The sequence below is a fragment of the Mixophyes fleayi genome, chromosome 1 (assembly GCF_038048845.1).
Source record: "Mixophyes fleayi isolate aMixFle1 chromosome 1, aMixFle1.hap1, whole genome shotgun sequence".
Lineage (NCBI taxonomy): Eukaryota > Metazoa > Chordata > Amphibia > Anura > Limnodynastidae > Mixophyes > Mixophyes fleayi.
The window spans coordinates 27,593,198-27,737,376 of record NC_134402.1 but is presented as its reverse complement, the minus strand read 5'-3'; the positions used below and the strand labels follow the sequence as shown (position 1 = coordinate 27,737,376).

The 144,179-nt window shown below is 43.6% G+C and overlaps 1 protein-coding gene across 1 annotated transcript; it reads left to right on the top strand.

Moving 5' to 3' along the window:
- Positions 1-99,865: 99,865 nt before the first annotated feature.
- Positions 99,866-133,682, top strand: ATOH8 (atonal bHLH transcription factor 8). The gene is made up of 3 exons (XM_075188591.1): positions 99,866-100,791; positions 116,938-117,129; positions 132,447-133,682. The coding sequence occupies exons 1-3, from the start codon at positions 100,228-100,230 to the stop codon at positions 132,450-132,452; spliced, it is 762 nt and encodes a 253-aa protein (XP_075044692.1). The 5' UTR covers positions 99,866-100,227; the 3' UTR covers positions 132,453-133,682.
- Positions 133,683-144,179: the final 10,497 nt, after the last annotated feature.

Sequence of the window (144,179 nt, the reverse complement as noted above, 5' to 3'; positions counted from 1 at the left end):
TCAGTGGTTCTTATACCCCCACTCACCTGAGGGTACTCTGTGCTACTGGAGCTCAGCCAAATCTCTACTTGTAAACACACGAGCTGAATTTTTTCTTGCAAGCATGCGGCCATGTGCCGAAGTCACCACCCCATCTAGAGTCCTGCCAAGCTTCCTCTAGACTCGGGTCCTGCACTCTAAAGAGACCTGTTATCTAATAGTTCCTGACCACCAAACCTATCCCTGGCCAGGCATCCTCACAATTTTCTACCACGGAAAGTGAGGGTGTTGCCCATAGCAACCAAACATATTCTAGCTGTCATTTATATACAACATTCTACAAAATGATAGGTAGAATGTGATTGGCTGCTTTGGGCAACACCTCCACTTTTCCGTTTTAGAAAGTTTGATAAATGTACCACTCTGTGAGGGGGAAAAGGCAACAGAAAAACATAAGTTACAGCAATAATAACTACAAAAATAAAATAATATTATTCACACAAAATAGTTAGCAATGGTACATTTCTAAAAGTTATGTCTAAACCTGAATTTCAGTTATGCACAGTTGTGACAACAGCTGGAGAGCATATTGTTTATCTCTGTCCTAAAAATATCAAGGAGCATGTACCTGATTATAGTTTTATGAAGTGTTGGAGAAATCCATATATGTGAAGTAAAAAACATACAGACCATTCCCTCTGAAGCTGGGGGAAGCCACAGAGGCCTCCAGCAGGCAGAGAGCTGGATGTAGCCCAGTGCATGTTGCTTTTCTAGACTTGTGAGCCTGACGTCTGCTGTGGGAAAATTATCTGAAGGAATTGAGGGATGTGATCCTGAAATATATTGTAGAAATAATTTGATATTTATTATTAACAGCTATTTATATAGCGCTTAACATTCCGCAGTTATTTACAGAGATTATATAATCATTCACATCAGGAGTGTGTGCCAAGGACCATACGGAGGACAAGGAGTTATCAACTGCGAATGGGAGAAAGGTGGTTTCTCCATGAACATAGGAAAGGGTTCTTTACTGTAAGGGTGGTTAGCTGTCAAATGTCTTATCATATGCGTTAAAAATAGAGATGAGCGGGCTCGGATTCCGCTAATCTGAGCCCACCCGAACAGTGCGGATCCGAACGGGATCCGAGCACTGTTCGGATATTTCCGGCGGGCAAAAAATTGAAAATGAGGCTCTGTCGTCCAAGTCTAGCGTCGAATCTCGCGAGGGGTGGGAGGGAGGGCCCAGAACAATTCCATCTTGTACCTCTTTTTTTGGCATTATGTGCTCAAGCTACCTCGGTGCAACCTTTTGGCCTAAAAACAATATTGTGAGGTGTTCAGAATAGACTGGAAATTAGTGGAAATGATTGTTATTGAATGTTATTGAGGTTAATAATAGCGTAGGAGTGAAAAAAAAACACAGAACTGGTTTTTAGCACTTTCGATGTTTTTTTCAAAATAAATCCGAATCCAAAACCTTAAATCCGAACCAAAACCTTTCGTCAGGTTTTTTGCAAAACAAATCCGAACCCAAAACCTCAAGCAAATCCGAATCCAAAACACAAAACACGAGACACCAAAAGTGGCCGGTGCACATCCCTAGTTAAAAATGGTAAATAGCTAACATGATTTATATGCAATATTGATTGGTTGTCTTTCTTACAAGAAAGAATATACAGTATGTAGCTATAATTACTGAAGTGCATTATGTCGGTGATTGATCCAGGGACTTTATCCAATTGCTGTTTTTTTGGGGTCGGGGAGGATTCTTTTTTCTCCCTGTGAGAGCAAATTAGCAACTGTCAGACTGGATGTTTGTTTTGCATTCCTCTAGGTTAGGGGTCAGGGAACTTTTTACCTTTTACCCCCAAATATATTTAGATACGCCGACGTTACCCCCTTGATTTGAAAGGAAGGAAATCATATATTATTAATTATTGGAATTCAAAATTTTATTGAATCTATTCAAAATTTCTTTGAAAGCTTCAACTTCAAAACTTCAGGTTTTGGAGAAAAGATGTTGCTTCATTTTTGATATGAGAGCATCAATATTGGGGCATTTTCATGTCAGAGCAATTTGGATACAGTCTTCAGCGTCCAATCGATTTCTCTGCTTTGTTTTTATGTTCGTTAGAGTGGAAAATCCTTGTTCGCAAAGGTAGGTTATTGCAAAAGGCAGCAACTTTTTGACTGCCTCCTCATGTGCAATTTTGAATGCCTTTGCAGCTGTTGACATCCAAAAATATGACAGATCTGCTTTGTTTTCAAATGCAATACGTGCTTCATTATTGCATCAAAGCTCAAGAAGTGCCTCTGCCAACCCTTGAGGCTCTTCTGGTACAACAGCAGTTTCACATTTAAAGGGGTCTACAATCCAACTGACAGCATGTGAATCGACAGCATTACCCCCAGGAATTTCATTTTTACCCCATTTGGGGTAATTTACCCCTGTTCCCTGACCACTGCTCTAGCTCAACACAACAACAATTTATGAAAAGTTGAACTAGATGGACCTGTGTATTTTTCAGTCTTAATATGTAAGTAACTAATGTAATAAACAACCAACTGCTCTCGTATTGTTGTAAGAGTCGCCGCTTCTGCTAGGTAAGCTCTCTGTTCTGCCTGCTGCCATTCATTTTAGTCCCTAGTTATTCGCCACATTCCAGTTTTTTACAATGTAATAGCTATGAAAGCTACTGGTCAGACTGGAATACACATGGGGCAAACGTAGGATTTTTAAGGGAGTGGTTTCCTCCTCCCCCCGCAAAAAAAAATATATATAGTGAGAGCTGCCACATGCGCAGCAGCTCCATTTCGGCAATGCTCTACTGTACAGCAGCTGTCAAAGAAGCATCCGCGGCAGTGCTGTATTGTACTACAATACAGCGCCACGGCTGCTGTACACTACAGTGCTGCTGGTAGGGGCAGGGTTTAGCGCCCATTCGTTCGCAGAGGGGAGGGGTTTCTGGAGAACCAGAAACCCCCCTGCATGCTCCCCTGATACGTTGATAATTTCTCTCTTATACTGATGCAAGTTAGAGATGGTTATACATAGGAGACCTGATTCATCAAGAAACGCAAACAAACGTATTGTGCGTTTATTTTTTAAATGCACATGTATCGGGTATACACACATTTGTATTCAACAAATTCAAACGTATTCCAGAAGCCAATGTAAAGATACGTCTGTAGATGAATACAGGTCTGGGCGCACTCTGCTCTAACAGACAATACACTGCTGGATACGTCCGATACATCTTTTGAATATCAGGTCCAAAAAGAACACACAGGAAAAAACTGTTCAATGATTGTCAACTATTAAAAATATAGGGCCTGATCCATTAAGGAACTTAGGCAAGAAATTTCTTACTTAAGTCCCCTGGACAAAACCATGTTAAAATGCAAGGGTCCTGGGCATGAGCATACGCAGAGCGATTTTATGCAGAATACAGCACGTATCTCCATTTACGCTCCTTAATGAATTAGGCCCAGAGTGGTTGCAAGTAGTGCAAGCAATATTTTCTATAAAAAAAGAAGAAAAAACAGAGGAAAATTTGCACAAGGGTAAAATAAATCAGAATTGACCAATCACCCTCCATGTGCGTGTTACTGTCCATATTTGTGACTGGTAATACGGTAGGTATGAACGATTAAAAGCAGTAATGCCTCGGAGTACTATGGAAAAAAGTATGATAATGTTTTCACAAAATATCTTTATCTTTTATTCTACGATGCATTTTTTTCTTCACCCATGTTTTTTTTACACTATCCCAAAAGAGACAGCATTTCCAAAATCAGTCACAAGTTTTAGCAATTTCTTAAAGTATGATAACACAACACCGCCATCTAGTGTAACATTTTCTGAAGTGCATGCAGTCAGTTCACAAGGATTGAGCTGCACAGCACAAGGTGATTTTTATGATGATTTACTTTTTTTAAATCGATGACAGGAAGGCATGATGTATTTACTGCGATTTTAGTTATTTAATTGCCTTTTGCCAAGGAAAAACCAAAAGTCTTGGGCACATATCTGACACAAGACACCACAAAAACATTAATTCATGCACTCATCATCTCCCGCATTGACTATTGCAATTCCCTCCTTACTGGTCTTCCCAAAGTCAGACTTGAACCCCTACAATCTATTTTGCACACAGCGGCTAGACTGATTTTCCTTACAAACCGTTATTCCTCTGCTGAGCCACTCTGTCAGTCTTTACATTGGCTGCCTGTATTTCAACGAATCCAATATAAAATTCTTCTACTAACATACAAGGCCATCAACAAAATTGCACCGACATACATTTCCTCACTTGTCTCGAAATATCTCCCTACTCGACACCTCCGTTCTGCACAAGATCTACGTCTCTCCTCCACTCTCATCACATCCTCCCATTCTCGGTTACAGGATTTTTTCCGGGCTGCACCTACTTTGTGGAATTCCCTCCCTCGCGCAGTAAGACTTTCCTCTAGTCTTCAAACCTTCAAGCGTTCACTGAAAACCCACCTCTTCAGACAAGGTTATGATATTCCTCAACCATCATCTTAATTTCCCTAGATTACCCTATTGCCATCCTCTACACTGCTAACGCAAGACAACAACCTTCTGACCAACATTGCAACACACACAGCCCACTCAGTACTTTTACCTTTGCAGTCTGGCTGGTCCATTGTGCAATATGATGTAGCACATGCCCTTGTGTTTCTAACTCCCATTGTCCTATAGATTGTAAGCTTTCGAGCAGGGTTCTCTTACCTCTCTGTCTGTATGTATTACCCAGTATTGTGTTATTAATGTTTGTTCCCAATTGTAAAGCGCTACGGAATTTGCTGCCGCTATATAAATAAATGTTGATGATGATGATGAGTTCTTGAGCACAAGGCTCAAGAGGATTTGTGAACTGACCTGTTGATTCTGTTTGTGACCAGTGTTGGCAGAATACACTTTATAGTTAGGATTTGTTTTCTGTTACTTAGAGCTCAGACAAGCAGGGTTTATTTTTTGTTATTGCTGGACTGTTACAGACCAGAAAGCATGGTGAACTTTGTTTTGATGCTAATAAAAGCCAGTCAGACTGGTTTTAAACCTTTACAAGTGGACTATCTGACTTTTAATGCCGTTAAAATCTGCTGAGCCTACCAGAAAAATACTAGAACCCCACTGTAGGTAGAAAACTTTGTGAGGTAGATGAAACCTCATTTGAAGATCTGATGATGATGAAGATCTGGCTTCCAAGCAGGCTTCCAGGAGTGTTATTACATTTAGAAACCTGATATTACACTTGTACTTTGCTTTCAATATTTCTTTACCCATCCTCTGCGTTCCATGTGAACAATTTGTTTTGGCAGATTTTCTGTCCTTTAGTTCCTGTAACCTTGATATAATTGATGTAATGAAATACAGATGATTACAAAGTAATATCTGCTAAGTCTTGGGAGACAAGTCCATGGCTGCTCATAGGTGAATGCAGGTAACCTCAAGGAACAACAGTCAATGTATATTGTTGCCTGTCCCAGGAAAAGGTAAATTGATCATGTGACTCGGGAGCACTGGGAATGAAGAAGAAGGGATTAGTTAAGTCCACAACAACATGCAATTCTCCAGCTTCCTTAGTAAGCCTTGCAACCAAAGTCACGATTGCTGGCACAGTAGTGTGGAGAAGTGCCCCGTCCGTCGGCCCTTAAAGAGGGTGAAACTAGAAGACAGAAGAGACTCACCGGGCCGGCGTTCCAGCAGTGAGTATCCCCGATCTTCTTTTGCAGGTCCCGGCGGCAGCGAGCAAGTGAGCCAATTACGGCTGGCCAATCAGAGGCCGGATCGGCGAGCCAGTCCTGGCTCGCCTCCGGCCGTTCAAACTACTAGCGCCGCCGCCGTGAGCCAATCAGGGCTCGCAGCGATGGCTGATGACGTCAGCGCGTCGCCGGCTTTTTCAGCCGCCGGGCGCTGACACGAGGGCAGTCTGGCGGCGGAGTGAAAGAAGAAGGACGTCGCCGGGACAAGTCCGGCAGCGGAAGAAGCGGCAGGGAGCCCTTGTAAGGGCTGTGAGCTACCCTGCCGCCCGAAGACTTCAATCAAGATGACGGAGCAGAGATCGTCGGTGGGGAGCCCTTGTAAGGGCTAAGAGCACCCCCGCCAAGCAGCCTTCAACAGCGCCAAACAGGAGAAGAGCCGCCGGCGGTTGGAGAGCCTGGAAGACCCGAAGACGGCGGGTCAAGCTGAGTTTCCTGCGCGGAGCAGGTGAGTACCAACTACTCTTTTAGGTCGGGGACAAGGCCCGGGGGCACCTTAAGGCACTAGGCCTGTGGTGCAGGTAGAGGTGGCCATTGTAGGTGTTAAGAGGGCACAAGGCCCTAGTTGTTAGAGGACACAAGGCCCTTAGTTAGGAGCGCGGCTCCCCCGCAGAGCACAAGGCCCTTAGGTAGGTACAGGGCATAAGGCCCTCAGGTAGGAGCTTGTCTCCCCCGCAGGGCACAAGGCCCGGAGCTGTAGGAGGGTGCAAGGCCCTTTAGTGCAGAGAGGCATAGGCCTCTGGTTAGGGAAGCGATAGGCTTCCGTGAGTGTAGCAGAGCGGCTGTTCTGTAGTGTAGCAAGGACTCCGGGTCCTTGCTGGTAGAGGGACATAAGCTCCCTGATGGTGAGCGGGCAGTAAGCCCTTATAGTTGGAAGTGGGCATTCGGCCCAGATCTAGCAGGACGCTAGGTCCTGACGTAGAGTAGGGAACACTCGGTTCCTAAGTAGGTACTAAGTAGAGTCCTGGAGCAGTTTATAGAACCCCCTCCATCCGTCCGGAAGGGCACCTAAGTCCTGAGCCCCAGGACAAGGCGGGCTTAACGGCTGGGGCTCGGGCCACGGGCAAAGGCCTGTGGGGCACAGCGTCTCAGGACGTGAGAGTGGTCGGTCTGAGGTAAAGTACGGTGTGGTGAGTTCCATAGTGGTCCCTCGGGATTGGGTAAGTAGCAGAGGTGTTGGGAAGGGCTGTCGTGGTGCTGTCTCTCTTGTCTTACAGGTGCTGATCGGAAGACAAGGTACGCGGAAGGAGCCAAGGGGGCACCATCGGAAAGTCGCGTACGTGAGTATAGCCGCAGCGAGGGCTGTTCCCTTGGTGCACTCACCTTGTGGAGCTGTCCCTCCCGTCTTCTCCCTTTTTCCCTTACAGCAAAACGAGTGCCCTGCACACGAATTCAGGGGCCTTTTCCCCCTGCGGCGTTTGGGTGCTCGGACATCCCCCACCCCTCCCCCTGTGGGCACCTCACAGTAGCTGCATTGTTTCATACCCAGTAGTGATCGGTTCCTTCTCCAGGTACCATCCAGTTTCTTTACAGGAGCAACACAAACATTGAATGGGCTGATTTCTGACCTGAAGACACTAGCTCAAACCAGTTCATCAATAGTCACTTTTATCTCTTTATCTTTATCCCCTTCTGGGATAGAGCTTCAGTTTGACTGGCTGAGGTGAGGTGGTGGGCTTCACTTCGCATGACCACGCACAATACACTTTACTAAAGAAAGTTCTTATTCATATACATATATATAAATTGTGAATATCACTCTCAACTGTCAATTCCTCCACCACACACACAGACAGACACACACACACACAGACAAACACACACACACACACACACACACACACATCTTCCCCAATTGAACACCATGGGACACTGTCCATAAGTTCAGTATGATTGCTGTACAGTTCAGCAAAGTTGCATATCCAAAGTTGCATTCATATAATTTTCCTCCAGCATAATCATATTATAGGATATGTGATAATCCTTCCAAATCCAACAGCTACTTGAGGTGACAAAACAACTCCTTCAACACCTAAATCCCAGATATGCAACACACATAATAATAATAATAATAATAATAATAAACACTCTCCTGATTTATGTCTATGTTTTGATGCTAAACCCCTTATTACAATTGTCATACTTACCAACTTGATGGAGCTGTCTTTCAGGAGCCTGCAGGGGGATGTGGGCAGGAGGGCGGCGGGGCGCCAAAAATCACGTAATTTTGGACCCGCCCCCTGTGACGTCATGACGTAATGACGCAAACGTGGTTTTGTTTTGCCATTTTGTTTAAAAATAATTTTTTTTGGGCCTAAATTAACCCAATTTAGTGCTCCACCTGTTTCTTGGATAAGTGAGGTAATTCTAAAGATAATAAATTATGAAAAAAAAAACAGTTTAATCCCCGGTAGGCCGTCCTTAATTCTGTACACAAACCTGATTGTCTTCCTCTCCATCTTAGCCTATTGGCAATGCAGCCATCGTCTTTGGGTGTATATTACACCCTACACTTATAGTTAAATATATAAAGAAATGGACAAAGGCAGTTTGGTTTCTGTCTGCATCAGCCCCCCCCCCCACTTGAAGTTAAATAGAAAAGAAGCAGCCTGCATAGACTGTACAATAAAAATAGAAATGGACAAAGGCAGTTTGGTGTCTGTCTGTATAGCCCCCCCTCCACGTGTAGTTAAATAGAAAAGAAGCAGCCTGCATAGAGACTGTACAATATAAAACAAAATGGACAAAGGTAGTTTGGTGGCTGTTTATGAGCCCCCCCGCCCCCTTCACTTGTAGTTAATTAGTAAAAAAAAAAAGCAGCCTGCATATACTGAACAATATAAAAAGAAATGGACAAAAGCAGTTTGGTTTCTGTCTGCATCTGACCCCCTTTCCACTAGTAGTAAAATAGAAAACAATTCAGCCGGTGTAGACTGTAGAATATAAATAGAAATGGACTTTGTATGGTGGCCAATCTAGAGACAAGACATTTGTGACTTTGTACTCTCCTGTGAAGTATTCTCAACAAGCTTCCATGTGATATTCCCTGTAGCCTGCTGATATGGTACCTATACATCCATGGACACACTTTTCCATGAATTTTCTTGGTGAACTTCCAGTTTACAAGGGCTTTACTGTCATTTGTGTAGTAGTTGACAGATTTAGCAAGATGGCCCACTTTGTTTCTCATTTTCCCACTGCTGAGATGTTAGCCCCATAATTTGTTCAGCATATCCTGAAGCTCCACAATATCCCAGAAAAGTCATGAGTTGATTTCATGTGGCTATCTGTTTAAAACGTACACTGGCTCCTTCACAACCACTTCAAGGACTCTCCATTTTAGCACCAAACCCTATCTCACTTCTGTGCTAAAGGCTGGAAATGACAGCTATGGAGCACAGAGTATGGTGAAAGCATAACAATTTATTCAGCAGACATGGTCCAGAATAGACACAAAAGTGGAAGCTGCTCAAATCAATTTATAGGCCATAACAGGTGCTTGAAAGGGTGGGGTTATCCTGCAAGGAACATACACACAACATTTTTCCCCCCAGCGGAATCCAGAATAGTGCAGGAAAAGGTACAAACCATATATAGCTGAGACTGACAATGGATCTCTGGGTGAGGCTGAAAGCAGGCAAATAACAGGGAACCCAGCTGGTGCAGGTGAACTGGATCAGTACAATGAAACCAGAAACAGGGATGTCGGCTAGCAGTAGTCAAGGGAACAGGAGAATTAACAGCAATAATAAGAACAACTAATGCAGGCTGAACTGTCAGCAATATCTCTAGAGTAGATTGGAGGGACGGAGGCCTCTCAGGAGCAGGCAGTAGGGGCAGCACCTCCTCTGGAGAAGGCTGTTGGGGCAACACCTCCTCTGGAGCAGGCTGTAGGGGCAGCACCCACTCTGAAGCAGGCTGTAGAGGCAGAACCCTCTCTGAAGCAGGCTGTAGGGGCAGTCCCCTCTCTGGAGCTGGCTGTAGATGCAAGGCCCACACTGGAGCTGGCTGTTGATGCAGGGCCCACACTGGAGCTGGCTGTAGAGGCAACTCCCCCTCTAGAGCAGGCTGTAGAGGCAACGACCCACCTGGAGCAAGCTGTAGGGGCAGCACCCCCTCTGGAGAAGGCTGTAGAGGCAGCGCCCCTTCTGGAACTGGCAATGTCTCTGAAGCAGAGCCAGGGGCTGACAGCTTGGTACAGGAAGCAGTGGCTTGCACATCGGAGCTGGAGACAGAAGCTGGCACCACAGAGCTGGAGACAGAGGCTGGCACCTCGGAGCTGGAGACAGTGGCTGGCACCTTGGAACAGGAGGCAGAGGCTGGCACCTCAGATAGGAGGCAGAGGCTGGCATCTCAGAACAGGAGACAGAGTCTGGCACCTCAGAATACGAGACAGAGGCTGGCACCTCAGAACAGGCTGGTGCCTCAGGACAGTTGCCTGGAACTGGCGTCTCATGACAGGTGGCTGGAACTGGCAGAAGAAACTGGCGCCTTGAGACAGGCGGCAGGAGCTGGCACCTTGAGACAGGAAAATGAAGCTGAAACCTTAGGACAGGCGACTGGAGCTGACACCTGGAGACAGGTGACTGGAACTGGCATCTCGAGACAGGCGACTGGAGCTGGAAAACTCAGGACAGCTGACTGGAAGTAACAGATTAGGCCTCATCCAAGGGGGCAGAATAGGTTGAAAGGTAGAAACAGGAAGCGATGTGCAAACAAATCCGGAATGAGGATGGGAGCAAACTGAAGACAGTTCTGTATGCTGTCGTGGTCTGCGGAGTGGACAGTCCTGTAAGTAATGTACATTACTGGCACAGTAGAGACATAATTTATTGGTCCTTGTGTGCCATCGCTCCACTTTGGTCAGGTTGGGACGTGGACCACCTGCGAACCTAGAGTTTGTTACACAGTAGTTCTTGGTTAACTGCAATTTTGTAGTAGCATTATTAAGAGGTGCTGCTTGCACTGATTCAGAAGCTGAAAAAAGTTGATTGAGGAGAATCACCAGCGTTTGAACAAGGAAAACTGGGAGAAACAAAATCTGACAGTTTCTTGAGTGGTTCCATAAGTAATGCAGTAAACTGAGCCAGCTGTGAGCGTAACAAAATTATATCTACTTGTAAAGTCTGTAGAAAAGGCAGTTCAGCAATTTGTAAGGCAGTCATATTGCAGGGAAAAAAACAAATGGAAACAATTTGCAGTTTGATTCCCAGGAAATAATATCTAAAGCAGAAATCTTCACACGGCTCCAATGCTGTTTTTTGAGCTGATCATACTGTCACACTTCTGTGCTAAAGGTTATAAATGACAGCTATGGAGCCTGGAGTATTGTAAAAGCATAACAATTTATTGAGCAGACATGGTCAAGAACAGTGCAGGAAAAGGTACAAACCGAATATAGCGGAGACTGACAATGGATCTCTGGGTGAGGATGAAAGCAGGTAAATAACAGAGATTCTGGCTGGTGCAGGTGAACTAGCTGAGTAGAATGAAACCAGGAACAGGGATGTCGACTAGCAGCTTGCAGTAGTCCAAGGGAATAGGAGACGTAACAACATCAACAATGAGAACAACAACATCAATGACCAGCAAAGGTGAATTGTAGAGACCAGGCCTAAATAGGCAGAGGACAGGTACAGCAATTAACAGGAGCAGCGGGTTAACCCTTGCTAGTGGGAGAAGTGGCAAGGGTACAGTAGCAGCACCCCTGCTGAGTGAGAGGTACTGCAAGGCAAATAAAAAAATAATACCAACTCCAATATAGTCCAGGAGACAGGAGCTGCCGAGATAAAGCAGATCCTGACAAACTCAAAATAAGATTGTGCTGCAACATGTAAAAGAAATGCAAAAAGAATTGATTGTGACAGTAAATTTGTACATTTCCATCTTGGTTCTAATTATGTTATAGTTATGCATTATAGGTTTCCCAGAAAAATATCTTTAATTGTGGAATCACCTCTTTCTTTCTTGCTTTTGAAATTTTTCCAGTTCAGTTACGATCTTGCAATGGGTGGAGTGAACTCAAGTGTCTCTTTCTGCGACTTTCAAAGATGTAGTAGTGGTCATCAACACTTGATAAGTTCCTTCCGAATGATCTGTGAGACAACCAGAATGTAGAACATTTCTAACCATTACATATTCTACAGGTTGAATGTCGTGACAATTTGTGATCGGCATATCCAATTTCAAACTCTTCTGATGCTGTCTCAGCGGTTTACACATGTCAGTGATGTATTTGACAGTCACTTCGTTGTCACAGTTCAAATCATCCTGTGGACTAAGCATCAAGTATGGTTCTATCCCAAAAAGTATTTCATATGGCGACAGATGGAGGTGGACTAGGGGTGGTTCTGATGCGGTGTAATACCAATGTCAATGCCTCTGGCCACACCAAACTTGTTTCAGTCATCACTTTGTCATCACTTTTTAATAGTACTATTGAACCATTTTCTTTTCCCACTGGCTTGGGGCCGATAAGGAGTAGTTAATGCCCATATGCTTGCACATAGTTTGAAAGACATGTGTACCTCTATCACTTTCAATGATCCTAGGAATCCCATATCTACAAAGACATTCTTGTACAATTATCTTGCACTAAGTACAGCTGTGTTACTTGCTGCAGGATAAGCCTCTACCCAAAAAAGAGAATAAGTCAACACACACCAAAATATACTTTAACTTTGTACATGGTGGTAATTGTATAAAATCAATTTGTATTCCCTGAAAAGAACCATCTGTAGGAGGGATAGCACTGTGAATATTTATTTGCCTGTATTCTTTCTCTAACATTTAAGACAGGCCATAGCTTTTCTACCAGCTTGAGCCTTTGGAAATATGGACATGTCAGACCAGTAGCTCCCAGAGCATACTTTCCGAGTTGAGCTGCAAAGTCCAGAGAACTCTTGACCACCTTCCAGATGACATTCTTCTGTAGGGAACACACATCTTGTATATCAATTAATTTCTGTACACTGAGAGTCTCGAAAAATATTACATTTCTCATTGGTATTTCTATAGATAAAGCTGACACTCTCCTAGCAGCTTCATTTGTTCTTTTGTTACTCAGTGAAGTTGGATCTCTATTATAGGTGTGTTCTAGGCATTTAATAACTGCTACCACCATAGATAGCAGTATAGCTGTCAATAGGCCTTGTATGTGTTGTGAATGTACTAACAGTGTTCCTGCCACTGTCATAAAATTTCTAAGGCAACATAGAGCACCAAAATCATGTACCACTCCAAAGGCATATCTAGGGTCAGTGTAGATATTAGTTGACTTTCCCTCTGCAAATTCACATGCTCTTCTCAATGCCACGAGTTCCGTTACTTGCACCAAATGTGGTGGGCCAAGGGGTTCAGTTTCTACTGTACCTACGTCATCTACGACAGCATATACAGTACACAACTCTCCTGAGTCAGTCTAACAGTAAAATGACTAGCAGAAGAAGGAATTTGCACAAGAATGACAGATGGACTTGGCACTACGGGGGAACCGGCTCTCGATTACTTTGTTAATCCCCTTAAATCTTGTACTAGTCTGTAACCCATCCCACCACTTTTTTTTACAGGAAAGGTGGGACTATTGGCAGTGCTGGACATTCAAATTAAGATCTCTTGTAGAAACAACCTCTCAATAACCGGGCAAACTCCCAATTCTACCTCTGGGTTTAGTCAGTAATGTGAAATTTTTGCCGCTTGTCTATCATTTCTTAAATGTACTTTCACTGGTGCCACATTTGCCATCAATTCAATGTCCTTTACATCTTTAGTCCTTAGGGAATTCAGTATTTGTGACAACATATTTTCTACCTGTGATGGCCTCACATCTATCATGGATTTATACATCATTAACCTTTGTTGGATTTCTAATATGTCCTGTACCTCTTGAGTTCGATTCCCTGGTTTGTCTAAAAACACACTATCAGGTGTACAATAAAAAATACATCCCGTTTTGCACAACAAATCTCAGCCCAGAAAGTTAGTAGGGGCCGTTGCAGCTAGAAGAAAAATGTTTAGTTTGTAGGGACCCAATAGTAACCTCTGCCAGAGCAGTACTAGGAAGCATGGTGGCTTAGTGGCTAGCACCTCTGCCTCACACTGGGGTCCAGTTTGATTCCTGACCATGGCGTTATCTGTGTGAGTTTGTATGTTCCCCCCATGTTTGCGTTCCCCCCATGCTTGTGTACATACTTTCAGATTTATTGGCTGCTGTTAAATTCACCTTAGTCTCTCTCGGTCTGTGTGTGTATATATTAGGGAATTTAAACTGTAAGCTCCAATGGGGCAGCGACTGATGTGAGTGTGTTCTCGGTACAGCACTGCGGAAGTGTTTTCAATATATAAATAGTTGATGATGATGATGATGATGATGATGATGATGATGAAGTGTATTGATGCATTTTTTTACCCACCCAACTGGAATGTTTTTTCCAGAAATTACCAAATTTAGAGAAGTCAAACATTTTTCATTTGGCACATACCACCCTTCATCAGTCCTACAATCCCTTCCCTGCCACTTTTGATAACTGATATAACCCTGACTACATCTCTGAAACGCCTTCCTGTGTGGATGAAACCTTCCTGTATTACCTCCGCTATCTGTATAACCTCTTTATGAACATTTACGAACTATATATCCCGGTTTTCTGCATATATAGCATGTCATTATGGGTTATTGAGATCACCGACCATACTATGTATTGTATGGTCACTGTTGTAGCCTGTGGGTTTGTAACATTTGGATGCTAACAGTCATTAATTTAGTGTTTTGACTTTGCTTCTTTTTGGCTATATTTCTATCATTATTTACTGCTGATTCTCTAAGAGCATAGATATAGAACAGATATACCCCCAGGGGCGGATCTAGAAATTTTTTCTACCCCGGGCGATATAGGGAGGGCGATTTAGGCCCCGCCCCCTTTCTTACTTCTAAGGCTGCCGGCGGCTGCACAATATGTGCAGGTCCGTTCGGCAGTGGTAATGTGCTGTCCCGCTGCTCTGATTGTGTTTAAAACACAATCAGAGCAGCTGGGCAGCACATTATCACTGCTGAACGGACCCTGCACAGTGTGCAGCTGCCGGCAGCAAGCCCCTGCTAGGGGGGGGGCGATCGCCCCGATCGCCCCCCCTGGATCCGCCACTGTATACCCCTCCAATTAGGTTTTGATGTTTGGACTAATTTAATGGCCATCCATCAATACTGCTACCAGGGCCGGATTAAGGGAAGGGAGGCCCTGGGCTAAGGGGGCCTCCATTCCTCCGTGAGGGCCCCCCCCGTGATCCAAGCTGCCCGCCCCCCGGCACTTACCTCCTTCTCTGGCGTGCTGTACGCTCTTTACTGAGGAGATCTCGTGAGAGTGAGACTCACGAGATCTCCTCAGTAAGGAGAATACAGCGCGCCGGGGAAGGACCACAGTGAAAGTGCTCAGCAGCACTGATCGCGCCGGGGGCGCCCCCGCCCCCGACCGATCAATACTGCTGCTGAGCACTTTCAAGGGCCCCTGGATGCCATAGGCCCCTGGGCTGTAGCCCAGTTAGCCCTATGGTTAATCCGGCCCTGACTGCTACTGCTGCCTCTCTGCGATGTGTATATTCTCTATAGACTTGGACATCTCCAGTAACACTATAGAAAAATATTGTCCCGCTACCTCACAATTTCCCATTGTCTGATAGAAAATATTTTATGCTAATCTACAACTACAGGAAAATAGACATTTTATTGAACATTAATATTAGCTATGTTGGCTGGATTGTCTTCCTCCATTAGAGTTTTCTCTACCTCGCGCCGAGCACTCTTAATAAAAGCTGAAATTTCGGTTCTCAAGGGGAGGCACCTAAGTACTACTTGTCAATCACAGTTAGTGGGTTCATTTCCATAATCCTTAATCAATTTTTGGCAATTAGCTAAATCCTTCTTGGGATCAGGGAATTCGGAAATTATGGAGCATAGCTCTGATCTGTTTACAGGCAATACATTGCTACATTCCTAACCTGTACTACCCTCTCCTTATCTGCGTAACAATAGGGAATGCGATAGTATGCACATGATGTAGCTCTACGTGACTTATGTTTTCAGATTTAAAGGCCAGAGCCACTTTCTCTGAGCTGCGAATACTCCTGAGTGTATTTGCATTTAAAGCATTTATTTCCTGATGTTCAACAAAAATGTTTGGAGAGGGCAGAAATCCCACCCCATCTTTATTAACCCGCAGATAATTGTAACACAGAAGTAAGTACTGTCATTAGGAAGGGCTCATCCTCTAAACCTTCTTTAAATTTTGCAGTTAAAATAGGCTACAGTTTTGCAATATTGGCGGTACTTTTGCTACTTTCCACATATAGTGGTGGTGATGCTGCTATGTAGGCAATGAATGCTCTCTCTTTCTCACAGTTTTGCAAATTTTCACTCCATTCTTCACGTCCACATTGCCATAATTCAAAACATTTACTATGTTTAAGCTGCAACTAGCTTGATTTTATTCTACTTTTCATTAACACTCTTTAATGTCTTTATCAAAACTACCAACAATAGGAAATGGATGCACATAGGGAGCAGTCATCTAAACCACTTCTCACAGTACACAGTTGCATATGCACCATACTTCCATGTCTGCCTGGCTCCTATGGTCTTCAGTCAACTATCCAGGCTACCCAACAGTACTCGTTATGTAGATCTGATGATGCTGAATGTACTTTAATGATAGAAACAATAAGGAACATTACAAGCAAGGTTCATGGTGCGCATATGCAGGGACTGATCATAGCCTTACAACGCTTTACCACAATCACTCAACCTTATTGTCAGGAACCCCAACAGCCCGCAACACTAAACCCAGGGTCTGCTCAGAAGTCTGGTTTTCGCTGGAGCCCTTAGTGGTAGGGACAGACTTGGCCGCAGACAGCTGAGGGTCGTGAATTGTGCGCTGACTGAGGGGAACCCAGCGATAGAGGGTAGGAGCAATGGCAGAGTGAGGTCCAGGCAAGGGTTGAGGCCGGCAGCAGACAGAATATCCAGTACACAAAACCGGGGTCAGAGGTCACAGGCAAATCAGCAGTGTAGGAGTCCAGGCAAAGGTCAATGGGCACAGGCAAACAAACAAAGTCAGTAAACAAGCAAGGGTCGGCAACAGTAATCAGAATCCAAAAGATACACAGGGAGCAAAGGTACACAGCAGGCTAGTATGCAAGCAGGAACTATAACCGACAGGGGAGGATTGCCTCTCCCTGCCTTAAAAATGTGCCCCAGCCAATAGAAAGGAACTGGGGGCAGGACCTTCATTTAGCCACCTGGCTAAACTATTGATTAGCGCGCGCGCCCGTCTTCCCTGAATGCCGGGACGCGGCGCTGCCTCTCAAAGTGTCCCGGCAACGGTCGGGGTAAGGCGGAAGTGACATCCCGGTCGTCATGACGACGGCCGGGACGCCGGATGACAGCGGGGTGCGAGTCGCGGCGGTACCCAGAGCCGCCTCGGCTCATAACACTTATGCTCGTAGAGCATCGTTTGTGATGGATGTATGAGGCTCTTCTTCCCCAATAAAATGCTTCACATTGCGGTTATTCAACTATACTCTATCACTAAAATACACAATATTATTCAAGCTTGCAGTCTATCTATATGGTACAGCATATCTACTTCACACTACACACAATGTTGTACATTGTCGGCAATTAATCTTAACATACTTGTTTTCATTTCAAATAACAACCTATACATTAGTAACTAAATTATCAAAACTATATAAAAGTGCAGAATTATGGCAATAAACTGAAAGCAAATGTTTCTACAATAAATCGCAAATGCAATAATACACTCTGACAATGTATAAATCCCTTAGTCCCTCTTCAGCATCTATTCAACTCACAAGAATTTAGTTTATCAACATAAGATGGAAAAGTGTTCTTACCTTGTCAGTTGGGTCATCCACCCCTTGATGATGCACCAAATATCCGTAGGTCTGTAAGCGGGAAGCCGAAAAGACTGATCCAAGTCCCAAATTGTAAAAGCTAAAATAACTAGCAGTCTGATCCAATATTGTGGTTCCAAAGCACAAAAATGTTATTTCCCAAACAAAAGTATGTTCAAAAGTACCAACAATACAGTGTGTGGCTATTACTAGCCAGATGGCTTCAATGGCAGTGTGGTGGTTTTATACTATGCAAAACAATGGCTTACAGCGGCGGTTCCCAAACTGTGCGCCGCGGCTCCCAGGGGTGCCGTGGCGCTGTCTCAGGGGTGCCGTGGGCCAGCCATAAAAAAAACAAACAGAAACACTTACCAATCCGCGCGGCGCCGGGACCCAGCATCCTCCTCTCTCACGCAGCTGTCATATCAGTGACAGCTGCTGCGTGAGAGAGGAGGATGTTGGGTCCCGGCGCCGCGCGGATTGGTAAGTGTTACTGTTTGGTTTTGTTATGGCTGGCGCGCGGCAGAGGGGGCGAAGTGAGAGAGGGACAGAGGAGAGTAACAGCGTGACAGGAGAGGGACAGAGGAGAGTGACAGCGTGACAGGAGAGGGACAGAGGAGAGTGATAGCGTGACAGGAGAGGGACAGAGGAGAGTGACAGGAGGGGGACAGAGGAGAGTGACAGCGTGACAGGAGGGGGACAGAGGAGAGTGACAGGAGAGGGACAGAGGAGAGTGACAGCGTGACAGGAGGGGGACAGAGGAGAGTTACAGCGTGACAGGAGGGGGACAGAGGAGAGTGACAGCGTAACAGGAGAGGGACAGAGGAGAGTGACAGCGTGACAGGAGGGGGACAGAGGAGAGTGACAGCATGACAGGAGGGGGACAGAGGAGAGTGACAGGAGGGGGACAGAGGAGAGTGACAGCGTGACAGGAGGGGGACAGAGGAGAGGGACAGCATGACAGGAGGGGGACAGAGGAGAGTGACAGCGAGACAGCAGGGGGACAGCGTGGCAGAGGAGCTGTGACAGAGGGCAGAGGAGGGGGACAGAGGGCAGAGGAGCTGGGACAGCGTGACAGAGGGCAGAGGAGGGGGACAGCGTGACAGAGGGTAGAGGAGGGGGACCGAGGGCAGAGGACCTGGGACAGCGTGACAGAGGGCAGAGGAGGGGAACAACATGAGAGGGCAGAGGAGGGAGACAGAGGGCAGAGGAGCTGGGACAGCGTGACAGAGGGCAGAGGAGGGGGACAGCATGAGAGGGACAGAGGGCAGAGGAAGGGGACAGAGGGCAGAGGAGCTGGAACAGCTTGACAGAGGGCAGATGAGCTGGGACAGCGTGACAGAGGGCAGATAAGGAGGACAGCGTGAGAGGGGCAGTGGAGGGGGACAGCGTGACAGGAGGGAGACAGCGTGGCAGAGGAGCTAGGACAGAGGGCAGAGGAGCTGGGACAGAGGGCAGAGGAGGGGGACAGCATGAGAGGGACAGAGGGCAGAGGAGGGGGACAAGGGGCAGAGGAGCTGGAACAGCTTGACAGAGGGCAGATGAGCTGGGACAGCGTGGCAGAGGGCAGATAAGGAGGACAGCGTGAGAGGGGCAGTGGAGGGGGACAGCGTGACAGGAGGGAGACAGCGTGACAGAGGAGCTGGGACAGAGGGCAGAGGAGCTGGGACAGAGGGCAGAGGAGGGGGACAGAGGGCAGAGGAGCTGGGACAGCTTGACAGAGGGCAGAGGAGCTGGGACAGCGTGACAGAGGGCAGAGGAGGGGGACAGAGGGCAGATGAGCTGGGACAGCGTGACAGAGGGCAGAGGAGGGGGACAGTGGGCAGAGGAGCTGGGAAAGCGTGACAGAGGGCAGAGGAGGGGGACAGCGTGAGAGGGACAGAGAGCAGAGGAGGGGGACAGAGGGCAGAGGAGCTTGAACAGCTTGACAGAGGGCAGATGAGCTGGGACAGCGTGACAGAGGGCAGATAAGGAGGACAGCGTGAGAGGGGCAGTGGAGGGGGACAGCCTGACAGGAGGGAGACAGCGTGACAGAGGAGCTGGGACAGAGGGCAGAGGAGCTGGGACAGAGGGCAGAGGAGGGGGACAGAGGGCAGAGGAGCTGGGACAGCTTGACAGAGGGCAGAGGAGCTGGGACAGCTTGACAGAGGGCAGAGGAGCTGGGACAGCGTGACAGAGGGCAGAGGAGGGGGACAGAGGGCAGATGAGCTGGGACAGCGTGACAGAGGGCAGAGGAGGGGGACAGTGGGCAGAGGAGGAGGACAGCGTGAGAGGGGCAGTGGAGGGGGACAGCGTGACATGAGGGAGACAGCGTGACAGAGGGCAGATAAGGAGGACTGCGTGAGAGGGGCAGTGGAGGTGGACAGCGTGACAGGAGGGGGACAGAGGGCATAGGAGGGGGACAGAGGGCAGAGGAGGGGGGCAGAGGGCAGAGGAGCTGGGACAGAGGAGCTGGGACCAAGGGCAGAGGAGGGGGACAGAGGGCAGAGGAGCTGGGACAGCTTGACAGAGGGCAGAGGAGCTGGGATAGCTTGACAGAGGGCAGAGGAGCTGGAACAGCGTGACAGAGGGCAGAGGAGGGGGACAGCGTGACAGAGGGCAGAGGAGGGGGACCGAGGGCAGAGGAGCTGGGACAGCATGACAGAGGGCAGAGGAGGGGAACAACATGAGAGGGCAGAGGAGGGGGACAGAGGGCAGAGGAGCTGGGACAGTGTGACAGAGGGCAGAGGAGGGGGACAGCATGAGAGGGACAGAGGGCAGAGGAAGGGGACAGAGGGCAGAGGGGCTGGAACAGCTTGACAGAGGGCAGATGAGCTGGGACAGCGTGACAGAGGGCAGATAAGGAGGACAGCGTGAGAGGGGCAGTGGAGGGGGACAGCGTGACAGGAGGGAGACAACGTGACAGAGGAGCTAGGACAGAGGGCAGAGGAGCTGGGACAAAGGGCAGAGGAGGGGGACAGAGGGCAGAGGAGCTGGAACAGCTTGACAGAGGGCAGATGAGCTGGGACAGCGTGACAGAGGGCAGATAAGGAGGATAGCGTGAGAGGGGCAGTGGAGGGGGACAGCGTGACAGGAGGGAGACAGCGTGACAGAGGAGCTGGGACAGAGGGCAGAGGAGCTGGGACAGAGGGCAGAGGAGGGGAATAACATGAGAGGGCAGAGGAGGGGGACAGAGGGCAGAGGAGCTGGGACAGTGTGACAGCGTGAGAGGAGAGGGACAGAGGGCAGAGGAGCTGGGACAGCGTGACAGAGGGCAGATAAGGAGGACAGCATGAGAGGGGCAGTGGAGGTGGACAGCGTGACAGGAGGGGGACAGAGGGCAGAGGAGGGGGACAGAGGGCAGAGGAGGGGGGCAGAGGAGCTGGGACAGCGTGACAGAGGGCAGATGAGCTGGGACAGCGTGACAGAGGGCAGATAAGGAGGATAGCGTGAGAGGGGCAGTGGAGGGGGACAGCGTGACAGGAGGGAGACAGCGTGACAGAGGAGCTGGGACAGAGGGCAGAGGAGCTGGGACAGAGGGCAGAGGAGGAGAATAACATGAGAGGGCAGAGGAGGGGGACAGAGGGCAGAGGAGCTGGGACAGTGTGACAGCGTGAGAGGAGAGGGACAGAGGGCAGAGGAGCTGGGACAGCGTGACAGAGGGCAGATAAGGAGGACAGCGTGAGAGGGGCAGTGGAGGTGGACAGCATGACAGGAGGGGGACAGAGGGCAGAGGAGGGGGACAGAGGGCAGAGGAGGGGGGCAGAGGAGCTGGGACAGCGTGACAGAGGGCAGAGGAGGGGGACAGAGGGCAGAGGAGCTGGAACAGCTTGACAGAGGGCAGATGAGCTGGGACAGCGTGACAGAGGGCAGAGGAGGGGGACAGTGGGCAGAGGAGGAGGACAGCGTGAGAGGGGCAGTGGAGGGGGACAGCGTGACAGGTGGGAGACAGCGTGACAGAGGGCAGAGGAGGGGGACAGTGGGCAGAGGAGGGGGGACAGCGTGAGAGAGGGCAGAGGGGGCAGCGTGAGAGAGGGCAGAGTGTCTGGATGCAGAGGGGGCATTTTTGCATACAACTAAATAAGCATTTCTGTCCTGACCTAAATACTTATTACAATTTTTTGACCCAACTACTTCTAAAACAGGACTGCTTGGTAATTATTTTGGAGGGGTGCCTTAAAAAAATTATGGAGACTCTAAGGGTGCCGTGAACTGCAAAAGTTTGGGAACCACTGACTTGCAGTAATGTTACAGGTTATTTGTGAAAAGGTCAAGATATCTTACTAAGTCGATGCTCAATAGGTCAAACAGTCTTTTATTGTAATACATGTTACAGTTGGTCTTCTCTGTCTTTAAATGTAAATACCTTCAGATTCCCACCAATGGATCTTATTCCAACTTACTCATAACTACACATTTAACTTTTCCCATGCAAACCATTGCAATGACTAGATATACAGTACATGCAGTTTTATTGCTAGAACAAGATGCATATGCTTGCGTAAGAAATAACATTGTGTGCAGAAATGTATCTTTATTAATTAATAAATTTTTATCCCTAAATTATTTTACTTTGACATGCCCTAGATTATTATTTTCTTTATCTTTAATATACTTCTTCATGGTCATTATCAGACCTATGGCCTCTGGTATATGATCTATCGGCATATATTGGTTTGTCATTTATTATTGGGCCTTTTATGTTCATTTATCACTACTTTAGGTCCTTGGCGTAGGCATAATTATAGAGAACAATTTGACCCATTATTTATGTCCCACTTGTTAATTATCCTCATCATGCTCAATTTAATGTATTCCCTCAATAGATGCGTTCTCGTAATCTTTGAGATTCTTCCATGTCGCTGTTTAATTAGACAGGGGGTATATTTACTAAACTGCGGGTTTGAAAAAGTAGAGATGTTGCCTATAGCAACCAATAAGATTCTAGCTGTCATTTTGTAGAATGTACTAAATAAATGACAGCTAGAATCTGATTGGTTGCTATAGGCAACATCTCTACTTTTTCAAACCCGCAGTTTAGTAATTATACCCCAGAGTCTTTCCACTTTTCCCCACTTGCATTGACGTTTCCCTCGGAAAGCGTTTCAACACGCACACATCACAGTGAAGTGCCAGAGAGCTGTCCAGTCAGAATCACTGCCTGTCAGCCTGCGGTGCCATCGGACATCTGCTTCTCCGTCTTTCAGGTAAGTCTATTTAGTTCCTCTTTTTCTCCCACCGGGTTTTTATTTGTAGGTATGACACTTGTCGGAATGCTTGTAATCGCTAAGCCGTACCCAACCCGTCTGCTAGCCAGGTTGCCGCTTTAGCAGCTTCCAACCAGAGTTAGGACAACAGATAAGACTATATATATTTTTATAGTAAGCAGTTTTTATTTTGTGTGTCATTCATCATCATCACCATTTATTTATATAGCGCCACTAATTCCGCAGCGCTGTACAGAGAACTCACTCACATCAGTCCCTACCACATTGGGGCTTACAGTCTAAATTCCCTAACACACACACACAGACACAGACTAGGGTCAATTTGTTAGCAGCCAATGAACCTGCCAGTATGTTTTTGGAGTGTGGGAGGAAACCGGAGCACCCGGAGGAAACCCGCGCAACATGGGGAGAACATACAAACTCCTCACAGATAAAGCCATGGTTGGGAATTGAATTCATGACCCCAGCGCTGTGAGGCAGAAGTGCTAACCACTGGATGGTCCATTTTGGCCTCTCTTTTATTCTAGAATATTGAATGCTGGATTATGCTGCATAGTACATTGGGTCACCTCCAGGAGAATCCACAGCGAAGTCATATTTTGGCATTTCAGATAAGATTTTATTTGTTCTTTATCCAAGTATGTAAACATTGTCTGCAACGGTTTACGTGGTATCCCTCTTCGTGGCTCAGTTGCTGTGAGTTGCTGTTGTACCTAAACGCTTCCACCTTCTGATAATATCACTTGCAGTTGACAGTGGAATATCCAGCAGGGATGAAATTTCACAAACCGTCTAATTGCAAAGGTGGCATCCTATCACAGTACCACGCTTGGTCACTGAGCTCTTCAAAACGACCAATTTTGTATCACAAATGTTTGCAAACAGAGATTGCATAGCTAGGTGCTTGATGTTATACACCTCTGGCAACGGGTCTGATAGAAACCCCTCAATTCAATAATTAACAGGTGTGGCCAAATACTTTTGTCCATATAGTGTATATGATGTTTAATATATGTACTATATGTAGTATAGTATTTGTAGCCTATCTATATCTGTATCTACAGCAGTTAACATGGGCTGGTATGCCATACTGCTACTTCTCTTACTGCCTTCATTAAATTCCATTCACTTACATTTTTCATACTGCCACTTCTAAATTACCACTTTGACCACTGTATATATAATGTATACATGAATGACAGGCCAATCTACAATCCCCCCCTGATGGAATCCTACACCTGCCCTTGGGATTGTCAGCTGCAGAAGAAGTTGCTGCTGTCATTGGTTGACCTGCCTGTGTTTTCTGAATGAAGTCCTGCCGCAAATGTCAAATGTTCTGGCTAAAGTAATTCATTGCAGAACTGAAACACAAAACACACAATTTGTGCATTTGTGTCATGAGGGCTGGGGCCCTGGGCATTTACCGTCTCCTAAAACCAGCCTAAGCTTCTCTCTTAGGCAGCAACAGTGTGTTTCTCGGTTTCCAACAGGCAAATTCAGCCGGAAGTCCTATTTTAAGTTTCATGAATTATCCATGTAAGTTATAGTACCCATAATGATTTAACGCATACACAGCTTATTTAATGTAAATCACAGCTCAGGAAACTACATGCAATGTATTTATGGCTGGTTCTGGGCTGCTGAGTGCAACACAGGTCACGTAGGGCTATTGGAAGTAGAGAGATATGTCTAGAGATACACAATGTGATAGGATTTTAGAGCAGATACAGTACACTTGGATTTAGGAGTGAGAACTAGCAAAGCTACAAAGACCTGAAAAAATAATTGGCAACATTCACAGATATTTGTAAAATGTTCAGTAACACAATGACCTCAAGATTATTTATTTTTTACAATTACAATGTCCCCATGATTTGGGAAACAGTGTAATACCAATTTAGTTTAGTTATTTATTCATTGCATTGCATTCTACAAATTGGACACAAAATGTCACTGGAGTACAATTTTTGTAGACTTGTAACTTTTACTGCTACTTACTATAAACTATCTTCTTTTTTCACACAGTTTATTACAAAGGCTATTATTTAAAGGTTTTAATCTTGACATATTCCCATGGCAAAGGCTGAAGACAATGAGTCATCCTTGGGTGGGCGCTTAAGGACAAGCGAGTGGGAGAGACAAGGATGGCGACAGGCTGACAGACCCCCTCCTCCTTCCCATCTTCACCCTCAGTAACGTCCATTAATGCCTCCGTTCCGCTGTACAGTTCTGATTCTAATGAAAACAAAATGAGTGACAAATGTTGCTGTGACCCTTTTAAAAAGCCAAGTAGAGTTTTTAAAACATGGGAACATAAATATTGGTTGGAGGTGTGGAGAAAGACGGATTTTTAAATTAAGGACAAGCAAGAGGGCGCTACAAGCGTATTAGCCTTAAGTAGGCCCTGGTTTTCTTCATTATATTTCCCCCCTATATTTCTTATATATATTCTTTATTTAGATTTTAGTACAGACAGCAATAAATATGTCCACATAGCAGGTTCCAAGTTTAATATTAAGCCGAGCAGAAAGAATTAAAGACGACATCTCGTCATGTAAAACAAAAGGTTGGGGTGGAGAGAGCGGGTAGAGTGAAAGGGGATAAAAGAGAGGCTTGTAGCGGACATTAAGATCTGTGTGGAGTTTGTATATTCTCCCCGTGTTTGCGTGGGTTTGCTCAGGGTGCTCCGGTTTCCTCCCACACTCCAAAAAAACATACTAGTAGGTTAATTGGCTGCTATCAAAATTGACCCTAGTCTCTGTGTGTCTGTGTGTGTATGTGTGTGTGTATGTTAGGGAATTTAGACTGTAAGCCCCAATGGGGCAGAGACTGATGTGAGTGAGTTCTCTGTACAGCGCTGCGGAATCAGTGGCGCTATATAAATAAATGGTGATGATGATGATGATTGGAGGGGATGACTAGGCTCCAATTGTGGCTGATGACCTAAGGAAGGCGATGGGGGGGGGTGCAAGAGTAGTGACCAATGGGTCTATGCATCAAGCTGATCAAGCACTTAAATCAAGTGGTATAAGTTTAGTTGCTATGCATTAATAGCCTAATGGAGGAGGTTTCCCAGAAATCTCTGTTTACACAAATATCGTGCAGCATCGCGGTTCCGATAAATTACCACGGGGACTGCGATGTTCTGCAATGCATGAAGCTTTGATAAGCTTTGCATTGCGCAGACAGGTAACGCCTTATCAGTATGGCGTTACCTGTCATTTCCTATAGGATTCTGCTGATGTCTCTTCGGCTTCACAGAATCCGGTACAGAAGGAGCACTTCCTCATGTGCCGGTAAATAGGGAAATTAGATCGCAGGAGAGCTGTCACTTCACCGGGGCTCCCAGAGTAGCACCAGCCTGATGCATTCAAGCAGTGCTTAAATATGCCTCACTGCCATTTGCAGCAACGCATATTTAGTGCCACCGCATCTTATTGATGCATAGACCCCCCAGATAGGTTGTTTCAGTGCTTCAGTAAAGAAACATCATTTGTATTCAGAGCTGGGAATGTTAGAGAGGGAAAACAGCCAGGGGCCATGGTCAGCCGGAAGCGGGTTCCCCAATATTGCACTGGAGAGCCTGATAACCTCAGTCCAAAATGGGATAATATACCTGCAATTTCACCATATATGAAACAGAGACGCCCTGGAGCTACTGCTGCTGGCACTGATTGAGCAAATTTGTGGATGGTCTCACGGCACCGATATTATTGGATAAGGAGTTTATAGAGGATCTCCACCACCGAAGTCATTTATATAATGTTACCTCTCCCCAACCAAGAGAACTTCTGCAAGGACCCAGGTCCCTATAGATCTCAGCCAGCAGTCGAGCCCTCTATTTTTATTGACACACAAAGGGATAATGGTAATAATACTACAGAAGGCAGCGGTGTGGAAGGCACAAAGAAAGTTTTGAAATCTATCGCTGAGCTATTTAATAACAATTATGAAGTCTAATTGAGTTGCAGCTGTAATAAGCAGGATCTTGCTTATATCCCAGCCAACGTAAGAAACACAGAAATTATATCTGAAACAGCGCTGACATAAGACTTCATCATAATCTGTATAAATAATGTATCAATATAATCAATTAACAAATATAATAATTTGACCATCTAATATCAATGAGAATTTGCCGCAAGTATAGTAAATAAATAATATAATAAATAATACAATAAATAAAACAGGTAGACGGGCTCTCTAGAAACACATATACTTTTATTAAGTACAGTTGGCTAATAACACAGTAATAATAAATACAAATTAATGTTAAAAAAACACAAACATTATTAAATACTACAACAGTATGCAATACCAATTGGGATGAAAATAATCGTGTGGAGGTTATATATGTGTACACCAACTCAAAAGGGGCCTGATTCATGGGAAGCACAGTGGCTATGGGCAGCATGGTGGCTTAGTGGTTAGCACTTCTGCCTCACAGCACTGGGGTCATAAGTTCAATTCCCGACCATGGCCTTATCTGTGTGGAGTTTGTATGTTCTCCCCATGTTTGCGTGGGTTTCCTCTGGGGGCTCCGGTTTCCTTCCACACTCCAAAAACATACTAGTAGGTTAATTGTCTGCTATTAAATTGTCCTTAGTCTCTCTCGGTCTGTGTGTGTATGTTAGAGGTTTTAGATTGTAAGCTCCAATGGGGCAGACATTGATGTGATTGAGTTCTCTCTACAGCGCTGCGAAATGTTAGTGGCGCTATATAAATAAATAGATTGTGATGATGATTCATTAAGGAAAGTTAAGCAAAAGTAAGTAAGGCAAAATCATGCTGCATCGGAGGGGAAGGTAAATTTTAAATGTGATGGCATCATCATCATCATTTATTTATATAGCACCACTAATTCCGCAGCGCTGTACAGAGAACTCACTCACATCAGTCCCTGCCCCAATGGAGCCTACAGTTTAAATTCCCTAACACACACACACACACACACACAAAGTCTAGGGTCAATTTTGATAGCAGCCAATTAACCTACCAGTATGTTTTTGGATTGTGGAAGGAAACCGGAGCACCCAGAGGAAACCTACGCATTTATAGTTGAGGTAGGGCATGTCCTAGATCAACTTTAAATTTCAGTGTACAAATAAGCTATGAAGTATTTGTGTGCAACATGAAAAAAACAGACAGTATTACCCTCATGTGCAAAATAATAAACTAATTTGCACCCCTTTCAATGCAACATGGTTTTGTCCAGAAATCTTGAGTAAGAAAACTTACTCAATATTTTTGCTTAACTTTCCTTAATGAATCAGGCCCAACGTGTTTATAGGAAACTCCATTATTTTTTTTTAAAAATTCTTTATTTGCATTGCGAGTGAGCAAGAATTATTACAAACTTGACCAAAAGAATGATCCATTAGGAAAAAATACTGTCAGTACAAAACACTTGTAACAAATGGACCATCAATAGCCCGGAGCATTGACATAACTCACTACGCAAAAGTTTTAAATTGGTAATAAGGCACAGACTCAGAAAGAAAAAACAAAGATGGACAACAAGAAAGGAAAGGGGAAATAGGGGGGGGGGATAGAGGACACATAAGGAAGGTGAAGAGAGGGGAGGGGAGCTAACAAGCGCAGACAGGTAAAGAACAAACTATCTTGAAATCCTCTGAATTTTTAAACTCAATCCAGGAAAACCATGTGGCCAAGAATTCTGTGGATTTGTCATTAGCTGAGAGGATGATGTCTTCCATGGACATATAATAGTCAATTCTATTGAACCAGTCCATAATCAGAGGGGGTGTTCGGGATTTCCAGCGCGTCGGTACAACTGCCCTAGCCGCATTGTTGAGATGTTTTAGTAGAGATTTTTTATATTTTGAGGATTGAGTAGAGGAGTATGAAAGTAGCCAGAAGCCAGGATCCTTGGGAACCTCATGTCCCACAATAATACTGGATAATCTAATGATCTCGTTCCAGAATGGGGTAATAAGTGGACATTCCCACCAAATGTGGATTAAAGAACCCAGGGAACGGGAGCATCTCCAGCAGAAAGAAGATAACTGGGGATTAAATTTATGTAACAGAGTAGGGCATCTGTACCACCTCTAAATTCTTGATATCTGATAAGAGTGCTTTGCGAACCTCATCCTTCTGCTTCTTGAGAAATGAGCCTAATTGAATACACTTCCCCCTCAAAACACATTTGTGAGCTTCCCAAACTGACAACTTGGCCGTCTCTCCATTATCGTTAATATCCAGATACTCCCCAATAGCATCATTCAATTGTGATTTACAGTATGGGTCCTGCATCAGCAATTCGTTGAGTCTCCAAGACCACTGTCTGGGGGGAGGGGAAACCAATTTGATAGACAAATATATCGGGGCATGGTCAGAGTCCGTTATTTGTCCTATCCAGGAGTCGTCTACCAGGTCCAGACTTCTGTGGTCTATGCGAGAGTAAGAGGAGTGAGGGTATGAGAAAAAAGTGTAATCTCTCTCTGCAGGATGAAATATTCTCCACGCGTCGGCCAGCTGGTGATCGTGAAACTCCCTCCTAACCTTACGGGCATCTCGAAGAGAGGTCCTGGGAGCACCAGTCGAGGAGTCAATTTGGGGGAGAAAGGACCAATTCAGGTCACCGCCTAGGACAACCACACCTTCTAATTGGTCTTCAATCTTTGTCAGAATTTTGGTAAAGAACGCAACCTGAGAAGTATTGGGAGCGTATATATTTACTAGAGAAAATTGTTGGTCAAAAATCTTAACTTTAATAAGCAGGACTCTACCTTCTACTATCACCGTAGTGGATATATCGGAAAGGCGAAGGTGTTTTGCGAAAAGAATTGCGACACCCCTAGATTTGGATAATGAGTAATTGCTAAAAAAAAACCTGTGGGGTAGTAGTGGTTGGTGAGTGTGGGGGCATGGCTTTTTTTAAAGTGGGTTTCCTGGACAAATGCGACATCTACTTTATCTACATGTAATGTATGCAAAAGGCGTGAACGTTTCTGGGGGATATTTAGACCTCTAACATTAGTAGAAATAAATTTCAACTTATCCGTTGAAGAGGAGATCGGCGGCCAAGATCCCGACTATGACATCTGGAAAATCCGGGCATAAACCATGAGGAAGGATTCACACCAACCAACTTGTAGACACTAGAGAAGCTCCCGGAGGGGGGAAGGAAGGGAAAGCACAGAAGGAACTCTTAGGGCGTAACGCTCTGTGAGCCCTGTCAAAGATAATTTGATTATCTGGGTCTGCTTCCAAAAGCTCATTGAATATTTTGGTGAGAGCATCCGTAATCCCAAGAGGGGGGATATCTTCTGGAACACCTCTTATTCTCAGATTGTTGCGACGGCCTCTATTGTCGAGGTCGTCTAATCTTCTACGAAATTCACCGAATTGTTGAGTGACCATACTCTGGAGATTGTCAATTCGTGTATCAACCGTTTCTGAGTGGTCCTCTATGGAAACAATCTTTTCAGACATCTGAGAAAGATCCGACTTGATTGAAGCAATTTGTGATTGCAAGGCCTCTTGTATCCGAGACTCTAGGGCTTGAAAGTCCGTTTTAGTTGGAAAAGATTTCAGATGGGCTAAAATCTCCCCTAAGTCTCCTTTCTCTGACATGATGATAGAAGATGCTGACGAAGTAGATTGAGGTGAATCTGCAGGATCCCGTGTAGGTGTTTGAGATGCTGTTTGTGGGGGTGTTGTAGAGGCGTTGGAAGCGAAGAATTGTTGAAAAGCACCACGAGGTGTAGAATCTCTTCGATGCTTCGGTGCTTTTTGAGCAGGAGTTTTTTTGTCTCTCCCCATTTAAACAATGATTACATACACATCGACATCCCCGAGTACAAGTGGAAACCCATATGGGTGGTACTGATCAGGAGACCCCCGAGTCCCCTCCCCAGGGGGGGGCGATCGTTAGCCGGCCATAATCAGGGCTACATTGGCATGTGGAAGCTTGTAGAGATAGATACGTTCCTGTCTGAACTCTACGTGATGGGATGTCAGGAGGTACAGTTGTAGGAAAGGTCTAAGGGATTCCAGCAGGGTATTCTGCTTGAGATAATGGGTGACCGGGTTGCATTCAGTAATGCTGGTTTATCTACAAGTAGATTCTCAAGGATTTGTTGTATAATAATAACACTTGTAGTTTGAAATTTTCACCACAAGATGGCGCCAAAGATTCACTATAAGGGGTACAATGATGTCAGCGATACAGAGGCTGTAGGAACCCTGGTCTGATAACTTTTGTAAACGGAGCAGACAGAGTGTGTTCAGGGAATCAGAACTGGCTAGGGTGAGAGGAAACCCCTTAATAAAATGGATTGTGGTATTCTGACCTGAACATGGGCGCCATACACGTGCTCCTCCTTCCCTTCACCTCCCAGAAGGCTCTGCTCCCAACTAGTCGGAAGTGAAGGTGATTATGGTGGCCCCAACATCCGGTCTGCTTCTGCTGATGGAGGACTCGAGGGGGGGGGCCGCCTACGAGAGAGCACCCACCAGGGATCTTTCAGGAGTGGTTCAGCTGGGCTCCCACCCTTGCACACCGCCAATTGATGTCAGGCTTGCAGGGGTACACAGCGCGGCTCCCGGCAGAGCTCCCTCGCTCTCAAAGATCAGCGGGAAAATCGGCGGCAAGGCAGGCGGGCACCAGAGGAGGCTATCAGGGTGAGTGTTATTCCGGAGGGATGCAGTGACCCCGGGAACTGCGGCACGCCGATGCTGGCCAGTAATTCAACCGCTAGCTGCTCACGGACATCTGGGGCCCGGAAATGGTTCAGAAGTGTCCTGGGGGTATAAGGACCAGGTAGAAGCCACCAAGGGGGTGATTAGGGCAGGGGGAAGCCCGGAAAATATAGATTTGGCCACCGGTTTGCAGGAGCTCACACACCATACGACTTCCCGAGATGGCTTCCCAGGAAACTCCATTATTAATAGAAATTTACTCAATATTGACATATATATGTCTATGAACTTTAAAGTTGCTATAAAAAGCACAGTAGAATTGTCACACTCAAAGTCCAATGGAGTATATCCAATGGTGTGTCAAATTACACCAATTAGCTACTGGAATGCTTTCAAGTTCCGATTTTAAATTAATACTGAGTCATAGATGCATTTTAATACCAGCATGTCGATAATGTTAGATACGTTTTCAGAACTGTAATGAATTACGGAGAATAGTCAATAATACTCCTTGGTGGCGGTAAACAGACAGCTCCGTCTGGGTGCTTGAAACAATCATCGGGCGGTTAAGATATTAGATGAGCTGCTTCCTATGTCTGACTTCTATCTCATGCAATGGTTAGCACTGATTAGAAAACACACTGCATTGATCTGCTTTCATCAACCCCAGAACACGCTTACTTCTAATGAATCTTAATCGGCACTGAAACACCAAAAGTACCAAATAGTATTTTTTCTTCTGGTTAATGGGAAAGAGGTAGAAATCTCCAACAACGATAGAGTGTGGTACAATATAATTCCCCCGCCTGACGCTTTTTGTCTAAGTCACTCAGGGCTAGATTTACTAAGCTGCGGGTTTGAAAAAGTGGGGATGTTGCCTATAGCAACCAATCAGATTCTAGCTTTCATTTATTTAATACTTTCTACAAGATGACAGCTAGAATGTGATTGGTTGCTATAGGCAACATCCCCACTTTTTCAAACCCGCAGCTTAGTAAATCTAGCCCCCAGACTTTTTCAAAGGCTGTAACAAACTCCCAGTGTTGCTGTTTAATATAGGTGATGCAGTCATCCACTAATTAGTTGAACTAAGTTCAGCAGAGTCATCACATATCGGGTAACTGAGTCTCAGCCCAAAAGACTATAAAGTCAGCATAAAATATATATAGGCAGACATAATGGGCCTGATTCTTTAAGGAAAGTTAAGCAAAAAATTGAGTAAGTTTTCTTACTCAGGTTTTCTGGACAAAACCATGGTGCAATTCAGGGGTTCAAATTAGTTTATTATTTTGCACATGAGATAAATACTGGCTGTTTTGTCATGTAGCACACACATACTTGATAGCTTATTTGTACACTGAAATTTAAAGTTGATCTAGGACATGCCCTACCCCAAATATAAATCTGCCATCACATTTTAATTTTACCTCCCCCCTCCAATGCAACATGGTTTTGCCTTACTTACTTACTTTTGCTTAACTTTGCTTAATGAATCAGGCCCAGTAATACTAAGGAAGCAGCAGTGTGGAAGGTAAGAAAGGGGAGGTCAGAAATAAGTAATGGAGACTAACTAGGGTATGCCACTTGTAAGGAAGCATCTAAACATATAGGGCCTCATTCATTAAGGAACATAAGTCCATTTACCAGCCTCACCTTGTGTAAAATCGCTGCCCACATGCAAAAACGAGACGCCAGTAAAAGTAACTGCATGGAATTCATGCAGAGAGCAAATGGCACTTCCGGCTGCCCAGTGTTTCAAAGGAACACCGCTTACAGAGATAGAAAGAGAAAAGTGACCTGGTCATCCATTCTGTGGATCAGTAAACTGAACCCAGGGCTCCTAGGCACAGGGCAACAGACTTCCCTAGTATCTGTATTGGTAGAGATCATCCTGATTATGCATAGTGAAGGGATCCTTGCCTTTGACCTAAGTACTAATGGGTACCCACCAGGGGCGCACGGAGGATTGTCGGGCGGGTCCCCCCCCCCTGACCCCCAAAAAAATAACAAAAAAAACCCCCCAGTTTCGTCAGCTCTGTCCTATACAGCAGCAGCGGCGCTGTCTAAGAAGCGTCTGCGGCGGTGCTGTATACACTACATCACCGCCGCGGACGCTTCTTTGACAGCGCCGCTGTATAGGACAGTGGCCACTTAGTTAGCACAGGGGGGGGTTTCTAGAGACTCAGAAACCCCCCCTGCGTGCGCCACTGCCCACGCAAGTGTTGCTGTATCAGTATATGGGCTGCATACACACTCCTGGGAGGTTATCTACTAAAGGCGTAACTTGGTGGGATGTCTCAGAGGAGGATCTCAGACATCTTTTATGGGTCTGGCCAATCTGGTCCAGAATGCTGAAGCAACTGGGGAAATCCATCACATGTGCCGCATCTAAAGTGCATTAAAACAGCCTTCAAGCCAGAACATGTAGAAAGGCAGCGGTGAAGCCTCAGGGAGGCTCATAACGACAGTGTAAGAGGCTCAGGGAGACCACATAAAGCCAGTGGAAGACTTTTACTAAGCTTCGCATCAAGGCATCCCAACCAGAGGGAGGACACCCAGGCAAACACAGATATAAACTCTACACAGATAGGGTCCTGGTCGAGAATGGAACTCATGACCCCAGTGCTGAGGCAGCAATGCTAACCACGGTGTCACAATGCTGCCCCACAGATACAAGCACAGCTGATACAAACTTCAAGTTCCGCTTTTGCTTTGGCATAATGCACTATATTTATACATTTGCAGTCTATAAATAAAGCTGGGACAACAATGGTTAGTTCATTCTAACTTGTGGGGATTAGGAACACTTATCATCATCATCAGTTATTTATATAGCGCCACTAATTCCGCAGCACTGTACAGAGAGCTCACTCACATCAGTCCCTGCCCCATTGGAGCCAAATTCCCTAACATACACACACAGACAGAAAGACAGACAGACAGAGACTAGGGTCAATTTTAATAGCATCCAATTAACCTACCAGTATGTTTTTGGATTGTGGGAGGAAACCGGAGCACCTGGAGGAAACCCACACAAACACGGGGAGAACATACAAACTCCACCAATGCTGTGAGGCAGAAGTGCTAACCACTGAGCCACCGTGCTGCCCATGAATCAGGCCCGTTGTGAGTAGGTGTACACCTATATAACCTCCACACGATTGTTTTCATCCCAACTGGTATTGCATACTGTTGTAGTATTTAATAGTTCATGTGTTTTTTTAACATTAATTTGTATTTATTATTACTGTGTTCTTACCCCAGGGCTGTGAGGCAGAAGTGCTAACCACTGAGCCACCGTGCTGCCCAACTTATAGCCAAATTCGGCTGAAGAAATATGGACAATTCCTCAGCCAAACGGAAAATTAAGCAAATATTCTGCAGAATTATTTTGGAATTTTTGCTCATCTGTACGTTTCTTTCTGCACATCAATTATGACAATGACCTCTGCATCCTGTATGCCACAACAGCTTAAACTCCTCTTGCAGAAGCAAGATTAGTCTCTAATAATAATACTACCACTAGATGTCAGCATATAACCATGAATACACTTTGTACTGAGCAGTATACTGTATGTGATCTGATGCACAGGTAATATTAGATTTATTCTGATTTATTCTGATCAATACAGATTGGTTTAACGCACTATTATTTCTGTAAATTTATCAAAATGAATGTGTCTTTTAGTTCTTTATATTTGAGTACCATAAAAGAATTAGAACCATATAGATCATAACATATAATTAAACATTTATTGCATAAAACAAACAATATAGATTTTTTAAGTGGAGATCATACAAACGTAATTGTATTAATTCTGTGGATATTAAATCCTTTTGTATGTTGTGTATAGCTTGTCCATCTGGGTGGCCAATTCGTCTTAAAGTGATTCCCCAATGTCAGATGACTGATACTTACTGTACTGTGCACAGCTAAAATCTGTGTATTCAGTAGACATTTCAGGAGGGCCAGTGCCACCATTAATTTAACGCTATGTGAACGTGGAATGCTCCTTTAAATAAACAAATATTTTATTTTAGTAAAGTTAAATTTGGGAATATTTAAAATATTTGGGGGTAAATGTATTAACATGCGGGTTCTTCAACACCCGCGAGTTCAGCGTCTTCGGCGATTAAATTTAAAGCGGCGCTGCCTTGTAAAGGGAAACTTTACAAGGCAGCGCCGCTTTAAATTTAATCGCCGAAGACGTGTAGCGCCTGCGGGGAACAGGACAGACGCAACACAAAAGAACTTACCTTGTAAACGATGGTCACCTCCAGTCCGCCTCCGATATCCCAGCTGCGATCCGATCCCAGCAGATCCGCAGCCGCAACCCTTGTCACCTCCAACCATGTCCCTCTAAGAAAGAGACAGAGATTACGGCCGTGCCTACCAGGTAAGGGCTGTCCGAGAATACGGCAACGAACAAGGACACTCTCAGTCCAAGCCCACTTGCCGCCTCCTCACTTGCTCTTGCCACGGGGGACTACAGGCACTTGAGACCAGGACTAGTCCCGCCTCAAGTACCTCGCACACCTCCCGGTGAGGGCCTAACCGAAAGGGGGAATCGAACATGATACTCACCGGGACACTCCCACTTCCGATCCGGTTCTCCTGCACCTCCCCGACACCTGCGGATGACAAAGACACACAGCCTCCATCTACACTCTCAGTGAGACTAATATGGGCACCCACAAACCTAAACTAACTACAACAGTGACCCGACCCTAACAACACTCTAATGGTCGGCAACGCAACTAAGTCAAACAACTATGACTAACTAGGTGTGGTGCACTAACAGGAACTTCTCACTACACGCTACGGGGAACACCAGCCGGTGTCCACGGACTATACCGGAGGGCGGTTCCTAACCCCCTCACCCAGGTCTAACCAAGGAGACTGTCTCCTTACGATGGGGTCACCCACGGACCCTAAGGACCGGCTGCTTCAAGCCCGGCTGAGGCTCGCTGGAACAGCACACTAACCCGCGGGCCGACTGCCGCACGGAACAGCCGATCGAACTGAACCGCCCGACTGCCTGTACTCGGGTATCTGACACGTGTCCTTACGTCCGGAGCCACAGGTCCACCTGCACGGAACCGGCCTTGGGGACCCTCAACCAGAACCACGGGCCGCCCCTGGAACTGCCTTAAGGTGTGCTGCACTGCCACCGACTCACTCAGCCACCCCCTCTGGGAACCAGTGCGACCCCAGGGACCTAAGGGACGGGGAAACTACGTGTGTTCTTCCCTGACTATGTGTACGCTGGTAACTACACTTGTCCCCACAGCACGGGTTAGCACAGGAAAACACAGGGAACAAGAGCCTACCTTTAATGGGGGCCTGACGTCTTGCCCCTGGACACAATTAGGTAGCACACCCCAAAATACCGTAATACAAACAATACTCGCCGCACAGACAGAATAAATACAGTATACAGTACTTTGTACGCTACTCACCAGAGCACACCGCTGCTAGCCAACCAGCCGGTTGCTACAGCACCCACAGGAGCCTCCGCTCTACTGTACCTCCTAACTCCGTGTGCTCACCTCACACAGGACCGCGCCTACACTCACGAGGCTCCCACGCCTCTATCACACCACCACCAGGGCCTTCTGCCCTTCACACCATGTGCCTTGTGCACAGCGGCCTACAGAGCCTTGTGCTCTGACTATGGGCCTCAGCCCCCTCTCTACCTCAGGGCTCTGAGCCCACTAACTAGGGCCTTGTGCCCTTTATAGCCTATGGGCTACCAGCCCCTACTCAGGCCCTGTGGCCTTCCTATAGCCTCTAGGCCACTAACTACCTAAGGGCCTTGTGCCCTTGCACCTGGGGGCTCTGAGCCTCCCCTTCCTTGACTAACTAACAGGGCCTTGTGCCCGTTAACAATATGGCCTACTGGCCCACTAACTTTATTGGGGCCTAGTGCCCAAGTCCCTGGGCCTTGTGCCCCTAATTTACTGCTCCACGGGCCTTGCGCCCAACCGTGGCCACGGGCCTAGTGCCCGACTTAACGCTGAGGCTACTTACCTGCTCTGCGCAGGACTCTCAGCTTGCCACGCCGTCTTCCTTCTTCTTTCTCCGGGACTTCCAGACCCTGCAGCCGGCGGCGCCTCTTCTCCTGTTCGGCGCTGTTGAGGACTGCTTGGCAGGGGCGCTCTCAGCCCTTACAAGGGTTCCCCGCTGACGATCTCTGCTGCTTGTCTTCTTCCGCCGCTCCGGACGTCCCACGACGTCCTTCTCTCTCCGCCGCCGACTCTCTTCTGGCAAAATGGCGCCGCCCGGCGACTTATATAGTCGCCGGCGCGACGTCATCAGCCGGCGAGAGCGCTGATTGGCTCGCGTCGGCTCCAATCTTTTAAACGGCCGGGCGCGAGCCGCGATTGGCTCACGTATCCGGCTGCTGATTGGCCTGCGGGGAAAGAGGAGCCCTGATTGGCTCATCCTTCCTCCGCTGCCAGAACCTGCAGGAAGGAAGTCATACTTACCGCCGCTGGAGCGCTGGACGGGTAAGTAACTTCTTTCTTCCTCCTTCACCCTCTTGCTGGGCACAGGAGCTGGGGACATCTTCTGTCCCTCCAGGGACACGGCGGCAGTGGGCATCTTCGCCCGCTTCTCGGGCGCCGGCGACATCTCCACAGACGCTGAACTCGCGGGTGTTGAAGAACCCGCATGTTAATACATTTACCCCTTGGTGTTATTTTAGCTTGTGATGCTATTGCAGATGGATATTATTGGAGTATATTCAAGGAAATATTTTTATTTTAAAATATTTTATATAATTTGAGCTTTCCTATAATTGTACATATGTATGTATCTATTGAGCGTTCTTTATTGCAGTATTTAACTCACTTGCAACAAACACTAGCACCGATTTAATCTCTATCAGGCTTCCCATTGAAATAAATGAAGATTAACTGTGACAGTCTATGATATATGAGATGCAGTAAGTGCAATGAAGTCTTCTAAATCTGTATATTGAGGTTATTGAGGAGCAATGCTATGAGAGTGTGGGCCTAACGCCACATTCCAGTGTATAATTATTATTATTGTTATTATTATTATTATTATTTTTGCCTTGAATTGAATTATATTGTTAGCTAAAGTTACTATTGGGATGTGATTATCTCCTCAATATATGGTATGTGTTTGCATTATTCTTTTTGCCTGTTTCAGGTACTCTATATCGGTACTCTATATTGTGCTTGCTATTCTCTAGGACAAACCGTTAAACTAGAGATGTTCACTGACCCCCATGTTTTGGTTTTGGTTTTGGATCTGGATTAACTTCATGTTTTGGTTTTGGATCTCTATTTTTTTTTAAATCCCTATTTTTGTTCCTAAAATCACATAATTTGGCTCTTTTTTTTGTTCCTACATTATTATTATTAACCGCAATAACATTAATTTCCAGTCATTTCCAGTCAATGTGTGTCAAGTGGCATGAACACTGTTACCCCTCCTGTTTCTGTATGAGCAATGGCACTGAGCAATGTCACTGGAGACTGGAGAGTGACAAGAATACTGCTACACCTCCTGTTTCTGTATGAGCAATGGCACTGGAGACTGGAGAGTGACAAGAACACTGCTACCCCTCCTGTTTCTGTATGAGCAATGGCACTGGAGACTGGAGAGTGACAAGAACACTGCTACCCTTGTTTCTGTGTGAACAATGACGCTGCATCTCCTGGGGAGGGAGGTACTTATGGAATCCAAAACCCGCGAGATCCGACAACGCAATGATGACGTTTTGCCTCGATTCAGATCCGAGGATGCGCGAAAGTACCGAGCCGGCTCGTGAGCCTACTCGGCTCCCCTAAGTTCGGGTGGGCTCGGTTTTCAGAAAACCGAGCCCGAGCATCTCTACTTTAAACATTTTATTTAATTACACATAATATTTTCATGTATACTCTATTGTTATTGCAGTTTAAATCCTTATCCTTTAATCACTAAATGAAGTTAAACTCAATAACTGAAACAAACCTCTACTTAGACAGTAACAGCAGTAATGACCCCTGCAGGTAGTGCTGAGTTACTACGCTGGTGCTACAATATGTATACATGCCAAACTGGTTTAGCTAAACTACATATTTATAAACTTTAGCTAGAATAACCAGCAAGGTCTGTCAGCCAAGACTGTAATGCAATGTGTACAATGCAGAATAGGAATGTAAATTGTGTGTATTTATAACACAAGTGTACACAGTTTATTTTGAACTCACTGTCAGTGAAATAAACTTGCCTCATGATCAAGGATGCTATATTTTGTTTTATCATCTGACTTTAACCGCTTTCCAGCTGCGTACCGTCAACACTGTGGCACGCTCAGAACACTTTATATGTACAAAGTGCTTCAAACGTGGTCAATGACAACCTGCAGAGATCATATCATTAATTTCCTACATAGCACAAAGCATTGATTGGAAACACTCGGTGCTTCCTCATTTTAAGGAAAGTCGTGTGACAACATGGCTGTCTGAGTAATGTCAATAGTACATAGTTAATTGATAGGTAGAATTCTCACATGAACTCAAAAATTGCTGAATTTGTTGCACGGTGGTTAGTACTTCTGCCTCACAGCACTGGGGTCATGAGTTCAATTCCTGACCATGGCCTTATCTGTGTAGAGTTTGTAGGTTCTACTTGTGTTTGTGTGGGTTTCCTCCGGGTGCTCCGGTTTCCTCCCACACTCCAAAAACATACTGGTAGGTTAATTGGCTGCTATCAAAATTGACCCTAGTCTCTCTCTCTCTCTCTACCTGTGTCTGTGTGTATGTTAGGGAATTTAGACTGTAAGGGTTCAGTGGGGCAGGAACTGATGTGAATGAGTTCTCTGTACAGCGCTGCGGAATTTGTGGCGCTATATAAATAAATGGTGATGATGATGATGATGATGATGATGCTTGCCTACGTTTTTGACCTCCCCTCAGGAAGATCCCGGAGTCAAAGTCCAAGAGACAAGTGGGGGTGTTATGACGCGTTTCACATCATTGCTCTGTGAGGGGCAGGGGCAAGTGACATGATTCCCAGCGAATCTCAACATCAAGGCTCCGCCCAGTTCACTAGAGGCTTGGGATCTGAGTGGGTGGCCTCCTCTGGCAGGAGTCTGGGAGGACACCTTGAAATTCAGGAATCTCCCATTCATTATAGAAGGCAAGTTTGATATATTGTGTATATGCAAAAGTTGTGCTTTCAATTTCCAGTTAAAAATCTCAGCAAAGGACAGATTATGACAGCGGAATATCAAAAATGAACTAACAGTTTATTGGTAAAATAAGATTCAAACACGGTTCCTATTATTCTGATGAATTGCTGCATAGTTGTCAGAATTACTCTGTGGCATTGATGATACCTGCCAGCAGTTGGCGCTACTGAGTACTGAGGCGCGGAGTCTAACACGCCCCTGGTTTTCACCAGGATCCCCCGCAAGGAGGTATGGACTTCGCTGCAAGAGACGTGCAGGTCGCGGCCCTCAGTATCAGTCAGCTGGCGAGGTAACAATTGAAGCAGCGGTGACAGCCCACCAGGATGCAGGATGGAAGAGTAGTCAACAAGCCGGGTCACAAGCAGAGGAACGGATATAGCCAAATCAGAAGCAGGAGAATGGTCAATACCAAATATCAGCCTAAGCCAGAATCAGGAACCGAAGGAGAAGTCAGGAACAATCCGGGTCAGAATCCAAGTAACAGCAACACAGGAACAAATGCTGGAGCAAGGCTGAAGACCAAATACTCTGGCACTAGACATGTGTCAGAGGCTGCTTTATATACCCTAAGGTGCCTCCTGATAGGGTTAGGGAGATTTTGGCGGTAACACATGCTGGCTGCAGACAGGTGAGCAGAGATAGCGTCCCGCTGCTAGGCAACAGGACGTGGTTGCTTGGAAGGTGCAGGCGTCCGTCTCCTGCCCCAAGTGTCAGTGCGAAGATGGCGCCTGACAATAGTAAGCGGTTAATAATTTCAAGACCCTTCTCACTATGTGGATAAACAGAAATACATGTAGAGATGAGCGGAATGTTCAAGTCTGTCCGAGGAATATTCACCTCATTCCGCATTTGGTTGCAAAATTTTGCCCATTTCTGGAGTGGAACATGTCCGTAAGTGTTCCCAGCCCTACCCCAACCACCCCAATATGGCAGAATGCACTGATCATTGTCACCCCAGCTCTATTCATAGACTATATGTTCTGCAAAATAAATACAATTACAGTGCTGAATGGCAACGTACTACATGACAAAGAAAAATCGGAACTCAAAGATTGTCCTCTCGCCAACTCACACTCAATCTTTCAAGAAGAGTTAATAATATTCCAACCCACCAACAGAAGGTACCTGTTATTTCTATTTCTGTTGACCACATGACAGTAAATCTCACCCCGCAAGCTCGGCTGCCTATGTGTGATCCTTGACTCAAAACTATCCTTTGTTCCCCACATGGACTATATATATCATGTTACATACATCTAAAATAAATTCCAGAATACCTACATATCTCACACAAGACACTGCAAAAACTCTAATTCATGCACTTATCTCCTGCATTGACAATTGCAGTTCCTGCCTTACTTGTTTTCCCCGACTCTCACCCCTACGATCTACTTTGTATGAAGTGGCTAGATATATTTTTCTTGCAAATCGTTCCTCATCTGCTGAACCACTCTGTCAGTCTCGCCATTGGTTGCCTGTTTTTCACCGAATCCAATATAAAATACTTCTACTAACATACAAGGCCGTCAACAAAACTGCACCAACATATATCTCACTTATCTCAAAATATCTCCCAGCTCGACACCTCCGTACTGCACAAGATCTGCATCTCTTTTCCACTCTCATCACATCCTCACATTCTCGGGTACAGAAATTTTTTCGAGCTGCACCCACTCTATGGAATTCCCTCCCTCACACACAAGACATTCCTCTGGTCTAGAAACCATTTTCTCTAAAACCCACCTCTTCAGGCAAGCTTATAATATTCCTTAACCACCCTCTTATCCTCCTTATGTTAGCTTATTACCATCCTCTGCACAGTTCATACAAGACAACAACCCTCTGACCAACATTGCTGTGTGACTGATCATATAGCCCAATAAGCACTTTTAGGGGGGTATTCAATTGTATTCCGGATCGAGCGTTCAAAAAATATTACCGTTAATACGATAATCTCTCGCTGAATTTCAGCTCGCAGCTCCCTGAGCCATCAGGGGGGTACAGGGGGTACTGTTGTACCGGGCCCGGGCTCACCAGGGGGCCCGGTATAACAGTACAACACATACTTACCTGGGGGCCCGCTGTCTTGCAGTCCGCTGGTCTCCGCTACTTTGTCTTCAGCCTGGCTGTCACCGTGACAGCTAGGCACCAGAATGCGATCGCAGGGGTGGAGGAATCATTCCCCCTGCGATCATGTGATCTGTCAAGACTGCAAGACAGCGGGCCCCCAGGTAAGTATGTGTTGCTGGGGGGCGCTCATCTGGGGGGGGGGCCCGGTGGGCGCTCATCGGGAGGTTGGCCCGGGAGGTGCTCATCGGGGGGGGGGGGCCGTACTGGGCCCCATGATTTCTGAAGGCGGCCCTGGTAATGAGACCCAAGAAAGAATCCCTCCACTGTCCCAGAAAAGCACCATATTCGCCCCATAACACTGACATGGAAGAGCAGATTCACATGAAGAATCTGCTGGCTGCTTCGCTGTAATGTTAGCAGGTACTCTCCATGTGGGGGCGCTGTAGAGGCATTTAGTACACTGGATGAGTGACATTGTGGATTGGTTGGAGGTCACGCTGGAAAACAAGGAACACGTGGACAGTTCTCAAAACCTGGGTAAGTTTTATTGATACTGTCTCGATTCCGGTGAAACAATAGGTCTGGTAGTCTTTTTGCCACCCTATTTAGTATGAAACTTGTTTTGTGCACACAAAATCTATCGATCTGATTGCAAATTATGGAGGGTCTTATAACCTTTGGGCTAATTCCCATGTCCTATTAACTAATATATAGTTTGTGGCTTTCATCTTCAAGCACTCGTGGTACTGATGTGAGTGACTTCCCTGTACAGCGCTGCGAAATTAGTGGCGCTATATAAATAGCTGCTGATGATGATGATGATGTATGCACGGAATAAGTTAACAGACTCCTGGAATGTATCATGTGTAATTAAGACTGGATGCTGATGTAGATATATAATTAATGCTGTTCCTTGATCCTGTCAGCATAAGTTTATATAGCACGTTTGAGTCACTTCTTGGATATGCTGTGAGGGCATCATCATTGTTTATTTACAAATTCCTTAGCTCCGGACAATCATCATAAAATATGACATATGCATGTTCAGAATCACGAGCACAGTACACTAGCTAACAAGTACATGCAGACAGTTACACCAGATAGCAATGTCAGGTTTAATTACAGAATGGGTGGTACGCAGCCAAGACAGATACGGGCAAGAATTCAGTTTGTGAGTGAGAACAAACAGGAAAGCACTCAGATACCATCAAAGGAACTGACAAAGTATGGACGGGGTGGAAGGACAGTGGACATTCACGAAGACCCTGACCAGATGAGCTCACACTCTAGTTGTAAGCTCTTACGGAGATGTTCACCAAGCACTGATCTTATCAGCTTATGTGTTGGCGTTAAGTATAATACAATGCACCTCTCTCTTGATTACTGAATGCTTCAATAAAAACTACCTTTGTATGTTAAGCATTAAATATATTTTTGGACGAATATAAAGGTAAAACTTGCTGTATTTTAATTTAGATTTTTTATAAAAAAACATTGTTTCTGCTGGCATATATAGATGATCCCATATTATGGTAATTCACAACCGAATTCAAGTAGTGCAGAAAAATATTAGATGTATATTGCACTAATGAGCATAGTGTAAGTGTGACCTTGGCGCTAAATGATCGCTTTACATTGACAATTGTTTACTCTATCGGAATGTCTGGGAGACCCCCCAGACTAGACCCTTCCCGGAGAGCAGATAACTTTTCCTGCCTCCAAGGTGGGAAGGGGGCCCCTACCGGCCTCCAAGGTGGGAAGGGGGCCCCTACCTGCCTCCAAGGTGGGAGGGGACCCCTACCTGCCTCCAAGGTGGGCGGAGACACATCGTCAATACGATAATGACACCATCAAGCCCCACCCACCTCAGTGAGCACCAAGTTGGCATCATCATACACTTTGCCCCACCCACCCTCATGACAAGAATCCCACCATCATAGTCACGCTCACCTCTGGAACTGGAAGCGAGGTATGGAACACAGGCAAGTATGTTTATATTCATTGCAATGTGTAACCTATAAAAAATAACAAAGGTGTTACAGTCATTAAGCGGTAGTAGATATAAATGAGAGGTTGAACCCGTAGCGCTCCAGCTTTTGTGGAACTACAAGTCCCAGCATGACTGCCTTGTAAATCCACAGCAGCTAGAGAACCACAGGTTTCTTAACCTCGATTTAAGGAAACAATAACATACTCAGATGTGTTGGCCAAACAACATTGTGCCGTGTATTTAATTAACTGTGTTGCAAGATAGTAGACATACCACTAATAACATGCAATTAATTATCTAATACTTGTGGTTAAAGAGAATATGTTTTCATAATGTCAGAAAGCCCTTGGCATTGGTACACTTCCAGATGCAAGGTTAATGACATGACTGTAGGATTACTTTATGTAATCTCTGTGAATAATTTGTTTGCAGTTACAGAAGTGAAGATTCTGCCTTTGGAACTGAACCAGCTGATGTCATCACACAACCCGTCTCTGATGCTGCCATCTACCCTTCATAACTCCGAAACTCCGATTCAATTACATGTGGTAAAGGAAAATACAGGACTGGATCATTTTGTCAGAACGGATTTAGTTGTTTTTTTTTTTGTTATTTATATAAAGATGTTCTTGGAAAATTTATTCTGAAAATGTGATGTCAGGAATGTCTCTCATTCAATGCAGCTCCCATAGCAGAGAGAGTCTGCACCCTGGTTTATGTCACAGAGGAGGTATGCTAACGCCCGGTCATACCAGAACCCAGCGCATCTTCTTATCTAGCTGCATGTGATGCCGCTTTCACACAGCCATACTGCAGCTGGCATACAATTAGAGATGAGCGGGCTCGGATATCTGAAATCCGAGCCCACCCGAACGTTGCCGATCCGAGCCGGATCCGAGACAGATCCGGGTATTGGCGCCAAATTCAAATCTGAAACTGAGGCTCTGACTCATAATCCCGTTGTCGGATCTCGCGATACTCGGATCCTATAAATTCCCCGCTAGTCGCCGCCATCTTCACTCGGGCATTGATCAGGGTAGAGGGAGGGTGTGTTAGGTGGTCCTCTGTCCTGCTATATCTCGTGCTGTGCTGTGCTGTGCTGTGTTCTGCTCAGTCCAGTGGAGCTGTGTCCTGTGCTCTGTCCTTCTGAGTTCAGTGGTGCTGCTGGGTCCTGTGCTGTGTCCTGTTCAGTCCAGTGGTGCTGTGTCCTGTGCTCTGTCCTTCTGAGTTCAGTGGTGCTGCTGGGTCCTGTGCTGTGTCCTGTTCAGTCCAGTGGTGCTGTGTCCTGTGCTCTGTCCTTCTGAGTTCAGTGGTGCTGCAAGTCCATTGGTACTGCAATATTACAAAGTTCACTGATTCTGCAGAATAGACTGGGAATTAGTGGAAATGATTGTTATTGAATGTTATTGAGGTTAAGAATAGCGTAGGAGTGAAAATAAACCAAAAAAACTTGATTTTAACACTTTTTATGTTTTTTTCAAAATAAATCCGAATCCAAAACCTTAAATCCGAACCAAAACCTTTCGTCAGGTGTTTTGCAAAACAAATCCGAACCCAAAACCTCAAGCAAATCCGAATCCAAAACACAAAACACGAGACACCAAAAGTGGCCGGTGCACATCCCTACATACAAAGGTGCCTATATATATATATATATATATATATATATATATATCTACCTAAAAAAAAAGAGGAATCTGCTATTCAGCTGACAGTCTGCATGTAAAAGGCTGCAGGCTGCAGACCATTTGGCAGTGCACCTAAGTTCAGAGATACACAGGTCTGAGACATGTGACAAATTAAAAGTATAAAATGTGATTTAACTTACATGCTTTAGAAGTGTGTTTTACATACCTACAGAAGGCTGACGGGGGTGTCACACCTGCAGGGAACTCATTTGTGAAGGCAAAGTGGGAGTGTCGCCTGTCTATCAAGCTAAGGTAGTGGGAGGAATCTCAACTATAAAAGACTGTATGCACACTTGTGCATTGTGACTGATGCCAAACAGTGGCCAGTGTCTAGACAGGAGATTTCTGTTTAGCCAATAATCTCAAAAGGAAAAACATATATACAGTATACTAGTTGAGGTACCCGGCGTTGCCCGTTTTTTAAATCTTCAAGTTAACAATGAGTTGGATATAACTGTCAACATTTTAAAAATAATTTGGATCTTAGAAGCTCTTCTAACTCATTACCATTAGGTGACCGCCCAGTGTCGTTTTTGCTTTTATTTTAAATGTTATCCAAATACATTCAGTGGAAGGCCTAAAACAGGCTACCCAGGTCAAAGCTCTGGTCAGCATACAACAACAGGAGGTCTGACATGGACCCTAACCCCCCGAAAAACCTGGCTAGGATCCAACTGGACCATCTCGCATTGGTTTCATCCCAATTGGTGCAGGGGTTTCCAAATGCATAACCGAACAGACAAACTAAATCCATCCAGTGGAAGGCCCAGAACAGACTCCCCTGGACAAAGTTCTGGCCAGAGTACACTAATGTGAGGTCTGACTGGGACCTCAACCCCATGGTATGTCTTATGGGATCCAATGTTACCAGTCTGTGAAGTTTTGTCCAAATTCATCCAGTGGAAGACTCAGAACAGGCTCCCCTGGACAAAGTTCTGCCCAGCATACACCAACGGGAGGTCCAACATGTACCCTAACCTGGCCAGGATCTAACAAGACCACATCGCGATGGTTTCATTCCAATCTGAATGTAAACAAACCGAATCCATCCAGTGGAGAACCCAGAACAGGCTCCCCGGGTGATAGTGCTGGCCAGTGTACACCAACGGGAGGTCCGATCGGGTCTCTAAACCCACTTAAAATCTGGCCGGGATTCAACTGGACCACGTTGCATTGGTTTTATCCAAATTGGTGAAAGGGTGTCAAAGATATTTGCCTACAAACAAGCAAAGAAGCTTATTCTTTTTTTTATATATATATATATATATATATATATATATATTTATAACAATAGATTTAAAATGTTGCAATAGTTGTCCTTTAATAACATGATGCAAAGTGCCATCATGTGCTGTAGCTCATAGCAATCAGTCAGATGTCAGATTTTAGTTGTGTAGTGTAATTATCATCTGTAACACCCTGGAGCTCGGCTTCCTGGGGGTGGTATAAATGTGAGTGGTGGGATTCTTTTCCTCACCTTCGGCATTGTGCCTCCACCAGAATCTTGTCTGACATTCCTGGGTTACAAAAGGAAGGCTGCTTCTGCCAGAGAACAATTCAGAAACCCCTGCCCAACTGTAAAGGTGCTTAGGAGTCCAGGGGGGCAAAGGCAACACTAAATAAAAACCCCTTTCTGGCACCCCCAGGTACTTGCCAGATCCTGAGAGATAGCTATGAAGCACACCGTACCCTTCTCGCCAGCGGTTCGGCAACCACCCCTCGTGTTTGATTCACCTAGCACAACCGCCGGATCCCGCAGGGGAATACAATAAAGGAGTTAAACAGGTTACACACAAAACAACAATGTACAGTACAATGTATTACTGGAGAGGGACCAACTCACCAAAGGTCACAGGACTACTACACATTACAATTCAGGGTCTACACCCTAGGTTCCCAAACTGTGTGCCGCGGCTCCCAGGGGTGCCGCAACGCTGTCACAGGGGTGTCGTGGACAGGAAGAAGGAGTTAAGAAGAAAAAAAAATTACCAATCCGGCGGCGCCCGGGACCCATCCTCCTCCTCCCTCCTCACATATTCAGTGAGAAGCGACAGGAGAGAAGATGCTGGGTCCAGGGCGCCGCAGATTGGTATGGGTTTCTTTTTTTTTTCTTCCTGTCCACGGTGGGATACAGAGGGTGCAGAGCGTGGATGCAGGGGGCACAGAGAGTGTGTAGATGCAGGGGGCACAGAGAGTGTGTAGATGCAGGGGGCACAGAGAGTGTGTAGATGTAGGGGGCACAGAGAGTGTGGAGATGGAGGAGGGCACAGAGAGTGTGTAGATGCAGGGGGCACAGAGAGTGTGGAGATGGAGGAGGGCACAGAGAGTGTGTAGATGCAGGGGGCACAGAGAGTGTGTAGATACAGGGGGCACAGAGAGTGTGTAGATGTAGGGGGCACAGAGAGTGTGGAGATGGAGGAGGGCACAGAGAGTGTGTAGATGCAGGGGGCACAGAGAGTGTGGAGATGGAGGAGGGCACAGAGAGTGTGTAGATGCAGGGGGCACAGAGAGTGTGTAGATACAGGGGGCACAGAGAGTGTGTAGATGCAGGGGGCACAGAGAGTTTGTAGATGCAGGGGGCACAGAGAGTGTGGAGATGGAGGAGGGCACAGAGAGTGTGGAGATGGAGGAGGGCACAGAGAGTGTGGAGATGGAGGAGGACACAGAGTGTGGAGATGGAGGAGGGCACAGAGAGTGTGGAGATGGAGGAGGGCACAGAGAGTGTGGAGATGGAGGAGGGCACAGAGAGTGTGGAGATGGAGGAGGGCACAGAGATTGTGGAGATGGAGGAGGGCACAGAGAGTGTGGAGATGGAGGAGGGCACAGAGAGTGTGGAGATGGAGGAGGGCACAGAGAGTGTGGAGATGGAGGAGGGCACAGAGATTGTGGAGATGGAGGAGGGCACAGAGAGTGTGGAGATGGAGGAGGGCCGTCCTCAAGGCTCAGCCACTGGTGGTCTTGATCCCGGCATCTTCTGGTCACAGTAGCTCTCAACCATTACAAGGGCTCCCTGCTGCTATTCTCTGCTGCTATCCTTCGTTTCTTCGTGTCTTGCTGGCCACTCTGCCCCATCCTCTCTTGTCTCTCGCCGCTGTCGAACTGACAAAATGGCGGCAGGCAGCAGTTTATATAGCTACTAACACGCCAACATCACGTGGCTCACCGCGGCACCAAATATTCAAAATGACAGGCAGGGACCCCTGATTAGCTCCCCGTACCGCGCAATCAGGAACCAGCGGCGAATTGCACTCGGTTCGCCTCCAAGGCCCCGGAGCAGCACTGGAGGGACTCACCAATACTTACATACCCAGGTGAGTCTCCCACACAACTTCGACTATTTTAAATACATTTGACAAATCACACAAGGGATGAAGAGAAAACCATTATGGTGCATTATTGTCTCAATGTAAAGTAATGGGAAGTACCAGGCAGTAAGTAATAAATGGGATGAGGAAGAATAGTGATACTTTAGAGTCAGTGGAGTAACGTGTGTCTAGTGGTGGGTACTGGTGGAATGAAGTGACAGCTGTAAGGGTGAGAAAGGGGCAAGTAGGAGGAGGGGGTGGGGAGCAGGGTGTATGTTATCGGAAGTAGTGAATCTGATTATTCAGAGATTATGTAGGGATGTAGGGCAGTGATAGGCAGGGGCTGGCTGGGCAGGGGGAATCTGCCCCCGCGCTAGTTCCATAATGGGCTACCTGGGGCTGGGTCACTGGCCTACCTGCATTTTTTTCCTTTAATAGGCTGCTGAGCCCTGTCGAGCCCCCCTGGTCTATAAATTGCCAGCCAGCCTATGGTGATAGGCAACCTGATACACTTCAAAGGGCCCCATGGACGGCCCTCTAACCTTCATGAGGGTCACAAGTCAACCCTTAATCTCAGTAATACGTTAAAACAATACATTTGAAGACAGAGACACCTATCTGTAAGTACATATTATCAGGCATTATGAACAAGTGTTACAAGCTGTAACAAACACATCTAACAATAAAGCAGGAAGGAGCTGGGGGCCACAGGTGAAAGCTCGGAGGGCCGCATGTTGCCCATCACTTATGTAGGGATCTACGTGCGGAAGAAGCGATTAGAGAGAAATAGTGTAAATAGACAAATGACTTTGTTAGACCGATATCTTAACACAATGTGTGTTGTGACCAGTTAGAGTTATGAATAAGAATTAGGGATAAGTCGCATAGTAATGTATACAGCGAGTACTTACATCCCGTGTGTGAATATAAATAGATATATGCAGGAGGCTGTAGGACTTTTAGGTTATTTGGGGATAAGTAGCTGTGTGTTGGAAAAATTTAAAAGGGAGAGGTCAATAAAGATATATAAAATAAAGATGTAAATGTAATCAAAGATTAATAAAGATAAAATAAGGGTAATATCAAGCTAAAATAAAAGTAAAGACATCCAAACTGTGTGCAGGTAGCAGCTTCCAGGTCCATACACATCAGTCTGTAGCTTCTTCCTTTTCTTTGCAAAAATATAAGTAAACTCTATGGGCTTGAGTCATTAATACCCCATTCAAACTGCCTCAAAAACTAGGGTTTTTCCTGGGGCTCGGTGGAGGCTCAGTGTAAATGAGTTCAGGGGCATCTACCCTAGTCGGATGACCCGGGTCTCACCGAAACCTATTGTAGAATTAAAAAAAAAAAAAACATCACAAGAGGAGCCAAACAAATGTCCTCTTGTGATGTTGCCAGGGAGACCTCGGAAGACCAGTGTTCAGTGTGAACATGTTCTACCCGGGAATTAGCTGGGGTGTCCTGCACTGTCACCCAGCAATATCCCGGGGTCATAAACCCGGGATATTGTCAGGGGGGCAGTGTGAAAGTGGTATTAGGCGGCATTCTGAGCGCAGAGTGTGTTTGTTTTAAACTGCACGTAACTCTGCATACTCCCGAAGTCAACAAGGAACGGATCTCAAGATACATGTGGTGATGACGATGGGTGTAGGTTCACTCTGCTGTACTACACCAGACATTGCAAGATGCGTACAATACCAATGTGGAATATAAAATCTCAAAAGAACGCATACAAAAAATATACATAATCCATTAATGTTACATGTCAATACTATAGTCATTTATGATTATATATGGAAACTAGGGATGTGCACCGGCGACTTTTGAGGTCTCGTGTTTTGTGTTTTGGATCCGGATTTTCGTTATTTTTGAGGTTCGGATTTGTCTCGCAAAACACTTGACGAAAGGTCTCGGTTCGGATTTAAGGTATTGGATTCGGATTTTTTTTGAAAAAAACATAAAAAGTTTAAAAATCAAGTTTTTGGGCTTATTTTCACTCCTAGGCTATTATTAACCTCAATAACATTCAATAACAAGCATTTCCACTAATTTACAGTGTATTCTGAACACCTCACAATATAGTTATTAGTCCAAAACGTTGCAACAAGGTATCTTTCTGGACTGCGTAGAGGAGTGGGTCACCACAATATATATTAAAAACCCTGAACTTTTATGAATCGCACCAATAAATGTACCTGGACTGCGTAGAGGAGTGGGTCACCACAATATCTTAAAAACCCTGAACTTTTATGATTCGCACCAATAAATGTACCTGGACTGCGTAGAGGAGTGGGTCACCACAATATCTTAAAAACCCTGAACTTTTATGATTCGCACCAATAATTGTACCTGGACTGCGTAGAGGAGTGGGTCACCACAATATCTTAAAAACCCTGAACTTTTATGATTCGCACCAATAATTGTACCTGGACTGCGTAGAGGAGTGGGTCACCACAATATCTTAAAAACCCTGAACTTTTATGATTCGCACCAATAATTGTACCTGGACTGCGTAGAGGAGTGGGTCACCACAATATCTTAAAAACCCTGAACTTTTATGATTCGCACCAATAATTGTACCTGGACTGCGTAGAGGAGTGGGTCACCACAATATATTAAAAACCCTGAACTTTTATGATTCGCACCAATAATTGTACCTGGACTGCGTAGAGGAGTGGGTCACCACAATATCTTAAAAACCCTGAACTTTTATGATTCGCACCAATAATTGTACCTGGACTGCGTAGAGGAGTGGGTCACCACAATATCTTAAAAACCCTGAACTTTTATGATTCGCACCAATAATTGTACCTGGACTGCGTAGAGGAGTGGGTCACCACAATATCTTAAAAACCCTGAACTTTTATGATTCGCACCAATAATTGTACCTGGACTGCGTAGAGGAGTGGGTCACCACAATATCTTAAAAACCCTGAACTTTTATGATTCGCACCAATAATTGTACCTGGACTGCGTAGAGGAGTGGGTCACCACAAGATATATTAAAAACCCTGAACTTTTATGATTCGCACCAATAAATGTACCTGGACTGCGTAGAGGAGTGGGTCACCACAATATCTATTAAAAACCCTGAACTTTTATGAATCGCACCAATAAATGTACCTGGACTGCGTATAGGAGTGGGTCACCACAAGATATCTTAAAAACCCTGAACTTTTATGAATCGCACCAATAAATGTACCTGGACTGCGTAGAGGAGTGGGTCACCACAATATATATTAAAAACCCTGAACTTTTATGATTCGCACCAATAAATGTATCTGGACTGCGTAGAGGAGTGGGCACTGGGCACCACAATAAAATATATAAAAAACCTTCAACAGATCTGCATTACACTACACATACGGCTGCTCCTCCATCCTCTCCATCATATACATGTTGGAGTTTTAGCGTGTGACAACCTCTTGTTTTTGATAATGTCAGTGCATTTGGAATATTTTTCAATTTGCCCCACACCACTGAATGTACTTTATCTATGATACGCAATACGCATCTATCTATCTTGACTGCGTAGTGTGGTGGCCCCGGTACACAATTTGGTACCGAGGCCACAATATAATTAAAAAACCCTCCACGTGTCGGAATTCCACCAAACAAGTATCTGGACTGCATAGTGGGGTGGCCCCGGTACCCAATTTGATACCGGGGCCACAATACCTCCTCCAAACATGCTACAGACAATTCGTCATTGAGAGACCCCAGACAGACAGGGTCGAAGTGCTATTGTTTGACTTTGTAAACCCAAAAAAATGTCCCTGTTGCACATAGTCGTGCAATGAAGACTGACTTTTTCATTTAAAGGCACGATCTTTAAAGTGTAGTGTTTGTAAGTCTAAGTCATATTATACTTTTGGTAAAATTGGGTTTTTTTGTTCCTCTTTATGGTAATTAATTAGTAATAGAATTAAAGTAGGAAATAGAATTAAATAGAATTAAAGTAGGAAATAGAGTGGTATAGAGTTGTAGTGTGGTATAGATAGAGTGGTCCACACAATATAATAATAAAACCCTCAACTGGTCTGAATTCCACCAAACAAGTATCTTGACTGCGTAGTGTGGTGGCCCCGGTACACAATTTGGTACCGAGGCCACAATATAATTAAAAAACCCTCCACGTGTCGGAATTCCACCAAACAAGTATCTGGACTGCATAGTGGGGTGGCCCCGGTACCCAATTTGATACCGGGGCCACAATACCTCCTCCAAACATGCTACAGACAATTCGTCATTGAGAGACCCCAGACAGACAGGGTCGAAGTGTTATTGTTTGACTTTGTAAACCCAAAAAAATGTCCCTGTTGCACTTGCACATAGTCGTGCAATGAAGACTGACTTTTTCATTTAAAGGCACGATCTTTAAAGTGTCAGAAAGAGAGAGAAGACACAGGAGAGGAGAGTTGTAGCTGGGGACCTGGGGTGGAAGCTCCCAGGCTCCCCCAGCATTGCCTGGAAGTCTGAGCGTGGTGACTGAGCCAGGGCAAGGAATGTGTGCCCTGGATGAGGGGGAGAACTCCATGCCACTATAGTGAACCCAAGAGAGAGGGGGACACTGCACATGGAAGAGGCCCTGGAGTGAGGGCTGCTACAAGAGGCATGGTAGCTGTAGTGTCAGATCCTGAGGCTGAGAGTACACAGAGTGACGTGTCAGAGCACAGGAGACATTATCCCCGCAGAGGAGGGATGAGCTGCAGTTGAGAGGTATGTTGTTGAAATAGGACATGCACACTTTAACAAACCAATCATTTCAGCGACAGGGCCTACCAAACAACTTTGACTGAAATGATTGGTTTGTTTGGGCCCCCACACCAAAAAAGCTATTCATCTCTCCCTGTACAGACTAAACAGGCTCTACTGAGGCAAGATGTCGTCCTCATCCTCAACCTCTGATTCCTCTCCCCCTACAGTGTCTACTTCCTCCTCATCACACATTATCAATTCGTCCCCGCTGGACTCCACAACCACAGGTCCCTCTGTAGTATCTGGAGGGCAGTGCTGTACTTCATTGAGGAATTGATTATTCATTTTTATAAACATCATTTTTTCAACGTTGTGAGGAAGCAACCTCCTTCGCCGCTCACTGACCAGGTTCCCCGCTGCACTAAAAACTCTTTCCGAGTACACACTGGAGGGGGGACAACTCAGGTAAAATAGAGCCAGTTTGTACAGGGGCTTCCAAACTGCCTTTTTTTCCTGCCAGTAACAATATGGACTGTCTGACATGTCTACTTGGATGGTGTCAGCAAAGTAATCATCCACAATTTTTTCTATTGTCACAGCATCCAATGCAGCGAGAGTAGACATGTCTGCAATGGTTGGCAGGTCCTTCAGTCCGGACCAGATGTTATCAGCATCCCCGCCAGTGCCTCTTTTGGGAAAACTGAGCTTTTTCCTCGCAGCCATAGATGTGGAAGAAAATGAGGGTGGAGCTGTTGGCATGTCACGGTCCTCTTCAGAGGACAATCTCCTGATCAGCAGGTCTTTGCACCGCTGTAGACTTGTGTCCGCCGGAAACAGAGACACAACATACGCTTTAAACCGAGGATCGAGCACGGTGGCCAGAATGTATTCCTCTGACTTTAAAAGAGTGACCACCCTCGGATCCTGGCAAAGCGTACGAAGGGCTACATCCACAAGAGCTACATGCTTGGTGTAATCGCAATGGCTTACCAGCTCCTCCCTCACTTTCTCCAGCTGCTTCTGCAACAGCCTGATCAGGGGAATGACCTGACTCAAGCTGGCAGTGTCGGAACTGACTTCTCGTGTGGCAAGTTCAAATGGCTGCAGAACCTTGCACAACACGGAAATCAGTCTCCACTGCGCTTGACTCAGGCGCATCCCCACTCCTTTGCCTATGTCGTAGGTGGCTGTGTAGGCCTGAATGGCCTTTTGCTGCTCCTCCATCCTCTGCAGCATATAGAGGGTGGAGTTCCAGCGCGTCACAACCTCTTGTTTGAGGTGATGGCAGGGCAGGTTCAAGCTTTTTTGATGTGCCTCTAGTCTGCGGTAGGCACTGGCTGAATGCCGAAAGTGTCCAGCAATTTTGCGGGCCACCGCAAGCATCTCCTGCACACCCCTGTCACTCTTGAGGTAATGCTGCACCACCAAATTAATGGTGTGGGCAAAACATGGGACGTGCTGGAAATTGCCCATATTTAATGCCCGCACAATGTTACTGGCATTGTCTGACACCACAAATCCCCATGAGAGTCTAAGTGGGGTAAGCCACTGGGAGATAATTTCCCTCATTTTCTCTAATATGTTGTCAGCGTTGTGCCTCTTATTAAAGCCTGTAATGCACAATGTTGCCTGCCTTTGCATGAGCAGCCATTTTGTAGATGCTGCTACTGATGCAGCTGTTGCTGTTGCTGCGGAAGGGGATGCATCTACCCAGTGGGCTGTCACAGTCATATAGTCCTTCGTTTGCCCAGAACCACTTGTCCACATGTCCGTGGTTAAGTGGACAGTGGGTACAACCGCATTTTTAAGAGCACTGAGGACACTTGATCGTACTTCTCTGTACATTTTTGGTATCGCCTGCCTAGTGAAGTGGAATCTCGAGGGGATTTGGTACCGGGGACACAATACCTCCATCAACCCTCTAAATCCCACTCCACTGATGGCGGACACCGGGCGCACGTCTAACACCAACATTGCAGTTACAGCCGCAGTTATACGCTTTGCAATAGGGTGACTACTATCGTATTTGGTGGTCATGGCAAACGACTGTTGGACGGTCAATTGTTTGGTGAAAGACTTAGCGGTCTTACGACTTCCCCTCTGGGAAGATGACCGACTAACAGCAGCAACAGCAGCAGTGGCAGTAGTAGGCGTACCGCTGCAGGATTCCTCGGATGAATCCCGTATTGAGGAGGACTCAGTCTGGCTGCTGACTTGGGCTGCAGGACTGAATCTGATGGAGATTGTGGAGGAAGTTGACGAGGAGGGTGTTGCTGGTGTGTATCCAACTGGACCACGGGATTTAGGTGTCCCTGTACCGATGAGGGTCCTAGCCCCAGTTCCTGAACTAACCACTGAACTATGAAGGTTATTCAGGTGACGTATAAGGGAGGATGTTCCTAGGTGGGCAAGATCCTTACCCCTGCTTATTTGAGCTTTACATAAGCTACATATTGCCATACATTGGTTGTCTGGATTTGGATAAAAATAACTCCAGACCGAAGAGGTGCATTTTTTGGTCTTCTGACCAGGCATGACGATGGGCTTTTTCATCCCATGGACATCAGCTGTTTCCCCCCCTGGTGCCTCATTTACAATAACCACATCACCATCCTCATCATCAAGTTCCTCCACAGCGCCAGCTACATCATCAATAGCCTCCTCCCGAGCCACCTCTTCCCGTACAGTGATGGGAAGGTCAGGCTTGACAACCACCAACACCCTTGGACTCGCCTTGGGGATTTGTGATAATTTCTCTTTAGAAGGCAGAGTTGTTTGCTGTTTTGTTGCTGACAGCATAACTCTCTTCAATTTTTTGTAGGGGGGGGGAGGAGGAGGAGGGCTAAGATCCGTGGGTGAAGCTGAACCACTAGTCATGAACACGGGCCAGGGCCTAAGCCGTTCCTTGCCACTCCATGTCGTAAATGGCATATTGGCAACTTTACGTTTCTCCTCAGATGATTTTAAGTTTCTCTTTTTGCTACTTTTTCTTAACTTGGGCTTTTTGGATTTTACATGCCCGGTACTACGAGATTGGGCATCGGGCTTGGAAGACGACGTTGATGGCATTTCATCGTCTATGTCATGACTAGTGGCAGCAGCTTCAGCATTAGGAGGAAGTGGGTCTTGATCTTTCCCTACTTTATCCTCCAAATTTTTGGTCTCCATTATATGTAGCACAAGATACTGCAGAATGTGTGAACTTGGTAATATTGCAGTACCAATGGACTTATACTGCTGGATTGGTTTTGCAAATTTGGTTATAATTATTATTTTTTATTTTTTTTTTAAATTTTTTATTTTTTTTTACTTTTTTCTTATTTTTAAAAAACTTGGGAATAGTGGGGAAATAACTATGCCCTTAGAAGCACAGAGCACAGGACACAGCACCACTGGACTGAACAGGACACGGCACAGGACCCAGCAGCACTACGGAACTCAGCAGGACAGAGCACAGGACACAGCACCACTGGACTGATACTGCAGAATGTGTGAACTTGGTAATATTGCAGTACCAATGGACTTATAATGCTGGATTGGTTTTGCAAATTTGGTTATAATTATTATATATTTTTTTTTTTTTTAAATTTTTTTTTTTTTTTTACTTTTTTTTTATTTTTTAAAAACTTGGGAATAATGGGGAAATAACTATGCCCTTAGAAGCACAGAGCACAGGACACAGCACCACTGGACTGAACAGGACACGGCACAGGACCCAGCAGCACTACGGAATTTAGCAGGACAGAGCACAGGACACAGCACCACTGGACTGATACTGCAGAATGTGTAAACTTTGTAATATTGCAGTACCACTGGACTTTTACTGCTGAATGTGTGAACTTGGTAATATTGCAGTACCAATGGGCTTATACTGCAGGATTGGTTGTGAAAATTTTGTGGTAATTAAAAAATATTAAAGTAGTTTTTGGTATTTTTTAAAAAAACTTTTTTTTATTTTTTTAAACACAGGGGAATATTGGGGAAATAACTATGCCCTTAGAAGCACAGAGCACAGGACACAGCACCACTGGACTGAACAGGACACAGCACAGGACCCAGCAGCACCACTGACCTCAGAAGGACAGAGCACAGCACACAGCACCACTGGACTGATACTGCAGAACACAGCACAGCACAGCACAGCACAGCACAGCACAGCACAGCACTAAACAGCACAGCACAGCACAGCACTAAACAGCACAGAACTAAACAGCACAGAACTAAACAGCACAGAACTAAACAGCACAGAACTAAACAGCACAGAGGACCACCTAACACACCCTCCCTCTACCCTGATCAATGCCCGAGTGAAGATGGCGGCGACTAGCGGGGAATTTATAGGATCCGAGTATCGCGAGATCCGACAACGGGATTATGAGTCAGAGCCTCAGTTTCACTTTTGAATTTGGCGCCAATACCCGGATCTGTCTCGGATCCGACTCGGATCCGCAACGTTCGGGTGGGCTCGGATTTCAGAAATCCGAGTGCGCTCATCCCTAATGGAAACTTTAAAAAAAATGTTTTTTTTTGCTTTGTTTTTCTTGAAAAACATTTATTAGGCTGTCCTTAATGTCTACTGTACATAACAGACATTTATACAGTTGCTTCTGATTGCAGACACATGTTATAGCATGTATACGATACTGACATCACTAGGACTCGGGACTTAGACTAGCCCTGTAGCTGGAACAAGAGATACGGCAGAAAATCAGCGTAGTTCTGTGTGCGCCTCAACCTGATTTGCACAAGAACGCCCTTACTGCACATTGCCTACGTGAATCCACCACTTTCATACCCCATTCCCTCCCCGAAATCGTAGGCTGTAGTAAGTGTCGTTTGCGCCTGAAGATGACTTGGACGTGGCTGCGTTCCGTTGTGTATCGTCCGATTCTGAGCATGTGAGAGTGAGTTTGTGGATGATACACACAAAATCGGCAGATACGTTCCTTAATGACTCTGGCCCTATGGGGTAAATGCATCAAACTTTTTGAAAAGGAAAAGTGGAGGTGTTGCCCATAGCAACCGATCAGATTTTAACTATCATATTCTAGAATGTACTCTTATATGTTTTAAATGCTTGTTAATTTAGGAAAAAGTTCATCACAAACAGGTCTGACAAGCCTATTTGACAAGGATTTATGCTATTTATATGGGCTTCAGATTATAAGAGAAGGAGCCTGAACAGGGCCTGATGCAGAGTACTAGGCCAGTTTGTCTTGCATGAAATTGCTCTGTTCATGCCCAGATAATTGGCCACACATATATGTACCCATGCAGATTTCTATTTTTCTGGCACACACACCTTAAAGCAGTGTTTTTCAAACTGGTTTCCTCAGAGCCCCAAGGGGTGTGTCAAGTTTTCCCGCAAGATGAAAATGCGGGAAAGTCGGAATTTTGGTTTGGAGGTCCTAAATTTGTATATACGAATAAAAATTTGTCTGGCAACATTCAACACTAACCCATTACACCACTGTTAGCTTGCTGCTTCACTCCAAATGATTCCTAGCACCACCCCTGATGACTTATCACCAATTGCTGTGCTGGATGTACTATGCCTCGCTTTGCTAAGCTATGATTTCTCCACCTTTCCACAGAAGCAGATGACAACACCTCACAACGGACCTGTCAGACAAATTAATGTTGGTATTTGTATTTTATTTTTTACCAATAACTCAAATATATATTTCCAGTTAAGGTACCAAAAATTTATAGCCCAGCTTTGCAGGGGATATGCGCAGGTAAGTCTTACTCAGTACGTTCTGTATCTTTTTTAAGGTTTTGCTCCACTTTGAAGCCATCCTTGAGATCTCAGGTGAGTGTTTCCTCTGGTTTGCGGTTGTCAGGGCTGTTGATATTGTGGCTTTTGGGTTCAGTATCTTGGACCTTTCTGACTATGGGACAGATTGATTAAGGAATGTAAATGCCGATATGTGCCGCATGTCGCGTAAAATTGCTCTGCGCATGTCCAGAAATGAACCATGCACCAGAGAACACAGCAGAATTCATCTTCAAGCACAAATGACTCTTTCTACAGATCTAATGACACTAAGGGCTAGATTTACTAAGCTGCGGGTTTGAGAAAGTGGGGATGTTGCCTATGACAACCAATCAGATTCTAGCTGTCATTTTGTAGAAGGTACTAAATAAATGAAAGCTAGAATCTGATTGGTTGCTATAGGCAACATCCCCACTTTTTCAAACCCGCAGCTTAGTAAATCTAGCCCTAAGAGTAGTGGTTTGCAGGTTAACACTGCAAAAACAAGTAAGTAGAGAGCAGCACAATTTCCCAACTGTCCTGATTCAGGCACGACAGTATTGATTTCGGCGAGCTGTCCTGCAGAGTTAGGACTGTGTCCTGATTGCATGGGCATTCAACTGGTATCTTCCACTTCACTTTGGTCTCCCAAGTCACCGCGGCCAGCATCTCTTATACCAGCGGAGAAGGGATTTAATGATGTGGGTGGTCTATGCACTGATGACATCATCAGCGGTAGTCATTAGCGCTCTCCTCCTTTCCACACGGAGTAGCGGAGGTATAAATTGCTGTGAAGACCAAAGCCGCCCTCCATCAGACATCGCGATAGGTAGGAACATGTGGGGGGCAGAGAGACTTCAGGATTATGTGACAAGAGGAGAATGGTGAGGGGAGCATATGTGACAAGGGGAGAGTGGGGAGGTCACATGCAAGGTACCCCCCCCCACACACACACCACCACAACGCTTTTGTTAAATATTTTACCTTACCATCCCTTTGTTGCGACATAGCCCTACTCTTACACATAGGCCCAATAAATTCATTAAACACCCCCACTGACTCTCACCCAATGAAATGTGACTTATAATTAGAGATGGGCGGGTCCGGTTCTCCGAGAACCGAACCCACCCGAACTTTGGGTATCCGAGTACCGAGCTGAGCAGCTCGGTACTCTCCCGCCCATTCCGAATCCAAATCGAGGCCGAACGTCATTGTGACGTCGTCGGATCTCGGGGCTCGGTTCTCGCGATACTTCAACTTTATAAATACACGCCTCCACAGCAATCCATCGCCATTTGACAGAGGGAGAGAGCAGGGTGTAGTCATAGGCTAATTAGAGCAGGGACAGAGAATACAATATTGTTCTTGCAATTGCTCTAACCAAAATCGCTAGTGCAGAGAGGAGGATAGAGGTTTATTATTTTTTCTTCATATTTGGCACTCCCCAGCGCTTTTGGGGTGTCCCCCATAATTGTGCATTAATATTTCTGGCTGTCAAAAGTCATATCTGTCAGCAGTATCTACTAAATAATTTTTAGCACTCCTCAGTGCTTTTGGGGTGTCCTCCCTAATTGTGCATTAATATTTCTGGCTGTCAAAAGTCATATCTGTCAGCAGTATCTACTAAATAATTTTTAGCACTCCTCAGTGCTTTTGGGGTGTCCTCCCTAATTGTGCATTAATATTTCTGGCTGTCAAAAGTCATATCTGTCAGCAGTATCTACTAAATAATTTTTATCACTCCTCAGTGCTTTTGGGGTGTCCTCCCTAATTGTGCATTAATATTTCTGGCTGTCAAAAGTCATATCTGTCAGCAGTATCTACTAAATAATTTTTAGCACTCCTCAGTGCTTTTGGGGTGTCCTCCCTAATTGTGCATTAATATTTCTGGCTGTCAAAAGTCATATCTGTCAGCAGTATCTACCAAATAATTTTTAGCACTCCTCAGTGCTTTTGGGGTGTCCTCCCTAATTGTGCATTAATATTTCTGGCTGTCAAAAGTCATTTCTGTCAGCAGTATCTACTAAATAATTTTTAGCACACCTCAGTGCTTTTGGGGTGTCCTCCCTAATTGTGCATTAATATTTCTGGCTGTCAAAAGTCATATCTGTCAGCAGTATCTACTAAATAATTTTTAGCACTCCTCAGTGCTTTTGGGGTGTCCTCCCTAATTGTGCATTAATATTTCTGGCTGTCAAAAGTCATATCTGTCAGCAGTATCTACTAAATAATTTTTAGCACTCCTCAGTGCTTTTGGGGTGTCCTCCCTAATTGTGCATTTATATTTCTGGCTGTCAAAAGTCAAATCTGTCAGCAGTATCTACTAAATAATTTTTAGCACTCCTCAGTGCTTTTGGGGTGTCCTCCCTAATTGTGCATTTATATTTCTGGCTGTCAAAAGTCATATCTGTCAGCAGTATCTACTAAATAATTTTTAGCACTCCTCAGTGCTTTTGGCGTGTCCTCCCTAATTGTACATTAATATTTCTGGCTGTCAAAAGTCATAACTGTCAGCAGTATCTACTAAATAATTTTTAGCATTTCCCAGTGGTTTGCGCTCAGAATGGATTCAAAGCAGTCCACATATGATCTGAATGAGCAACCAGGTTCTGTCACCAGTCCTGATGTTAGTGTTCCCAGTACGTCATCTGGCCAAGGCGATGTCAAACAACAGAGTGTTTTCAAATTAGTGCAAAAAACAAAAACAAAAATTTTTTTTACTGTATTGAAGCGAAAAAGAAGTGTAACTGAGCAAAAGTTAAGTGACGATAAAAAAAAAATTGCAAGCATGCCATTCTACACACGCAGTGGCAAAGAGAGAATGAGGCCTTCACCTTTGGCTATTAGTGGCAGATCCCAAAAAGTTACCCAGCCTACAATTGGTGCACAACTACTGTTACGCGTCAAAGCCGAGCTGCAAGATAACAGTGAGGCATTACAGGAGAATATTTGCTCTGATTCACAAATGACAACAATCCCTGTGGAGAGTCCATCCAACAGTGGGATGTCTAATCGTGAGCATTCTGCTGATGTGTGCCTTAATAGCCCGAGTGTAGCCGGTGATACCCAAATTGAGGATGCCACTTTGGAATTAGAAGAGGATGAGGGGGAGATTTGTGTAGGCGACGAGGGCGCTAATGAGGATGTTGATGAGGATGAGGTTGTTTGTGTAAGTCCTGCACCAGTGGCAGCAGTTCTGGCACGTGACAAGAAAAAGGCCATTGTCATGCCTGGGCATAAAACAAAAAAATCCACTTCTTATGTGTGGAATTATTTCTACCCAAATCCAGACAACAATTGTATAGCCATTTGTAGTGTATGTGAAGCCACAGTCAGTCGAGGGAGGGACCTTAACCATCTTGGAACCTCGTCTATGTTACGCCATTTAACGAGAGTTCATGGCAAAGTGTTGGGAAAAGCTGAAAGTTCTTCCCAAAAGAATACAAGCACTCCCTCATCAGCTAAGACCCTCCGCTCACCGACATACCGACGGCTACAAAATACACCCACCACACCATCCTCATCAATATCCTCAGTAGCGCTCGGAGTTAGCCCGGCATCCCACTTAAGGCTGGATGACTCCGGCACTATTATTGATTCCTCTAAAGAAAGCGTTAGTCCTGCTGCTGCTGTTGCTGCTGCTGGGGGTGAATCGTCATCCCAGAGGCAGGTTAATAAAATGAGCAGTCCTACATTTCAGCCATTAACTGTGAAACAATCATTTGCGAGGGGAAGCAAATATGACAGCAGTCACCCAGTCGCCAAGCGAATCACAGACGCCATGGCTGCAATGTTAGTGTTAGATCTGCGTCCAATCTCCACAATAAACGCAGCTGGTTTTTCACAGTTAATTGAGGTTTTGTGTCCGCGTTACAGAATTCCATCGCGACACCATTTCTCCCGTAAAGCTATTCCACAACTATACCAAAAAGTGTGTAAAAATGTAGAGATTGCGCTGAAAAATGCCATTCTGCCCACTGTTCACTTAACCACAGATATGTGGACAAGTGGAAGTGGCCAAACCAAAGACTATATGACTGTGACAGCCCACTGGGTTGGTCATTCACCTTCACCAGCAGGAACAGCAGCAGCATGTACACCACTACGTAACATTTGTCACGGGCAGGCCACTCTTTGTATCACCGGCTTCACTAACAGGCATACGGCTGACAATTTGTTACGCAAACTGAGAGATGTGATTGATGCATGGCTTATACCACTCGGACTCTCCCCAGGGTATGTCATTTCAGATAACGCCAACAATATAGTGCGAGCATTACAGCTGGGTGATTTCCAACATATTCCCTGTTTTGCTCACACCATCAACTTGGTGGTGCAGAGCTTCCTACGAAATAACCGTGAGGTGCAGGAGATGCTTTTGGTGGCCAGTAAAATTTCAGGCCATTTCAGGCATTCAGCCACAGCATGTAGGAGATTACAGCAGCTCCAAGAGCAGTTTAACTTGCCCTGCCACCAACTTAAGCAAGAGGTGGTAACTCGGTGGAATTCCACCCTGTACATGCTTCAGAGGATGGAGGAACAGCGCAAAGCCATCCAAGCATATTGCACAAGTCATGACATTGGGAAAGGAGGGGGGATGTATTTCACTCTTGCACAGTGGGGAATCCTTTCAGTGCTGTGCAAGGTGCTGAAACCATTTGAAGTTGTGACATGTGAGGTCAGTGCAGACTCTGCTAGTTTGAGCCAAGTCATTCCTTTAATTAGACTATTGGAAAAGCAGCTTGAGAAAATGAAGGAGGAGCTGAAAGCAAGCAATTCAGCAAAGTATGTTGGCCTTGTCGATCAAGTACTTAATTCGCTTCACAATGATCCTCGAGTTATTAAGATCTTGAACTCGGATCAGTACGTTTTGGCCACTGTGCTTGATCCAAGGTTTAAAACCTACATTGAGTCTTTACTTGTAAATGAGCGAGATGTGAACTTCTGCAAGGAGCTATTGCTCAGCAAGTTGGCCGCTGAACTGGGCCTCGGCTTGACAACGTGTCCTCCTTCACTTTCTCAAGCTGTTGCTCGTAAAAAATTAAATTTCCAAAAAAGAAGCAGGGAAGACACAGGGGGCAGACCAGAACAATTTAACATCTGGGGTGGTTTGAAGGATTTTTCAAAAAAATGTGTCACTTTGCCCATAACTCCATCCAATATGAGTATAAACATGCAAAGGATGGTGGAGGATTACTTTCAAGAGGTAGTTGATATGGAAATGTCAGACAGTCCCTTTCCTTACTGGGAAGAAAAGCAGGCCATTTGGAAACCCATGTACAAACTTGCTTTGCAATACCTAAGCTGCCCACCCTCCAGTGTGTACTCTGAACGAGTGTTCAGCACAGCAGGGAACTTAGTCAGTGATCGCCGTAGAAGGTTACTTCCCAAAAATGTGGAGAAAATGATGTTTATAAAAATGAACTACATCTTCCACGAGGAAGGCCTTCACCATCCAAGACATCCAAGCACTGACTGTTCTCTAATGGCGGATTCAAGCGGCGATGAATTGATAGTCTGTGATGATGACGTACACACTGATGAGGGTGAGGATTAAGCTGAAGATGATGCTGATAACATCTTTTTAAAACTTTCTATGTAAGTGTAGGGTGCAATTTACCCCCAAAGAGGAAAGGGACTTGTGGCATTTCCATATCACATACCATCTTGAAAGGCTGCTGTTAGGGCAATTTATCCTTAAGGGTAGGGTGTCATAGACAGAGTGACCCTAAACTGGCTTTGTCCATTTTTCATAATATTGTACAGTCTATAATGGCTGAATTTTTGGGTATTTTATACAAGTGGAGGGGGGCCTAGAGAGACAGAAACCAAACTGGCTTTTTCCATGTCAATTAATATTGTACAGTCTATAATGGCTGAATTTTTTGGTATTTTATACAAGTGGAGGGGGGCCTAGAGAGACAGAGTGACCCCAAACTGTCTTTCTCCATGTCAATTAATATTGTACAGTCTATAATGGCTGAATTTTTTAGTATTTTATACAAGTGGAGGGGGGCCTAGAGAGACAGAAACCAAACTGGCTTTCTCCATGTCAATTAATATTGTACAGTCTATAATGGCTGAATTTTTTGGTATTTTATACAAGTGGAGGGGGGCCTTGAGAGACAGAAACCAAACTGGCTTTTTCCATTTCTTTACATATTTAACTATAAGTGTAGGGTGTAATATACATTCAAAGACGATGGCTGCATTGCCAATATGCATAGATGGAGAGGAAGACAATCTGTTTTGTGTGTAGAATAGGCCTACCAACGAAGAATTAAACTGTTTTTTTGAATGATTTATTACCTCAACAATTAGATTAATTGTCTCTAAAACAGTTGGAGCACTAAATTGGGTTAATTTAGGCCCAAAAACATGGATTTTCCAAAAAAATAGCAAAACAAAACCAAACAAAACCAAAACCAAAACCAAAACACGCAATGGCGGTTTTGCAAAACCAAAACCAAAACCAAAACACGACGGTAATCCAGATCCAAAACCGAATCCAAAACCAAAACACGGGGGTCAGTGACCATCTCTACTTATAATGGTAAAACATAGACCTGTTACTGTGCTCCTTGCATGATTGGGTTATAGGCATAAATTAAACACATGGTACCCAGAATGCTCCACTAGAGAAGACATCACGCTGGACAAGTAGGGCAATATGATCAGCAGGTTTTCTCGGAGCAGGCGGTATACATAATGTTAGTTATATATAGTATATAGTTAGGGTCGCCCAAAAGAATTATGGGCCCCTTACAATTTTTGATGATGGGCGCACCTCTTCTTACGGGATGAGTTTGAAAAATCTCTGACCCGCGTGCAGATCTGCTTTTGTGGTAGAGGTCAAGTGCCGGGATATCATGGAGATGGCAATGCAGACTTGGGATATATGCCACCCGAGTGTATGGTTGTCAAGGCAAGACAGAGGGTTAGAATTAGAGATGCTCACTGACCCCCCGTGGACTGGTTTTGATTTTGGTTTTGGATCTGGATTAACTTTTGGTTTTGGCAAAACCGCCCTCGTGTGTTTTGGTTCTGGTTTTGGATTTTTTAGAAAAAATCCTAAAATATGCTAAAATCACATAATTTTGCTCTTTTTGGTTCCTACATTATTATTAAGCTCAATAACACTAATTTCAAGTAATTTGCAGTCAATTTTGACCACTTCACAGATCACAATATTATTTTCATACACTTTCGGAAAAATACTGTGGCGACCTGGCTGGATGGTAAGCAACAGATCAATGACACAAACACACAGCAGTTCCTACCACATCTAGGGCACACAGCAGTGGCAGAAAAAATCAGACGACATAACAATGACGTTTTGCCTCGTTTTCAAATCCAAGGGCGCGCGACAGTACCGGCTCGACTCGACTCGATACTCGGATCTGCTAAGTTCGGGTATGTTTGGTTCTCGGGGAACCGAGCCTGAGCATCTCTATTTAGAATGTAGGCAACTTAATAAAAAATGTCTTCATAAGTTCTTGTAAGAGTAGCCACTGAGACCATGGGCTCCCGATATGTAACATAGTAACATAGTTGATGAGGTTGAAAAAAGACACCAGTCCATCAAGTTCAACCTATTTTGGATCTCCTGCGATCCTGCACTTATATTTGAAATTGATCCAGAGTAAGCAACAGCCAATCTGTTTCAATTGTGAAAATCCCCCCAGACCCAATATTGCAGTCCAATTTTTACCCTATATCCACTACTATCCTTCATTTTAATTAACGGTCGTATCCCTGGACACACCTTTCCGCTAAAAATTTGTCTAACCCTTTCTTAAACATATCTATTGAATCTGCCATCACAACCTTCCCTGACAATGAATTCCATACCTTGACTGCCCTTACTGTAAAGAACCCCTTCCTTTGCTGGTTGTGAAATTTCCTCTCCTCTAACCTTAGGGGATGACCACGTGTCCTGTGTATGGTCCTTGGGGCAAAAAGTTCCCATGAAAGCTCTCTGTATTGACCCCTAATGTATTTGTACATAGTAATCATATCTCCCCTTAGACGCCTCTTTTCTAAAGTAAACATGCCTAAACTGGCTAACCTTTCCTCATAACTTAATGACTCCATACCCTTTATCAATTTTGTCGCCCTTCTCTGAACCCTTTCTAGTTCCAAATTATCTTTTTTATAGAGTGGTGCCCAGAACTGTACTGCATATTCAAGATGGGGTCTTACCAACGATTTATACAGTGGCAAAATTACACTGTCTTCCCTTGCATCTATTTTTATGGATGCCAATACTTTGTTTGCCCTTGCAGCTGCTGCTTGACATTGAGCACTATTGCTAAGTCTACTGTCAATGAGTACTCCCAAATCCTTTTCCATTATAGATTCTCCTAAATTAATTGCATTTAATTTATACATTGCGTTCTTGTTTTTGATCCCTGAATGCATAACCTTACATTTATCTGTGTTAAACCTCATATTCCATTTGGCCGCCCAATCCTCCAGTTTATTTAAGCCCCTCTGTAGAGAAGCTACATCTTGCTCTGATTTTATTACCTTACAGAGTTTAGTGTCATCTGCAAAAATAGAAACTTTACTCTCTAAACCATCACCAAGGTCATTAATAAATATATTAAAAAGGAGTGGTCCCAGCACGGAACCTTGAGGTACTCCACTTAAGACTTTTGACCAATTAGAAAATGTTCCATTTATCACAACTCTCTGTTCCCTATTCTCTAACCAGTTTTCGATCCAAGTACAAATGTTAATTCCAAGACCCAGTTCCCTTATTTTGTAAACCAACCTCTGGTGTGGCACTGTATCAAAGGCCTTTGCAAAATCTAAGTAGACCACATCTACTGTCCTAACCTGGTCTAAGTTCCCACTAACTTCATCATCATCATCATCATCATCATCATCATCATCATTTATTTATATAGCGCCACTAATTCCGCAGCGCTGTACAGAGAACTCATTCACATCAGTCCCTGCCCCATTGGAGCTTACAGTCTAAATTCCCTACTATAGACACACACTCACACACAGACAAACAGAAAGACAGACAGAGAGGGAGAGACTAGGGTCAATTTTTTTTTTTATTTTTTTATTTTTTTTGATTGCAGCCAATTAACCTACCAGTATGTTTTTGGAGTGTGGGAGGAAACCGGAGCACCCGGAGGAAACCCACGCAAACACAGGGAGAACATACAAACTCCACACAGATAAGGCCATGGTCGGGAATCGAACTCATGACCCCAGTAACTTCCCAGTAGAAACTAATTAGATTAGTTTGACATGACCTATCCCTCACAAATCCATGTTGATTCCCACTAATAATTTTATTGCATACCAAGTAATCCTGAATACTGTCCCTTAAAATACCTTCCAGTAGTTTCCCCACTATTGATGTCAGGCTTACAGGTCTATAATTCTCTGGTTGTGATCTCGTCCCCTTTTTAAACAACGGCACCACATCTGCTATTCGCCAATCCCTTGGTACTGAGCCTGATGAGATTGAATCTCGGAAAATTAAGAATAGCGGTCTAGCTATTTCCGAGTTTAACTCCATAAGGACCCTTGGGTGTATGCCATCTGGACCTGGAGCTTTATTTATCTTAATATTCTTCAGTCGCCTTTGGACTTCTTCCTCTGACAACCAAGTATTAATTAATGGCATGGTTTTATTTCCATTTGTATGTATTACTCCTGCCATTAGTTCCTCTCTGGTAAATACTGAAGAAAAGAAAGTGTTTAATACCTCTGCTTTTTCCTTAGTATCATTTATCAATTCACTCATCTCACTTCTTAGGGGTCCTATATTATCTTTTTTAATCCTTTTGCCATTTATATACTTAAAAAACTTTTTGGGGTTTGTCTTACTTTTTTTTTGCAACGTGCCTTTCATTTTCTAATTTAGCCAATCTAATTTCCTTTTTGCATGTTTTATTACATTCCTTGTACCTACGGAAGGACTCCTCTGACCCTTTAGACTTAAACTATTTAAATGCACGCTTCTTCCTTTGCATTTCTTCCCTTACCTTTTTATTTAGCCACATTGGTTTAGACTTAATTCTTTTACATTTATTTCCCAGAGGAATGAACTTATACGTGTATGTTTCCAACAACATTTTAAAGACAGCCCACTTTTCTTACGTATTTTTTCCTTCAAAGGCTTTGTCCCAGTCTATGCTCTTTATAGACTCCTTTAGCATATTAAAATTTGCCTTTCTAAAGCTTAAAGTCCTAGTTGATCCCTTATACCGTTGCTTCTGGAAACTAATTTCAAATGAGACCATATTATGATCACTGTTTCCCAAGTGCTCCTTTACTTGAATATTTGATATTGCGTCTACATTGTTTGTTATTACTGGGTCCAGTATAGTCCGGTTCCTAGTTGGTTCCTCTACTAATTGGGACATGTAATGGTCTTTTAGCGTGCTCAGAAACCTATTTCCCCTAGCTGTACAGCAGGTCTCAGTACTCCAATCAATGTCCGGATAATTAAAATCCCCAATAATTAAAATTTGACCTAGTTGTGTAGCCTTTTCAATTTGCTGTAGATGTGTTCCCCTGTATCTGCCAGTGGGTGGCCCTGTGTATAATAATTGGAGCATGCATAACATATTAGTATCTTGGTGAAAGGTCACTATTATCATGCACAATACATTGCCATTCAGCACGTGTACATTGTTTTGTGTATGAATGTCTTAATAATTCAATAACTTCACAAATCAGCTACAACCCAAGACGGCACCAATGAAAAAAAAAAAAAAAAAAAACAAATGACATAGTGAAAAGTTGAAAAAATTGCTATGAATTGGCTCTTTAGAAAAAAACAAGCCATGGTGCCAACTAGAAATGTTTGCTTAGGGGGTTAGCTATAAGGTTGGCGTCAGCCAGGGCAAAAGGCATGCCAGCGGAATGCAGTGCTTGGAGGAAGCGGCAGGTCACTCAATCACTGGCATTCTGCCCAGAAGCAACTGGATGCCTTCATTTTTTTAAGGTAAACAGATCTCTTGCAGTTTAAGGAAATCTGAAAATGCAGAATAGTATTTCCTAGGCTCAGTCAACTTCCCTGCACAATGCACTGTGTGGTCTTCTATCCCTTACACACTCTGTGCCTCTATCTCCGTATGGCTCCACAACACCAGAGACAAGGAACAAAGGTTGTTTTTGGTAAGTGTGATGACTAAAGCAGATGGAAGGAAAAGACTTCCCTAAACATCACAGGATAAAGAGTCAGCAACAGAACATTCTTTGCAATTTTCTCACTCTGCGCCACAGGGAAAAATGTGACAATACGAGACCTTATTATGCTTTGCCAGGCTGGGCTGAGAGATTAAAGTAATGAGTTATTGAAGGGAAGCGCAGACATGTAGAAATTCCTCCCTCAGTAATCCAATCAATATGCCATGTTTCTGTGCCGTACTCCATCAAGCCCGCTGTGTTCCCCATCATAAAATCACAATCACTGTGGTCGAGGTGGTGTTTTGGCTATACATTCTGGGACAGATGCTGATCTGAGCTTACCCCAGTTTGCACAACAGGAATTGCGCAAATCCTCCTGCACGCCCTCACAGAGCGAGCACACATAAATGCGCACATGCAGAGTTGCACACATCTGATACTTGTGTCTGTGACTGGAGAGGGGGAATAGGGGAGAAAAGGTGAGTGTTTACGCGAATGTGGCTGAGGCAGACCAGCACAGAGACGCTTTTATGCCTATTAGGAGTCGTATCTTTTGCACCTGCGGTCATCAGCATTTTCCATAGCGCTTTACAATTGGAATCATATTTACGCATCTTTAGTAGTACCAAGGTTGGCTGGTGTGCTATCGCTGTCTGATACATGAGCTCTGTGATAATCCATGTGGACGTATGGGTGGTTCAGTAGATCCCATGATACAAAGAGACAAACTGACTGTGTTGTACTAACTGAGGGTCACCTTAGATCCATGGATTTAGTTAATTGACATGTGCCGGAGTTAGCTGCTATGGCTGCAGGTTCTGCACTGCATAGAGGTCCTGGCTGTGAATCTATAGCTTGTTATAATGCTATGCTGAGATACTTTTGTGCACCCAGCCTCACATATATATCGCTAACAACCAAGCCTGTGGTGAGGTTTAGTGAAGGGGGATAGTGTCCTTTATAAGGGGCCCAGGACACCATACTAGCCAGCAGTGAGGCTTTATCAAACTAATAAAATATATTCAGGTTGTATCATAAAAAAAATATCATGATTATGTATCAGTTATTATGCTGTTCCAGAATATCACATGCAGTATTTCCTGGCAGGGCCACCCATAAGAATTTCGGGCCTCATGACAAATTTTTATTGTGGACACACTTCTCCTGGAGAGATTAATTTATTTCACTTCCAAAGCTTCAAGCAAAGGTTCTATGCTATGTACTCTATGGTAAGTACTCTATGGTATGTACTCTATAGTATGCACTCTATGGTAAGTACTCAATGGTATGCACTCTATGGTAAGTACTCTATGGTATGTACTCTATGGTATGCACTCTATAGTAAGTACTCTATGGTATGCACTCTATGGTAAGTACTCTATGGCATGCACTCTATGGTAAGTACTCTATGGTATGTACTCTATGGCATGCACTCTATGGTAAGTACTCTATGGTATGTACTCTATGGTAAGTACTCTATAGTAAGTACTCTATGGTATGCACTCTATGGTAAGTACTCTATGGCATGCACTCTATGGTAAGTACTCTATGGTATGTACTCTATGGTATGCACTCTATGGTAAGTACTCTATGGTATGCACTCTATGGTAAGTACTCTATGGTATGTACTCTATGGTATGCAGTCTATGGTAAGTACTCTATAGTAAGTACTCTATGGTATGCACTCTATGGTAAGTACTCTATGGCATGCACTCTATGGTAAGTACTCTATGGTATGTACTCTATGGTATGTACTCTATGGTAAGTACTCTATGGTATGCACTCTATGGTAAGTACTCTATGGTATGTACTCTATGGTATGCAGTCTATGGTAAGTGCTCTATAGTAAGTACTCTATGGTATGCACTCTATGGTAAGTACTCTATGGTATGTACTCTATGGTATGCACTCTATGGTATGTACTCTATGGTATGTAGTCTATGGTAAGTACTCTATAGTAAGTACTCTATGGTATGCACTCTATATTAAGTACTCTATGGTATGTACTCTATAGTAACTACTCTATGGTATGTACTCTATGGTATGCAGTCTATGGTAAGTACTCTATAGTAAGTACTCTATGGTATGCACTCTATGGTAAGTACTCTATGGTATGCACTCTATGGTAAGTACTCTATGGTATGTACTCTATAGTAAGTACTCTATGGTATGCACTCTATGGTAAGTACTCTATGGTATGTACTCTATAGTAACTACTCTATGGTATGTACTCTATAGTAACTACTCTATGGTATGTACTCTATGACTCTCTTGCAGACTTGGATCAAAAAACTTATGGTGGTTGATATTAGCGATTCAGAGTTCCTTTGGCTCTGCCCACTGGACTCTCTGATTGTAGATGAAACGTGCGCCCCTGGGTATTTTCCCTCCCAGTCACTTTAAAATTACTATGGATAGTAAGAGAACAGTTAACTTGTTTTACTTGCAGGTGGCTGGTAAGCTTTGAACTTTTACTGCACTGTAAAAAATACATATATAGGAACTATATTGAGTGGCAGAACTAACTATCAGCGGTGATGCAGTGATCTGACAGCCGCACAGCCCGCACCACATGACTGGCACCGTGGCACAGCATCATGACATCTGGGAATTAAGGCCGTCTCGAGCATCGTCATTGAATGCCGGCAGCGTGTTTGAATCCTTCCAGGCCACGTGAGGTTACAGTTACAGTAATAGCCATGGGGACCGTCACCCCCCGCCAACATGATGTGCCCCCAAAATTGTGTCCTGCTTGTTCCCACATATGGACAGCCCTGTGTTCTAGCTTTGCAAAAATAGTCCTAATAGCTCAAGTTAGGGTTACTATATTCTTCATACCTGGGACCGTCTACCTCCCATCTAATAGCACACCTTGGCACAGCAGCAGCAGTTTCCACCTGCTCCGTATGGCACTTCTCACTTTGCTTGAAGTCTTTGTAGTCCTCAGACCTGTATACACTGCAGCAACCATTACCCTCAGAAGACGGGCCTTAGTTCTGAGAACAGAGGACACAGAACCTGTTTACTCTTTTCATACAGTTCCAAAAAAAAAGCCCTATAGAACCGCATAGTCTCTATCCTCTTAGACATATTTGTTACTCTCTCAGAATGTCCTGCAGACTCTCAGATTAGGTGAGACCTCCTAGATTCCTGCCAGGTGAGCAGGAACTTCTCCCGGAAGGGCCTTAGATGCTACAAAGTGGGCAGGTGCGTGCCACGAATCCCGTCACCTCACTGAACACAGAGTAGGCAGGGGTGTGAGGAAGTGACTTACGTCACTGTACTTTTGAATCACCCACTTGATAATACAAATTGCATCATCAAGCCTCCACCCACCTCTTCATTTTATATCTCTCCTTTGTAGCTCCCAGAATCGAGATATATAACAATGGACAAGTATGAATTTATTTTTATTATACAACCTGATTCATAACAGGCAGGGCCGGATTAAGGGAATGGAGGCCCCTGGGCTAAGGGGCCCTCCATTCCCCGCGAGGCCCCCAATGTGAGCCATCCGCCGCCCCCCGCGAGGACCCCCCCGAGGACTCCCCCAAGTACTTACCTGTCAGTGCAGTCCTCCGTCCCGGCGCGCTGTAAGCTCCTTACTGAGGAGATCTTGCGAGAGTTCATGAACTCTCGCGAGATATCCTCAGTAAGCAGACTACAGTGCGCCGGGACGGAGGACTGCACTGACAGTACTCAGCAGCATTGATCGGGCTGGGGGCGCCCCTGCCCCCGACCAATCATTAATGCTGCTGAGGAGTTTGAAGGGCCCCCTGGATGCCCGAGGCCCCTGGGCTATAGCCCAGTTAGACCTCGGGTTAATCCGGCCCTGATAACAGGTCATCTTTATAAAAACTCTTAAGGGTATATTTACTAAATTGCGGGTTTGAAAAAGTGGAGATGTTGCCTATAGCAACCACTCAGCTTTCATTTTGTAGAATGTACTAAATAAATAACTAGAATCTGATTGGTTGCTATTGGCAACATCTCCACTTTTTCAAACTGTTTAGTAAATATACCCCTTAGTGTCTCATTCTATGGTTTTCAACATTCTAAGTCAGTGGAGACTAATGTTCAGTTGGGCCCCTAAGAGTAAGCTTCTTCTACGACCCCAAGTGTCCGTGTATAATTTGTATGCTCTAAACTGCAGTGTGAACAGAACGCTGCCGTTATTGCTATGAATCCTTATTAGTATCTGCGAGTGCATTGGCAGGCGGGGCAGACAGCAGGCTGCCTGTCTCCGCAGTCAGGAAGGGAGATTAGAGGGCACTTGAGCGAGTGTGGAAAGCAGCAGATGGCGTATTTTCTCAGCTGTTGTGCTGCTCCAGTCACATGGTGTATATCCTGCACCTGTGTGACTGTAAACCATGGCAGCTATAAATAGCCGTGGACAGAGCTGTGATGTCATCCATCTGACCTCTCGGCGACTAAGTACTGAGCGATAGGCTGGAGCATTTTTGGGAATCTCCGAATGTCTTGCCTGATGCAACATGTCACAAGTACAGGGCTGCTCACAGTATCTATTTCTGTGTTAGAGGAAAATACAGGGATCTTATTTTAAAAGGATTTATTTGACTAAACACCGGGATCACTGACTTAAACATTTTTTTGTGCATCATTAAAAGAGGGAATCTGGCCATCTTCTGCCCTAGCCCCAGCTTATTTATATCATATAGCTGTAGAATCAAATATGGGAAACACACAGATGGCTGGTGCACAATATTTGGATTCAAGCTATTCAGTATACAACATGTTTCTGGCTTACTTACCGGAGGAAGGAAAGGAATCATGAAATATATGGTCTACTGCAGTCTTGGATAACCTATGAATCTCCAGTTGTTGTGAAACTACAAGTCCCAGCATAACTATCCAGCTAAAGGCAGGCTATCGGCTGGCAAAGCATGCTGGGGCTTGTAGTTTCACAACACCTGGAGAGCCAAAGGTTGGCCAGGCCTGAGCTAGATGAACAGGTTCAATAGTTTTTAAAGGTCAAATCGAGTTTGTTCAAGATCAAACCGCTACGTAGCACAGTATTTTAAGAGATTTCCATGCAAATGAAATTCAATATCAAGTGTGAACAGGTTCACTATTTTATTTCAGGGTGGCTGCTGCAGACAACTCCAAATCAAACCTATTCTAAATATCAGACAGGCACTTGACAACACCAGACAAAACATTGATTTGATTCGAATCATTAACAAAAACAAGATCCTGTCTCTAGCGCTTGGTCTGGATGTGGAGAAGGCCTTTGACAGGATTTTGTGGTTGTACATGGCTCTCACCCTCCAGAGTTTCGGTTTTGCAAGCAAATTCCTGAAGGCTATTGTCGCTCTCTACCGGAACCCCTCCCTCCGCCTCATTCCTGATCAATGGCTTGGCTTCCAGCCCCTTCTCTCTGGCTAACGGCACTAGGCAGACCTGCCCCCTATCTCCCTTGCTTTTTACCCTGGTCATCGAGCTCCTGGCAGGTAGGATTTGCATCAACCCGGATATCTCAGGTATTTCCACTACCACATCCGAATAAAAGATATCCCTTTTATGGGCAACATGGTGGCCCAGTGGTTAGCACTGCTGTCTCACAGCACTGGGATAATGAGTTCAATTCCCAAACAGGGTCTTATCTGTGAGGAGTTTGTGGGTTTCCACTAGAGATGGGCGGGCTCGGTTTCGTTGAAACCGAACCCACCCGAAATTCGTGGATCCGAGTCGGCTCGGTACTCTCAAAGGTGTTTCACCTAGTCTTCATCTGGGTTGAAGATTCACCCCCAGCAGCAGCAGCAGCAGTGGGACTAACACTCAATCATTCTTCAGAGGAATCATGGTTAGTGGAGGAGTCATGTCGCCTTAGCAACTTGGATGCAGGACGAACTCCCATCACTTCTGGGAATATTGATGATGAAGGTGTTGGGGGTGTAGATTGCAGTTCTGGGATCTAGATGAGGGAAGGGAGCTAGCTGATGCTGGACTGGCTTCAAAAGCCGTAACATGAGGTTCCTAGATGGTTAAGGTCCCTACCTCAACTGAGTGTGGCTTTACAGACGCTACAAATGGCTAGACAACTGTTGTCAGGATTTGTGTAAAAAAAATTCCACACTTAAGAGGTGGATTTTTGGTCTTATGCCCAGGCATGACAATGGCCTTTCTCTTATCACTGGCAAGAACTGCTGCAATCTTTGTTTGAAAGTGTATGAAAATAATATTGTGACCTGTGAGGTGGTCAAAATTGAATAGAAATGAATGGAAATTAGTGTTAGTGAGGTTAATAATAATGTAGGTACAAAATAATACCTAAATTATGTGATTTTAGGCTAAAAAAAAATTTTAGTTCACTTTTGGCTGCTCAAGAGCACGGTCCTGGGATTTCAATACAAAAAAGAAATTTGAATGTTAATCTGTAAATGTAAAACTACAGAATAAAAATGTAAATACTTACTTACACCCACATACACTTACACAGAACATTGTCATAATAGCAATAAAACTTTGTTATCATTAGTTTTCATGGTGGGAACATATTTGCTATTAGGCTTCATATAATACAGCAGGTATTCTCTGTACAGCGCTGCGGAATTGGTTACGCTATATTGATGATGATGGGTGATGTTTCGCTCTACCTTACTAAACCTCTGATTTCAAGGATACACGGTCAATAACAGTAAATCTGGTTTTCATTCTGTCTATTTCTCTTAAAAAAACTTCTTAAACTTAATTTCAACTTCCAGTGGTGGACATCAATCACGTACTGGGGCATAAGATTACAAGGTCCTATGATCTCCTATACAAAGCTAATAAGCCACTCTTATTCGCAAACTTGAGCAGGACCTTCTCCATTGGCAGAAACCTTTCATCTTTTAGATAAGCAGGGTCAACACCATTAAGACGAATGTCCTCCCTAATTATTTGAACCTATTTCACACCTTGCCTGTCCCGGTACCGTTCCAAACTCTAGCATCCCTCCAAACCACCTGTAATAACTAAATTTGGAACTATCATAAAGCTCGAGTAAGATGCGACCTGCTGGCTAGGCCTTCGGTGTTCGACGGCCTTGGCTTACTCCTGTTTCGTAAGTACTATCAAGCCGCTTATTTGAGCCAACTGATGTCTTGACACGTCGCCCCACATATTAAATGATGGGTTGACCTAGAAAATGAATTAATTGCCACCAGTTCTCTGGAGATCTTACCATGGCTTTCTAAAGAACTTAGACCAATCTTGACTATGCTTTATGCTCTTTGTCTGGGACTCCTTGAGTAGGACTCTGCGATTGTCAGATCATACTTCTCCACTCACCCCAATATGGGATCACACTCTCTTCTCCCCTGGACAAGAGCTTTGCATGGTCTTGGAGTCGAGGACCCAGCACCTGTACAATATCTAAGCCTTAGTAAAAAAACATTATACAGGCGCCGGGTCCTTGCATTGCCCCCAGCGGCAATGTAACTCTCGCCATTTTAAGTGACGACCATCACAGTGCCAAGCTTGCCAGAAATGCTCTCTTTAAGTAGTTCAGTTAATCTCTATTTCGTACATGTCTAAAATTGTCACATTCACTTGTGTGTTTTTCTTTCATGAATGGCTGCGTGCGGATTGCACTTATGTGCTCTAGTCCCCAAGATCTAGGGCAGGATGTGCGTCAATCTGGTTCCTTCCTCTCTGAACCCCCTGAGGTCCCCCTCTTCTGAAAGGTGGGCAGAAGGTCGAACCCTGGCACTCCAGCTGATTCCCGGTCAAAGGAATCCCCCCTAGCTTTGCGGAGAAAGGGGGGGAGGGTCCAAAGACACTTTTCCCCTAAGGGACCTTTTGATCTTGGATGTCAGGGATAGAGGGGCCCTTTCTCATTTAAAGCCCGTACCCCAGTTTTGCGCTGTTTTTTTTAGTCCACTTTTGTGTGTTCAGAAGCACGGTCCAGGGTTTTCAATACAAAAAAGAAAATTGAATGTAAATTTGTCAATATAAAACTAACCAAAGCGCTTGTCTACAGATTAAAAATGTAAATACTTGCTTACACCCATATAAACTTACACAGAACAAGGTCATAGTAGCAATAAAACATCATTAGTTTTCATGGTGGTGTCAAAGTCAGTAAATTGGATAAAGTCATTTCAATTAAAATCGAGCAAACTTGGTTGTCTTTGTCTGAAAAGATGCATATGGCACGCTAGGGCGTGGAAGGGCGTAGGCAGCCGCAACACGTGGCAACAACAGTATTTACGCTTTTACATACATTCGCACCAACACACACATTTGTAAAATAGTACATATTAATGGTAGTTGCAACACATAGTTATTTATGTCGAAATATAGTAGTGTTTATGTGTAATATTATAAGTTATATGCATATTAGTGATACATATGGTTCAGGTTAAAAGAAATGTGTCATGTCTAATATCATATTAATCCCCTTTACATCAGCAGCTATTCGGCGAAGAGATCGCACATTGCATACTCTAGTTACTGATGTTAGGGAATAAATTTTTAATATGATATTAACTGTCAAATGCAAATGGACTGATTGTAATTGGAGTGTGGCGGGAAGAACAGAGCTCATCCCCTGGAGAGACCCCCACCTTTGGATTCCTTAGATTGAATCAGCCTATGATGTGTAACCCCCTGGACCCTCCTGATGCCTAGACCAATAGAAGCAAGCTATACCACCTGCATTGTTTCACTGTATCTCTGTTTGCATATAAGCAGTAGCTCTCATGTAGTGTTCAGTCACCTTGACCACAGACTTCTGACCTGAATGACCGTACACTGGATCCAGAGCGCCTGCGATAAGTAACGGCTGTACTATTATTATTTCGCTTGAATATACTCTGCTACTTTTTAAGAATAAATCTTTGTGCGTTGGAAACACAAATGGAGATTCGACAATCGTTATTGGATAGCGACAAAAACGCTCATAACAGTGGGATCAAACTTGCTATTAGGCTTCATGTAATACAGCAGGTATAACTTTCCTTCTCAAATGAAAGTGAGATGAATTGGCAATCAGCCAATCAGAATAGATTAGCTAGGGCTATTGTCATCATCATTAGCACGTATTGTATTACTGTCCCCAGGCTGGTGTGAAGAATAGGCTGTAAAAGGCGTATCTGTGTTCCGGAACACCAAGGTCATTCCACAAATAGCCCCTAATGGTACTTGGTCTACTTCAGAACAATCCCTCCCCCTTCCGGCCTCTTCAGACACAAGGGGGCCCCAGTGTGGATGCCTGCAGCTCTGCATTGTTGTAGGTACTTGCAGCTCCTTCTGTGGGCATGTGCAGAGCGAAAACACACAATTTACGCTACGCAAACAGGTGGACGTTCTGCACTGCACCAGGCCTATAGCCGATGTTAAATGAAGTTACATATATTTAAAATTTGTCATGTGCACTATAATAGCATGAGAATAGAGAGAGTGTAAGACTGCGATTTAATAACATCTCTCCCAGGAAAGTTTTCTTTACTCTTTACTTGGTAAAGCTAATGAGGAATAGATGGGACACATGTCTTATCACTAATTATAAGACACATTCTCTAAGTTAGTCCTATTTGAGGGTGCAGAGAGAACTGTCTGCTTTGTTTTTTACTGGCGAGTATTATTTTATGTTATCATTGCCGTTTTGCCAATGTTTTGAGCATGTAAAGTGAAACATTCTTAAAAATGAAATGGTGCCACGAATGCCTTTCTTACCGTATGGCTATCTAGACACACGTCTAAGGCTGCAATGTTCCAGGGGCAATGTTTAAATGGCTTTAAGCAAAATATATTAATTATATTTATTTAGCTTTTTTTTCTACCAACCACCTATTTTGGCAAAAGAATAACTGAGAATTGCGTGTTGAAAAGAGGGGCATCTAAAGTTTAGTCAATACCGAGCATAGCTGGATTTAGATTTATGGTGCTCGAGGACAACATGTGAGGGCCCCTGTCAGAAAAACTATTGTCAAAATGATGGACTGCTATTATTATATAATGTATCATCAGTATTGTGTTTGTTTTACCTATCACTACAGACAGATAATATAATAATTATAGGGACAAAATAAACCTCATCCCCGATATGCCCAAACTCCACCCCCGCTATACCCCAACATGCCCACTATTTGCAAAGCTCCGCCTACGTCAGTGCGAATGGGGACTGTCCCACTGAAATTGGGCCTGTCGGGAGGTGTGCGAGACCAGTGTCTGTTCATCATCATCATCATTATCATTTATTTATATAGCGCCACTGATTCCGCAGCGCTGCACAGAGAACTCATTCACATCAGTCCCTGCCCCATTGGAGCTTACAGTCTAAATTCCCTAATATAGACACACACACACACACAGACTAGGGTCATTTTTTTTTTATAGCAGCCAATTAACCTATCAGTATGTTTTTGGAGTGTGGGAGGAAACCGGAGCACCCGGAGGAAACCCACGCAAACACAGGGAGAACATACAAACTCCACACAGATAAGTCCATGGTCGGGAATTGAACTCATGACCCCAGCGCTGTGAGGCTGAAGTGCTAACCACTTAGCCACCGTCTGTTGACAAAGTTTAAGAACTGAAGGCCAAAGTAGGCATGAAGGAAATTAAAAGCTGAGGCTGTGTCGCTAAACCCCTCTGGGGTCAAAAGTTTAACTTGAGTACGCTCATCTGATGTCACAGCGGAGGGCTCGGTTCTAGTCTATAAGATTGATGGGTGGGGAATGAATCATTCTCTTGAGTTCAGGAAGTTGATGGTTAGCTGAGTTCAAGTGCCTGTTATGGATTCTCAGGCTGTTCTATGGTAACCGTGGCCAGTTCCTGGTATGTCTGGCGTCCTGGTGGAGATCCTGGATGGCGAGTTTCCGGAAAACGCAGTGCAGTCAATGGCCGGTGGTCGGGGTGCACATTACGGTAGTGGGCATGCTGAACCCGCCTCTCTTGGATGTGTTGGCTATAGTCTAGGTCCAGTTACCACTCCTGTGGGTCAGCTTGTGGTTGAGTTCCTTTGGTCCAGAAGGGTTACGGTTTCTGTAGTGCCCAGGACAGATGGTCCCGTTAAGGTAGATATGTACGCTGGGGTGTGTTTTGGTTGTCCCCCCATTTACAGATGTCCCATGGTTAATGCTGGGACATCCTGGTTGGCTAGCGGTTGTCTTACTGACTGCTCTTTTCTCCTCCACCATATTTGCAAATAAACTAATGTTAATTTTGCCACATTTATGTTTTGTGTCAATCATTTAAAGTAGTTAAATAAGTATTAAGAGGTTAACGTGAAGTAAGGAATATCAGCCGGTAAGCATTTTATAGTGTAACTTAACATGTACCTTGTATATTATACAAAACTCCACAACAGATCCACTTAAACACTGAACATATCACACATTATTTACAAAAATACGTCATCTTATTTAATGTTTTTAACTCTCTGAGAGGCAAATATTTCAATGACATCTTTGAAATCCAGATCATGCAGTACATCATGTTCAATTCTCATTATTGTGAGCCACAGAAGACGACTTTTATTCATTTTTCTTTAGTCTGTTCTTTATTATCTTTATCTCGGAAAAGGACCATTCAACATCGCAGTCGGACACCGTAATTACCAAATATATCCTTAGAAGAATTTAGACATTTGGAAATGTTGCCTTTAAATCTTTGTCCACGAAAAAGTTTAGTGAATAGATAATTTGTGATGTTGTCATTGTAGTTTTCCTTTATAAAATTTCATAATGGCAGCAAAATGCACTCATGTGCTCTATATATCCCGTATAGCTCCGCCCCATGCGCAGCGTACGCAGTCCCATCCAGTCCACGCATGCGCAGGTCAAGTAATCCCTGCTCTTGATCATCTATGGTTAATGCTGCTGGATCAGTGACAGGGTCATCAGAACGTGAGGGAGGACTAGATGTGATTGTAGCTGTAACTGACAGGGAAATTACACATATTTGCCAACATTCTAAACCCCCCCTTCGGAGGGAAGGTCAGGTGTCAAGTACAGGAGTAGGCATGGTAACGCAATTGTGTCACTGTGACCCCGCCCTCTGCACGGCAATGCTCTAATGGGGCGAGGTTATGATGATGGTATGGTCATGTTACTGGCCGTCATGGTACTGACCATACTTACCAACTTTTGCAGCCAGCTGTCCATGAGGGGGCTCCATCTTGGGGGCGTGACCACACAAACTGCGCCGTTAGGCCACGCCCCTGTCAATATTTGCCCATTTCAGCCTATCGGTGGATGGGCGGGCCAGGATGATGCGTTTAGCCCCGCCCCCCACCATTTCACAAACAAAGTGAGCTGGACCCTGGATCTAGTCCTCCTCTCCCGGGAGTCCAGGAGAGCTCCCAAAAATTCGAGAGTCTCCCGGACATTCCGGGAGAGTAGGCAGCTATGGTACTGACGCACCATGTATAACAACATTTTTTATTTATTATGGCGTGTCATATCCTTCATTTCTTATTATGAAATGAAGGAAAGAGGAAAAGAGCGAGACCGTTTCATTGAAGTTTTACATTGCGATTTATAAAGTTCCAGCAAAAATAGATCTTCCAGGAATAGCAGCAGAATATAATGTAATGTTATGAATGCTGGGAACACACTTATCTGGACGAGTTCTAGGAAGTAAACAAATGTGATTATAATTAGAAATTCCCAGATTAGAAAAGAGACAAATACTAGTCAGACAGTAAGAAAGTATGTGATATGTTTATTTTAAGCCAGATTAATAATTCTCAGGAAGTCATTAGGGGATATGTGCTTTTTTAATTGATAGCAATCCATTTAAAAAAAAAAATACAACCTAAAATACAATGTGTTCTAAATCAACACCTCGCTCACTGCCTGGCATGAACTCGGGCAGCCTAATACTGCGATGGTCAGTGCCCCCCATATCACAATAACATTTTCAAGTCATTGAAAACGTCACTGAACCACATAGTGCATATTACCTATTATAAAAGACAGCATTGCATTCTGATTTTGCGCATTTAATTTTGGAGCCCTAGAATGCCATCTCTTGTGCAGACACAGCCATGGGGAGCAAGGACTCAGGGGCAGCATTGGTGAACGTTGCTGAGACTCACAGCACCTGCTACCCCGGTAGGTAGGCTACTACACCTCCAGTCTAGTACAAAGACAAGAGGAGGATATATTTGCTGGCCCTAGAGAAGGATTAAAAATAGGTTTCGGGATGATTTGGGGTCTAAAGAGCCTATTTATCAATCATTGAGGGAACATTGGTTGTGTAGGGAGCGGGGAAGAGGATCTAAAGATAGATGCCAAATTAAAAACACAGTTTCTATCAGCCAGCGATAGTATTGGCTGGTAGAGTGCTATTTCCTTTCCAGCACATAAATCTGATTGATTCAAATTTTTGGTGTTACTTTTGACTCCGCCCTTTGCTTTATTCATCACATTCAGTCTTTCTCGCAGTCCTGTCACCTCCACCCTCAAATTATAGCTAAATTACGTCTTTTTCTTACCCAAGATCCAACTAAAAGTCTTATCCATTCTCCCATCATCTCCAGCCTCTACTAATGTAATCTCCTCCTATCTGACATTTCCCTCACCCACCTAACCCTGCTTTGATCGGACCTACGAGCTTTGGCAAAACTGACCATTCTGCAAATCCCTCTACTGGCTCCACATATCCTCCAAACTCCAATTCCAATGACTTACTCTCACATATAAAGCACACAAGAGAACCATCCCCTGATAAATCTCAAACCTCATCTTGAAATGTTGTCCCTCACGCCCTCATAGATGTGCCTCAGGTTCTCTGATAACCACCTCTCACATCCACCTACTAGATTTCTATACACCTGTTTATGTGCATCTATTATTACCTTATATGGTCATGAGTCCAGGAAGTCATCGTCCAGACAACTTCTATATAAGAATGCTGCCAACAAGAATAGAGTAGCCTCAACGTGGGACCAGATGAAATCCCGAATTCACGTCACTGAACACAGTCTGGGGTAACACTGAATAGAGTAAGACGTGGGGGGTCCATGGGGAGAGACTCCAAGTAACAATCTATAAGAAGGAGTTTATGCCCCTCACCTCCAAATGAAAAACCCCTTTAAATAGGAGAGAATTGATGGAGTTATGTATATTGTATATTTCATGTTACATCTTCCATTAACTATAACGCTAGATTATTGGTAATCTCCCAAATTCTTACAACAACCACAGTTTTGGCAGTCGTTCCTTTAAGCTGGCACTGTACTTACCGCTGGTATATGGCAGAAAAGTAATGTCTGAGTCAAGCGCAGTTCTGTATTCTGTACATACTAAGTGAGCCTAACTAAAGGAGTTAGACAACAACTACATTACAATGTTTACATAGGATACTGTGTAGTTTTACAGGTACTTACGGGGAATCAATCATGAAAATAATCCAATACAATTCTTTATGTTTGTTTAAAGAAACACATCCAGATTGAATTTCTCACACCGTCCTCCCTCCCCAAGAAGAACAGTCACCCATGTGGGAGGAGGATGTATGTTCAGATGGCTGTACTGGCCTGTTCAGATGGAGTATCCCGGCCAAGCATACAATACCTATCTCCGTCAGGTGGTAAATAATGCATGCTCCAGCCAATCATAACTCATTATATGAGAAACGTAACAGTAGCACTGTAACCAATGAGAGTGCAGGTTTCTTATTTTTAGTGTCACTGAACGGAATGGCAGCTCCAGACCGGCCTTGGCGCAGAGGTGGATACTCTGCCGTCTCAGAATTGGGCTGCATATCATAGCATGGGGCAGTACATGTTGGTATCACAGGACTGGTATATAGTGGCATGTAGTTGTTATAGTGACAAGGGGCTATATATGCTATCACCATGGGGCTATTATGTTGGCACGGGGCTATTGTGTTGTATATGTTGGCATCACAGGGCTATTATGGTGGCATGGGGGAGTTATGGTGGCATAGAGTTGTTATAGCAGCAAACACCTGATGCCAAACACTAGGTTATATAGTTCTCAGTACATGGTTATAATACAGTCATGGCCAAAAGTTTTGAGAATGACACAAGTATTGGTTTTCACAAAGTTTGCTCCTTCAGTGTTTTTAGACCTTTTTGTCAGATGTGGCTGTGGTATACTGAAGTAAAATTCTATGCATTTCACAAGTGTTAAAGGCTTTTATTGACAATTACATTACGTTTATGCAAAGAGTCAATATTTGCAGTGTTGACCCTTCTTTTTGAAGACCTCTGCAATTCACCCTGGCATGCTGTCAATCAACCTCTGGGCCACATACTGACTGATGGTAGCTCATTCTTGCCTAATCAGTGCTTGGAGTTTGTCAGAATTTGTGGGTTTTTGTTTGTCCACAGCCTCTTGAGGATTGACCACAAGTTCTCAATGGGATTAAGGTCTGGATCCAAAATTGTTTTGGTCCCCGAGCCGCTTAGTTATCACTTTTTCCTTATGGCAAGGTGCTCCATCATGCTGGAAAAGGCATCGTTCATCACCAAACTGTTCTTGGATGGTTGGGAGAAGTTGATCTTGAAGGATATATTTGTACCATTCGTTATACATGGCTGTGTTCTTAGGGAAAATTGTGAGTGAGCCCACTCCACTGGCTGAGAAGCAACCTCACACATGAATGGTCTCAGGATACTTTACTGTTGGCATGACACAGAACTGATTGTAGCACTCACCTTTCCTTCTCCGGACAAGCATTTATCCAGATTCCACAAACAATCAGAAAGGAGATTCATCAGAGAAAATGACTTTACCCCAGTCCTCAGCAGTCCAATCCCTGTACCTTCTGCAGAATATCAATCTGTCCCTGATGTTTTTCCTGGAGAGAAGTGGCTTCTTTGCTGGCCTTCTTGATACCAGGCCACCCTTCAAAAGTCATCGCCTCACTGTGTGTGCAGATGTACTCACACCTGCCTGCTGCCATCCCTGAGCAATGTCACGAGATACAGAGACTGAAAGCCACTTGCTGATATTTGAGCTACTAAGCTAGGAGTCTAAACATGCCCCCGATCTTCACCAGGGACTCCCGCAATGGAGTTTGGAGTTTGCTGCAAGGGACGTGCAGGTCTTGGCCCTCCTAGTTAGCTATTAGCAAAGTGGATGGTGAACAGACGTGATTGTGCAGGCAGAGGTCAAACCGTTCGGGCAAACGTGATATCAAAGGAGAAGGCAAATCGGAGTCAACAAGCCAAAGGTCAGATTCAGCGGAAGCTAACAGGCCAAAGGGAGATACAGGAGCAGAACCAGAGGAAGTGCAGAGAAGTGCAGAGAAGCGTCCCGTTGCCTAGTGACGAAGATGCAAGCAAACTGCACATATGCACAGCAATGCGAGGCCCGGAGGTAGAAGAAGGCATCCCGTTTGCCTAGCAACGACCTGCCAGCAAAAAAAGGCGCCCGTCCCTGGCACCGAAGGTGAGTGCGGGGACGGCGCCTGACAAGCAAGCTCTGCATTGGTGGTACCCGATCCCGCAGCTGAATCAACTTTAGGAGATGGTCCTCGCGCTTGCTGGACATTCTTTGGCACCCTGATGTCTTCTTCACAACTATTGAACCTCTCTCCTTGAAGATCCGATAAATGGTTGATTTAGGTGCAATCTTACTAGCAGCTATATCCTTGCCTGTGAAGCCCTTTTTGTGCAAAACAATGATGACTGCATGTGTTTCCTTGCAAGTAACCATGGTTAATAGAGGAAGAACAATGATTTCAAGCACCACCCTCCTTTTAAAGCTTCCAGTCTGTTATTCTAACTCAATCAGCATGACAAAGTGATCTCCAGCCTTGTACTAGTCAACACTCTCACCTGTGTTGGTGGGAGAATCACTGACTGATGTCAGCTGGTCCTTTTGTGGCAGGGCTGAAATGCAGTGGAAATGTTGTTTTTGGGATAAAGTTCATTGTCATGGCAAAGAGGGACTTTGAAATTAATTGCAATTCATCTGATCACTCTTCATGACATTCTGGAGTACAGCCAGTCTGCCTAAGCTGTGCCACAAAATCTACTGGGTTACTCCACATGGCATGACGTGATCCAACACGTGTTTGGTCCTCTCCAGTCGGAGGCTACTTCGACCTTGAAACACATTTGCTCCTCTTTTTAACTTGACATCAGAAACACAGATGTTTATCTGCCCAGCCTGTGGTAATGTGTTATATGATTTAAGGGTAATTAAGTGCAATTTATTTTGGGTGTGTAGATCCTTCTCCAACGTCTCTTTGGTATTGAGATTTGTGTCCAAGTGGCCATGTGCACTCTCCACTATGATTCATCACCTCTCCCCTGTATTGAAATATATTCCCGCAGCTCGATAATAGCATGTAATCACCATTTTCCTACTACACTGACAGAATATAGATTTATAGATTTTTCCTTCACGAACACTTAATTATGGAAATATATCTAATGTTAAGGGAGATGTCCACATTAAGATAGCTCCTTTTCCTGAGTGAAGAATGCAGGCAGACATCAGTGATTTGTAAATCAATCCAGGGATTGCATACGATCAAAAGCAACTGATAATTCCAGAACACATTTCAAAGGCTTAAAAGGGCACTTTTTGGGTATGAATAAATTGAGTACATTTTTTAAACACAAATTTAAGGAGCGTATAGATGTTTTCTATTTGCTATAGATATTGTTTTGCACAAATGTTTACAGTTTTATTGTTTCTGTAACTTTCCACATCATTTTACTACTATTACTAATTAGCTGCTTGTGTTTCTAGTGTTTTTTGGTTTTTTTACTCTTTTGTTATAATGGGCAGGAGTTTTGGGGATACCTATATGGGACTAATGGGATTGCAAAGTTTCCTCTCCATTGTCCCAATCTTGATAACTTCCCAGCACCCTGATCTAGAGGGTGTGTGGTCATAGAGGAGGCCTAAGTCTCTCATGGCTCGTAGCATTTGGGAGGGGGCTCACTGTTGTTGCGATCCCCTGTTTTTACTATGGCAGGGGAACCAACGCTTTTGGTGTTCCTGTTATGGTGGAAAACAGCATTTTGGAAGAGTTGGGGGAAGCACATTAGCCATTTACAAATAAAAATAAAAAAGTATTTTACAGGGTCTACTGTGCGTGAGAATTGTTTTGTCTTATTAAAAGTATGAGCTCTGCGGGTAAATGTATTAAGCAGCGGATTCTGTAAGTCGCCGATACTCAACGACTTTTCACAGGAAATTTAAAACGGCGATGGCTTTCAAGGCAAAACTTGCAGAATCCGCTACTTAATACATTTACCCCCTGGTCTCACCCGTCTCTGAGCTTGTGCAGAATTCAAGTCCTTTCACAGAGTGGAATTATTGTGCATGGCAAAGAATTACCCTGAAATGCCCGCTACATACCTGCCAACATTTCTGTATTTCTGGCAGCGAGTCAGGGAGCGTGGTCTCGAAGGGCGTGGCCACGGAGTGATGGGGGCGTGGTCACACACCAGAGCGATGTAAATCATTAGGTTACCCATTACATACCTCCCTTCCCTCAACATTTACACCTGCGGAACAAACATGTCCCAAGGCGGGACATCGGGACTGAGCTCTAAAATTGTGACTGCCCCGCTGAAATTGGTACAGTTGGGCTATATGCCTTTCTACCCCTTTTATCTCATTACAATAATCTTGCTCCAACAAAAGAAAATCCCTATTTCGCTAGAAATGCCTTTGTTCCGGCCAACTCCTCTCCATCTGCCTGTGCAAACTTCTATGTTTCTGCAACTACAGCCATAGGGTGTCTCAGATATGGCCATCTTGCTTCACTAACCTATGTGACACAGCAGAAATCTAGGTGTACTTGATCATATCGAGCACACAGCAGGCCAAAGTTGCATTTGTAACAAAAAACAATTGAAAAAAAATAAATATGTTTAAATGATAATGCAATTAAAAAACATGTTTTATTCTAAGGATACTTTTTTTTTTTTTTTAATGTTTTTGTTCCGGTAACACCATCCTGGGATACGTACTTCCACAATACTTAACTTAAATATGTTATCCTCTGCAAAGGTGCAGGGAAGCAAACGTCAGCGAAACCAACCTCAGGTGGCAACTATCACTAGCAAGAAAAGCACCCATAGGGCTCTTGCAATGAATAATAGGACCCTAAATTACTAAATTTATGTTACAGTCTCTTTAATCCAGATACTGACATTTCTAGTTTTGTAAGGGCGCCATCTACTGGGCAAAACACACTGCACATAGCATAAAACCATACAAATGTCAATTTTTTTCTATTTCTATTTGTTTTAGCAATAAAAATGTTATGATTGTGTATTTGGTTTAATATCGTTTTGTTTTATAAATGTTGCTACTTTTTGCAGTATTATATTACGGGGGAATATGAATATATAATTATATGAACTGGACAATAATATATTATTTCTAATGGAGTGTATAATTATTTATGATGTATACATGTGGCATTACATAGTGCCCCCATAATATAATTATACATGCAGTTAACATCCCAGCCTTAAATTCCCCTCTAGTAAATGCAGTGGTTTAGAGAGCTAAACCGCTAGCGATGTGTAAGCGGTTTAAATTTACTCCTTAGAGGTATATTTACTAAACTGCAGGTTTGAAAAAGTGAAGATGTTGCGTATAGCAACCAATCAGATTCTAGCTGTCATTTTGTAGAATGTACTAAATAAATAACTAGAATCTGATTGGTTGCTATAGGCAACATCAACACTTTTTGAAACCCGCAGTTTAGTAAATCTACCCATTAGCCTGGTTAGTAGACTATCCGCCACACGGTTCCATGCAGTGCCTGTGGAGAGGGAATTCTATGAAAGTGAGTGGAGTTTGCCTCAAGGGAGGCATTTCTGGGTGGATCGGGGCGGGTTTGGGTGGATCGTCCTGATTTCGCATGTCTAAATGTTGGGTTTCCATTTCATGTATGTGTATATCTTAGCATTGTTCTGTGTAACAATTCTTTTCCTTTCTTGTTTATGTTACAGTATTCTGTTCTCAAATTAATTTCAGGTGTATCCTACAGCACCACATTGTTTCCAAGGGATGCCGGCATTTAGGATTAATCATGAGCAGCTGGTTTGTAACAGACAACGTTATGCAATTTTATACCAGGGTGTATACAAGATGAAAACAGAACTACCAAGCAAACTATGGCAGTCTACATTTGTGCCAAAATAGCTGGATGATGTCACAGATGGCTCCAACATTTGTGGCATTGTTTGAGGTGACGGCACTAACACAATACAGTTGTGGCTAAAGTCCTCGTCATCATCATCATTTGTTTATATAGCGCCACTAATTCCGCAGCGCTGTACAGAGAACTCACTCACATCAGTCCCTGCCCCATTGGGGCTTAGAATCTAAATTCCTTAACACACACACACACACACACAAACTAGGGTCAATTTGTTAGCAGCCAATTAACTTACCAGTATGCTTTTGGAATGTGGGAGGAAACTGGAGCACCAGGAGGAAACCTACGCAAGCACGGGGAGAACATACAAACTCCTCACAGATAAGGCCATGGTCAGAAATTGAACTCATGACCCCAGTGCTGTGAGGCAGAAGTGCTAACCACTCAGCCACCATGTCGTCCATGGTAGGGATTAACCATACCTGCCAAATATCCCAATTTTAGTATTCTGTCCTGCAGTCCTACCTGCGGACATGTTTGTCCCGAGGCAGCCACCTGGGGCGCAGCCACCTGGGACCCTTTGTGACGTGGACACGCCCACTGTCCCGGAGCCAGATACTAAAATGTTGGTTGGTATATTTAACTGAGGCCCAGCAACATATTTTGACATCAGTTTTGAACCCCAAACCAACCAACTTACACTCACAGGCACATCAGCCCTTCTGGCAAATGCAAGAGTCGCCAAATTGACCCTGGTGTTATATGATGATTTGTATCTTAAAGATTACGGTGATCCATGGCCAAATCTGTGCCATACAATATTTTATTTATTTGTAACAAGTATTAAGTGTCTCTTGGGCCATTTGGTTATTGTTCAACAATGACTGCCTCAACTCTTCTATGGATGTAAGTTAGCAATATAAATGCAATATTAATTAAGATAGTGGTGGTAATCAGTGCTAGATTATAATACGGACACACGTTCAGTCCCAGGTCTGACCTCCTCATGCCCCGTGGGGACCACTGATGAGCACAAGTATCTGTAGGATGCCCTATTGGAAAAGAGTGATTGTGAAAGTCTTGTGTCTCATTGGAGATCCTCATTAAGCAAAAATAATGCCCTAAAGGTAGATTTGACGTGCCATACTCTGTTCCCACAATGCACTTCAGGGTTTATTGCATATAACTGAAGTATACTGTTTGATAAGGTACGTATGTACCAGCCTCTAATTGAGTGATGTCCAGGTGGTGGCCCACTGGGTCTTTTGATACCATTAGAGGTCGGTCACGTTATAAGACAAGATTATAATATTCCTCAACCACCCTCTTAACCTCACTACCTTACCCTATTACCACCCGTTACACAATTTCACACAAGACAACTACCCCCTGACCAACATTGTTGTGTGACAGGATGTCCCCCAGCCCAATCAGCTCCTGGGGGGAGACTGCACAACAGCACAAATGAAGGAGGAAAAGGTAGGATAAAAGGAAAAAAAGGGAGTGAATGTAGTAATAGTGAATATATATCCAATGACACCCATAAATACTTAACACGTCTGTATGCTGGGTGGGTGGGGCTTCGGGAGGAGATCACCAATGAGATGATAAGAAGGCATATAGCATATCAAAGCGACACTAACTTCAAATGTGTTTATTTATTTGTGGTAGTTGGCAGGAAAGCACATCTGAAAATACTGTTTATATTTTTATTCTGTCTTTGGATATAAACATATTTCTGTGGTTGGTCCAAGTTGGTCCCTTCTGTCCACTTACTCTCCCTCCTTGCCGTCCTCCTCCCATCTACAACTTTTCTGGTAAGAAAGTGTCTACTGCAATTTTGTGAGTGACCAAACAAGCGACACCTCTGTCCGCGACGCTGAATGTTACAGTGTATGTTACCTCTACTATAAAATGCTTTATACTCTAAGGGTTCTAAAAAGGAAAATTGGAGGTGTTCTCCATAGCGACCAATCAGAATCTAGCTGTCTTTTATCTGCTACATGCTAGAAAATAATAACTAGAATCTGATTGGTTGCTGTAGGCAAAACGTCCATGTTTCCTTTCTAAACCTGTTTAAACCTTTAGTTGATCTACCCCTAGATCTTTCCCTCCGCTAAACAAATCTTTGATTATACTGAAGACGTTGGGCATCACTGCCCTACTGACTGTAATGTCATAAATCTAAGCTTTGGTCATTTGAAGAAATATATCAGGTTTTTCTTCCTGCAGTTACTCTAGGTGGCGCCTCTTCTCCGGTTCGGTGCTTCATTTGATTTAAGGGGCTCCGTCCTCTTCATTCCTGGACGACAGACAGGTCCTTTTGAATGAAGAGGATCTCTCCTCTTTCACGCTCCTGTACGGCTGCTCTTCAGTCTTGTCTTTGCGCTCCAGCGCCGCCGTCCTCCTTCTTCTCCCTCCTGCAGCGGTTTCTTCTGATTAGTGGGGGGAATGGGGCTCAGCGACATGGTGAGTCGTGATTGGCTTGCTGCAGTGCCAAATTCAAATTCCCAAAGGTGAGCCCTGATTGGCTCACAATTCTGTCCACTTATTGGCTGACAGAGAATCAGATGTTGCGGAGCACTGCGGGAAAAGAGGACTTACCTGCGCTGGATCGCTGGTCAGGTGAGTAAAATTCTCTTCTTCTCTAAGTATCAGGGACGGCACTTACACCAGCATAGATTTAGCATGCAATTTACGGTAAGTCTTGAAACAATGAAAGAAAGAGAGACCATTTTCAGTACACATTAATTTATTTTGGGTGATTAAACAAGTGTCAAATATATCAGTAGTTGCATTTAACTTAATAATCTTGAATATAAACAGATCTGTTCTCTGTTCTCTACACATTAAATATTATATCTGATTAGGCTTAATCCCTCTGACAACCACATCATTTCTTACAGACACAAGTACACTTGTTGTCATAGCACTTCAGAAATCCCTTTAACTGATGACGGACTGGATATTAAGACCTACATTCACACTACCAATCCCCATAATGCAGTTAGCTCAGAGAACACGCTCTATTGCTTATGTGAAATGCTGAAGCGGACTGTGCAGACCAGTCACGTTTCTGCAGCCTCCAGGAGGTACCTCAACTTCCAACTGCAGAACAGGAGGGTGATAATTTAAAGAAATAAAAAAGGAGGAGGGACAAAAAAAAGTTCAGTCCAACAGGACAGGAAATAGGGTCTGTGCAATATTTCAGCCAAATTTTACCTGCAGTTACGGGCATTGTTAGGTTCTTAAAAGACCCAAGCTCACAGCTGAGCACAGTACAGTCAGTAAGTTTTGACTTTAAAGCCATTATATTTACCATGTAAATTCGCCGGATATCAGCGATTTGCAAAAATCACTATTTGATACATTTACCCAATGATGTCTGGAATTAAGGCAAATGCTTCTTCTCCGGCCTAACTCACTGTGTTCTCCACTCCAGCTCCTCTCCTGTACAGCAGGACACAATGTAATGAACTGTACCAGTTTACTGTGCGTCACAGGCCAACACTCGGTTCACGGAAACTGTGACCTTCTGTCTGACGTTTACCGTGTTCAACATTCCTCCACTTCCTGAAAGCTTCATAGTAGGGTAGATGGTGGGTAGATGCTGGGCTGAGGATGACACTTTCTCTGTACCTTGTCACAGCAAGTGACCCTCAGTGATATGGTAATATCATACCTGCCAACATTTCCTTGTTGGCTACAGGGAGATCCCGGGGGAGGTGGGCGTGCGGGGGAGTTTGACAAATCACATCATTTTTGGCTAAGATGATGCGATATTCGCCTCATTAAGCCCCGCCCCCCACTTATCTATTGCGGGGGGGCGAGAACGGGGAGGTTGCCCTGCTCTCCCAGGAGGTCTCTCAGAGATGCGGGAGTCTCCCGGACATTCCGGGAGAGTAGGCAACTATGCGTTAAAGAAAAGCAGCTAATGAATCTCTAGAGACTAAAGTGTCTTTTACATTTCTGTCTCCATTACTGAAGTCATGTTGTCTTACCTGTCAGTCTTTGATTAAATCTTGGTCTCCATGAAAATGGCCACCTCCTTAGGCATCAATACATGGAAATAGGACACAATTTCTGAACTGTGTCATCATGCCACAGATGGCGAAGCCAACCACGTCTTGTACTGGCTCAGCATCAGGGAGAATGCCAGACTCTTCAGGGAGTGAGGGAGATCACCCCTATTTCAGGGCCTCTCCCTGACATTCAGGGAGCGTTGGCAAGTATGAGTAATATTCAATAAAGTCTGCACGTGTCAGCTGTGCAGGACAAGAGGCCAAGAAGGATCTAGGGACACAAACTTAGCTCCCCTGCCCTGGTCACAACCGGGCAAATCTAATGACACTTTTGGCCCGGTTCCTTATAGCCTGGATCTATATATGGCTTTTCTGGCTATGAGGGCTATTAAATTCAGCCATCAGTGGGGCTGTTCAATGTGGCACTGTGTCTTTACAATGGAGGTCTAATCTTACGTCTGCTCTACTAAAGACTGCGATAAAATTAGTATTGCTGGATGTTGGGGCAGCACGGTGGCTCAGTGGTTAGCACTTCTGCCTCACAGCGCTGGGATCATGAGTTCAATTCCTGACCATGGCCTTATCTGTGTGGAGTTTGTATGTTCTCCATGGGTTTCCTCCGGGTGCTCCGGTTTTCTCCCACACTCCAAAAACATACTAGTAGGTTAATTGGCTGCTATCAAAATTGACCCTAGTCTCTCTGTCCGTGTGTGTGCATATATTAGGGAATTTAGACTGTAAGCTCCAATGGGGCAGGGACTGATGTGAGTGAGTTCTCTGTATAGCGCTGCGGAATCAGTGGCGCTATATAAATAGATGGTTTACATTTGGATTTACCAATCAATAAATCTACAAAAGGCCAATGAAAATATCATCATCATCGTCACTATTTATTTATATAGCGCCACTGATTCCGCAGCGCTGTACAGAGAACTCATTCATATCAGTCCCTGCCCCATTGGAGCTTACTGTCTAAATTCCCTAACACATATTCATACACACACACAGACTAGGGTCAATTTTGATAGCAGCCAATTAACCTACCAGTATGTTTTTGGAGTGTGGGAGGAAACCAGAGCACCCGGAGAAAACCCACGCAAACACAGGGAGAACATACAAACTCCACACAGATATGGCCATGGTCGGGAATTGAACTCATGACCCCAGTGCTGTGAGGCAGAAGTGCTAACCACTAGGCCACCATCATAAGTTTTCTATAATCCCCCCCTCCCTCAATTTTTTTTTTACCAGGCATTGAAATATCACTGCAATCTCCAATGTTAAGTATATAACAGGGGAATCTTTAAAGGGTTGATTGAGTAAGTTGTTATGGAGACATTCGAGATGACTTCAAAACCAGTGAGATAAGTGAGATGAAAAAAAAAACAACCTTTAATGCACGTATGGAGCTTGTACCATACATTTGAGTTGGGTCTTTACATGCAGCGCACACCCTGGGTATCCACTGAAATGAATGGTCAATTGTTGCCAGTGTCATAGCATGATAAAAATGGGGCATTAAAGTTCATAGCATTTGTACATACTTTATACAACAAAATATTTATAATTTTCAGACTATAATTGGATAATTCCCTACATTTATTAAACATATAAATAGAAATCTCCTAGTTTAATTTATTCCCCCCCTTTATTTTACACGTGTAGCACTTTCAGCATTTGCTGCCAGCTAACCGTTTCACATGTGGATTGGGTTCTACGTAAATTAATATTGTCCCAAAGGTATTACAGAAAATGCCTCTAAATTCTTTCTTCGTTACAGACATGTTAAAATGTGATATGATTTTGAGAATGTGATTGCTGTGCATTACCCTTCCCCTGCTGCCCCCTACTGGTCAATTCCATATTGAGCCGCTTATGAATGCCAAACATAATCATTCACCACTTTGACATTAAATAAAGAAACCAGCCCTTCATTCAAGCTTTTTAGAAGACTGTCTCTCAGGGCAACCGATGAACACAGACACTATCATCGTCAGGCAATCGTATTCCTTTTCCTGCCTGTGTAAGCTCCTGGGACTAGAATTCCCTCTCTAGATGTCCTTGATGTTTCTATAACATGTTCTACAGTCATTATTCTTCCTGCCTGTTTCACGCAGAGGTTAGCACTCATAACAATATTAATTTAGCTGCTAAAGCACAAGTGCCATGTTTGTTAAGACATATTCCACATGGATTTAACACTTAATTTTTGCTATCTTATTTTCTCACTGACTGTTCGCGTGCAGTGTAACATGGTAGGTTTATTGAGGTGCTTCCAGGCTGGACCACTTTCAAGTAAATGATCTTTATACTGCGGAGTTTCAGAAGGTGTTAATAAACTAAACAGCTCCAAGTAACCAGTCGATATTAAGCTTTGTTTTAGCAGATTATTGTAGATAATATACAAGGGGGGAAACAATGTAACACCTATGCTACTGTCGCCGAAGTGATGGAATTCCTCGAAGCCTCTCCGGTTCCAAACCCAGAAACCGTGGTCATGTCATTTGAATAGATACGTATGGTAAGTATTGCGACTGCCCCCACCCAGAGCTCTATCTATGGCTGTGCGAGAGGGGCGACCGCTGAAGGGGGGTGCAGTTTATGAATATTTTAGGGTACTTCAGTTAAAATTGAGGGCAAGGGGGGGCGCCAGATTTTCTTCCCCCCCTAAACATATATAGGTATTGGGGGGAGCTAATATTTTCTGCTTGAACTTACACACACACTATGGGGTCTACTTATTAAAGGGAGATAAGCCCGAAATCCTGCAAAAAAGGTGATTTAAAAGCATTGCTGGCTTTAGCCTGGGGGTGCCACAGGAAAAAATGTTTTATTATTAAAGCATTTTTCTAGGGTTGTTTATATTCATTTTTTTTATTATTATTATTTTTTTCTTTTTTTACCGTTAATATACTTTTTCTTATATAATCTGGAACAGGAAGACCAAGTCGGCTCAAGCACGTGCAGAGGGTCTCAGACTAACTTGGCAAGGGGTAAGATTCTTCTTCCCACTGCCAACCAGTATCACCGGGGGGGCTTGGCATCACTCAGCGGTCCTGGTTTAATAAATTGCCTTGATAAAAGATTTTCTAGTCATCGGAGGGGTCTTAATAAATAGACTCCTATATGTGGTGGTATGAAGGGCGAGCAATATACATTATTATATTTATATACTGCCTTCATTGTAAAATATTACAATTCCAATCTTCAAAGGGTGCCTTGTGTCCTTTTGCATTTTTCTACAGATTTTATATTGTCTTGGGTGAACTAACGGGAGTTTTTAAAGGACAACAGCTACTCTGATACAGAGGCGTGAATTAAAGAGCTGTGCCATTGTATCATTGAGTATGATGATCCACTAGTCTACCCTAAAAGTGATAACCTAAGGGGTATATTTACTAAACTGCTGGTTTGAAAAAGTGGAGATGTTGCCTATAGCAACCAATCAGATTCTAGCTGTCATGTTGTAGAATGTACTAACTACATGATAACTAGGGGCCTGATTCATTAAGGATCTTAACTTGAGAAACTTCTTATTTCAGTCTCCTGGACAAAACCATGTTACAATGCAAGGGGTGCAAATTAGTATTCTGTTTTGCACATAAGTTAAATACTGACTGCTTTTTCATGTAACACACAAATACTTGATAGCTTATTTGTACACTGAAATTTAAAGTTGACATTTGTGTGCTACATGAAAAAACAGTCAGTATTTAACTTATGTGCAAAACAGAATACTAATTTGCACCCCTTGCATTGTAACATGGTTTTGTCCAGGAGACTGAAATAAGAAGTTTCTCAAGTTAAGATCCTTAATGAATCAGGCCCCTAGTTATCATGTAGTTAGTACATTCTACAACATGACAGCTAGAATCTGATTGGTTGCTATAGGCAACATCTCCACTTTTTCAAACCCGTAGTTTAGTAAATCTAGCCCCAAGACTTATAGTTGTGGCATAAGCCAAAAGAGCTGTAGCACCAGCTATTTATATCTATATCTACCTATATATATATATAGATATATATATATATATATATATATATATATATACATGTATATATATATATATATATATATATATATATATATCATCATCATCATCACCATTTATATATATATATATCAATCATCATCACCATTTATTTATATGTGTGTGTGTGTGTATATATATATATATATATATAAATATATATATATATATAAATTGCAAAGTATGTCTGCATCACTTTGCAATATTGCAGTTCAAGTGGCTCCGGCAGCCATGGGGTGCATTCTTCAGGCACGAATAATATCATGTATCACATTTTCATCTTTCTTTTTCTGGGATTCCTCAGTTTTAAAGGAAACGGCTTATTCAGAGAATAGAACAAAGGGGATTGGCAGTCCAGCTGTTTTGGGGAGAAAGAAAAAGAGAAAGAGAGAGAGAGAGAGAGAGAGAGGGTGAAAAAAAAAAAAAAAGCTTCCTGCTCCTTTAAAGCAGCTCATCTGTGTGGCTCGGGCTGGAAAGTCTTTTTGGCTGTGTGAGGCAGTCTCCTTGTAGCAGGCGGCTCGCTGACTGATCTCACTAACAGGGGCTTCTGTGTAAGCTGAGGCTAAACAAACACAGATGGAGTTCAGTGTGCATTCACCAAAAATGCTGGCAATGCGGCAGGGACATCAGATGACACTGTGACTGCACAGCGCACAGGACAAGATCTCTGCTGCTGGTGCCCCCCCAGATAATGAGGAACCTCCAGATACTAGAAGACCCCCAGTGGAAGAGCCACTGCATCAAGGACATCACTGGGATCAAGAGGCTGAAGAGGAAGAGCAGGGAGGTGATCAAGCAAGTCGGCAGCTTCCAAACTTTTAAAGTGGACCTGAAAGTGGACGCGGAGGTCAAGGGGACCGGACCGGAGAGACCGGAGGGGCTGAGAGCTGAGCTGATGGACAGGGCAAGTGATGAGGGGTCTGAAGATGCCTTGGACTTGAGGAGTGGGACTCTCCAGGGAAAGAAGGGGTTAATGCCGGCAGGTCTGGAGGCGCTGTCCTATGGTGACCAGAGACTGCAGTCCAGGATTGTGGTGTGTCAGAGACCCCCAGAGACCTCCTACTTGTCAGTCTCTCAAGTGACTTACAACAACAGCCCAGACCCCTGTGCATCGCCTAGGAAACGGCTGGGGGAGACGGCAGGCGTCTCTACAGAGATCAAAGCCATTCAGCAGACAAGGAGACTGCTAGCAAATGCCAGGGAGAGATCCAGAGTGCACACCATCAGTGCAGCCTTTGAGGCTCTCAGGAAGCAGGTATAGAGCTCCCTGTGTCCTACCTTGTGATATGCATCATGTCATGTCCCATCTGTGTGAATGAAACTCCATTAATGTCATTTATTCTGCAGCTTGCAGAGACACACGTTGTGTGGCAGGGTTTATATATTTCATATTATTAGCTTTGATTCCTAAGCAGCAGCAGAAATGTACTCAGCACAGTACCAGAATGCCAGTCATGATCTCACTGACCAACAGAGCTTGCAATCCAATTTTGTCTATGGGTAAAATAAAGCTGACTTGCTCAAGATTATTAGGATCTGTGGTCTCCTTAACAGCTGTGTCAGCCCCATTGAGGGACATTTCTAAAAACAGGCACCAGGGAAAATAAATAGTGCATCTGGTTTATCTCTCCTGCATGTTTACAAATGCCGCATTGCTTCCTTAAATTAGAGTAGAATAGAATAGAACTAACTTTTTGCACTAGGTTACAGATGCTTTTCTCAGGCAAACTGTTTTTAAATAAATGTCCCGTGGCACAGTGCACACCTGTATGTACACATACATTTCGTGGCATGCCATGCCCCCTATACTTGTATATCATTAATTTCATGTAATTCATTTAGAATGGCAACCCATTCCATGGCGCTGTACAATAAGGAGACCACTCAACACAAATTGATAACAATATAATTATGAAAGAAAGGCGAAAGGTCAGAGGTCATTGTCATGGTATAGCTTGAAACTAGTACTCATCAGGTCAGACGGCACAGCTCAGTTTGTATGTACAGAGTATATTTTGTTGTGGACTGTGTGTTCCATGGCCTCCTATTATCCTCTGGCAGGCAGACAATGCTGAGACTTGTAGTTCTACAACAGCAGGTAAGCCACAGGTTGCCTACTCTTGGCATAGACGGAGAAAGATGGCATGGCAAGACAATAACTCATATTATAACTGCGCCCTTTCTCTACTGCAAATATTTACCATATGATTCTAGATTTGTGGGCACCAAAAAATGCATTCCAGTAGAATAAGAATGGATGACGTATTACTTCAGGGGTTCAGCAATCTTATTATCTATACATTTATAAACATGAAAAGTTCCAGGTCATTTCTCAACCTATCGCCTTTTAAAGGGGTGTAAACCCATCGGCTGCATCGCAACATTGATTTAGAATAGTTGGAGTCCTCAACATGTGAGTGTAACATGATTGGCTCATATTGTGCTCTGCTACTGAGTCCCTCAGCCAATCACGATAAATATTGAAATGCATCGTTGGGGTTCCCTTTAATGCCAACGTGAATGTTCTAAATGGTGATTGTTTAAAAAGAGTCATCCTTGTATGACCTCCACCCATCTCATGAACAGGACAAGATTTTTCATTTTGTGCAGAAATAGAGGACCTTGATGATGTATCTTCCTGCACACAAGGTACAGATGGGAAGAGGGACACTTGTCCTAGACCAGTGTTGGCTAACCTGTGACACTCCAGGTGTTTGTGAAACTACAAGTCTCAGCATGCTTTGCCAGTATATAGCAGCTTATTGCTGGAAGGGTATGCTGGGATTTGTAGTTTCACAACACCTGGAGTGTCACAGGTTAGCCAACACTGTCCTAGACTGACAGTGCTGATATGTGATGGAATAACATACAATAAGGCACATCACTGCTCTTTGCAGCATGCTACAGACATATGCAGGGGCAGAACATGGCATTGTCAGGACCCATAGCAGAGAGTGGACTGGCATTGCCCGGATGACCCTGGCCTCCAGCGCCAACCAGGGTTGGTCATGTCAGTGTCAGCATTTACACAGCACTAAGCAGTAGCCCTGCAGTTCTATGATGTTATCTGTGGTCACTTCAGTTGTGCAATGTGCGTGATATAACCAGACTGGCTGTAGATGGCTACAATCTCTGGCTTCCATGGGAGAACACAATGTACAGCACTAACTCCTGGAAGGGTCCTCTGATGACGCGCACAGAGCCAGCAGCATTTTACTGAATGAAAAGGGATTCCCAGTGCAGATTGCCAACTTCAATAAGTGACCACCCCGCAGTACAGCACTGACCGCACAGTTGCAGAGCAGATTTCAAGCTCCCGTCTGTAACTTGATGCTGTTCTCAGCAAACACACATCATACATAGATTTGGTGCATTATCTACATTTCTGTGTTTGTGGATTACATTACTTTTCTGGAATTCCGCTAAGTGGGAAATGTCTTTCATCTAATTGACAGTACAGTGTATTGATATTGGTGTTAATAACATAACTTTACCTCCCCAATATACTAATCACCATACTCACATATATTGTAACTGTAGATCAGATATTAGAATATTTTTATTGTCATGCGCCACCTTATTCATTTTTACCAAATACCTACCTAAAGCCTCCTAATGTTTGTGTTTATTTATACCAAATACCCACTTACATCTGTACTTGTTTGCAATTTCCAGATATGCTAATATCCTTATATTTCTACCAAGTAAACACTGACGACTATAAACTGTTACCAACAGGACTATTTATCAAGTGGAGAAAAGCCGTTTCTCTGGCTAAAGCAGGTGTTTTCACCAGAGATAATGCTTCTACCTATATCGTATTTCCCCATGTATATGACGCTCCACTGTATAAGACGCACCTATATAAATCATGTGAAAAAATTGAGGATAAACATTATCCTCAATTTTTTCACAGAGTAATTGTGCAGCATGTACAGAGATGAGAGACGGTGTTCTAATGCTATTGTCAATTCTGCCTTACCCTGTCAGATGCTTCCTCTGTCCAGTAAAGTCTTCTTTCTTCTGTCCGTCTGATCCTGATGCTGGAAAGCCGCTCACCGTCCTCTTCACGTTGACCGGGTGTCCAATCAGGACTTTGACAAGGTCCTGATTGGAAAAACGCCAAATGCAGAAACCGGAAGTGTGCGGTTCAGGCACCACATCCGGTCATCGCGAAGAGGACGGTAAGCGGCTTTCCAGCATCAGGATCAGAACGGACAGAATAAAGAAGACTTTACTGGACAGAGGAATTATCTGACAGGGTAAGCGCTACTACCCCTGTATAAGACGCACCCAGTTTTTAGACCCAAAATTTTGGGGAAAAAGGTGCGTCTTATACATGGGGAAATATGGTCTATCATAGGTTCAGTGCAACAATAGCAGAAATCATTTGTCGGGACTTACTGTCGAAGGCCTATTTAACAAAGATCAATAAATGGTAATAATAATAATAATCAAGGCTATCCGACTTCACCTTCTGTGGTTGCCATCTCAGGATGGAGATAGGAGAAAATTAATGATAAAAATGTTTATTTCCATAAAAAACTGTTTTTCATTTGTTACTAGCATTTACATATTTATTATTTTCATATTTTTAGATATATTTTTAATATATTTTTTCTATTATTATTATTATTATTATTATTATTATTATTAATGGATAGTCAAAGCCTGGGCTGGCAGTTCCACTTCATTTGAAGACGAGTAAATGTTTTCTTTCCTCGGAAATGTAGTAACACTTCTAATAACTATACAGAAGTTGTCAAGGATTTAGAACCTCAGTAAATACCGTTCTGTCCCAGCCTGCTGACATTGGTCTAATAGGTTTTGTTTTGTAGAAATATCCGGACAGTACGTTCCCTGAGAACTTCATGTATTGCATTACTTCCTTTTATAACAAAACAACAAAGCAACTTGAAATGATGGGGTAGTAGGTAAGCAAAAAGCAACATTTGGCAAGTTCTTGATTAAACTAACTCAAAGTTACACTCCCAGATAGGCGTGGGAATTATTTTTGCTGACAGCTTTTCCATGACTGTGTAGGGCAGAGAGGGGCTACCTAATACACTTCAGGGGCTCATGGTGCGGACCTCTAAAGCCCTCACATTACCCTTGATAAAGGCCGCACATGATCCTTGATAATAAGTTAAAATAATACATTTAATTAAATAAAGAGACAATACATGAAATAACCAGCATTTAATACAAGTATTACATCCTATAACAAAACTTTCTGACAATTAAACAGGATGGAGCAGTGGGCTGCAGATGTTTGCTCAGAAGGCCCCAAGCAGGTCTATAGCCGCCTATTGTCCATCGCTGATGTAGGGGGTGCAGGTGGGAGGACCAATCCAAAATTGGAATCTCTGCTTTTCTCTGGGCTTAGTGGTTGATCTCACAGCCTCCGGCGGAAACTGGGTGTGTAGTGTGATGCTACGGAGGGCGTTGTGAGTAGGGGGGGGATAATCATAATCATGAGCCACATCATCATCATCATCATCACCATTTATTTATATAGCGCCACTGATTCCGCAGCGCTGTACAGAGAACTCATTCATATCAGTCCCTGCCCCATTGGGGCTTACAGTCTAAATTCCCTAACACACACACAGACAGACAGACAGACAGACAGAGAGAGAGAGAGACTAGGGTCAATTTGATAGCAGCCAATTAACCTACCATGGTTAGCAATTCTGCCTTACAGCGCTGGGGTCATGAGTTCAATTCCCGACCATGGCCTTATCTGTGTGGAGTTTGTATGTTCTCCCCGTGTTTGCATGGGTTTCCTCCGGGTGCTCCGGTTTCCTCCCATACTCCAAAAACATACTGGTACATCCCATAATATTGCGGAGATTTCGGTTTCTGATTGGTCCTTTCGCTAACATCCCCAGCGGTGACCTCTTCATTCATATAGCAGCTGTAGAAAATCAATTATCAACCGCAATTTATTCATAAAATATCCATACTGCTTGGCCAGGCCGGTCTCCGGGATATGCCCATGACTTACCAGACGTGCTGATTCACGTGTGCTCATGGAACTGAAAGCAGGTGCTTGGCAGTTCCTCTTGTTACAAAAAATAATAAATAGAATTTAAAAGAAAAAATAGAAAATTCTGTAAAACTAAAATGATTTTACTATAACTCATATGTGAAAAAAATACTTTAGTTAAATAATAAAGTACGTTTTCATTGAATTTCATCACCATTCTGAGATGGCTATAGCAGAAAAATCATTTAATCGCTACTTGTACTGCTGAGAGCATGAAGAAGCTATTGCCAAGACACCCGTTTTCACCGGAGATAGGGATTTTCTCTGTTAGATAAATAGACCTGATAGACAGTAAAACAAAGGAATGTATTTCTGGAGCCATTAATAATGTCTGCACTGGTAACGTCTACTGGTTCACTACTGACCCTCTCTGTGATGTGTGTGATCCCTATTCCCCAGTACATAAAACATCCAGCAATACTACAACATTATACAGCATTTTACAACTCCGATAATGACTAGGTCACTGCTCTATCTTGATCAGTAATAATCGAGGACAGAACATTACAGACGTTCTCTCTGCTATCGCATCTGCGTGGACTAAGCGCTTGAAACTGTTAAACAATCATAGTTGTTCCAATAGTGATATCCAGCACCCTTAGTTTTCTGTCTATAAAAGCAGAATTGCTACGCCACACTGGTTGCCTCTCACCTGGACCATCTGCAGCAGTGTCAGTTCATCTGTTGTCTATCCAGCTCTCTTTTATAGCAGAGAACGGGGTCCTGGAGGTTGCTGTTTGATTTGAACATATTGCTAAGGCCACTATTGGAAGCTAAGTATCATATTACTTTTTAATACTTATTTGCAATAAACGATTAGTCTTTTTCTTTTTTGTGAACTTTGCGGTCACGAGTCTTTAACTCATTGCAACCTAAAGAATGTGGTTCCACCAAGAATAGTTTAGTTGATGAATATGTGCATGTATTGACATTTGGGTTTAATGCTAAAAAGCACCTTTAACAGGGTGATCTGAATGCATAATTGCCAACTCTCCCAGAATGTCCTGGAGACTTCCGAAATCCGGGTCGGCCTTCCGGACTCCCGGGAGAGCAGGCAAGACTCCCGCATCCCGCAATTCCCTGTTCAAAATAATGCGTTTCGTGGGGAATCGCGTCATTTTGGCCCCGCCCCAGCGCAAAACATCATTTTCCACTTAGGGGCGGGCCAAAATGCCGCTGTTCACCATGCCCCACCCCTCCCGCTCTCTAGTCACGTCCCGCTCCTGGACTGCACTGTCTGAAAGTAAGCAAGTATGCCTGAATGCTTTACAGTAGCGGCAGAAAGAGTTTCATTATCACAGCAGACAGATCACACATACCTACTGTATTTTCCTATATCTCACTGGCAATCCTGCAAAGTGTTGGCTGCACATTAGTTTGGATGGACGTTCTCGCGTTAGTATCCAGAGAGGTTCTTACTTTACTTCATTACAGCAATCCCCCCCAAAGTGAACCATCAGACTGATGAAAAATGATGTTTGATCAGCACAGTTTTCTAATTATCATTGGTTTTCCGCATAGGAGATGAGCAAATTAAATTATGATGTATAGTGTTATTGGTTCTATTTCTACCAGGGCATCATCTGGGTGCAGTTTGTATGTTCTCTTCATGTTTGCCTGGGTTTCCTCTGGGTGCTCCTGTTTCCTCACACAGTACAAATACATGCTGATAGCAGAGCTGTAACTTAGAATTCTAGTGTCCGGGGCGAGAAAGACAAATGCTGCCCCCTAGCCCTTAATTTTAACCAAATTAACCTAAAATATTCCTAAATTGTGCCCCCCTTCAGCATTGCGCCCTGGGAGGTCGCCCCTGTCGCACAGCCCTAGTTACGGCCCTGGCTGATAGGTTAATATTAGTATATGTGCGATGTACAATCTAGATTGTAAGCTCCTCTGGGTCAGGGACAGAAGTGATGATTCTCTGTAAAGAGCTGTGTAATACTTATACACTCTAGAAATAAAGCTTAATAATAATCATGTAATTGTTCTTATGTAGAGGGGAAATTATACCAGAATTAGTTTTTATAAGCTTACACTTTCCAATAAAGTTCTGTAACAGTGATAGTGATAGGCATTACCACTGGTGCCATGTTCCACTGGATGTCAGTGCATAATGTATTCATTTTGTTTCTCAGCTATGTACAGCCATGTGCATACCTTCCAACATTAGGCTTTCTCCTGAGCGGGACAAATAGTGCACACAGCCGTGAAGGGGGACATGGTTACGATGTGTTGTGGGCATGGGAGCTACGCTACTCCCAACCTCTCTGACCTCACCTCCCCTGAAATCACCATTGAATAGTTGTGAGTACTAGTGGCAGGTGCGCGCAAGACCCACTAATGGTGGGCAGGGACAGTTGGGAGCTATGCATGTGGGGTTAGAACCAACTTGTACCTTTTCAGGTCATTAAAATGTTAACAAGGTTAGATCAACATGTAGCTGATCAGAGCATTAGCATGTTCACAGTACTAGGTCAATCTGTAGCCATTCAGAGCATTAGAATGTTCACAGTACTAGGTCGATCTGTAGCCATTAAGAGCATTAGCATGTTCACAGTACTAGGTCGATTTGTAGCCATTCAGAGCATTAGAATGTTCACAGGACTACTAGGTCAATCTGTAGCCATTCAGAGCATTAGAATGTTCACAGGACTAGGTCAATCTGTAGCCATTCAGAGCATTAAAATGTTCACAGGACTAGGTTGATCTGTAGCCATTCAGAGCATTAGAATGTTCACAGTACTAGGTCGATCTGTAGCCATTCAGAGCATTAGAATGTTCACAGGACTAGGTCAATCTATAGCCATTCAGAGCATTAGAATGTTCACAGTTCTAGGTCAGTCTGTATCCATTCAGAGCATTAGAATGTTCACAGGACTAGGTCAATTTGTAGCCATTCAGAGCATTAGAATGTTCACAGGACTAGGTCAATCTGTAGCCATTCAGCGCATTAGAACGTTCACAGGACTAGGTCAATCTGTAGCCATTCAGAGCATTAGAATGTTCACAGTTCTAGGTCAATTTGTATCCATTCAGAACATTAGAATGTTCACAAGACTAGGTCAATCTGTATCCATTCAGTGCATTAGAATGTTCACAGGACTAGGTCAATCTGTAGCCATTCATCGCATTAGAATGTTCACAGGACTATGTCAATCTGTAGCCATTCAGTGCATTAGAATGTTCACAGTTCTAGGTCAGTCTGTATCCATTCAGAGCATTAGAATGTTCACAGAACTAGGTTAATCTGTAGCCAATCAGAGACTTAGAATGTTCACAGATTTAAACTAACCAGTAGCCTATCAGAGAATTATTCACAATAGAAGTAAACAGATCCAACAGGCAAAAGCAATAAGATCAGCAACAAAATATAAATGTGCTATTTAAAACATTCAGCAGAGCCCTATGCACACGTAGAGGAGGTTTTCCCGTCAGGGCGTATAGGGTTAAAAAACTTAACTTGTGAAAAGGTGAATAAGTTATTCGGTTTAACAAGTTTGAATGTTGCTCCCGAGGGAAAAATCACAGTCTCTCTGTCAGAAAAAAAAGCCCACTTTCCTATTTATAATAAAGAAAAAATACTTTTGAGCAGCCAATGACGTAATGAGGCCAGAACTATTCCGAAGTGGACATTTATATGAACCTTCTGGAAGATTTTTCTGGCGTCTTACGAAGCAGAAACAAAGAGACAGTTCAGATACACAGTGTTCCAAGAGACTCAGCTAGCACGGGCCAACTACTTCCCCAGTGGGACGCTAAAATACTTCAACTCCCTGAATAAAAATAAACTCTATGAATTAGAAGATAGGGGGATTCAGCAGCTTATTATGGAACAAAGTCGACTCAGCGCTATGCTAAATATCCCTCGAGCAGACTTACAAATAGGGTTATATTTTTGCCGTCTGTTTGAAAATGAGATGTATATATTTTGTTTCTTTTTTTTTTCTTTCTTTTTAAGCTGTTCGCACAATCAACCTGCCAGAGCTGGAAGGGAAAAAGTTCTAAGGGGGTATTTGCTCAAATAAAGATATTTCTCCCAAAGGCATTGGGGATTTAAATATAAATGTATAATCTGTTGTGGACCAAATGCACATCGTGGGTCTTATGTAGAGTTGATGAAATTACCGTAAACTGTGTCCAAAAGATGACTCGGGACTCTACATAGTATGCTGAGTCAGCTGCATCTCAGCTGATCGGACATTATCATCATCATCATCATCATCATTTATATAGCGCCAGCAAATTCCGTAACGCTTTACAATTGGGAACAAACATTAATAAAACAATACTGGGTAATACATACAGACAGAGAGGTCAGAGGGCCCTGCTCGCAAGCTCACAATCTATGGGACAATGGGAGTTTGAAACACAAGGACATGTGCTACATCATATTGCACACTGGACCAGCTAGAATGCAAAGGTAAAAGTACTGAGTGTGCTGTGTGTGTACCAATGTTGGTCAGAGAGTTGTTGTCTTGTGTTAGCTGTGTAGAGGGTGGTAATAGGGGAGATTAAGATGGTGGTAGAGGAATATTATAAACTTGTCTGAAGAGGTGGGTTTTCAGAGAACGCTTGAAGGTTTGAAGACTAGAGAAAAGTCTTACTGTGCGAGGGAGGCAATTCTACGAAGTGGGTGCAGCCCGAAAAAAGTCCTGTAACCGAGAATGGGAGGATGTGATGAGAGCGGAAGAGAGACGTAGATCTTGTGCAGAACGGAGGTGTCGAGTAGGGAGATATTTTGAGACAAGTGAGGAAATGTATGTCGGTGCAATTTTGTTGACGGCCTTGTATGTTAGTAGAAGAATTTTATATTGGATTCGTTGAAATACAGGCAGCCAATGTAGAGACTGACAGAGTGGCTCAGCAGAGGAAGAACAGTTTGCATTATCAGTTTGTATCTTACACCCGCAACAGATACAGGTCCAGACAGGCGTATCGGCGTCCAGATCTGCATCGGTCACATTTACTTTAAAGCGGCCTTAATATTCTTGTCCTACGCTGGCATGTCCCCCGCCTCGCCCGATCCGCCTCTACACATCATACACACAAGATAAGTCATACTTGACCACTCTCCCAAATTTTCGGGAGACTCCAGAATTTGTAGGTCTTCCGAACTGACGGAAGAGCAGGCTATTCTCCCGCATCCTGTCCACCTACTAGTGAATTGGGTCATTTTGGCCCCACCCCAGTGGGGCCAAATGACGCAAATCACAGTGTCCCGTTACCTTACATCCTTACATTTGATGACGAGAAAGGATAAAATGTTGGTAGGTATGAGATAAAAGTTGTATACGCAAGATACTCACACCCTAATACATTCACAGACAGGTCGTTTAACGTCCTTAGTAAATATTTACCATATATACCATATTACTGCATTAGTATATTCATAATTTCTTAAATTTCTTAAACGTAAGTGCATGACAATGCTGGGATGAAGTGACTTCAATGTTGCGTGTCTGCATTTATTTATTCTTTTGCGTTATAAATTACCCTAACGGTTAATATTTATCCTAATTGATTTTATTAGTTTTATATTTAGTCCATATATTTTTTGTGTTTATACTATAATTTTAAATGTTAATTCTATGCATCCATTACGCTTTCAGTACTTACTAATATTACTCCTTCTAAAACAAACTCCCCTTTCCAGCCTTGTTGTTGTCATTACGATAATGGAGATGTAATTCACAGTGGCGCCAAAAGGAACTGCTTCCTGTAATTTTAAACCTATCATTTGTAAACAATAGTTACTTAAAATTACCTTGACAGGGATTCAGTTTTCCCTGTCTGTTTCCTGATGTCAATAAATATTCAATGAATAATGGAACAAGCTGGGATTTAACACATCATGAATAGACAAAGTTGCAAAAGACTCAGCGATCTTAATACATACATTTTATGGTTAACTGTAATCATATAAAAGATTGAGAGAAAATAATCGTTGCTACAAGAGTGCCAAATACGAGGTCGTTAAACTATTACCTAGAAGTCAAGTTTTATTTTACACATAAAAGAACAATACAAAGAAGTGTTGATGTTGGCTTAAAAAAACAAATGACTTATTTCCATCCAATCACGAGTTTAATGACCTATTACAACATGGAACATGGCTAATTACATCCAGCACTGTCTGACAAAGATGGCACTTTTGTCATGTTTTTGGCAACCACAAAAATGTGCCTGCATTACATTCCGTGCAATGGTTCTTACATGTTTGGTGCTTTAGGTACACCTATAAATCATTATCATAATCATCATCATTTATTTATATAGCGCCACTGATTCCGCAGCGCTGTACAGAGAACTCATTCACATCAGTCCCTGCCCCATTGGAGCTTACAGTCTAAATTCCCTAACACACACACACACACACACAGACTGAGAGAGAGAGAGACTAGGGTCAATTTTGATAGCAGCCAATAAACCTACTAGTATGTTTTTGGAGTATGGGAGGAAACCGGAGCACCCGGAGGACACCCATACAAACACGGGGAAAACATACAAACTCCACACAGATAAGGCCATGGTCGGGAATTGAACTCATGACCCCAGTGCTGTGAGGCAGAAGTGCTAACCACTAAGCCACCGTACCGCCCATATATAAATGTTTAGATTTGCGGGACACTGGTCCAGCGCGGGTAATATCGAGCTCCAAAGTAATGGAGTCATTTTATTGTATTAAAGAGTTTAAGAGTTTACTGAAATGCAATTTAGACCCACATACCATGATGTTTGGTATCCAGCTTACCATGTAGAATCTTATTTGACGACCAGTATGACCTACAGAACCTAATGCTAAGTGATTTGTGACTGATAACAGAACAACTTGTGATGTTTCGTTGACGTAATTTACTTAAATGCCCACATACGTTAAGGCCAGGAACAGTGTGATCTATCTGGTTACACACATGGAATACTGAGCCATATTAGGTGACACTTATGCAATGCTGGGCTATAGCTCATGACAAGAATACAATGCCAGGACATATTTGGTGATAGATATACAATGCTCGTCCATGTCTGCTGACAACTATGAAAGGTCGGACTATGTTTGGTGACATGGGCGAAAATATATATACAATGACAAGGACACAATGCTGTGCCATATCTGATAGCTGGAATACAATGCTGAGCCATATCTGATAACTGAATGCTCGGACATTCCTGACATATGAAGACAATGCTGGACCCATATCTGGTGTCTGGTATTTTGTCATATGCTATATATGTTGACAAATATATCAAATATTGCCTGTAATAACCCCCACTGCTTCTGTGGGCCAGAGCTGTCCTCATCAACCTGATAAAACCATGTTCCTGTCCTGCACAGAATTTTGATTGACTGTGAGAGATCAGCATAGCAAGAAAATGAGCTCTTTCAGCCTGTTTTAACAAAGGTTAACTGATCTTTGGGATACCATGGAGGAGGATGCCACAGTGCAGACGAAGTTCAGCCTCTCCGCCCACTACAACATGTGCCATGTGACTGTGGTTGCCATGGTAGTACAGAATCATAAATCATTAATAGCAGCCTGAAGAAAAATATAAAGGGAAATTACAAGCATTCTTCTTATAGCCGGCCACAGTGATTTATGTTAAAAAACTCACCTGAATTTTTCATGGGATTGCTACTTTAAGCAAACCGTTTTCCATAAAACTGTTCCTTTTTAGAAAAAATAGTGCATCAGTATAATGTGAAGTCAAGTCACCATACATACTCTCAATTTATTTCATCCTAGTAAAATACATAATAAATAAATAACACAAGAAAATGCAGACACCAACAGATTTAATGCAGAAATTAATTTTTCAGTATAATGCATACTCGCCAAGTCTCCCGGAATTTCTGGGAGGCTTCCGAATTTCAGAGAGTCCTCCCGGAAGAGTAGGCAAGTTACCGGACACTTGTGGAGGCGGAGCTTAATGACCCCTCCCCCTCCCATTCAATGCCGTGAATTTCAGCTTTTTATAGTAGGGGGTTGACCGATGGTAATGCAACTACACTTGTCACATGACCTGTCCTCCGGGAGAACCCGAAAAGGTTTTAACAGTTGGCAAGTACGGTATAATGTTCCTTTAAGTAGGTTGATGGAGACAAATAAATTTTTTCCTCTGCCGTTAAATAATATGGGGAAATCTGTAGAAAATGATAGTTTATCTAATTAATTCAATGCACCGACTGAACTTAATATTCTCTTGCATATCCTCTTCATCTCATTCAAATACATGACTTGGCACGACATATGCAAAAGAAAGGTAATGATATGCATAGCTTAGGCTTAATAAAATAAACCAAAGTTTGTTTTTGATGAAAGATTCCCTTTACAGTTGTCTGATTTGAAAGCGATGGGCTTGATAAATAAGCAGAAATGTTTCCCTTCTAAACAGTGATCAGTGCAATCAAGTGAAATGTGCTCGCCTGCTGGTAGCCTCTCTTCCTCTTGACAGTGGTGGTCTTAATTACAGTAACATCCCCCCCCCCACCTCCCCCTGAGATGAGTTACAAATATAATTGATCAGTGTACTTCTCAGAAATGTGCTGTTTATCGTCATTAGACCGCCACGGGTAGGAAGCCGTAGATCAGTCAATGGGTTGAAAATGATCCATCGCTCATTCCCAAGTGTTACAAATTCCGTGGCAGGGAAGGTATATAATGAATGGAAAGCGTTTTTCAGCTGATGTGAATGTGTCTTGATAAATGGAGCAGCTGGGAGCCAGGTGAAGATACATAAAGTGCTTTGTCTATATTCCACGTTTGTTAGCAATAACTGAAGTGTCCTGACATGGCCTGACACTTATCTGAATTGTGAGTTGTCAGCGTCTAGCTGGTGTCAGCTGTGAACTAGAGTAGAGTAAAGGATTGAATGAGAGCTAAGCAATGAGTTCTGTGCAGTAGCTGCTGAATCGTTCTGATGCCGCATAAAAGTTGTCATTCGGACCACTCATCCCAAACAACCAGCTAACAATATATGTGATGCAAGGAAAAGAGTGTAAAGGTGACTGTGTTCCTCCACTGATGACTGAAGACCATTCAGTTATGCTCAGAATGTACATGTTCTGAGTTACATAAGATCTAATATTTGTGAGTCACCCTTTAATTTGATTTGTTATTGGGGCCTGCAGTGGGATGCGATGTGGGTTAGAAGTATTGGGATTTTGCTTTATATGGGTGTTAGCTGGGCTTGTTAGGTGCAGTATAAAGGTTACACTGCTGTATTAGCTTATACTTTATACACAACTCCATAGTTGCCTACTACTGAATTTCTGGGACCCCCTGGAGAGCAGTACAGCCTCCCACATCCCACTTGTCAGACGCCGTCCTGCTTCTACTTCTAGACGGACGCCTGTCCCCTTGCGATTCCCATGTCCCGTTGTATAGCGCCGGGACATATTCCGCAGAGCATCGCCTTCCATCGCATAGCGACAAGAGACATTCTTTTCCTGTTAACGGTTGGTTGCGTTCTTACCGCCGAAAACCGCAGCACCAATCAAGTTGTACTTCCCTCTATTTAAAGATCACTCGGACGCCATTTGGGTGCCAAAGCATTTGGTCTTCAGCCTTGCTCCAGCATTTGTTCCTGTCTTCCTGTTGCTCATTTGGATTCTGACCCCGGCTTGTTCCTGATTTCTCCTTTGCTGAGCAGACGATCGTCTTGTACATATGACGGCCACTATCACCACCACCAGAATGGTGATGACTCCAACAGTGACTGCTGGGATGACCAGGAGATTGCTGTTCTTCTGCAGGGTCACACCATGAGGGGGGTGCATCTGTCCGTTGGGGGGCTCATTAAGACTACTCCTGTCAATCAGGTTTGTGTCCACTGGCCAGTATGCTCCATCTCTATGACGACATTCATCATTAGCCATTTTGTCAGGGTGCTCCACTTTGTGAATTAATCCAGTGAACTAAAACATGGAGTTTATGCTGTCTGATATAGGCTAACTGTCACAGCCATGAGGATGAAGATGGGGACACCTACCAGCACTAGGCGCTACTGAGTACTGAGGCGCCTCTGGTTTTCACCAGGGACCCCCCGCAAGGAAGTTTGGACTCCGCTGCAAGAGGCGTGCAGGACGCGGCCTTCAGTATCAGTAAGCTGGAGAGGTGGCCAATGAGGCAGCGGTGATAGTGCGCCAGGATACAGGATGGAGGCCTAGATGCAGTAATGCACGCACGAAGTATAGTCAGCAGAACCGGGTCAGAACCAGAGAGACAGTCTACAGCCGAAATCAGAAGCAGGAGAAAGGTCAGGAAGCCGAGTCAAAACCAGGAAATCACTGTAAGCCAGAATCAGGAGCCAAAGGAGAAGTCAGGAACAAGCCGGGGTCAGAATCCAAATGAGCAACAGGAAAACAGGAACAAATGCTGGAGCAAGGCTGAAGACCAAGTACTTTGGCACCCTAATGGTGTCAGAATGATCTTTAAATAGAAGAAAGTACAACTTGATTGTTGCAGTGGTTTTCGGCGGCAAGAACGCAGCCAACCGATAACAGGAAAAGAGTGTCTCTTGTCGCTATGTGACGGAATGCGATGCTCTGCGCATGGGTGCAAATGAGGAGTGGAGAATGTCCCATCGCTATGCAACGGGACACGGGCATCGCAAGAGGGCAGGCATCCGTCTAGAAGTAGAAGGAGGAGGGCGCCTGACACCGCTCACCACTTCCCTAGTGAAGTTGGTGGGGACGGGACTTGATGACGCTATTCTCAGTGAAACGCATCATGCTGGATTCACTAGTTGCGATTCACGGCAACGCGCTGCAGTGACTAGGGCCACAATTAACACAGCCATGCCCCACTCACTTGGCACTAGCATCTCCCTTCCAGTGGACAGCTAAAATATTGGCAAGTATACATAACTCTTTTGACTAACAACAGTTTTGGCTACTGGTATGTGCAAGTGCTGATACAGGGTCCCAGATGCCCACCTATAGACTAGTTTCCCTGATTTGGACCTATTATTGTGGGTGAACAGTGAGATGTCAAGCTTGGGATGTGCCTTGCAGGAGAAGAGGCGGTGGAAGAAGATACGCTAAAGATCAGGTTATTTCTACTTCAGATTCCATACGCAGTTAAATTACCTATCCCCATGGGCTCTGTAACACAATCAATTACAAATGTGTCTTCTGTTCTCTATAAATTACTATAATTATGGACTTTGAGAAAGAAACATAATATTTCCTATTTAAGAGAACCACTAGCTCTACTAGAATTCAAGTTCAGATTGATTGGACATTCTTTTTTTCGTTATTCCGTGTTTTGGGGAACAGTGCGATTTATGGACTGTGTGCACATACTTATGTGGTTTATTGCAAGCCTTTAATATGTCCTTTTTCTTCCATTGTAGGTGCCATGTTATTCCTACGGACAGAAGCTTTCTAAACTGGCCATCTTGAGAATAGCTTGTAACTATATCCTGTCCCTTGCCAGACTGGCTGACCTTGACTACACTGCTGATCATAGTAGCTTGAGTTTCTCAGAGTGCGTAGAGCAATGTACTAGGACTTTACAGTCAGAAGGAAGGTCGAAAAAAAGGAAGGTAAGAAAACAGTAACATACAAATTCCCATGCCCCGTCTTTAAACTTTCCTTCACCTCTTCTGGATACAGAAAAAGGAACAGTGAAAAGATACTAGTTTGGATGAAATGTCTTCTTTGTTGTGTTTGGAATTTGTACTCTGTAAAAGCAGTAATTACTGCCACAGGCGAATATTATGCGCTTAATAATAAAAAAATCACTATTCACATAATTTCGCCAGTAGTAACACAGTCGTACGCACAGGTAGTCAACTTAATGAACAACAAATACAAAAATTTATACAAATTCCATGCAAGTCCTCTGCATGTAGGAACGATTAGTTCACTGATATACGGGAACATGAGAAACAACAGTTGAGTGGGTTTATTATATGGGATGAAAAGGCCAATGTTGAACCAAATGTTTACTACTTTCCCTTATCAAAATTAATGCAACTATCAAAAATTAACATTGCTTGGGAGTCCTATCTGGATGTTTAATTTCAATTATCCAATAGTACCTCGACTATGTTAAACAGTCACCAGTTACTCTCCATTATTTGTATAGTAATTATCAGATAATATAAAATAGTATATCAACAAACAGATCTATAGGCTCCTAAATCTCAAGTAAAACGTTTCTACCATTTAGTGTAGTTGATTTAGCATATGTTATTAGGCAGCAGGGTGATTCGGCCATTCTGTGAAAAACGACATGAATCATACCATCTTCCAGCTTTTTTAGGTAGTGATCCAGTAGTTTTCTGTACATTCCTTTCCCACAAGTAGCTGCTAATTGCAGGTTTATCTAAAGACACATAGCCAAGTGTGGGTATCTAAAGGAAACAGCACTGAGTCTAATTACTAAATCACATTCCTCCAGGTTACTTAACGCTGAACCAATTACATGAAATCATCATCAAACCGTGTTAAAAAGGAAGCCAACTGTTCAGCCAGTTTTCCTTTCGGGGAAAATAACATGGTTGAATAAGAAAAGAGTGATTGATGTTTGTGTTCAGAGTATTATTACAAAAGGAGGTTTGTAAACTTGATTTGAACCTCCCTGTGGATTCTGGGATCTGTTGTCTCCGCGATTAACAGTCCGGTCATGCTTATGCCAGTGAATGAGCGGGGGACACTATGCCATATTTATTGTCCCCTGTGTTCTGTTCTGTGATAATACACACTACCACTGCAGGGACAAGATATGAAGTACAGCATTTAGGCGTTTAAACATCAGGACCAAAATGTGTCAATTTTTAATTCTTTTCTAACATGGACATAGATCTGAAATGATAGTGAAGCTTTATATAGTTGGCCATTCATTTTAGTATTAGTGCTGTTGACTTTATTAGCCATTGAAAACTTTAGCTAGCCTCGTGTAGTCCCCGAAAATCCACTACCTTTTCCAGTTAAAACATAGACATTTATAAATATTAAGCCGTGAATACAATTTTATTTTGTACGTGTACAATGTGTACTTAGTGCTTTTTTTGTTATAACTAACTCGTTTTTGTTTTTATTTAGCTATTTTTTTGTTTGTAACTTGTTGGCCACTAGGGGCAGTGTTCCATTGGTGCACAACATTTTTTTTTATACCTCAGATGGTTGAAACTGGTCGCTGCCCCTTATACTATTATTAAATAAATAACATTAGTGTTATTTGCAAACGTTAAGAGATGTAACCTCTATGCAGGGTATCAAATGCCAGCTTCTTATAGGGCATATCCAAAAAAAAGTAATAAAACAATTAAAATTTCTCTGCTGCCAGAGGATCTGGCAAGGTATATACCTCAATTTATATTATCTTTACATGATGGAATATCTTCTGGAATTGTGAACTCTAGTGTTACCTTGCAAGCCTTAAAGTGGATTTGACACCTACACTCAATTGAAGCAGCTATTTTCATCATCATCATTATTTATTTATATAGCGCCACTAATTCCGCAGCGCTGTACAGAGAACTCACTCACATCAGTCCTTGCCCCATTGGAGCTTACAGTCTAAATTCCCTACTATAGACACACACTCACACAGAGAGGGAGACAGACAGAGAGGGAGAGACTAGGGTCAATTTTGATAGCAGCCAATTAACCTACCAGTATGTTTTTGGAGTGTGGGAGGAAATTGGAGCACCCAGAGGAAACCCACGCAAACACAGGGAGAACATACAAACTCCACACAGATAAGGCCATGGTTGGGAATCGAACTCATGAACCCAGTGCTGAGGCAGAAGTGCTAACCACTGAGCCACCGTGCTGCCCATTTTGAACCAATATTCAGTTTATGACTTCACTTGGAACTAGAGCCAAAGTGATGTTACTAGTTCCTTGTGAATTGGCAGGCTGTATTCATATTGGTCCGGATAACAAAATGGCTGCCTCCGCTGTATGTAGTTGAAAGGCCCACTTTAAAAAGAGGTTAAAATAAGAGACATTAAAATACACAGTAGTGGACAAAAAAAATTGGAAACATGAGTAAATTAAGCAAATAACCTCTTAGACTGTCCATGCTGCAAGAAGAGGGATTTGAAAGATGGGTGATTGTTGGGGAGCTTCAGTAACCAAAAAAAGCTCAACTTGCTAACGCTTTACGAGCAACGATGTCAAAGGTGAGGTCAACATGGAAGCCAAGGGAAGAACATCATCAGCAAAGTGCAACAATGGGCGGAGATACATACTCCAGGATTGTGGCAACTGTGCATTAATTACAATTTCAAGGCAGAACCAGAGGGCAACTGCAGATCAACTGACTGCAGATTTCATCCCGTGGCGCGAGCATCCAGTTAAACAAGAACGGTCCAATGAGAGGTTCACGGAGCTGATCGCTGTTTAATGGCACTGGATGATCATCCTCACCCCGTATCTTCCAGGACGACAATACAGCAAGTGTAATCGCACAACGAGCAGGACGATGATGTTATCCATATGTCACAGTTTTCTCAGTTATCAGGTCCGAACCCATGCGAGCATTTTTGGGATACTCTGAGACAGGGCTTTCCACCCACCACAGGGCAAACGCAGGATTTGTAGAGTGGGGTTTTCGACACCACACCGCCAGTGGGCGTGACCAGCATGCATGGTGGGCGTGGCTATAATTTTAGACCGTGCTTGGCTGCTCTCTAACTCTTCCTATCCCCATAATATACATAGGCAATGCTGTGTGCACTACTGTTAGGTGCATGTAGCTCTCCCTTTTCAACCAGAGCCGTGTGAAGCAGGGTCAGGGTCCAGCCACCTCAATTATACAGTGCCCCGGGCTTGGATGGGGGGTTTCCAGGCCCTAGGAAACCCCACTTGGTTTGCCTATGCACCATCCAACAGGCATCAACTGAGTGACTTTGCTGTGGGAAAATGGTGTTGAATTCCTCCTACACAACTCCAGGTATTGTAGAGTCAATGCCACCGTGTGTACATGCCCAGACTGCCCACACCTGGCGGCCTAACTCTATAGTAAGTGACTTTATACAGGTGCTTCTATTTTTTTTTTCCACTACCTGAAGTGTAACCTAGAAGCAAATACATTGGTGAGGAAATACAAAGCAACTAACACTACGTTATCTGCTATCATTAAACAGCTTTCATAGCCAGCCACAGGCGATCTATCATGGATCACAAGCGATCTATCACGCTAAGATCCTTCCCTGGTTCATGGACAGCTGATCATCTTTGCATCAGTCAGAATCGCTCTGTTCCCATCATTCTGTTTGTTTTATGACTCTACTTCCTAAGGCTGTACAAAGATATATTACTGCCAAGTCATGACTGAGACATTTCTTAATGTAGACATTGTCAGTGTACTGTGTGTGCTAGAAGCAGTGTTAATGTCTCGGCACAGGAGGACAGAACCGACACCCACACAGGAGAGGATGGGGGAATCTGTATATCACTGTACTGACGTTTAAGGCTGGTGCATGAGCTTCAGATTAGTATGTTCCAGATGGGTCCAGCGCTCAGCCATTCTGACTGTGGATTTGCTTTGCGCACAACAGGACGTGTCGGAGGCTGCCTCAGAGTTTAATACGGAACCTACCTTAATTCTCATTGTGAGGCAAAGAGTCAGGGGGCTATTCTCTTCCAAGATGTGGCTAGGAAAGCTCAAATGTCAAGAGTTGCTGAGGAGGTTGAATGACTGTCATTAGTTTGTCAGATGTTAGATCAAGTGGAATAGCTAAATATATAAATATAATATAAATATATAATGGTTGATATAATTAATAGTATGTAACAGAATTAGTGGCCAATTCAGTATGATAACTGTCATTTTAAAATTAAATATCACCCCCATTTACTTTAAAAATAAATAAATAAATCCCTTTCTGTCAAAGTGATACTGGCCAGGGGGTAAATGTATCAAGCTAAGAGTTTTCCGGCGGGTTTGAAGAACCAATCAGATTCTAGCTGTCATTCATGTAGTACATTCTACAAAATGACAGCTACAATCTGATTGGTTGCTATAGGCAACATCTCCACTTTTCAAACTCGCGGAAAACTCTCAGCTTGAGACATTTACCCCCATGAGTGATTATAGTTAACTCACCGCGTTGCCGTACTAGCCTCCGTCATTTTGCGCCAGCTCATGTAGGCGCTATGTAAGCGAATGCCCAGATTTCAAGTCCATTATTATTAACACATTAGGTGGAATTAATAACTAGAGCAGTTAAATATTTAAAATAAATAGCATTAAAACACAAACAAACGCACACATAAACAACATCATATATAACATATATCAATAGAGGCACTGCAAAGTCCTCCAGTTTATTAAGCTCATTTATTAAGCCTTACATGTCATTTTCAATGGGTTCCAGCTAAAACTTCCCTAGTGTTGCTGGATCCCGACACTCGCGGTAGTGTTCTGTTCTGGAGAATTTCGCTTCTTCCATTCACCAGCAGCGTTAGGCTGGCGATAAACTGTAAAAAGAGTTTGTGGAGGAGGGGGGACTCCCAAAGCATCCCCTGGCATGAGACATTACATCAGTGTTTCATTATGCATCAATGTGATTTGCAGCGATGCATAGTCATTGTCATAGCTATATCTTAATAAATAGACCCCCTAAGTGTCTTGTCAGTATAGATATCCTTTATAGCAAGCCATGAGCTGTGGGCAGCTGTCTGTTGATGGGTATCTCTCCTCTCCCTGTCTCTCATTCTCAGGGCAGCAGGGTGGCTCAGTGTTTGCGTGGGTTTCCTCCGGGTGCTCTGGTTTTCTCCCACACTCCAAAAACATACTGGTAGGTTAATTGGCCGCTGACAAAGTTATCCGTCATCTATGTGTGTGTGTGTGTGTGTCAGGGAATTTAGACTGTAAGCTACAGTGGCTAATTTTCTCTGTACAGCGCTTCGGAATTGGTGGCGCTATATAAATAAACGGTGATGACAATGATCCTGATCAGCTACTGCTGTACTCCTATCCCCCCCAGTCATGCAAAATTAAATAAAGCTTCTAAAGAGGCCGAATAAATAAAGCAAAAAGTGTTAAAGCTCTTCTATTTCTGGTATTTTTTTTCCTCCCTTACTGCGCCCCATATAGATATAGATCTATATCTATCTATTGTATATAAATAATGAGGTACAGGCATAAAAATGTGTGTATTTATACGCCTGTGTGATCGCTCTCCATAAGGCTAACCTCAGATCCTGTAACAGCGGGTGTATATGTATTTTGTGTTTGACCGCAGCTGTTAAGTAAGCTTTGCAAGGTTCCATTCCTACTCTTCTTTTTTTTTTTTTTTTTTTGTTATGCTTTTTAATTTTTTTTTGAAACTTCTCTTCTTGATGTGTTCTCCCAGGCAGTAGGTTGTTAGGAGTACAGGGCTAAGCTGAAGCATAGTTCTCCCCCCCCCCCCCCTCCCTCTCTCTCTGTCTCTCTGGCAGTCTCAGACTCCAGATGTTCGGAGTGCTAGTTGGGAAGTCCTACTGGCGCCACTTAGGGCAGAGGGCAGGGGAAAGGCACGCGAGCTGGAACCCAAAACACTCAGTCACTGCAGGATTTGGCACATTCCCCAGGATTTTGCTGGCATGCTCCCCAGCTCTCTCCTGGCCATCTGTTACAAAAAAACACTTTCAGGACCTCATCATCACTCAGGATACAACAGTGATAGCAGCTGTTTCGGAGGCAGAAGGAAAAAAAAAAAAGAAAAGAGAAAAAAAAACCCCCAGCAGTTGCTAAAGGTCTCTTTATGAGAGAGGAAACTAGATTATGAATAACAGCAGAACAGTCAGGGTTTCATAAAATGTGTACGCTGCGGCTTTAGGAATCCGCCGACCACGTGGGCGATATTGATATTTCAGTGGCTTTATCACGTCGGGAGGAGATAACGCGCTGCAGGGAATAGCGAAGTCGCAGATCGCAAATGGTGAACAAAGTAAATTTGCAAATATAAAGAGGAATATTTATGCATTGTACGGTTGCCATGAAAGAGGTGGGAGTATTAGCTTTGTATCATGTAAACGCATATTTATCTATTATCCTATCTCCTACCTATAATGCAGCACATTATAAACAATATTAATTCATTCACATCGGTCCCTGCCCCATTGGTGCTTATAGTCTAAATTCTCTATCAGACAAACACGTGTTCATTTTGTCAGAAGCCTATTAACCTACATTTTTGCACATTCATCATCATCACCATTTATATATATAGCACCACTAATTCTGCAGCGCTGTACAGAGAACTCACTCCCATCAGTCCCTGCCCCATTGGGGCTTACAGTCTAAATTCCTTAACACACACAGACTAGGGTCAATATGTTAACACCCGTATGTTTTTGGAGTGTGGGAGGAAACCGGAGCACCCAGAGGAAACCTACGCAAACATGTGGAGAACATACAAACTCCACACAGATAAGACCGGGGTCAGGAATTGAACTCATGACCCCAGTGCTGTGAGGCAGAAGTGCTAACCACTGAGCCACCGTGCTACCCCCATATGGGGCTCAAGTTTCCATGTAACTTCGTAAATTGCGTTTGAAAAAAAAGACACATTCTATGTAGTATGCTCAGTAGGGTGGAATGGAGTATTTGCGTTGTTGCGATGCCAGGGAAAAATGACGCCCTCACGCCCAAGTTGAGATCCCAGAGGGATAAAGCAAAAAGTTGGTGGGTATGCACAACCGGGCGTGATCAGTGAAAAAGTGTCTAATTCACAGATGTGGAAGAAATTAAACTAGGTAGCCTGGCACAGTTGCCAATCGCAGCATTCTTAAAATTGCCTGTAGCGCAATTAGAAATAATCGCGCCAAAATTTGGTGCTATAAAAATAATATAATTCATTTGTTTTTACTGCTGTGTATATGAAATGCATTATTAATGTATAAAAATAACCTTTAACATTAGATATCATTTATTGATAACATACACTCCGCTAGTTATGTACAGCCCCATGGTCTGTGTGCCTGTAAGTGGTTAAATCACCAACGTGACTGTGTCAGTATCATGCTTTGAGGGAGAGCGCAACCATTTCCCTTCACATGGCTTTTTTGAAAAATTCTCATTGTTTTTTTAGATAATACAGGAAGCTGACCCGGCCGCTTCATACAGAGAGGTGGTGGGGCTTAATAATGGGTAATAAAAAAGAAACATGTATGTTACACAACATATACCCATGTTATTCATTTACATTTACAGATTGCCTTTTTAACTCTACCTTACATAAGGCCGAGAGAATATATCTACAAGATATATGGATTAGCTGCATCAAGTGCAGTTTTCGTTCTGTTAATATGACAGAAAATGTTTGCTGAAGTTAGTCCTGCCTCACACTGTTGCCTCACCGGAGACATAGAGGCTGCGTAAAATGGATCTGTCACAGTGGAGGCAACCATTTTGTGATCTAAACTAATGTTCATGAGGATCCAGCCTATCTTTTCAGTGGGAACCAGTGCCTCATCAATAGGGGCCATGACATATATCAGCAGTGACATTAAATCCTTGTGACATGATTGGCTGCATTCTCGTGAAGCTTCGGACGGCTCACAAAATGGCTGCCTCCAGCTGAGTCCACTCCACTGAGGCGACAGGTCTTCTTTAATTCCTTTACCTCACATTATTGAGACTACCCTCTCTTTTTTGGAAGTCAATCTCGCCTTTGCACTTGAAGGAAAGGGCCACAGGAGTTGTTTTTGCTAATTAAAGTGAATAGATAATTAAAGGCAATTGAAGATTTTAAATTAAATGCAGGATAGATGCGGAGCCTCATGCAGTGGTTTCCATGAAGTGCTGCTTCCACTTCATGTTTATTACTGCATAATATTCATGGTCCCTGAAGGAATCTCTGACAAGGGGGCTCTCAAGGAATATACAGTGTTCATTTTCCTGACGGCTAAGGAAAGGAGTTTTCACTTAAGGCCATTACTGACCTGACTGTGGATTTATGGGTTAGAATGTATCATCCCTCTGTTCCTCACTGTGGTAAACACTTTAATCATTTTTATTGAATGTTTTTCCTGGATGGTCCTGTTTTTCGGTATGCTTGTGTGATAGTGCAGATAAGGGCTTCATTCCACAGAGAGTCAGCGCTGTGTTATCGGCAGTCCTTGTTAAAGGACCTGACCTTAAGTTCTTATATATCACGAGCAGTACGGAAATCACAGGGCAGCGTATGCTAAATCGACACTTTACATAGTTCTACATGTGGGCAGCACGGTGGCTCAGTAGTTAACACTTCTGCCTCACAGCACTGGGGTCATGAGTTCAATTCCTGACCATGGCCTTATCTGTGAGGAGTTTGTATGTTCTCCCCGTGTTTGCGTGGGTTTCCTCAGGGTGCTCCGGTTTCCGCCCACACTCCGAAAACATACTGGTAGGTTAATTGGCTGCTATTAAATTGACGCTAGTCTGTCTGTGTGTATGTGTGTGTTAGGGAATTTAGACTGTAAGCCCCAATGGGGGAGGCACTGATGTGAGTGAGTTCTCTGTACAGCGCTGTGGAATTAGTGGCGCTATATAAATAAATGGTGATGGTGATGATAGTGTAATACAGCAGAACATAGAAGCTTAAGTGATTGAAATGTCTCACACAAGTGTATGATTATGTATGTTGTATTCAGAGTTGGAGATACGTTCAGGTCTGCAGCAGATGCATCCGCTGACCATAGACACACCCCTCAGACACTCACGTCTAACTGTACAAAAACCTATTATTTTATGTTTTCCGAACGCAATTACTATGAAGCATCGTTTACAGCAGGAACGACTTTCTGACTGTTGGTAAATCCTAATCTAGGACGAGCCTCAGTAACTAAGTACCTCTAATTACTAGCGGTTGGCTAGTTCGGGTGTTTGTTATCATCGTCATCCTCTGCCCACCCCTGCCCCTGACCACCGGCAAATAAAAACCGGTTGTTCTGTCGTATCTACTACTACGTCCAAATCTGAATCCGTACCCATTTGCTGGAACCTGCTGTTACTGTGAATTGCCTAGGATAGAACACCCCTCTGATCCTCATCACTTCGGGCGTAAGGAGTCTTAACCGGTAATGAGTCGCGGGTCTGTACAGCCAGAGGACCACTACCACAGTGTCAGTTTAATTTAATTCCCACATCTGTGTCCTTCAACAGCGTGCAACCACAGCGGGAGACCAGCGACTGACGGGCTACTCCCAGTACATATGCACAAGTCTCTATTCAATCAAGAGATAATGTAACATACACAAATGTATAAATGATTCTCATCCATTCACCTGACCCATTGTACACAATAGCTGAGGATTGTTTTGCCTTTACGGCCAATCTGGAAGCTGGTTTGCAAGTAATAATATCATGAATAAAATGATATCAGTGCCATGTCTGAGCGTCTCTAGAAGCCACCAGCTGGATACCCCTTAACATTTCCAATGGCCACACATGGACGCCTAAGGTTACAGTAACTTGAGAGGCTTCCACCTGCTTGAAAACTATATTCAAATATAGACACATGGGCACAGCTAAGCAAGACTAACACAAGCGTACGGACAGTTTTTAAATTACTGCAGTGATTTAATTTCTACCATACCTTAAACATCTGGACTTCAAAATCCCATGCCACCGAGTGTAGATGGGAAAACTACAGCAAAATAAAAATCCTTTTAAATACTCTCTTCCTGGACTCACATTTGCAAATTCTCTGTAATAATAATAAAAAAAAACTGTTTACCCTGCTTTTTTCCCTATTAGTACATGATGGTCTTAAACTGTTTTCTCCTTTAGCATAAGCAACGTAAACCCAGGGACTAGATGCTGCGGGAGAGTTTGAATGGGTAAATGTCAGCCCGATACATTCTGTGACCTGTCATATAAATATTTAGAAATACATGGCTCGTGATCAGTAGAGAATATCCTTTTTTTTTTATTTTCAGGTCTCCAAAGGAATAACACTGTAAGCTTTTAATCCATGTGCTTCTCGGGAAAAACAACCAGTGAAGTTATAACAAATAAGGGGATTTATAAGACACTTGATCAAAGAAAGAGTTATGTTAAACAGCTGCCTGAGCTAATGGAGGGAGGGAACGTAATGATTAAAGTAGACTTTAACGCTTAAAGTACAGTACTAGGACAGCCTTTCAAATGCATTTTTTTATTGCAATTGGCTGGGCCAGTCCCATAGTGAGCTACATAGGGCTGGGTTACTAGGCTACCTACCTTTTTTTTACCCTTAAAATGTTCCTAATAGCCTGTTGAGCGGAGTCGCAACCCCGAGATAGATGAGAAGTATGGAATTTTTCTACCATTTGCATAACCAAATTGCTAGACTGCCTCAAAAGGGTGGAGCTAACACTGAAGTGGGTGCGGCTTTGACAAAAGTGGATGTGATTGTGTGGAAAAGTGGGCTTCCTTGGGCAGCACGGTGGCTTAGTGGTTAGCACTTCTGCCTCACAGCACTGGGGTCATGAGTTTGATTCCCGACCATGGTCTTATCTGTGTGGAGTTTGTATGTTCTCCCTATGGTTGCGTGGGTTTCCTCCGGGTGCTCCGGTTTCCTCCCACACTCCAAAAACATACTAGTAGGTTAATTGGCTTGTATCAAAATTGACCCTAGTCTCTCTCTGTCTGTCTGTGTGTGTGTTAGGAAATTTAGACTGTAAGTTCCAATGGGGCAGGGACTGATGTGAGTGAGTTCTCTGTACAGCGCTGCGGAATTGGTGGCGCTATATAAATAAATGATGATGATAATGAATTGTGGAAGGGTCTGGGCTAATTGGTGGGAGAGGGGGCATATTTTGTCCCAATTTTGCCTTTCTAAATGCTGGAACTTATTTCATATAATAACAAAAAAAAACAGTTTGAGCTGACCACTTACTCGCCTTATTATTTTTATTGGATCATCACAGGAGGATTTTGGCATTAACAGCAGCAAGCTCACCTAGGAATGACTGACTACATAATTATCAACCAGCATGTTTTACCTACATTGCTTTACTTTACTTTGTAAAAAAAAAAAAGAAAAGCAAATAGCAATGATATCACTAGTAACTGATCAGATATTTATAGCTCAATAAGATTTTATAGCACACTGTGATTTTTGGGCAGAGGGGAGAGGGCCGCTTGGAGATTTTTTATAGCAAGTTCTAAAAATATTTTCTAGGGGAACAAAAAAAAAAAAGTAGTTTAATAGAGTGTGTGTAGCCTGGAGCAGAGGGTGAGCAACCTGCAGATCTTGTGTAGTCGGAACAGCTGGAGAGTTTTGCCCTTGAGCCGCTTTCGTCTCTGTAAACAGCTGCCTGTGCACAAAACAGTTGCAGCTGTCCACAAATTGGCACTATTGAGAAAAGTTGTCACTGTGATTGTGCTCACAATCCAAATATCGTACACTTCCCCCTCTCCCAGACTGGCGCTTCGACAGACAATGCAGAATGAAAGCCATAGACACGGACAGATGAGAGACAGAACTACGCACGTAGAACAAAACCAGCAAGTAGGATATAGGGACCTATTAAAGAAAGAGGAACAAGCCTGTATTTGCTGGATTTAGGGCTTCTCCCTATGTATCGGAGTCCCCGGCCCGGTGTTAGCGATCACCAAGCATTGGGCTTAGGGGTGAAAGTAAACCGGTTCACGCATACGAAACCACCCAACTGTCCCGATTTCAGATGGACAGTCCCGATTTTAGGGCTCTGTTCGTCCTGCGGGTAAGAATGTTGGGGGAAGGGAAGTATGCAATGGGCAGCCTAACGCTTTACAACAATAGGCGCTGTGACACACGTCAATAGTGTAGAGGAGCATTTTATATCGTCCATTACTCTATTGAACGTCTCAGAGCAATTGACATTTATCAGCTTTAGAGAAAACATACTGATTACTAGCATTAGAAGAAAGTGTACGATATTTAGCCGATGTGGGAGATTCCACGGCAACAATTTTTTGAAAACTGCCATATTACAGTCCTCTCCTATGTACAATAAAATGCACAAACACTAGCGTATGATACAGGCTATACTCATCCTGCCCCAAAGCTGGTTTCACCCATAGCTGCCAACATTTTACCATACAGTGCAGTTTTGTGCAGAGAATACACCTAGTAGTAAGTGAGGAGTCACTATAAGGGGATCATTATGAAGAGGAGGAACTGTACCTTGCAGAGCCCCCATGCTGTAAAGCAGCTGCATGTAAACCCAATATGGTACTGTCTACGCCAGTGATGGGCAGCAGGTGGCACTAGGGCTGCATGTAAACCCAATATGGTACTGTCTACGCCAGTGATGGGCAGCAGGTGGCGCTAGGGCTACATGTAAGCACATTATGGTACTGTCTACGCCAGTGATGGGCAGCAGGTGGCACTAGGCTGCATGTAAGCACATTATGGTACTGTCTACGCCAGTGATGGGCAGCAGGTGGCGCTAGGGCTGCATGTAAGCACATTATGGTACTGTCTACGCCAGTGATGGGCAGCAGGTGGCGCTAGAGCTGCTTGTCACCCTCCAACCCTTCACCAACGGCCCCCAGCTCCTTCCTTCTTTAATATCACGTGTTTGTTATAGCTTGTAACACTTGCTTATAACGCCTGCTGATATGTTATTATGGTATCATGGTATCTCTTTCTTTGATTAAATGTATTGTTTTAACTCATACTTGACTACTTTTTAATTTTGGGTTCCGGGAGTTCCAGAGGCAGGTGGGCATGTGGGGGGCGGTGCTAGGAGAATAGTGTCACAAAGCAGGAATCGCGTCACCAAGCCCCGCCCCCTCCATTTAATTTACCAAACTGTCCAGGATCCGGAAGGTTGCCCTGCTCTCTGATAGTCCAGCAGGATTTCCAGAAATTTGAGTCTCCCTCATATTCCGGGAGAGTAGGCAACTATGTTTAAACTTATGTCTGAGAATAAGGGTAATGTGCAGCCCTCCTGAAGGTTAGAGGCCATGTGGCTCCCGCAGTGTATCAGGGTGCCCAGTGCTGGTCTAGTCAGAACTTAGCCCACTACAACTACATCATGACATGACTATTGACCTTGATTGCAAAGCAATGTCATTTGTGTATTGTAAACTTATAGGGCCTGATTCATGAAGGAAAGGAAAGGGAAGCAAAAAAATAATACTCATTTTTTTGCCTTACTTTCCTTAATGAATCAGGCCCATAAAGCCCAACAACTAACAATACAAATTGCATTTTGCCTTTAGCTATTGATAAACAGGGATATTTATTAAAATTTAATCTTAAAACCTGGGGTTTTGCCTAGGAATTAGGGGCAGCTGCCATCATTGTATCATATAGCTGAGTTATTCACATGTTTAAGGTGGTATTGTCCAATGAGGAGTCTAAAATGAGCTGAATGTTAAATTCACTTAATCTTTATTTTATTGTTATTTTGCAATTTGGTGTTTACCAAACGCCTATTTCAACTCTAAAAATGATTGCTATTGGTTATAGCACATTTGCATTTTATAGGCAGGGGGAGGTGCATTGGATAGGGATGACATAATATGTACATTACTGATTTAGGGCTTACTCTTTGTTAATGCCTGGGGCTCTGCCTATGGCCTCCACTCACCTTGTAGTCCAGTTAATGATTATGCAGAGTCTCTGGTTATTGTGAGTTTCACTCCTCATGGGCTCCACATTGACTAGGTGATATTTTTGCACAAGTAGGGACTGTAACTATAAAATTATGTTTTAATACATTACAGTCACAGTATACTGTGACACAAAACATCTGTTAAATCTTTACATTAAGGTTATGTAGTTAAACAATAAAAGTATGTTAAAACAAAAGACACACAAAAAACTCTGCTGTATGAAGAGCTGTAGTAGACAGCACCATCTGCTGGCACTAGAAGGTAATACACTATAAGGATAACGACATCAAAGTTTGACTCTAAACACTTTACTTACACACAATAGAAGGCTTCCATTTGGAAGCTAAACTCTAATGCATGAGAATGCAGCCTTTCAGTTCACTGGACCAGGCGTGTAGCCAACTCATACACTTTAACTTTTATTTTAGCTATAATTTCTTTTTAGGGTTTACATCCAACTTGCCAACTTGTAGTTAACTGCCCTCCGGGGAGATCATTTGCCACATGCATTAGGGGGCATTGTGACGCGTTTGTGTCACCGTGGCCATGCCCCCTTGCTGTACAATGCTGCGATTGCATTGTGCAGTGGGACGGGGCCATGATTATGCGAAACGCGTCATCCTCTTGGAATTCTGGGAGAGTAGGCAAGTATGGTTCACGTGTATTCAAAGGTCAGTTCCTTTCTGTAATACCGTCCACCTCGGGTGATGCGACTGTGTCTACAGCTTTGTTTAAAAGCATAGTGTGATAGAGTATTACCCCATCACAGACAGTAAATAGAAAATAAATGTCATCCTAAAACCGATCAGCAAACAGCTGATAATGGGACAAAAAGCTAAAATAGTAAAGCAGTAAGCCCATTTAACCATATACAGTGCTACTGCTTACAGAGCCAGACAGCTCAATGCTGATCTGTAAATATACACTATTGTTTGCTGCCATCTCAATAGTTTTGTGTCTTTGTTTCTGTTAGGTCATATTAGTGCATTTATTTCTTCCCTGTTATGTGCTAAATGTCTATCGCCTACATTTGATTGCAATCTATTCCCTTCCAGCTTAAATGTTTTGCTATAGTTTGACATGAGGGCGGTATTGACAACATGAATGCATGTTTAGGAAAATGAATTCTAAATATATATTATAGTTTTGCTGCGGATTTGGGATTTAGTTATGAAAATTGACCCAATAATAAGGGTTATTGGGCCAAAGAGCTTGCAGTCCAGTCTCAGTCATTGCGAGATGAGGCTAGTGAGTTGACATTTGACATAAATAGAGTTGGTCAGGCTTTATTCTGTCTTAGTCCAGGTGAACTGCACACATATAACCTTCTGTTTTTTTCTTTCCTAGGATTAATGTGGTAACGTCTGGCCTCACATAAGGCCTTCCAAGGAGGGTTCCCTCTCTTCCTGGCAAATGTTGGATGGTAAATGCTGAAGACAGCTGCTGGCAGAGACTATTCAAAAAATAAGACATCTGGATATAGAGCTTTCTAGCACAAACCGGAGACAGAAAAAACTGCTGTTCAGCTTTTTAGAGTGTGCAATTTATTTACCAGTAACCTCCTCCTGTTAGACTGGGATATATTCATGTCACTTCATTGCACAGCCAAATTTATTTTTTTGCTCTCGTGCCAAAGATTTAGCGAAGCTTTGTGTCATTTTATTGTCTTAATTCATCATTTTCTTTTGTCTGAAGAAGCCAAGAGTTTCTGCCACAACTTCTCCACAGGATATCGTATTTATTGCAACCTGATATGACGGAACGTATTTAAAGGGCCCTTGATGTTTGGTTTCAAGTGTCTTCCACCAGACTCTGCTCTAAAGTGTCTCCGTGGTCCTTACCCTGGTTTACATCTCATGTCATGAACTGAATAGGACATTGGGTAAACTCTCTGTAGGATCTACACCTCTCTCTGTATGGAAGGTGGAACTTCATGTATCGTACTGGATATATCATAATTCTTTCTATGGTGCCAATGAAGTAGACTGATAACTGCTTTTGTATGAAGACAATTTTGTGTTGCACCATTTATTGTAGATCCAATCCCGATTTTCCTACGTTTATACACAAATGTTTCAATAATTGACAACTTCACAACAGGATTGATGGTTTCGCTGCTGTTGAACACTCTGTTTCAATATACCCTAATTCATTTTCATCTTTAGTTGTCTTTCAAAGGGTAACGCCACTGAAAAGTGCTACAACCAATTAAAATCAATCAATCAATCAATCAATCAAGCAGCAACAGCCTTGCCTGAGTCTTCCAAAAGCGGATTTCGGGTTGAAGTCCTATTTCAATTATCAAGAGTGTATTATATATACAGTATTAGAGTACCCATAATGATTTTAATTAAATCATTTTTACTTTTTCCCAGTGGTGTTACCCTTTGAAAGATAACTAAAGTTGAGAATGAATTGGGGTACATTCAGTGGTCAAAGGGGAAATTTAGAAGTGGCCGTATGAGAAATGTAATGGGAATGTAAGTGACTGGAATGTGATAGTGTTACAATGAAGGCAGTAGGAGAAGTGGCGGTATGACATACCACCGTATACACCCCACTTCTACCACTGTATATACTGTATATATAATGTAAGTGACTGGAATGTGATAGTGTTACAATGAAGGCAGTAGGAGAAGTGGCGGTATGACATACCACCGTATACACCCCCACTTCTACCACTGTATATACTGTATATATAATGTAAGTGACTGGAATGTGATAGTGTTACAATGAAGGCAGTAGGAGAAGTGACGGTATGACATACCACCATATACACCCCACTTCTACCACTGTATATACTGTATATATAATGTAAGTGACTGGAATGTGATAGTGTTACAATGAAGGCAGTAGGAGAAGTGGCGGTATGACATACCACCGTATACACCCCACTTCTACCACTGTATATACTGTATATATAATGTAAGTGACTGGAATGTGATAGTGTTACAATGAAGGCAGTAGGAGAAGTGATGGTATGACATACCACCGTATACACCCCCACTTCCACCACTGTATATACTGTATATATAATGTAAGTGACTGGAATGTGATAGTGTTACAATGAAGGCAGTAGGAGAAGTGGCGGTATGACATACCACCGTATACACCCCCACTTCCACCACTGTATATACTGTATATATAATGTAAGTGACTGGAATGTGATCGTGTTACAATGCAGGCAGTAGGAGAAGTGACGGTATGACATACCACCGTATACATCCCACTTCTACCACTGTATATACTGTATATATAATGTAAGTGACTGGAATGTGATAGTGTGACAATGAAGGCAGTAGGAGAAGTGGCGGCATGGCATACCACCGTATACACCTCCACTTCCACCACTGGTTTGGTGGCAAATCTTAGGATGGCGATTCACCTGTCAATCTATATCAGAGCCAGGGCAGCTTGCACCTGCAAGTGGTATTGGGGACGTGGGTAATTGCATTTCTGCAAAAATTATTGTTTGTTACATACTTAATCCATTTAATTTAAGTGTGTCCCTATTGAAATTCTCCTTTGCAGTTAGAACACAAATGAGGTACCCTACATAGAATGCAATAAAAGAATAATTCTACCCGCGGTCTAACGGCGGCCAAGTACAGTAACGTCATGTTCATGCCAACGCAGGTGATCACAGAGACACATATTCACCTGTAGGAGGCACCTGCTAGGGGGCAGCACTGGCACTAGACACTTCTGATTGGCTGAATCGTCGCCATTTTTACTGGCGCCCTTTTGTAGCTTAAATTACTCCCAACTTGCGTCCATTTCAGCATCAGGCCCTATATGTCTAAAGAGAGTTCATGTTGATCTATGGCATTGAAGCAGTTTAATGTGCCCTCTCTCCTCGTTTCTGGTGGCATAAAAATATGTAATTACTAAAATAGTACAAATGTGCATTAGCCTGGATCATCTAGCACAAATGCAATGATGTCTAATTAGGAAATCGTTGCCTACTCTCCCCGAATGTCCGGGAGACTCCCAAATTTCTGAGTGTTCTCCCGGGAGAGCAGTGCCGCCCACCTCACACCGAATTGCGCCACCCTGGCCCAGCCCCCACGCTGTAATAGGCTGAAAAATGGTGTCATTTTGAAGAGGGGGCAGGGCTTAATGATGCTGTTCCCCTGGCCACACCCACAAGGACTCAGCAGCGAGATCTCCCCTCCCGGAGGGGGATCGGAATAGTTGGTAAGTATGGATTAGGTGCTGTGGATTACTGCAGCTCTAAAACAATTTTAGGGAATAACCCCATTCCCTTATCTCTTTATGATCTCCTTCCACCTTGTTCATTTAACGTATAGCTGCCGACCTGCAGTGTTCTATTTTAGAACTAGGTTATATGGATTAACTCATAACAATAATTATTGAGTTGTAATACAGTTACATAAATTGGAATATATAACTGATTCTAAAAATAGGAAAAGAAAATATTTGTGTATATTTTAGCTGTAGCCAGTTAGGTAAGCTTGTGTTCATAATGCAGTTGAAGCACTTTTTAGAACAGTAAAGCACTCTAAAGTGACATAGAAATGAATCACTGTGATAAGTACAAAATACTTTTGCAATTTTTCTTTAAATACTGTCTGACAGATGAACTCCAGCGAGGATAAAATGATACCCTTAATGCGGGAATCCACTGTTCCGTAACTGCCATTGCTGAGATAACTCCAAGGGGTAAATGTATTAGGGTCCGATTTCTGCAAATCAACGATATTCAGCGACTTTGCAGGCACAAGTTTTGCCTTTAAACACATTGCCGTTTTAAATTTTGCCTGCAAAGTTGCCAAATATTGGTGATTTGCAGAAATCGGACCTTAATACATTTACCTCCAAGAATCTGCTCAATGGATAGTTTAGCAAACAGGAGAAGCTTAGAATTCAAGAGCTTTGACACCTATTGTCTTGTATCAAGAGCACGGTTGGCTAGCCAGCTGTCCAATCAGAACTCTTGATACAAAAGTGCTAGAGCTCTGAAATTCAGAATTCTTCTCCAGCAGAAAAACTTCCTATGGACCTACCAGGGGGTGACGACTATCTCAAAAATAGTTGGGTGCTGGACGCCCACAGTCCTTGGGTGATTATAATTTTAGTTCAGTCCTTATTTTAAGGCACAATCTTGGAAACTTATTCATAATGTCCATGTGTCCAAATGAAAGATACATTCTGAAAGATCTGCCAAACATTCTCACTAATGTATTCGCCCCCCTTATTTACTAAAGGGTTAATTAATCATCTTTAGCGGGATACAGTCATGTCTATTATTTTTCATGGGTATTTTCTGTCATATTTTCAAACCCATCAATATGAATGCAAGAGAACACGTCACATTTTTAATAAGATAGAAAAAAAGGATGCATAGTGCAAAAATGAAATATTTTATTGTACAGTATGTTTGCAGGACCATCAGCAGCGAAAGTCCACATGGGCCCTGCCAGACATGTGAGGGAACTGTGTACATTTATCAGTAGTGACTGCTGGTTGAATGAACCTGGCTATCAGTTATAATCATGTACTTTATTAAATAAGCCTTAAATAAGGTTGGTGAGAAAAGTGTGAAAAATTAGTCCAGTCCTGGATGCCCCCAAACGACACCCAGATTTGTCCTTTCTGTGACCGTTTCAGGAAAGGCCACGCCCCCTTTCTCAGTCCCCTTTAACTGCTATAAAATGGCATTGTTAGGGGTACGCTTTTAGAGGCTGGTGTGTATTAAGGCAAACATGGGCAAATTGATTGTGACTATTTAAAAAAAGAAACTAAAAGGTAGATTTATCAAACATTCTAAAAAGGAAAAGAGTTGTTGCCCATAGCAACCAATCAGATTCTAGCTAGCATTTATCTACTACATTCTAGAACATGATAGCTTGAATCTGATTGGTTGCTGTGGGCAACACCTCCACCTTTAGAAGGTTTGATAAATCTACCCCAAATTATTGTATAAATGCCTGTCCTCGAATTGTCCCATAATTGGATCTGTGGCAATGTGCCTCTTTTGTAACAATAATACAATATTTTAATTACTTTCAACAATTTTTTTTCCAGAGCAAAAAAAAAACTTGTCATAATTGTTACTTTGTTTTACATATAATGCAGAATATCTTACTCACCACAGTGCTAGAATGAGGCATCTTGAACAATGGTAAAATACACAATTTACATTATTTTACTGAATAAATAATACCCTCCTCATAACTTTTCAGCAGGAAGGATTTTGTGAAAGTCTTCCCATTGCCCACACACAATGGAGGCTGCCATTTTGTGGGCGGAGCCAACAATAAAGAAAATATACAGGAGTTCATTGTAATCAGTCTGTTCAGCGTGTCATATATCATATATATGGTATGTATATATATATATATATATATATATATATAGCATAAAGTCATCTTGTTATCACCCTTTGTTACCAGCAATTATATCTTTTCCTTATATCAACTATTTATTGTAATTGTATTTTCAAAATAACACACAGCCAAACATTTTTTGTTCATTTTGCAATAAAATGTTTTCAGACTGGCCTTGTCTTTTTTTAGGTTTTGTTTTATGTTGTTTTTGACAATGTGTTCAGCAAGAGTAATGTAAATGGGCAGAATCATAACCTGGGCAATGCAAATTGTACGGAGCCGAAAGGGGCTAGCAGCCAATGGCGGATCCGGGAGGGTGAAGGGGGAACATTGGGGTGATCTAATTAGCATAAGTAATATCTACGGGCCTGATTCATTAAGGATCTTAACTTAAGAAACTTCTTATTTCAGTCTCCTGGACAAAACCATGTTACAATGCAAGGGGTGCAAACTAGTTTTCTGTTTTGCACATAAGTTAAATACTGACTGTTTTTTCATGTAGCACACAAATATCAACTTTAAATTTCAGTGTACAAATAAGCTATCAAGTATTTGTGTGCTACATGAAAAAAATAGTCAGTATTTAACTTATGTGCAAAACAGAAAACTAGTTTGCCCCCCTTGCATTGTAACATGGTTTTGTCCAGGAGACTGAAATAAGAAGTTTCTTAAGTTAAGATCCTTAATGAATCAGGCCCTACGTTCTTAGTAATTAGAGGGATTTGAGTGACAAGCGAAGTAGGTCAGGTGACCAACTGGATTGGGAGGGGCTAGTATCGCTATTCCCTTCACTGTAGATGGGATGAAAAGAAAATAAATGGATCAAGCTTGGAGAAAATGACACAGAAGGTACCATGCAATGGTGGAGGTTTATCGGTATTACATTTACATTGAAGTACTGTATTTATTCACATGGTAAGTAAGACTGGTGTCACACCAGCGTTTTGGAATCCATGTTTTATGCGTCAGAAAAAAAAAAAGATATTACACCAAGATATTACAAAACGTCTAACAGCCATGCCCGTTACATGTAGCGTTTACACCTAGCCAATAAAAAAGCTGCACATGCTGTTAACAGTAGAGATGTTCACTGACCCCCGTGTTTTGGTTTTGGATCTGGATTAACTTCATGTTTTGGTTTTGTCAAAACCGCTCTCATGTGGTTTGGTTTTGGATCCCTTTTTTTTTTTTTTTTTATAAATCCCATATTTTTTTTGCTATAATCACATAATTTGGCTCTTTTTTTGTTCCTACATTATTATTAGCCTCAATAACATTAATTTCCAGTCATTTCAAGTCAATTTTTGTCAAGTGACAAGAGCACTGCTCCCCCTCCTGTTTCTGTGTGAGCAATGGCACTGGAGACTGGAGAGTGACAAGAACACTGCTACCCCTGTTTCTGTGTGAGCAATGGCACTGAGCAATGTCACCGGAGAGTGACAAGAACACTGCTACCCTTGTTTCTGTGTGAGCAATGGCACTGAGCAATGGCACTGGAGACTGGAGAGTGACAAGAACACTGCAACCCCTGTTTCTGTGTGAGCAATGGCACTGAGCAATGTCACTGGAGAGTGACAAGAACACTGCTACCCTTGTTTCTGTGTGAGCAATGGCACTGAGCAATGGCACTGGAGACTGGAGAGTGACAAGAACACTGCAACCCCTGTTTCTGTGTGAGCAATGGCACTGAGCAATGTCACTGGAGAGTGACAAGAACACTGCTACCCTTGTTTCTGTGTGAGCAATGGCACTGAGCAATGGCACTGGAGACTGGAGAGTGACAAGAACACTGCAACCCCTGTTTCTGTGTGAGCAATGGCACTGAGCAATGTCACTGGAGAGTGACAAGAACACTGCTATCCCTGTTTCTGTGTGAGCAATAGCACTGAGCAATGGCACTGGAGACTGGAGAGTGACAAGAACACTGCAACCCCTGTTTCTGTGTGAGCAAGGGCGCTGGATCTCCTGGGAAGGGAGGTACTTATGGAATCCAAAACCCGCAACAATGACGTTTTGCCTTGATTCAGACTCGAGGATACGCGAAAGTACCAAGCCTACTTGGATCCCCTACGTTCGGGTGGGTTCGGTTTTCAGAAAACCGAGCCTGAGCATCTCTAGTAGAAAGCTATTGTCAATGTAGTATTTTCCCTGATAGGTAAAAAATGCTCAGAAAAAGTCTCCAAAAAATTGTTCTGAACATTTGTAATCGGCAGGAATACGCTGCTTCCATAACGTGTGACACCAAACCAAGCTAGCCAACTACAACAGTGATGCTACTTCATTATGTATATATACAGGGAAAAAATTAAATAAATACACTATTGGCTGTGTGCCTGCCCCTAACAATCATTCATTACACCCTACAGGATTTATTACCAGACACTCAACCCATATGCAGCAAAACACTTGAAGGACAATAAACTTTTCTGACTTCCACTAAATCATTTCCACTTGAATGACTTAACAGCCTCTCTCTCTGGCTGACTGTGGTAACACAAAAATGCAATATATCCATGTTTTTGCTTCATTTGTCAGAAATAAAACAAAAAAACAGATGTAGGAGCTTTTATGAGTAGAGATAACTGGATTCCTCTTAAGAATCATTTAAATCAAAGTTACTGCACTAGAAAATGCTGCGGAGTTTTGGCAAAGCAGCTCGGATCGGAAAAAAGGGCTACTTGAAGCCTAAGCAGCGTTAGCATCCTCACTGAACCGAACCTGACAAAATAAATTGAAGGCATAACTTACAAGCTGCTAGTTACATTAGCAAATATTAAAAAAAAAAAATCAGGAAATTGGCAGAATTCAAGATTTCATTATCTGGCTGTGATTTATAGAATCATTTTCATGTGTACTCCAGACTTCATAATGAAACCAGAATGCCGATATTTCTTCCATCTTATTATTACAGACAATGCATTAAACATAGCGGGCTAGATTTACTAAGCTGCGGGTATGAAAAAGTGGAGATGCTGCCTATAGCAACCAATCAGATTCTAGCTATCATGTTCTAGAATGTTCTAGATCAGTGATGGGTAATTTGAGACCGCACATTAAGCTTAATCGTAATAAATGAAAACAATACAATTAATCAATGAAAGAGACACATCTCTGTAATATGCACAGGGACAGGCCCTAAACAACAGAGGATAAAATGATGCCCTCAACCCACACATGGCACAAAATGCCCCAAATGCCACTTAAACACCCAGATCACCTCAGGTCCCGCATGTAACTTCAAAACTCCTCACATGCCACTCAGAAGAGCCTTCCACATGCACTACCCCCCTCCATTAAACAACTTATAACTACTAATTAAAAATTGACACTAATTAACCCTTAATTACCACTAGACAACAAAGGTTACATACCTTGTCAATCAGAATGATGGTCTCTCTCGCGGAGGAAGGTCACATGGTACCAGGGCCGGACTGGGACTAAAAATCAGCCCTGGCATTTAAAGCACATAGGCCCAGCTCTGTTACAGATAATAATAATAATAATAATAATAATAATTACAGTACTTTTTGCAAAGCTCATTCTTATACGGTGTCCCGTGAGGTACAAATGTATTACACGCAGCTTAACTCTCTATTTGCAGCATAGGGCACACCAGTATCAGGCAATGGTATGTACAGGGCCACCTACTGGTCCGGGTACAGTGAACTTTTGGGGCCCCCCTCCATAGATAAGTGGGAAACAAACTGTGTGTCACCGCTGAAATGGGCGCAACCACACATATTCACACCTGAGTGTGTGCCCCCAATTTATATATAGCCACTATAGAGCCCCTAAATCACATTATACCACAGAGTAGTGCCCCAAAATCACAATATACCACAGAGTAGTACCCCAATTTCACATTATTAGACAGAGTAGTTCCACAAACCATACTATGCCACGCAGTAGTGCCCCCAAATCATATGCCATACAGTAGTGCTCCATGTTCAAGAAAGAAAAGAAAAGTTATCAAAAGTACATTGTACATGATAAACTATATTAACTTACCTGAGCCGCAGCTGTCATCTAACACTGGCAGGCAGACTTGAGAGATGATCTCAACTAACAGAACTCGCCTGCGCTAATCTCCTGGGAACATTAGAAATAATTACAACAAATATCTAAATTATAACAAAATAATATTGTGCCATCACACACACACATTTACATTTACACAAGTCCCCTGTGCCATCACACATACATTACTGTGCCCCTGAATCATCAGCACACTGCCCCCCCTTATGATCACACTGCATGCTGCTATTCCCCCTTTTCACCTGGCCCCCCTTAATCACACTATGCCATGCTGCTACCCCCCCCCCCCGTTTATCACACTGTGCCATGCTGCTCCCCCCCGTTTATCACACTGTGCCATTCTGCTTCCACCCCCTTTCATCACACTGCATGCTGCTACCCCCCCCCCCTCCCGTTTATCACACTGTGCCATTCTGCTTCCACCCCCTTTCCTCACACTGCATGCTGCTACCCCCCCCCCCCCCGTTTATCACACTGTGCCATGCTGCTCCCCCCTTTCATTCATCACTGTCCCATGCTACTTCCCCCCCCCACCTTTCATTCATTACACTGTCCCTTGCTGTTCTCTCCCTTTCATTAATTACACTGTACCTTTACTGCCCCCAATTATCACATTGTGTCACATTTCCACAAGCCTCTTGTGCCATCACACACACATTTACATTGCCACAAGCCCCCTGTGCCATCACACACACATTACTGTGCCCCTGCATCATGACTAGGCTGTCCCCCCTTATGATCACACTGTACCCTTCATGCTTCTTTTCCCCCCTTCACCTGGCCGCCCTTCATCACACTGTGCCATGCTGCTTCCACCCCATTTATCACACTGTGCCATGGTGCTCCTCCACTTCCATCACACTGTGCCATGCTGCCCTTTCATTCATCACAATGTGCCATGCTTCTTCCCCCCCTTTCATTCATCACACTGTGCCATGCTGCCCCCCCTTTCATTCATCACACTGTGCCATGCTGCCCCCCCTTTCATTCATCACATTGTGCCATGCTTCTTCCCCCCCTTTCATTCATCACACTGTGCCATGCGCTCCCTCCCCCTTTCATTCATCACACTGTGCCATGCTGCCCCCCCTTTCATTCATCACACTGTGCTATGCTGCCCCCCCTTTCATTCATAACATTGTGCCATGCTTTTTTCCCCCCCTTACATTCATCACACTGTGCCATGCTTCTTCCCCCCTTTCATTCATCACACTGTGCCATGCGCTTCCTCCCCCTTTCATTCATCACACTGTGCCATGCTGCCCCCCTTTCATTCATCACACTGTGCCATGCTGCTTCGACCCTTTCATTCATCACACTGTACCATGCTGCTTCCACCCCATTTATCAAACTGTGCCATGCTGCCCCCCCCTTTCATTCATCGCATTGTGCCATGCTTCTTCCCCCCCTTTCATTCATCACACTGTGCCATGCTTCTTCCCCCCTTTCATTCATCACACTGTGCCATGCGCTTCCTCCCCCTTTCATTCATCACACTGTGCCATGCTGCCCCCCTTTCATTCATCACACTGTGCCATGCTGCTTCCCCCCTTTCATTCATCACTATGCCTTGCTTCTTTCCCCCTCTTTCATTCATCACACTGTGCCATGCTGCTTCCCCCCTTTCAGTCATCACTATGCCTTGCTGCTTCCCCCCCTTTCATTCATCACACTGTGCCATGCGCTCCCTCCCCCTTTCATTCATCACACTGTGCAATGCTGCTCTCCCTTTCATTCATCACACTGTGCCATGCTGCCCCCCTTTCATTCATCACACTGTGCCATGTGCTCCCTCCCCCTTTCATTCATCACACTGTGCAATGCTGCTCTCCCTTTCATTCATCACACTGTGCCATGCTGCTTCGCCCCTTTCATTCATCACATTGTGCCATGCTGATTCCCCCCTTTCATTCACGACTATACCATGCTGCTTCCCCCCTCTTTCATTCATCACATTGATTTAGAAGTCAGAGCAAAGCTATAATTTGGAAAAAAAGTTGGGGCAGGTAAAGGGGTTACATGTGAGAGGTGGTCAGGATGTCTGTTGCCCACAACTCTACCAGATAAATGATAGCACTTTTCTTTTTTAGAAGTTTTAGTTACTCTACCCCCTAGACACAGTAATGTTTGCCCATTGTTCTTTACAATATTGTTCCAGTTCCACCAGGCAGTCTGGGGACTGTCGATGAACAGCAATTGTCAAAACAATCCACAGATTCTTAATGGACAGTTTCTCCTACCTTTGCCATAGAAGACTAAGGCTGCAGACTCCAGAAAATTTCCCCCAATGCGATATCGTTAACGATTTTACCAATGACTGGAAAAAAAAAAAGTCCCAATCAGCAGCCGATTCACATTTTACACGATTACCTTCAAATCTGTGCTCTTCATCTGTCATAACCATCGGCTGAAAAGATCGTGACTCTGCACACGCCATAGAGATCCTGATTGTGAGTGCGTACACACTGCAGGATTGGAACGACATCGTTCCATCATTGAGTGAGATTTTTAGTTCAGTTTAAAACTCAAATGAAATGATACGATAAGCTTTGGAGCGATACCGTGTGATTAACCCGATCGGCTGAAAACCCTGTAGTGTGTACCCAGCTTTACTCTGTCAGAGGTGCAGGCAGCATCTCCCTAACAAGTGTTGTTCTCACCCAAATGCTCACTTTTGGCAGACAAAATCATTGTT

What these genes read in the sequence shown, in the direction of transcription:
- ATOH8 (XM_075188591.1), top strand. Translation starts at nt 100,228, where the DNA reads ATGAGGAACCTCCAGATACTAGAAGACCCCCAGTGGAAGAGCCACTGC. An exon ending in TTGAGGCTCTCAGGAAGCAG is followed by an intron (nt 100,792 to 116,937) that starts GTATAGAGCTCC and finishes CTTCCATTGTAG; the next exon opens with GTGCCATGTTATTCCTACGG.